General features: G+C 39.9%; 1 protein-coding gene across 1 annotated transcript; it reads left to right on the top strand.

The window, feature by feature from the left end:
• The first annotated feature begins 32,088 nt into the window (after positions 1–32,088).
• Positions 32,089–119,579, top strand: LOC128869608 (uncharacterized). Its single transcript, XM_054112181.1, has 3 exons — positions 32,089–32,539; positions 118,904–119,024; positions 119,102–119,579. The coding sequence occupies exons 1-3, from the start codon at positions 32,404–32,406 to the stop codon at positions 119,280–119,282; spliced, it is 438 nt and encodes a 145-aa protein (XP_053968156.1). The 5' UTR covers positions 32,089–32,403; the 3' UTR covers positions 119,283–119,579.
• Positions 119,580–144,179: the final 24,600 nt, after the last annotated feature.

Raw genomic sequence — 144,179 nt, forward strand, 5'->3', positions numbered from 1 at the left:
TAGTTTGAGGCATGGTGGCTTCTTCCTGTTGAGGTGTGATCGCCTCTGTTTTTTGAGGTTTTTGTTAGCCTCTTGGTTGAAGCCTTCTTGGCCGCTTCCGCCATGTTTTGTTTTATTCAGACTGGTATTCATTTTGTTCTCACGAGTAAAGGGGTATATCGGTCACCTACGCCAGTGCCCCGGTAGCGTAGGAAGGTATTTTTGAAATGGGGCGTAGCCAGGGCGTCCCAAGTCCGCATACTAGCGACTAAATCCCCCTCTAGCCAAGCATCCCTCGGCGTACTCTATTCCACCTTGGATTGGGGATTTATACTTACCCAAGGAAGTTTACTCTTCCCGCCCGACTATATTAGCCAGGACCCCAACAGAGATATGACCGTGTTGGGGTATCCTGTTTTCAGTGGCCACCACGGGGAGGAATAGTCGCACTTCCGTCAGTCTTGTAGTTACGGCACAAAGTCCACGAATGCCTTTGCGTTATTCCCCCTACAAAGACTGCCAGCAATGACACCCTAATTAAAGATAAATGAACTATTTGCTTTTGTTGAATTTTGGCTTTGGTTTATTAAACAATGAAAATTTTGTAACTGATAACGCGGATGTGGGAAAAAGTGTGTAAGCAAAAATATCAATGGGAACAACCAAACACAAACACACACAAACTGATGTATTGTGTAAAAATGTAACTAAAGGAACGCAGTTGTTCTCTACGGGATACGTTATGATCAATTTTGAGCTCTCTAGGGGCTGCGGTAAGGGACTACGATACGTCAGTCACTGTGCGCGCACTAATGCTGCAAACAATCACCGACATAAACGCGGTTCCCTGCAGCTGTTACGATCAAACTAATGAGAGCCCCATGTAAATGAGAAATTATGATACTTCCCTTCCGTATCGTAGTATCGTAGATTTTATCGCATGATTTTTGAAAATTCCCGTAGATCCGTGTCCGCTGATTGCTCTCTCACCACACAGTGTTGCCAAACAGTACATTTCGAAATCATTTACAAAATAAACTTGGAAAAATTTTAATTTTGGTTAAAATAACTTAAAAACAATGTTGAATAATGTTAATTATAGATAAATGAACTATTTGCACTTGTTGGTTTTTGGTTTTGGTTTATTAAACAATGAAAACTTGTAATTGATAACGCGGAAGTGTGAAAAAGTGTGTAAGCAAAATATCAATGGCAACATTGTATAGAAACAACCAAACACAAATATACACAAACCGATGTGTTGTGTAAAAGAATGCAGTTGTTGTCTACGGGATGAGTTTTGCTCAATTTTGTGTTCTCTAGAGGCCGCGGTAGAGGACTACGATAAGTCGGTCACTGTGCGCGCACTAAGGCTAGGTTCGTTGAATCAAAGAGAAACTATTCTCTCGTTCTGTTTGTTTACGTCCCTCGTCAAAGGTTGTGCCAACCAGTAGTGTCACTACATCTGCAAGAAGTATTGCGTTGACACTATTAGGCTGTTGCAATAATGGCCTTCAGAAGTAAAGTTTCTATTAAGGAAATGTTGATGAGGAAGTGCGCAATGTTCGATGCGAAGTCCTAAAAATACTTTTGGTGCCGCAATACTGTAAGTTGTTGGGTATGTTGTTTTAGTGCTCTCAGGATTTATAAAGCGTTACGGACTGTTGTATGTGCAAACACATGGCAACCTTATATGACAGAGATATATGGAAAGTATAAGCGGTTGTCATCATATTTTAAAATCATCAACAGCAGTGAATGAACGAACGACGAGCTTGACGGTCACCAACGGATCTACGGGCCTCATATTTAACGATATAATAATTTTATGTATTTGTTTTCTTACCATTAAATTGTTATTTTAATCATTATTTGAAAGTGAATATATTTTTTCAAAGTGTCCTGACAGTTTGTGCCCATTTACACAGGGAAACATTTTGTTCGGGGATGAAGGACGGCCGCGGAAGAGCGAAGGGAATTTGTCTCCTGTACTGGCGACACGCTTTGCTCTCCTTATTCGTATTTCCAATCTTAAAGCAATTTTTGACAGTTGCTTCATTTGTTTTTTTCTTTTGTGGGAGAAAGTTCTAAGTAATGTGCTGGTTTTCAATCAAACGGAAGATAACAACGATGACAAACATTAAAATAGTTATGGGATATGTTTGTGTTGAATTCTAATTTTTCCCCGCATTTCTAGATAATTAAGTTAATTTTAAGTTAATTATTTATATATGAAGTATTTTTAATTTAATTTTTTTATTCAAGTACAACAATTTATAAAAATATTTATATAAAAACATATATAATATTAAAAAAAAAACAACAAATTATTTATTATTTAAGCAGTTTGCATTCTTCATTGATATATTTAAGAAATTGTTTACGAACGTTTTCCGCTTTACATATTAGCGGGTTGTAGAATATATTCGAACCAGAAGGTGCTAAGGTAGTAAACGTCAAAATGTTGCCGAAAACAATAGTTTATTTGTCTATAATTAACATTATTCAACATTGTTTTTAAGTTATTCTAACAAAAATTAAAACTTTTCCAAGTTTATTTTGTAAATGATTTTGAAATGTACTGTTTGGCAACACTGTGTGGTGAGAGAGCAATCAGCGGACACGGTTCTACGAGAATTTTCAAAAATCATGCGATAAAATCTACGATACTACGATATGGAAGGAAGTATCATAATTTCTCATTTACATGGGGTTTTCATTAGTTTGATCGTAACAGCTGACAGGGGACTGCGCTTACGTCGGTGACTATTTGCAGCATTATGCTGGTTGTTTGCAGTAAAATGTGTGGTTAGAGTCGTCGCCAGTGTTGTTTGCTAATTGGAATGAAATCGGGATATGTTTGAAACAAGAATTCAATTACGAAATTAAAGAGTCAGACATTAACTACAAAATCTGTAATGCCAGTATAAAAAATGATGAGAGTGTTACTGATTATTGTTTCCGCATATCATGCTAGGTCCGCGATTAGAGTGGAGTGACGCAGCTATTATTAAATATACACGGGAAGGATTTAGACTTCTGGAATTGCATATGGCAATTGAAAATTATGTTTGTAATTCACGAGAACAAAACAATAAAGGAAATATACAACATGAGTTTAAACCGAAGTTTGAACCTAAAATGGATAACTCTAAGCCAAGTGCTAATTAGAAGACAAACAAGCGAGCTATTGTTTGCTATAATTGTTCTGAGGTAGGCCATATTTCGAATCAGTGTCCAAAGCTACAAGGACCTCAGCTTTGCGCTGACTGCAACAAAGTTCATGGCCGCGGTGAACCAAAATACGGTGGAAAGATAGTAGTGTAGAGTAACGAGCAGAAATATACGATTTCGAAAGAAAAAAATGTACGAAATCAGTGATAATAAACGGACAAACATTCATTGCATTTCTCGATACGGGTAGTCAGTGTTATATGATTCGTAACTCGGTTGCAAGCAAATTACCAAATACGCGTGAAAATTGTATGATATCAATTAAGGGGTAACACCACTGTAGAAATTTAAAAAATTTTTTTTTTTTTTATAAGCTTAAAAAATTCTTTGAACCTTTTAAAATACAGAACAAAAAGTTTTATACGTTACCGAAGTTTATTTCATAAATATTTTAAGCTTTTAACCAAGCGTTAGTGACTGCTACCTAACGACTTCTCCAATCTTCCAAACTTTAAACGCGTTTTTCTCAAAACACGTTTTCTGAAATTGGCACGCAGCATAACTCAAACAATTTTAAATATTTTTAATCAGGTTTTCCACTACGTCTGTATAATAACCTTCTTAAGAGAAGAGCGTAGGGGATTTTCGATAGATTTATTTGAACGATTGATAAAATTATTTAAGTGCCGTTTTTTTAGACCAAAATTGAGTTTTTTCCTTCAAATGCTTGCTAATTCCACAAAAATAAATATTTTTTAAATCCCCTACGTGTTTCTCTAGCTATTTTTATCTAGATTAAAAAAAAAAATGTTTCTTTGTTCCAGATTAAAATTTGCACCCTCTGTGCTGCGTGCCGCGGAGCTCCTTCAAGAGAAACCACATTACATAAATGTCTCCAATGCCGCCATTTTGTAAAATTTTTCGATCAAACTTTGTAGTTTTGTATTTTAGTATATAAGTAATAACTTCCCAAATCAGAGTGATTGTTTTCCCTTTCCTTCTATACAAAAAAATTCTTTAAAAATCGTGTTTATTTTACGCGTGTACAGTGGTGTTACCCCTTAATGGTATTTGTGGCGGTACGCAAGTGGCAAATGAAAAAGTTAAATTGCTTATAAAAATCGATGAGTTGGTACGTGAAATAATTGCCTATGTGGTAGAAGATAATTTAATAAACGCTAATTTATTTCTTGGCCCAGACGTATTTAAAACTACCCACTAACACTCGACAATGGTAAAACTAAATTTTGCGAAATGTTTTGAAAATCATTCGGGTATTAAACCTTTTTAAACGGCAAATGGCATTAGATGTATTGCCGATAAACAAATTTAAACGCAGTTGTTAGGCATAGTCAACGAATACCGTGATGTATTTGTATGTGATCTAAATGAAATCGGAAACACGAATGCAATTGAAATAGAAAATACATTGGACACGGATGTTCCACACGCGCAATCTCCATATCGACTTCCGGAACAGAAAAAAGCGATCGTAAGCCAAATAGTAAGGATCTTTTAAAACATGGTATTAGTGAAAAGTCATACTCGATTTATGCTAGCTCAATAACTTTAATAAAACAGACGATGCAGACAGAATGTGTGTTGACTATCGCAAAATAAATGCTAATACGAAAAAAGAAAATTTCTTGATGCCCAGATTTCGAATTATGAATATTATACAGCACTTAACTTAAATTCGGGTTATTACCAGGTGCCAATAGCTATTAAGTGCATGCCATTCGGGCTTAAGAACGCGAATTTTGAATTTTCGCACGTTACGTATATTACATATACTATATGTTGGTACTCATGTCTCTCACTCATTCCGACAAGTTCGGCCATTTTGAATGTTTAGTTAATTGTTGACAGCTGCTTTGTTTTGCACGTGTTTCTAGTCGTCTTCGATTTTTACCTATTCAAAAAGATCGATCAAAGAACCTGTATCAAACTTTGTGTGAAAAACGATATTAAGTGCGAAGATGTATTCCGGATGTTGACTGTGTCATACGGAGAAGCTACTTTGGACCAAAGCAACGTGTATCGGTGGTACAAAATGTTCTCAGAAGGCCGAGAAGATGTGAACGACGAAAAGCGTGCCGAACGCCCGAGCACTTCAACAACAGACGAAAAAATTGATGAAGTGAAGAAAGTGGTGTTGGCCAATCATCGAATCACCGTTAGAGAAGTTGCTGAGGACCTAGACATATCGATTGGCTCGTGCCATTCCATTTTTTCAATGATTTGGGCATGAGACGGGTCGGCGCGAAATTCGTACCAAAACTGCTCAATTTCGACCAAAAGCAGCATCACATGAGCATTGCTAATGAGATGTTGGACTCTGTCCGCGACGACCCAAGTTTGCTCCAGAGGGTCATAACTAGTGACTAATCGTGGGCTTATGGTAATAATGTGGAAACCAAATCTCAATCATCTCAATGGAAGCTGCCGCACGAACCAAGATCGAAAATAGCGCGCCAAGTTCGGTCGAATGTAAAAGTTTTACTTACCCTTTTCTTCGATTGCAGAGGCATCATACAAAGGGTAAAACGGTCAATAAGGAATATTAGCTGCAAGTAATGCGCAATTTGCGCGAAGCAATCCCCAAGAAACGCCCGGATTTGTGGAAAAACAAAAACTGGCTCTTGCATCACGATAACGCCCCTGCTCACACATCGTTGCTTGTGCGCGAATGTTAGTCCAAAAACAGCACACTTATGATGCCACAGCCACCGTTTACCCCAGATGTGGCCCGTTGTGACTTTTTCTTATTCCCGAAACTGAAGAGGCCCATGAAAGGACGACGCTACGCTACGATTGACGAGAATTACTTTTAAGGGGACAAAATAGATATTAATGAATAAATAAATAATAAAATTCGCGATACTTTTTGAACACGCCTCGTATTTCAAAGGCTTAGGGCAAAAATTAAAGACAGAATTAAATCATCTGATATGACACATTACAAGGAGCAACACAATCGACGAAATGTTTAATAAAATCAAACGAGTTTTTCAACCTACATTTAACGCTCAATAGTAAAAAATGTGAGTTCTTAAAAACAAAAAACAAACACCAACTAAAGTTCATGAAGTCCGCCAATTTTTAGGGCTTAGTGGTTATTTCCGACGATTTGTTCCGGGTTTTGATATTTTATCTGAATCGTAAAGAAAACTTTTACGGAAGGACAGCCAATTTAATTGGACAAACAACTAACAGACGGCTTTCGACAGACTTAAAAATATTATCTCATCTCAACCTGTAATGGTGCCGTATAACGCGGAAGCAGAACATGAAGAGCATGCGATATTATGTGAACTTATACCACGAGATGGTGGTTGAAAGCTCAAGATTATAACATATTCAATAAGCATTGTACCGGAAGGCGAATGGAGCACGTTGATGCGCTTGGCCGAGCTCAAATTAAGTGTACACGTGATGTTGACACAGTATCTATACGCATATTGAAAATTAATATAAAATTACCAACGGAGTTTTGCAATGCAATTAAGAGATGAAGGAATTAAACAAATCTTCGAAAAGGTTAACGTAAATGATTCATCTGTAAGAAGGTACTGCGTTGAGAAAGACAGGTTGTAACGCCTCATAAATAAGACGAAGTTGGGGGTTGTTCCGAAATCACTTCGTTGGCGGATAGTTCATGACTATCATGATAAGACTGGACATCTATGCGTAGACAAGGCAATTCTCAAAATACATATACAACATATACCAAACTTCCTTTGGTTTACACGAATGCGAAATTTTGTAAAAGCTTACATAAAATCTTGCGTTCACCGTGCCTGCAACAAAACTTCGAGCGGAAAGAAAGAAGGGGTGTATAACTGCAATGATATGGAACCGATTCCTTTTAAAACGGTACATATTGTATTCATTAAAATCACGAGATATTCTCAAAACCAAGCAGACGACGATTCTAAACGACGCCAACACGCAAGATATTTTAGATTCCAATGATCTTCGACAATCATGATCAATGATCAACGAGAATAATCCATAATACGTTTTGACGCAAGACATAGCTCACCAACACAATATAAAGTCGGAGATTTGGTCTTAGCAGAGAACGAATCAGCAAGCACGGGAAATCACGAACGTTACAAGGGCCCCTCTGTTTTAAGCGAAATTCTTGATCAAGATTGATACGTCATAACCGATCTTCCAGATACTTCACGCAAACAACGTCATTGCACATTAATATTTTATTTCGATAAGTGACGCCTATGAAGAAGAAAACTAACAGCAAGATCGCTTGAGTATTCAGAAGCGGCCGACGGTAAACATATGGTAACCTTATATGACAGAGATATGTGGCAACTATAAGCGGTTGTCCTCATATTTAAAATCGCTAACGGCAGTGAATGAATGCACGACGAACTCGACGGCAATCAACGGATGTACGCACCTCATATTTAACGATAAATTAATTTTATGTATTTCTTTTTATGCCATTAAAGTATAATTTTAATCATTATTTGGAAGTGAATTTTTTTTGAACGTATGCTGACATATATGGTCTCTAACTCCCTTTGTTGCTCTTCGATGACTTTGTATAAGCACATGTAGCGCAAGATATCGCATTTTTTTGTCTCTACAAAGTGGCATAGCGTATGCTGCACACCTTTTGCTTCTTCGTCGGGTACTTCATTGCTTCGGATTTTATGTATAGTATCGCGAAACCTATATTATTTTACTCTATTTTTGAGTGCAATCAAATTGTTTCAAATGCATTAAATCAGTGGACTTGGGTTGCATACGTTCTAAATTGCTGATATGGTTGAAAGATTATAGGTACATATTGTGAATTTGCTTCTTGATATCTTTTCCCATTGGGTTGCTTCTTTCACAGCATATGTTTCGGCAAATTCGGAACAATAAGCGATAGCAACCCTATACCGTTCACATGAGTTATGTTAGCATTTCCCACTTGTGAAAAGTTACTGAAAGTACAGGAATTTTGTTTTTTTTTTAACTCATTAATTTGTCTTCCAAATAAGAAAATTATAGAGCCTATGGTGGATACGTGCTAGTTTTTAAGTAGACCGAAGTTAAAATTTGTAGAACCCGGTGAATAGTTGATTGCTTTTTTAAATGCCGCTTTCATTTAAGTTCCTGATGTACTTTATTGTGCACCGTAGGCTTGTATCGGGAGTTTTTTTTTGCTGCATGAGAACTATCGTTATCGATAACTATGGTTCGACAGTTAAGAATGGCAAACTGTGTGGGAATTTCTGTTTGGTAAGATTTGGCAAGTCATCATGAACCGTTTAACGCTAGAACAAGGCTTCCAAATTGTGGAAATTCACTTTGAAAAAAATAAATCTGTTCGCGAAGTTCATAGAGCACTGGCGGCATTATCGGCGCTTATTTATTTCAAAGTGACGAAGGAGCTGCCCTAACGGTGAATGGGGCGCGCTATCCAGCCATGCTGACTATTTTGTTTCCAAAAATTAATCAGATAAGCATCGACTTTTTATTCCAACAAGACGCAACTTTATGACGCTTAACAATCGATTTATTGGAATATTCAAACCATCATTGTGACCATACGGGCAGATTTATTGGAAAAGGTAGTCAAAAATTGAACTAATCGAATGCATCAGGTAACTCCTAGTCGCGGCGGACTTATGCTGTATATCATGTTAAAAAAGAGGTTGCCTGTAAAGTCGGTTTACTGACGATAGTTTAACGTGACAACGTCATAAGGTTGCAATTTTCAACACAATATTTTAATTTTATTTGTTTGGTAGATATATTGTATGGATATAGAGGAGGAGGTAAATGGAATCACAATGGGATAGGTCAAGTTACATTTACACAAACGTGAAAAATGACGAAAGATTTATCAAATTCATGAAAGATATGTTCAATTTCGATTGTGCATCAGACATTAATAAGTCAACAACACTAAGAGGCAACATCATCGATTTGCCTTTTTCAAGACACTTTACACTCGAAACACTCCCTTTCATTTCCTACTTTCCCTTTCATCGTCCTATTCTCAACAGAGAAATGGTTCGTTACCATGCACACAGGAAGAAGGCATATGCAAATACAAGTATGTGAATTTATATACAAGTGCGCATATATAGGGGTTTTCAATAAGAGCGGGTAGATGTTGAAATGGAATGAAATGGCGTTTGCTGTGGGGCACGTAGCGCCGTCCTGCTGGAACCACATGTCGTCTAGGTCCGTATGGTTCAATATGGGCCATAAGAAATTGGAAGGGCCACCACGTCTACCGAAAAATGGGCGCAATGCGCGCAACGTTTGCGTTAATGAACACTCATTTTGATAATAAAGTTTTATCATTTGAACGTTCTGTTCAATCGTGTAACTTGCCATGATGATTTGGCATAAACAACTGAATAATAAACAAAAGATTTGACAGATGTCACCAAAACAAAATGGCTGCCACAGGGCGCCAAAATCGACCCGCGCCTATTGAAAAACAGAACGATTATTTTCATAAAAAATGTGCACGATTTGCAATCGTTGCTCAAGTGTGTAGCGTTCCATGATGAAATGTATACTAATGAAGTTTACAAATGACAAGCGAAAAAGAAAAAATATTGCGTCGTTCGCCCTCCCTATCGGAAAAAAGTTGAAGCGCACCTAAAAAAAACCCTTTACATATATTACATATACATATATGCTCACTGAAGTAGGAGAGAGCCAGATGTCGAACGTTGCCGAACGCGGGGGTCGATTGTGCTCTTTGTCGTTCGTTCCGCGCTCTCGCTTGCAGTTCAAGCACATTAGCTTACATTTGCTTGCGTACAGAATAGATTCATACATTTGATATGTCCATAGGATTTGTATGCATCTTTACATATAGATTTGTTCTTTTTGAAAATTGCGCGAAATCGTATATGTATATGCATGTTTATATACATATATTAATATACAACATATCTTAAAAGTTATGTGGTAAATATTACCATACATTTTTTCCTTCATATATAATAAAAAAATTAATAATAATAACATTAAAACAACAGGTATTATTAACAACTAGTCGTCACTAATTATAAATTCGGTAAGGATGATGATGATACACTTGGTTTTATTTTAAATTCTTCAAGTAAATCAAATTAATAATAACACAGGCCTGCGAAATTTAACTTTTTTCAGTTTCTAGAATGGCTGTACTTGTTTCTTGTAGTTTTTTATGCGCTGAAAACGAATCCGACCTTCAAAATGCTCCATCACGTCAGGATTTTTGGTAAATGAAGCCTAAAAGGTCAAAAAATGGCCATTTTAGCCATTTTTGATAATTTTTTTTGGGATAGAAATTTTTTTTTTTCAATTTTCGACGAAAAGGTCGCATAGTACAACTCTTTAGCTTTAAAACCCAGTTTTTAAAATTATTGTACGATTTTTTAAAAAAAAGTTATGACATTTTGAAATTAACAGTTTCAGTTACGCCAATAGACGTTATACCCAACGTATACGTAACTGAAACTGTTAATTTCAAAATGTCATAACTTTTTTTAAAAAAATCGTACAATAATTTAAACAAATGGGTTTTAAAGCTAAGGAGTTGTACTATGCAACCTTTTCGTCGAAAATTGAAAAAAAAAATTTTCTTTCCCAAAAAAAATTATCAAAAATGGCTAAAATGGCCATTTTTTGACCTTTTAGATTCGTTTTCAGCGTATAAAAAACTACAAGAAACAAGTGCAGCCATTCTAGAAACTCACCCTCGCAGGACTGTGTAATGTGTTTCTGCTCGTCTTCGATTTTTACCTATTTCAAAGGATGGATCAATTAACCTGTATCAAATTTTGTGTGAAAAACGAAATTAAGTGCGAAGATGTATTCCGGATGTAGACTGTGTCACACGGAGTCACAAAGCAACGTTTATCTGTGGTACGAAACGTTCTCAGAAGGCCGAGAAGATGTGAACGACGAAAAGCGTGCCGAACGCCCGAGCACTTCAACAACAGACGAAAAAATTGATGAAGTGAAGAAAGTGGTGTTGGCCAATCATCGAATCACCGTTAGAGAAGTTGCTGAGGACCTAGACATATCGATTGGCTCGTGCCATTCCATTTTTTCAATGATTTGGGCATGAGACGGGTCGGCGCGAAATTCGTACCAAAACTGCTCAATTTCGACCAAAAGCAGCATCGCATGAACATTGCTAATGAGATGTTGGACTCTGTCCGCGACGACCCAAATTTGCTCCAGAGGGTAATAACTGGTAACGAATCGTCGGTTTATGGTTATGACGTGGAACCCAAATCTCAATCATCTCAATGGAAGCTGCCGCACGAACCAAGATCGATAAAAGCGTGTCGATTTCGGTCGAATGTAAAAGTTTTGCTTACCGTTTTCTTCGATTGCAGGGGTGTTGTGCATCATGAGTTCTTGCCACAGGGTAAAACTGTCAATAAGGGATATTAGCTGCAAGTAATACGCAATTTGCGCGAAGCAATCCGCCAGAAACGCCCAGATCTATGGAAGAACAAAAATTGGCTCTAGCATCACGATAACGCCCCTGCTCACACATCGTTGCTTTTGCGCGACTTTTTGTCCAAGAACAACATACTAATGATGCCACAGCCACCGTATTCCCCAAATCGAGCCCCCTGTGCCTTTTTCTTGTTCTCGAAACTGAAAGGAAATCCACTGAATCAACCTTAAACGAGGTTGTAGAGACTGTGGAAAAATCTCTGGAGGGCAAACCATTCACTTTGGCGACCTTTATAGATATACATTTAAGAAGATTTGAATAAATCATCATAATTTTTTCGATGACTGAATACATAAGGCCTAAAAAAAGACAAAACAATCAATGATTCAATGCAGGCAAACACTTACAAAGTAATTATAGACTTGTCTTCTTAACTGGCGCGATAACCGCTTACACGATTTTGGCCGAGTTTAACAAAGCGCGCCAGTCGTTTCTTTCTCGAGCTAACCGGCGCCAATTGGACACACCAAGGGAAGCCAAGTTCTTCTCCACCTGATCTTTCCAACGCAGAGGAGGGCTTCCTTTTCCTCTGCTACCACCAGCTGGTACCGCATAAAATACTTTCAAAGCCGGAGCGTTTGTATCCATTCGGACGACGTGACCTAGCCAATGTAGCCACGGGATCTTTATTCGCTGTGCTATGTCCATGTCATCGTAAAGCTCAAACACCTCATCGTTCCATCGTCTGCGATATTCGCCGTTGCCAACGTGCAAAGGTCCAAAAATCTTACGCAGAATCTTTCTCTCCAACATTCGCTTCCTCGGATGTTGTCATCGTCCAAGCTTCTGCGCCATACGTTAGGACGGGCATGATGAGAGTGTTAGTTTTGTTCGTCGAGAGAGGACTTTACTGCTCAGTTGCCTACTTAGTCCATAGTAGCACTTGCTGGCAAGAGAGATTATACGTTGGATTTCAAGGCTGACATTGTTATCGGTGTTAATGCTGGCTCCTAAATAAACGAAGCTTTTTACAACCTCGAAATTAAAACTGTCAACTGTGGGTCCCGATACGGAGGTACTTCGTTTTGTCGTGGTTCACCACTAGACCCATTCGCTTCGCCTTCTTATCAGTTTGGAGAAGGCAGAACTAACAGCGCGGTTGTTAAGGCCGATGATGTCGATATCATCGGCATACGCCAACAATTGTACGCTCTTATAAAATATTGTGCCTGAGCGATTAAGTTCTGTGGCTTGTACGATGCTCTCCAGCATCAGGTTAAAGAAGTCACACAACAGCGAGTCACCCTGTCTGAAACCTCGTTTGGTATCAAACGGCTCGGAGAGGTCCTTCCCAATTCTGACGGCGCTGATGGTGTTGAGCAACGTCATCTGGCAAAGCCGTATTAGTTTTGTGGGGATACCAAATTCAGACATCGTGGCATACAGGTAACTCCTCTTCGTACTGTCGAATGCAGTTTTGAAATCGACGAAAAAATGGTCTTTTCCAAGATTTGGCGTTTTGTAAATATTTGGTCCAGGTCTAAAGCCAAACTGATTAGGACCAATCAGTTGGTTGACGGTGGGCTTCAGCCTTTCACACAATACGCTCGCTAGTACCTTATAGGCGATATTTAGAAGACTAATTCCGCGGTAATTGGCACAGATTGCAGGATCACCCTTCTTATGGATGGGGCAGAGCACACTTATATTCCAATGGGCAGGCATGCTTCCATCCAACCATATTTTGCATGGGAGCTGATGCATGCACCTTACCAGCTCCTCGCCGGCATGTTTGAATAGCTCAGCCGGCAGTCCGTCGGCGCCCGCGGCTTTATTGCTCTTTAGCCACGTGATCGCTATTCTCACCTCGTCATGGCCGGGTAGCGTAACGACAATTCCGTCGTCGTCGATTGGGTTATCGGGATCTTCACATTCTCTGTGACATGGGCAGCTATCACTGTTGAACTGGTTCGAGAAGTGTTCCCTCAATAATTTAGAATTGCTCTGGATGTAAGTCACCAGTTCGCCGTATTTGTTCTTACAGGAAAACGCCCCCTTATTGAAACCTTCTGTAGCCGCCGAACTTTCTGGTAGAACTTTCGGGAGTTGTTCCTATTGGCCTGCATCTCAAGCTCCTCACACTCACGTAATTCGGCCTCTCGTTTCTTCTTTCGAATAATACGTCTCTCTTCCTTTCTTAGCTCTCTGTAGCGATCCCACATGGCTCGCGTTGTGCCCGATCGCAGTTTGGCTCTATAGGCAGTATCTTTTCTTTCGGCGGCAGCATGACATTCCTCGTCGTACCAATTGTTTTTTCGGGCTCGCCGGAATCCGATTTCTTCTTCGCGGCGGTACGTAGAGAGCGAGAAATGTTGCTCCATTGCTCGTGCATGCCGGTTTGTTGGGCAGTACTCTCTGAGAGCAGGAGAGAGAGTCGAGTGGCTAATCTTCTGGCTGTCTGTTGTGATTGCAGCTTTTTGATGTCGAACATTCTTTGCGTAGGTAGATGTACTTTTTTGCTGCACAGAGGTGTGTGCGCAGTTTGGCTGCAACAAGGTAATGATCCGAGTCGATGTAGGGTTCTCGTATCGTACGTAGGTACACTAGAAGCGTGTTCTCCATCTATCACATCATGATCGATCTGGTTTCGCGTTTTTCGATCAGGAGACAGCCAGGTGGCTTGATGAATCTTGTTATGCTGGAATCTGGTGCTACCGACTACCATGTTTCGGGCCCCGGCGAAGTCGATCAGCCTCTGTCCGTTACCGGATGTTTCGTTGTGCAGGCTGAATTTTCCGACTGTAGGACCAAAAACGCCCTCCTTGCCTTTGCCCTTGCCAGGCACGACTTTTATGTCGTGGCGGGGGCAGCGCTCATAGGAGCGTTCCAAGCGCTCATAGAAAGAATCATTGGTCGCATCGTCCTTCTCTTCCGTCGGGGCGTGGGCGCAAATTAGCGATATGTTAAAAAATCGCGCTTTGATGCAGATTATTGCAAGACGCTCGTCCACGGAGTGAACGACACATTACTTGGCGACGAAGTCTCTCTCCCACAACAAATACGACACCGATTTTGCGCTCCTTTACATGGCAGCTGTAGTAGACGTCGCAAGATCCTATGGTTTTCTTGGCTTGCCCCATCCATCGCATCTCTTGGATGGCAGAGATGTCAGCCTTTACTCTCACGAGAACATCAACCAGCCGGGCAGATGCACTTTCCCCATTAAGGGACCGGACATCCCAGGTGCATGCCCTCAAATCACATTCCTTATTTCTTTTGCGTCATCAGTGATGGAAGTTCTCATCCGAGGCTTTGTTGCTGTTTTGATTGGGGGGGCTTTTTAAGTGGCGGGTCCCAAACCCAGCGCAAAACCAGCTATCCTGGAATGCTTCGCCTTCTCACGTTAGCCCACTCCCGAACGGTTGTTCGGAAGCTACCCAGAGGATACGTGGGCTAATCCCGGACGTTGTGAGCTGCTTGAACCATATGTAGAAGAATCGTCCTGGCCACTCCCAAGTGAATGGCGATCAATAACTTTCCCCACTTGCGTTCTACACATGGAACCACCCTCCAACTCTTACTGGTATCAACTTCTCCGTCAGGTAGGGAGAGGACTTGAATAATGTAAGTTTGCACATATATATATGAAATTTCTAGCAGACAAATAACTGTTAAGGCAACTGCCCAGTAAATTTGTTCCCCAGGCGGATATATGATCATGTCTGACAATCCCATATACATACCGCGTGACATTATTAAATGCTACATTAAGTTTATGGCAGGATGTGGAGTCAAGTTAGTTGTATACAACCTCAGAGTAGGTAATGAGGGGCATAATTAGGAGAACTAATTTAGTTAATTATTAGAGAAAATTTTATCCAAACAAATTATGTGGTTTGCAAAATAAATTGATTAGTGTCAAGAATCATGGCATGTAAAATTACATTTCGAGCACTCTGCGTCAACCGTCATCTCCAATAAGGGACATCTCCTTTAAGTTTGGATTTTGAGAAGCCCTATGACCATATCGGACCACACGTTGTCCTCAAAAAAGAGGCTAATTGAATAATAGGCCTCAAGATATACAAATTCATTAAAACATTTTTAAACAATAGAAAATTCCGAGCCAAATTTAATAAATACTAGTGAGATTGCCTTCCCTTATAGAATGGCATAGCTCAAGGTTCTCCACTATCCGTCACTATATTTGTGGTTGCTTTCAATAAAGTCAGCCAAATTTATCCCAATTTCCATTTATGCAGACGACGTAGTGCTATTATCAAAAAGTTTCGATTTGTCTGATCTGTGACATCGTGAACCAACTTATCATTTTAAAAATGTAGCACTTTATTCTACATATTTGTAGCAAAAAAACATGTAATGGTTTTAACTTCAGAAGCAATGTTAATATTCCAAATTTTACTACACTTAGCTTAAGAGATCATTGCCTATATTTAAGAAAAAAGTTATTTACAAAATTAAATATTATTGAATTTCTTTCTTTGCAACGATCAGAAATTCATCCTAATATCCTCAACACAACGAAAGTTCTAATAATCTCCATTATTGACTAGGGCTTTTCAAATAACGTATATCACGCAGGAAATTCACTTTCAAACTCTTATGTAATATGGGGACTCAGACGCAGCATCATGGCCTTGCACATATCGAACATAAGGAACTTGGCGCACCACATATCTAAGAAATACTCGAATTGAGCACTCTACGGCTTATGCCAAAAATATTTTACACACATCGGGTGTTTTTTTAAGAGCTTGAGAACTAATACAAAACAGAAATAATGTTCACATGATTTTTTTTATGATAATCTAGAAGATAATTTCATCGGATTTATTTTTTGACGTGATAACGTCTTCTAATTCGATTTAGCCGGCTGCACGCACGAAAAATTGTGTCGTTATCTTGCTCAATGGTCGTTATCTTGCTCATTCGTCGTTATCTTGCTCAATCGTCGTTATCTTGCTCATGGTCGTTACCTTGCATGAACTGCAAGCGAAAGCGCGGAACGAACGACAAAGAGCACAACGTTCGATATCTTGATCTCTCCTACTTAAGTGAGCGTATATATGTATGTATATGCGCATATGTACATATATAAATTCACATATTTGTATTTGCATATGCCTTCTTATTGATTACACAGTCCTGCGAGGGTGAGTTTCTAGAATGGCTGCACTTGTTTCTTGTAGTCTTTTATGCGCTGAAAACGAATCTGACCTTCAAAATGCTCCATCACGTCAGGATTTTTGGTAAATGAAGCCTAAAAGGTCAAAAAATGGCCATTTTAGCCATTTTTGATAATTTTTTTTGGGATAGAAAATTTTTTTTTTCAATTTTCGATTAAAGAAAGTTATGACATTTTGAAATTAACAGTTTCAGTTACGTATACGTTGGGTATAACGTCTATTGGCGTAACTGAAACTGTTAATTTCAAAATGTCATAACTTTTTTTTAAAAAATCGTACAATAATTTTAAAAACTGGGTTTTAAAGCTAAAGAGTTGTACTATGCGACCTTTTCGTCGAAAATTGAAAAAAAAAATTTTCTATCCCAAAAAAAATTATCAAAAATGGCTAAAATGGCCATTTTTTGACCATTTAGGCTTCATTTACCAAAAATCCTGACGTGATGGAGCATTTTGAAGGTCAGATTCGTTTTCAGCGCATAAAAGACTACAAGAAACAAGTGCAGCCATTCTAGAAACTCACCCTCGCAGGACTGTGTAATCAATAAGAAGGCATATGCAAATACAAATATGTGAATTTATATATGTACATATGCGCATATACATACATATATACGCTCACTTAAGTAGGAGAGATCAAGATATCGAACGTTGTGCTCTTTGTCGTTCGTTCCGCGCTTTCGCTTGCAGTTCATGCAAGGTAACGACCATGAGCAAGATAACGACGATTGAGCAAGATAACGACGAATGAGCAAGATAACGACCATTGAGCAAGATAACGACACAATTTTTCGTGCGTGCAGCCGGCTAAATCGAATTAGAAGACGTTATCACGTCAAAAAATAAATCCGATGAAATTATCTTCTAGATTATCATAAAAAAAATCATGTGAACATTATTTCTGTTTTGTATTAGTTCTCAAGCTCTTAAAAAAACACCCGATGTGTGTAAAATATTTTTGGCATAAGCCGTAGAGTGCTCAATTCGAGTATTTCTTAGATATGTGGTGCGCCAAGTTCCTTATGTTCGATATGTGCAAGGCCATGATGCTGCGTCTGAGTCCCCATATTACATAAGAGTTTGAAAGTGAATTTCCTGCGTGATATACGTTATTTGAAAAGCCCTAGTCAATAATGGAGATTATTAGAACTTTCGTTGTGTTGAGGATATTAGGATGAATTTCTGATCGTTGCAAAGAAAGAAATTCAATAATATTTAGTTTTGTAAATAACTTTTTTCTTAAATATAGGCAATGATCTCTTAAGCTAAGTGTAGTAAAATTTGGAATATTAACATTGCTTCTGAAGTTAAAACCATTACATGTTTTTTTGCTACAAATATGTAGAATAAAGTGCTACATTTTTAAAATGATAAGTTGGTTCACGATGTCACAGATCAGACAAATCGAAACTTTTTGATAATAGCACTACGTCGTCTGCATAAATGGAAATTGGGATAAATTTGGCTGACTTTATTGAAAGCAACCACAAATATAGTGACGGATAGTGGAGAACCTTGAGCTATGCCATTCTATAAGGGAAGGCAATCTCACTAGTATTTATTAAATTTGGCTCGGAATTTTCTATTGTTTAAAAATGTTTTAATGAATTTGTATATCTTGAGGCCTATTATTCAATTAGCCTCTTTTTTGAGGACAACGTGTGGTCCGATATGGTCATAGGGCTTCTCAAAATCCAAACTTAAAGGAGATGTCCCTTATTGGAGATGACGGTTGACGCAGAGTGCTCGAAATGTAATTTTACATGCCATGATTCTTGACACTAATCAATTTATTTTGCAAACCACATAATTTGTTTGGATAAAATTTTCTCTAATAATTAACTAAATTAGTTCTCCTAATTATGCCCCTCATTACCTCCTCTGAGGTTGTATACAACTAACTTGACTCCACATCCTGCCATAAACTTAATGTAGCATTTAATAATGTCACGCGGTATGTATATGGGATTGTCAGACATGATCATATATCCGCCTGGGGAACAAATTTACTGGGCAGTTGCCTTAACAGTTATTTGTCTGCTAGAAATTTCATATATATATGTGCAAACTTACATTATTCAAGTCCTCTCCCTACCTGACGGAGAAGTTGATACCAGTAAGAGTTGGAGGGTGGTTCCATGTGTAGAACGCAAGTGGGGAAAGTTACTGATCGCCATTCACTTGGGAGTGGCCAGGACGATTCTTCTACATATGGTTCAAGCAGCTCACAACGTCCGGGATTAGCCCACGTATCCTCTGGGTAGCTTCCGAACAACCGTTCGGGAGTGGGCTAACGTGAGAAGGCGAAGCATTCCAGGATAGCTGGTTTTGCGCTGGGTTTGGGACCCGCCACTTAAAAAGCCCCCCCAATCAAAACAGCAACAAAGCCTCGGATGAGAACTTCCATCACTGATGACGACCCCTGCAAAAGAAATAAGGAATGTGATTTGAGGGCATGCACCTGGGATGTCCGGTCCCTTAATGGGGAAAGTGCATCTGCCCGGCTGGTTGATGTTCTCGTGAGAGTAAAGGCTGACATCTCTGCCATCCAAGAGATGCGATGGATGGGGCAAGCCAAGAAAACCATAGGATCTTGCGACGTCTACTACAGCTGCCATGTAAAGGAGCGCAAAATCGGTGTCGTATTTGTTGTGGGAGAGAGACTTCGTCGCCAAGTAATGTGTCGTTCACTCCGTGGACGAGCGTCTTGCAATAATCTGCATCAAAGCGCGATTTTTTAACATATCGCTAATTTGCGCCCACGCCCCGACGGAAGAGAAGGACGATGCGACCAATGATTCTTTCTATGAGCGCTTGGAACGCTCCTATGAGCGCTGCCCCCGCCACGACATAAAAGTCGTGCCTGGCAAGGGCAAAGGCAAGGAGGGCGTTTTTGGTCCTACAGTCGGAAAATTCAGCCTGCACAACGAAACATCCGGTAACGGACAGAGGCTGATCGACTTCGCCGGGGCCCGAAACATGGTAGTCGGTAGCACCAGATTCCAGCATAACAAGATTCATCAAGCCACCTGGCTGTCTCCTGATCGAAAAACGCGAAACCAGATCGATCATGATGTGATAGATGGAGAACACGCTTCTAGTGTACCTACGTACGATACGAGAACCCTACATCGACTCGGATCATTACCTTGTTGCAGCCAAACTGCGCACACACCTCTGTGCAGCAAAAAAGTACATCTACCTACGCAAAGAATGTTCGACATCAAAAAGCTGCAATCACAACAGACAGCCAGAAGATTAGCCACTCGACTCTCTCTCCTGCTCTCAGAGAGTACTGCCCAACAAACCGGCATGCACGAGCAATGGAGCAACATTTCTCGCTCTCTACGTACCGCCGCCGAAGAAGAAATCGGATTCCGGCGAGCCCGAAAAAACAATTGGTACGACGAGGAATGTCATGCTGCCGCCGAAAGAAAAGATACTGCCTATAGAGCCAAACTGCGATCGGGCACAACGCGAGCCATGTGGGATCGCTACAGAGAGCTAAGAAAGGAAGAGAGACGTATTATTCGAAAGAAGAAACGAGAGGCCGAATTACGTGAGTGTGAGGAGCTTGAGATGCAGGCCAATAGGAACAACGCCCGAAAGTTCTACCAGAAAGTTCGGCGGCTACAGAAGGTTTCAATAAGGGGGCGTTTTCCTGTAAGAACAAATACGGCGAACTGGTGACTTACATCCAGAGCAATTCTAAATTATTGAGGGAACACTTCTCGAACCAGTTCAACAGTGATAGCTGCCCATGTCACAGAGAATGTGAAGATCCCGATAACCCAATCGACGACGACGGAATTGTCGTTACGCTACCCGGCCATGACGAGGTGAGAATAGCGATCACGTGGCTAAAGAGCAATAAAGCCGCGGGCGCCGACGGACTGCCGGCTGAGCTATTCAAACATGCCGGCGAGGAGCTGGTAAGGTGCATGCATCAGCTCCCATGCAAAATATGGTTGGATGGAAGCATGCATACCCATTGGAATATAAGTGTGCTCTGCCCCATCCATAAGAAGGGTGATCCTGCAATCTGTGCCAATTACCGCGGAATTAGTCTTCTAAATATCGCCTATAAGGTACTAGCGAGCGTATTGTGTGAAAGGCTGAAGCCCACCGTCAACCAACTGATTGGTCCTAATCAGTTTGGCTTTAGACCTGGACCAAATATTTACAAAACGCCAAATCTTGGAAAAGACCATTTTCTCGTCGATTTCAAAACTGCATTCGACAGTACGAAGAGGAGTTACCTGTATGCCACGATGTCTGAATTTGGTATCCCCACAAAACTAATACGGCTTTGCCAGATGACGTTGCTCAACACCATCAGCGCCGTCAGAATTGGGAAGGACCTCTCCGAGCCGTTTGATACCAAACGAGGTTTCAGACAGGGTGACTCGCTGTTGTGTGACTTCTTTAACCTGATGCTGGAGAGCATCGTACAAGCCACAGAACTTAATCGCTCAGGCACAATATTTTATAAGAGCGTACAATTGTTGGCGTATGCCGATGATATCGACATCATCGGCCTTAACAACCGCGCTGTTAGTTCTGCCTTCTCCAAACTGATAAGAAGGCGAAGCGAATGGGTCTAGTGGTGAACCACGACAAAACGAAGTACCTCCGTATCGGGACCCACAGTTGACAGTTTTAATTTCGAGGTTGTAAAAAGCTTCGTTTATTTAGGAGCCAGCATTAACACCGATAACAATGTCAGCCTTGAAATCCAACGTATAATCTCTCTTGCCAGCAAGTGCTACTATGGACTAAGTAGGCAACTGAGCAGTAAAGTCCTCTCTCGACGAACAAAACTAACACTCTCATCATGCCCGTCCTAACGTATGGCGCAGAAGCTTGGACGATGACAACATCCGATGAAGCGACGCTTGGAGTGTTCGAGAGAAAGATTCTGCGTAAGATTTTTGGACCTTTGCACGTTGGCAACGGCGAATATCGCAGACGATGGAACGATGAGGTGTTTGAGCTTTACGATGACATGGACATAGCACAGCGAATAAAGATCCCGTGGCTACATTGGCTAGGTCACGTCGTCCGAATGGATACAAACGCTCCGGCTTTGAAAGTATTTTATGCGGTACCAGCTGGTGGTAGCAGAGGAAAAGGAAGCCCTCCTCTGCGTTGGAAAGATCAGGTGGAGAAGAACTTGGCTTCCCTTGGTGTGTCCAATTGGCGCCGGTTAGCTCGAGAAAGAAACGACTGGCGCGCTTTGTTAAACTCGGCCAAAATCGTGTAAGCGGTTATCGCGCCAGTTAAGAAGACAAGTCTATAATTACTTTGTAAGTGTTTGCCTGCATTGAATCATTGATTGTTTTGTCTTTTTTTAGGCCTTATGTATTCAGTCATCGAAAAAATTATGATGATTTATTCAAATCTTCTTAAATGTATATCTATAAAGGTCGCCAAAGTGAATGGTTTGCCCTCCAGAGATTTTTCCACAGTCTCTACAACCTCGTTTAAGGTTGATTCAGTGGATTTCCTTTCAGTTTCGAGAACAAGAAAAAGGCACAGGGGGCTCGATTTGGGGAATACGGTGGCTGTGGCATCATTAGTATGTTGTTCTTGGACAAAAAGTCGCGCAAAAGCAACGATGTGTGAGCAGGGGCGTTATCGTGATGCTAGAGCCAATTTTTGTTCTTCCATAGATCTGGGCGTTTCTGGCGGATTGCTTCGCGCAAATTGCGTATTACTTGCAGCTAATATCCCTTATTGACAGTTTTACCCTGTGGCAAGAACTCATGATGCACAACACCCCTGCAATCGAAGAAAACGGTAAGCAAAACTTTTACATTCGACCGAAATCGACACGCTTTTATCGATCTTGGTTCGTGCGGCAGCTTCCATTGAGATGATTGAGATTTGGGTTCCACGTCATAACCATAAACCGACGATTCGTTACCAGTTATTACCCTCTGGAGCAAATTTGGGTCGTCGCGGACAGAGTCCAACATCTCATTAGCAATGTTCATGCGATGCTGCTTTTGGTCGAAATTGAGCAGTTTTGGTACGAATTTCGCGCCGACCCGTCTCATGCCCAAATCATTGAGAAAATAGAATGGCACGAGCCAATCGATATGTCTAGGTCCTCAGCAACTTTTCCAACGGTGATTCGATGATTGGCCAACACCATTTTCTTCACTTCATCAATTTTTTCGTCTGTTGTTGAAGTGCTCCAGCGTTCGGCCCGCTTTTCGCCGTTCACATCTTCTTGGCCTTCTGAGAACGTTTCGTACCACAGATAAACGTTGCTTTGTGACTCCGTGTGACACAGTCTACATCCGGAATACATCTTCGCACTTAATTTCGTTTTTCACACAAAATTTGATACAGGTTAATTGATCCATCCTTTGAAATAGGTAAAAATCGAAGACGAGCAGAAACACGTGGAAGCAAAGCAGCTGTCAAAAATTAGCTGAACATACAAAATAGCCGAACTCGTTGGCATGAGTGAGAGACTTCAGTACCAACATATATATATATATTTGGCGCGTACACCCTTTTTGGGTATTTGACCGAACTCCTCCTCCTATTTGTGGTGTGTGTCTTGATGTTGTTCCACAAATGGAGGGACCTACAGTTTCCAGCCGACTGCGAACGGCAGATATTTTTATGAGGAGCTTTTTCATGACAGAAATACACTAGGAGGTTTGTTTTTGCCTGCCGAGGGGCGATGCTATTAGAAAAATGTTTTTCTTAATTTTGGTGTTTCACCGAGATTCGAACCAAAGTTCTCTTTGTGAATTCCGAATGGTAATCACGCACCATTCCAAGTACCAACATATAGCCACAAAAAAATCGAGATTCAAATATACGTTACCTGCGAAAATTCAAAATTCGCGATACTTTTTGAACACACCTCGTACAGCTAATTTGAATATTTGTGTGCTTTTCTATAGTTTTGCGAATTGTCTTAATGTCTCGTGCTATCTTTCGATACTTTTGCGATTTGACCTGCTGTGCTATTTTAAGGGTCTGGGTTAAGAATGTGAGCATGTCACCGCTCAGAATCCCATCAAAGTGTTTCAGACCTCTTTTTTTTGTCGGCGAGGTTGGATTAAACATGCTTTCGCACCATATAGTAACCGTCGCTACTAGGTGCACCACAGACATTTAGACAATTCGGAAAACTATAGACTATATTCGACTAAAACTATCCCTCCTCTTCTCTTGGAGTTTTCCCTCCACCTCGGGACTGCTTTCGCATTGCTTCGAGGTAGAGAGCCAACTTACTTACTCACCTTGCGTCCAGGGTCGCCTATTTTGAGAACCCTATACTTAATGCTCTTCAGCATAAGTTTCCATTTCACGCACCATTTTTCGGATAATATCCTCTACAATATTTGCGACGGCATCCCATTTTTCGTAGTCTATTATTATTTTCCCGATTATTTGTTCAAGTCTAATTACACCAATAGCTCGTTGCAGACCTGTTCTCTCTATGTTCCATATAAAGAAGGTGTGCACCGCATCATCATACTCAGTATCTCCATATAAGCAGTTTGGTAGACTCACTTTTCTCATTCTCCACAAATACTTGCGAAAGGACAAATGTCCACTACCCATTGGGTATTAGTCTCGTTGTCCATCTACCGTTCAGAGCCATCTTGCCTGCCAAAGTGTGAGCGTTTGCACTCTAATATCGGAGAAGCGTGGTACTGGGATTCCTGTGTTGTTTGCCTCCCACCTCCGTTTGCGCTCTTGTGCTAGAATATCTATAGGGATGGTTCCGCTGATAACTAACACCGCTGCTTAACACGTTCACGCCGGCGGTGTTATTCATGGTCTTCGCTCAAAGACGGCAATGTTTACATCTTTTCGCTCTATCGGACGGGAGCGATTGCAGGTCATGAAACGAAATTTGTTCGTAAGGGTAGTCGTTTATGGCATCTCATCTCATATGTAGGTACCGCGCTGCCAGATGATGCAATCTTGTGCGGGCCACCGGTGGTACACGCCGCCCCATAAAGCAGACTTGTGCGGGCCACCGGTGGTACGCGCCGGCGTGAACGTGTTAAAATACTATTCTGTATGACGAAGCCGCTCTGAGAGCGCAGGTGCGTTGCACATATTGCAGAATTTTCCGCCTGCATTGCACCCTTAGCGAATCTTCCCATATTTCGCATCCGTATGAGAGTTCGAGTTTCGTCATTTCCATTAAAAGTTTTCGCTTGTTCTGCGTTGGACCTCCAAGGTTTGCCATAAGCTTATTTAACATGCCGCTTACTTTGGCTGCTCTTGTGGCAGCATGGTTTATGTGCGCTCAGTAAGTTAGCCTTGTGCCTAATTGCATTCCTAGATATTTGACTACTGTTTTTGTCTATAAAGTGGCATCGAGTACTTGTATGTCTGCTTCTAATGGGATACGTCTGTTGATTAGAAGGATTAGCTTTGTTTTCTCTGTGGCCAACTTTAATCCATAGTCCTCTAGCCATTTCTGAACTCGGATCATCACCTTTTGGCTTCGTCAGTGTTTCGGGCGATTATTACAGCTGGAATGCCATCTGCGTATCCCACTAAATGCACATCCTCAAGCATCTCTATTCCAAGGATTTCATCGTAGCTTATATTCCAAAGTTCAGGTCCGAGTATTGATGCTGTTATTTGCTTAGTCTTACGCCCTTCTCGCGTTTCGTATCTTCAATAGATTATTCGGGATCTTGAATTTTACCTTTAAGGCTTCAATTACGTCGTCCCAACTTAAACTGTTCAAATCATTTCTAATATCCAGTGTGGTTAGTAATACTAAGCGTTTGGAGTATCGATTACCTGCCTGGGCATGTTCTACGATAGCTATTACATCTTGGATGGCTCTTAAAGTAGATCTGCCACTTCTAAACCCATGCTGCCTGTCAGACAGGCCGCCACTTTTCTCTACGGCTTCGTTAAGCCTATGCTTTATCAGTTTCTCAAAGAGTTTTCCTGCGCTATCCAGCATATATAGCGGTCTATAAGCGGACGCTTATGTTGGGTGTCCCTTTTCCTTACTGATTAGTACTACTTTTGTTTTTTCCATATTTCTGGGAAAATTCCTTCTTTTAGGCATGTGTTGTACATGTTTCGCAGCAAAAGAGGACTTTCGATTGCCAATAGTTGCAATATTTCCGCAACTATGCCATCAGGTCCTGGCGCTTTATTGCATTTCATTGCTTTTGCAGCATCCATAAGTTCTTCTTCTGTGAATGGGACAGGTTCCGTTGCTTCATACTCGAGTTCTTTCCTCTCAACACAATGTGTTGGGCAGAGTGTGTCGACTATTTTGCTTACCACTTCGGTTTTCATATCAGCAGCAGGGGATTTGACTTCTAGCTTTTTCATATATGATTTTGTAGCCCAACCCCCATGGGTTATTGTTTAAATCGTTTCTTAGCTCTTCCCATTTGTCTTTTTTGCTTTGACATATAGCTTTCTTCAATTCTTTTCTGCTCTTTTTGTATTCTTCGGATTCCATTATCGCCGGGCCCAATCTTTTGGTTTTAGTATACTTTCTACGCTTATGGATGCACATATCTCTAAATTCTGCAATCTCATGTGTCCACCAGTATACAGCATTTCTTTGTTTGTTCTTATCTATTTTAGGCATAGATGCGTTGTACAGATCGTCGTTTTATTTTCGTCAATAGTTGCACGGTAGATCTGCAAGTTTGGGTTTAGCTTGTTAATGTTCCATTTGCGTGTACTTATATTTCGATTTTCATGCACTCGTTGGTTTTCCATGTCAATGCAAAGCGTGATTGTAATCTTCCAGGACTCTCTAGTCTTTAGTAAAAGTGACCATTCTTTCCGATGCTAGGGTTATGTCGGGTGTTGCGCCTTCGCAACCTGGCCTTCGGTACGTAGTCGGCTGCCGTGTCCAGCACTCGTCTACCTCTTGAGTTTGTTGTCGCCGAGCCCCATTCGGTTGCTTTTGAGTTGAAGTCTCCCGCTATTATTGATCGTCCTTCTCAACTAAGGGGTTTGTCTTCAATACTTTCCAGTTTCCTGGTGAATTCATCTATATTGTCGTTCGGCGTAAGGTAACAGCTTATCACCCGATTCGCTTATCAATACTGCTTGAACTCCTTTTTCTAAGACCATCTGCTCCATTAGCAGGTCTGCATTTTTACTTCTGTGCATGTTTGCTTGATAATCATATCTTACCATATCTTGGCATGTTCATTTGTCATCGCAGATTTGCACGAGCCCGGCATATACTTTGTCTCGCTGCGATCGGTCTCAGTACATAGGCAACACTTTAGCTCTTTGGTGTACTCTTTCATTTTGTGTCCAGGTTCTCTACATCGACTGCATATACCTTTTCCGCTTCTGTCTGGTCCTTGGCAGTTTGAGTGAAGGTTTCCGACATCGAAGCACCGGTAGCATCGCTAGATTGCTAGTTCCCATCCTTGTACTAACCTATCCGATTTTGATATTTTTTTGCTTGATCAGCTTTTCTGCGCTTTCAATAGCGAGAGTAACATAATCCCGTACTTGTTGTCGTTTATTAGGTTTTGTGATCCTAACATCGATATTTTCGTTAGTCACGGCTAGCATTTTTCTCACAGCGTCATCAACTTCCTTCCTCTCTGTGACGGCATCCAAGTCTCTGAACTCTACAGTTGAAGTTGGTCTGAGGGTTGTAATGGAAGCGACAGCTTTTACGGTTTCCTCTAATTGTTTCAAAAAAATCAGAGTTAATTGTTTTCCCCTTTTCATTTTCAAGTAAAAGAGCTCCAGTTTTGGTTCTGCACCACCTGTTTTTCGAGCTGTTGTGGGGTGTCACCTTCGATTTCTTTCGTTGATGTATCCGGCAAGGGACGACCTTTACCGGCGTATTCAGCTCGAATCCAACCTCTTCTGTTTTTCAAGACGGCGAATAGCTCTGAGTCTCCGGTCTTTATATCCGTGGAAGTATTCCTACCCGTCAATATAACTGCTTTTATCTTCCTAGGCACTCTCAAACATTGCTCTAAGGCTTCCTCGTCTGCAGCTCGCATTTTGAGAATAAATTCTTGTCGCGGAGATGCAGTTTTTTCCCCGTTCTGTGTTTGCGTCCTTTGCAGTTACAGGGGTATGTGACGGCGCATTGGGCGCATTTGCAGTATTTTTATCTTCTTTTGACGTTACTCTTACGTCTAATTCTTGAGGCGTCCTTTCAGCTCCTTCATTGACCGTCTTTGATTTTCCTATAGTTGGCAATGATCCACTCGTAAGAGGCGTATTCGCTTTTTGTGGTGGCAAGCGAAGCAATCGAGGTTTCGTTCAAAAGGGCTCTGGTCTAGATCTCCATCATTAACGGCCTTCTGCTGTTTGTCTTCTTTTTGTTTTCCCCATATTTTTATCCATCCTTTTTTATTTAACCAGCGCGTCGTATGCAGGGGGCTGGACCGAAATAATCAAGAGCGGGTGTAGCCTCGGAGGCAATGCTCCTACCCCAGTTCTCTGAGGCCTGACCTACGTTTTACCGATCCCGAAAAACACGGACGGACTGGCGCTCGCTCAGAGCAACGAAAGCGACTACTCTTTCGTCCAATAAACACTTCCTGACTAGGGTCTAAGACGTCTAGTTACTGATATACGCCGGAGCTAACACATCGACAGAGGAAACTCACATAATCCCTTTGAGGTCGCAGGTGGAAAGCCATAGTGACCTACCCAGGGACTCCCAGTGCGCCCCGTTGCATATCGGTCATGCTTTTTACATAAACAGTCGCACCTAACATGGTGAACAGACTCTGACCAACACACCGCCTTGGAGATTGGCAAAGTCAAAATTGGATGGGGCGTGTGTCGCTTGCGAGAATGTGTCCCATTACAAAAATGTTTCAGATGCCTAAAATATGGCCACATGTCGCGTAAGTGTGCTGTTGCATTCGATAGATCTAAGCAGTGCAGGAAATGTGGTTTTGCCGGTCACTTCGCAATGGATTGTCAAAATAGTCCGAAATGTGTGCTCTGTGAGACCGACAGAAGGGAGAACATAAATCATATTACCGGGAGCTATGAGTTCCCGGCATTTCGGGCAGCTTTTACAAATAAAAGTAAATGAGAATTGTTCAGATAAACCTAAACCTACCCCATGTGAGGCCGCCCAAGACCTATTATCACAAAAAATTACAGAAATTATACCTGATATTACCATTATAACTGAGCTTTCCCACTTGCCACTGCACATGGGCCTCCGACAGCAAAAACTGCGCGGCCAACAGGGCTCGCTTTCCAAGAGAATCATAGTGCTGGTGAAGGGTTCGTGCAATCAAAAATAAATGGAATCAATTTCAAGACCCAGTCCGACAACAGTGCAGTACGAACAGCTTCTTCAAAACATTGTACAGGAAGCTAGTTGGAAATCGCCTTTCATCGTAGCGGGTGCTTTCAACGCGTGGAAAACTGAATGGGGCAGTCGGCACACAAACAAAAGAGTAAAGATGCTACTTGAAGCTTTCGCTCTACTCCACATTACTGTTGTAAATAGCGAGTCAACTTACACCTACCGTAAGACGGGAATAGGGTCAGTCACAGATATTGCCCTGCCAAATGATTCCCGTGCTTAAAAGAGAGGGTGAGCGAGGGCTACACGCACAGTGACCATCAAGGTATCGTAATAGACTTTACTGAAAAGAGGTTTAAAATTGCACCCAAGCTGACAGGTCCGAAGTGGAAGGACGAGAAGTTTGATAGCGAAGTCCTTAAACATATACTTGGGCAACTTTAACTCCCTGTTTGTACTGCCAAGAATTGGACGAAACTAGTAGGAGGACTAAGAAAAGCTGGTGATGCCTTCATGCCTAGGCGAGTAATGCATCAACACATATATCCATGCTAATGGTGGAGAAGAAACATCAACTCTCTAAGATCTCAATGGCTCCGCGCTAGACGCAAGATGCAACGCAATAGAGGGATGCCTGATTTTGTAGAAAACGTTCAAAACCTTAGATCAGCCAGGCAGGTGCTAAAAAAGCAATTAGAACTAGCAAACTAGAAAGTTTCAAGGAAAACATTTTGCCATCCTGCACACAACATGAAGCAGGTGACATCCCTCGTGTCACCGACCAAAAACTCCTAACGCCGGGTAATAAAATTTATTCTAAGAAAGCTCCAGGTCCAAATGTTATACCAAATAGAGCCCTGAAATTAGGGATTTCCAAATGACCAGACATATTCCATACAGTATTCCAAATCTGCCTTAACGAAGGTACTTTCCCAAAGGGGTGGAAGAAGCAAACACTGGTGCTTTTACCCAAGGGAAACAAAACGCCTGGCGAACCCGAGTCTTACCGACCAATATGTCTACTAGACACAGTGAAGAAAATTTTAAGAGAATTATTTGCGAAAGGTTGTCGTCTTTCACTAAATATAAATGTATTCTATCCACTTACCAGTTTGGTTTCAGGAAATCGCGCTCAACAGTGGATGATATCAAATGCGTGGTTGATTTAGCATCAGAAGCCATTGAAGGCCAGAGATGGCGCAGCGGGAAAAAAGAGTACTGCGCTGTAGTAACTCTGGGCGTTAGAAATGCTTTTAACAAAGCTAGCTGGCAACGTAGGTATACTGGAAAACCTCGCAAAAACAGGGTCGCCTAATTAGATTATAAAAATAATTGAGAGCTATTTCACGGACCGTAAACTGCGGTTTCGATGGGGCAAAGGCTCTGAGGAGTATATCGTGACAGCAGAGGTTCTTCAGGGATCAGTTCTGGATCCACTGATGTTGAACTTAATGTATGACGAAGTTCTAAGACCGGATATGCCCCCAAGAACTAAAGTCAGTGGATTCGCATCGCGGTGGAAATGGTGGCAAAGCAAATCCACGAAATTGAGAGGATCGCCAGCGAATCAGTAAGCAGGATCAAGGCTTTGCTAAGGTCTATAGCTGGAATAAGCTGAACATAAGACCGATATAGTCCTAATAAGCAGCAGAAAGAAACTATAAATGTAAATGTTCGGTCTGTAACTATTAGTTCTAAACCCGCTATTAAATACCTAGGAGTGATGATTGACAGTCGTTTAAACTTCAAAACGTACCTGGAATTTGCTGCGAAGAAGGCATCGAGTGTGCAGTCTTGTCTGTCGCGAATAATGCCAAACAACGGCGGACCTAGCCACAGCAAAAGAATACTATATAGCAGGGTAGTCAGCTCGGTTCTCTTATATGCCGCACCGATCTGGGCTGATACACTGAACATAAATAGCTACACAAAAAAACTGATAGCCGTCTATTGGCTAAGCGCTTCGCGGACTATCTGCGGTTTCCGTACAATTTCGGACAATGTTTCCTTCGTTATAGCCGGTCTAATCCCCGCAGGCGCTTTGGCGAAAGAAATGCAGAGAGTGTATTTAAGGCTATCCGAGCCCGACGGTAGACCAAGTCGTAAAAATATTGCAAAAGAAGAAAGGCGTCGTTCGATCGCCGAATGGCAAGACCGGTGGAACAGATCACAGAAAGGTAGATGGACGCATGGGCTAATACCCATTCTTACAACGTAGCTGGAAAGAAACCATGGGGAAACAAACTTCCATCTAACCCGATTCCTTTTAGCGTTCGGAGTATTTCGAAAAAGCAAATTTTTCACATAATCCCATCAAAATGCACAAAAAAAGAATATATGTGGATTTTCGTACATATACATGTAATACCGCCTTGGTAGATTCGCCAATCATCAAACCATCACCAGTAAGCGGTGCTACAAAATAGTGGTTTCTTAAGAAACTAAACAGCGGATGGTCACTGCTCTATGACTGTACTATTGACTGTAAATACTGCATTTTGTATTTCGATTTAAAGTAAGAAGAACTTGTAACAAACCAAAAGCAAAGATTTTTTAACACTATTGTCATTTCATGTGACTTTTGGGGGGAAAAAATAGACCTGGAAAGATTGATGATTACAACAAACTGAAGACTTTTATATGTTTCATGAAAATTGTCAGTGACATAGCAGAGATATCAGCAGGGCTAAAAAAAGAAGTGTCAGCAATATTTACTTCTGGTGCTAAAAAATATTCTGGACAATTTCTAAACATAAAAAATGCAATGTCTGAACTCCATTTTTTTATTTATTTTGTTTAACGTCTATAAAATATCAAACAAGTATACTTTGAATGTTTTTCCCGTTTAGAAGTTTATGAAATATTAACTCATCAAATAATATAAATAATAGCACATATTTTTGAAGCACCCTAATGTGCATATGTTTATTTGCTGCGGTGTGGCTACCTAAATGCGATGAGTACTTTTATCACTTTATTGCGCTCTTTTTGGTAATATTGTTTTCGAGCACCAAAGCTGTCTGCTTGCTCTGTTTGTACCTTCGGGCTTTAACAGCAGCTCTGGCTATAAATACCAGTCTGTGAACTATTTTTATACCTAATTCAGTACACACATTCGCCTACAACAGTTCATTTCAGCACACGGTTAAATAGGCTATCGAATACGACCACTCTCTAAGCCGAGATCGTTACTACTGCATTCGCCGTCATCAATCATCAGTTTAATATATTTCACCCACAAAAACGGTATTATTATACGAGACCATTCACAAAAATCTGTATAAGTAAAATTTAAATAACTCAAATTTAAGTACCTTATATTTGAGTAAAAAAATGAAACCATTTTTGGTAATTGTTCTTGCATTATTCGTATGCATTGCTGCCCAGGATGATAAAAAAAACAAGCTAAGAAGCACTGACAGTGAAATAAAAATTTACAAGCGCCTTATACCAGCAGATGTGTTACGAGGTAAGCATAAACTTAAGCACATATGTAAATATGTATATAGAGCACACATACAAAAATAGATATGTATGAGAGCAGTAATAAATTTTTTTAGTATAACTCTTTCCTTCTATTCAAAATTGCTAAGTTCCGACTGTGCAGCGATTTGCTAAAAGAATGTGGAATAAGTGTTTTAGAACGGTCCTTCAAGATGTCGCTGTAAGCCTTTAAATTTTTCCAATTATACATTATATAATATTTTCTGTTCATCCGCAATGCATTTTTTTGCGCAGAGAATAAAAATCGCTTCATGCCCAATTAAGCAAATGCGCGATGTGATTGTTAGTTAATATGCGATTTAATGGCGCATTGTCGAACTTGTTTATATTGCACAACTAATACGAAACAAATGAACATGTGTAGGTAGGTAAATTGTTATAAAGGCTATACTAAGCCATAAGCCAGGAACTCACAGTTGCGGACTTGATTTTGAAGCTGCAGCTACTTTTGTCAGTTTGCTACGACTCCGACGTTTAAGGGAGAATGGGAAATAAACAACTTTATTATTATTTATTATCATTGTTATTAAGTATATAAATAAATACAAATCACAGGCCACGAATTTAGATACTTTTCTTGTTATAAATAAGTTACTCTAAATTTATTTTGTAATAAAGGGTCATTCATTGGCGGTTTAGACGTAATTTTTTTTAAATGAACATAAAACCTATAATCTTGTTTGCAATAATAAAAACATGATGATCAGTATATATTTAGTTGAAATTCATTGATGTATTTCCACGTAATTTTTGAAAATAGACGGAAAAGCCATTTAATAGTGACGCTACATTTCACAACGCGTAATGTCGTTATTTAACAGCGTATTGTAAATATACAAATATGGAAATTTTAAATAGGCCAATTAAAATTTCTAGTTTTCGTGACATGACACGGTTATTACTAGGTGTGCAAAATAAGTTCCGGGAATTGAATTATAACTAGCAACACTATATCGATATACATACACATATCCACAAAGTGGAGGAGCCTTCGTCTAGTACCAACCGACATACATCGCAAGTAATGTGCTGTTATCCAATTTTTAGCGAAAGTTGCAGAAAAAATCTTGGAAAAAAAAGATTTGATGAGCTGGTTAGTCATTGGACACTTGAAAATTTGAGCAGGTCCACAAGTTAGCAGTGGATGAAAATGGTGAAGAGCAGCCAACGAAAGCGGGGATGTCGCGATGTCTGGCAAATGAAACTGTACCGACATCATGCTTCAATTTCATCGTCTACATATGTCTACACTTCTAACAATGAAAATAAAATAAATATTCCTTTTTTTTCTTCAAATTTTGAACTACGTGATCTTAATAAAGGGATCTGTCAATATCTGTACTTCAATTTGAAGTAAAAAATTTAAGATAATTTTTATTCAGTTCTAAAATTAAAAATGAGAGGGAAATGCCAATTTTCTAATGCAAGAAAATTAGCGGCATGTTCTGACTATTGTAAAACACTTCAACATATTTACCCATCTACATATGTACATACATTTACTCGTATATGTGTATACGAATTCGTATCGTTTTTAAATTTGTTTGGTCAAAAGTAATATGTATTTGTTTTTCTTTTTATTCACGAATACTGAGTGTGGGTGGATGTGTTTTTGCTGAATCATACTGTTTTACGATCTCTACAGAAATTTCTGGTAAAATTTTCCTTTAAAAAATTAATTTGTTTCATTCTTTATTTCTTCATTAAAATATCTTTATTTGGTTTTTTAAATTAATTTTCTGTGTTTATTTATTAATTAGTTGCAAAAACATATCCACACGCTTTCAATTTTTTTAATTTTACCATTTCTCAACGCGAGCTAGTATTTTTCTGGAGCTTATTTAAACACTGTAAATAAAGTTATGGTTTTAACACAGCGTGATATTTTTGTATTTGAGTGAATGAACATAAATCAGATTAAAGTAAATACATTTATTTTATGAATTTTAAGCTTAAAAGAAAGTCTGATTAATGAAAACTGCAGTACGCAAAATAGAAATGTAACTTTGTCAAATATATTGATGTATTGTATACCAAGAATATATGTCCGTTGGCCATACCCAAATGGACTCCGTTCATACCAATATTGGCAAAAAAGAAAAATAAGGAATAATTTGCGTTGGCAGAAAATTTGGAAAAGTTCTTAAGGACAACAGGAACATACATTTTTTTTAAATATTCTGATTAACGTTTTTATAAATCCATAAAAGCAGGACTAAAGTCAAGGTACTCTTGCATCACTGATATTGGTAATTCTTATAAACTTGTTTATGATTACTCACAATTACCACATTGAATAAAAACCTATGTAAAAGTATTAGCCGAAACAAAATGCCATTAAAAAGTTCTGAGAATTCCAAAGTTAAACAGATTTGATTCCAATTGACTACCTCACTTTTACGATGTTTTTTGAAAAAAAAACACCAACCTCGTAAGTACAAAATTGGAGTGTATGGCAGAATTAGGAATTAAGAGCTAAATTAAAAAAGAATTATTTATTAATTATTGAAAGTTTGTTTCAATAACTACTACAAAGAAGACAAGTGCGAATTTTGTTTTTAAAACATTATTTTCTCTAAATGTTGACCGCTACGTCGAATGCAGTATTGCTGGCCTCCATCCTCCGTGCCACTCTCTAGGGAAATGGTGTCGGGATGCCATTAACCTCGCGAATGATATTTTCTTTTAGTGTTAAGATGGCCGATGGGTTTGTTTCATAGACTTCAGTGGTACCCCCACAGAAATAAGTCCGTAGGGTAACATGGGTGGCCTGGATATGTCACCGAAACGGCTTATCAGTTTGTTTGGGAACAAATCACGCTGTATCGCTATCGTCTCTCTGACCGTGTGCGGCGTGGCATATCTTGCTGAAACCATATGTGTGTACTGAATTAATTAAAAATGTGCTCTAATGAATGACAATCATTCAGCATGTGCGGATAAAAGATACCGTCCTCGACGATTTTCAAGAATCAATATTGAACCAATTATTCCACTTTACTATGAAAGCCAAACCATCCTTTTGGGATTGTGAAGTGGAACGAGTGGAACTTTAGCTTAACATATGGAAAAATAAAACTTGAGGTAATACTTTTTTTTCAAAATTATTTAAGGTATTTTCCAATTTATTTAAAACTGATATTGATGTAAATAATATAGACCTCAGGCTGCAACTGCCTTCATACTGCACCTTGCCTTTCAAGATAAGGATGCACATATGCACATAATTATATTAAATGACAAATGCGATTTCTAGATGCAGCTATGGTCTGGTGTAGTAAAATGCCGCATGAGCAATTTTAGCCGAAGTATACGGCGGCCGTAGCCGAATGGGTTGGTGCATGACTAACATTCGGAAATCAGAGAGCACGTAGTTTCGAATCTCGGTGAAAGTCCGAAGTATGAAGGCAATGGCAAACCTCGAGAGTATTACTGCCATGAAAAAGGTCCTCAGAAAAATTATCTGCCGTTCGAAATCGGCTTGAAACTGTAGGTCCCTCCATTTGTGGAGTATCATCAAGACGCACACCACAAATAAGAGGAGAAGCTCGGCCAAACACCCGAAAAGCGAGTACGCGCCAGTCACATAAATATGTATATATATACAAGGGGAAGTTCAAAATAAACAAGACTGAGGTAAAATAGAAACGACAGGAGTTTTGTTCTGATAACTTCGAGTTTATTTATTCAAAATAGCCCCCTCTGGTCTTGATACACTTTTTCGCGTAATGTAAAAGCTTTTCGAAAGAGTGTTTCAGGTCATTGACCGAAATGTCCTTCAGGATGCTGGTACAAGCGTTTTGGATGGCCTCTACGGACGGAAAACATTTTCCTTTCATGGCCAAATGCAATTTTTCGAGTAGGTAGAAGTCACAGGGAGCCATATCAGGCGAACACGGTGAGTGATTGATGGTTAAAATGCGATTTCTAGTCAAAAACTCACGCTTTGACGCTTAGTTTCAGGATCATGTTGGAAGCACCACGTTTAATTACCAGTTATAATGTTGTAAGTGAAATTCTTGTCTTTTCTCGCCTCTTTAATGAGGGTTTCGAATGTGGAATTCTGAGCGATTTTTGGTCCTCAAGTAACTTGTGCGGAATGAAACTTTCACAGACCTTTCGCAAGCCCAAATGATCAGTTAATATGCGTAAAATCGATGTTTTGGAGATATTCAACTCCGATTCCACGATGACTTTGGTTCATTGTTCATAAATTGGCGAACAATTTCGATGTCCTCACAACCATCTCTGAAACTCTGGCACGAGACAGACAACCATCGCCATAAACTTTTTTCATCAATTCAAATGTTTCGGTAAACATTTTACCGATTTTAAAACAAAAATTGATGTTAGCTTTTTGTTCCAAAATCATTTTTGTACCGATGACTCAAACATACTGACACTTTAGACGCAATAACTTCGCTTCCATTGAACCGGATGTCACCAAGCTTTCACTGGAAGTCAGCTAGGGATATAACTTCGAACGCACTAGCTCATTAAAAAGATGGGACCATCAAAAACATTTTTACGACGCCAGTCTTATTTATTTTGGACTTCACCTTGTAATTATTTACATATATTTTTATGCAGCTTGGTGGAGATGTTAGGAAGGGGATAAGATTTGCAATCGCAGAATATCGTCGTACATTGCATTCCAGAATAATGGCGTTAGGACAGATGCTTATGGCACCCATCTAGAGACTTTATATTCTTTGACTGTGCCTTCCAAAGACCTGCTTATAATTTTTGTCAATTGAACTTTCAAAACCATGGAGAGCCTCGGCCATTTTCAGTACTCTTTTGTGCCCGTTTTCTATCTAACTCCCTCTTTTCACATCTGCTACACCAGCACGACTGCATCCGTCGTAGACCTTCTCTTTCTAAAATCAAACTGTGTCTCAGAAAGGCTACCCCTGCCACGATTTCTATTGCTGATCTATTTCTATTCTGCGTTCCAGCAGCACGTGTCGAGGATCCATATTCCCTGGTTTCCCTGCCTTAAGTAAGGGGTAGAGTCGCTGGTGTGTCGTGATAGATGGGAAAACACCGCGTTCAAGACATTCGTTGTATGTTTGAACAAAAGATTAGGGGTTCGCGCTTTAAATCTCTTCACCGCGAGAAGTACTTCCTCCTTCGTAATAGGTGGGAACTCATACTCGGGAAAAAGCTTCCGATGGAATGGTGGCCGAAAAAAGGAAGCTTATTATATGTTCAAGCTGTTTAGGGCACGAAATCTGAGATCATGCCGATTTTTTCATCTTTTTGGTTGCGACTTTATGTGCCAAGACCCAGGGGTCTTTGTCAGCGTTGTTTCAATGACTAAGAAAACATATTTTCTTGCTTACCATTATGTCCCGTTTAAGTTCCCTACATATGTCGTTCTATATAGCAAAAATATGCGATTCAATTATACAGGAACACTAATTTAATCATGTAAATAAGTTTATTTGTAAGTGGCAACATGCTTTCATGCCCGGAAGATCAGCTTGCTCAAGTCTACAAGTAGTTCTAGCCTCTAAAAATATAATAAATGCATGATAACCATGCCCTGCTAGATGTTATATATTCAGACTTCTCAAAGGCGTTTGACAAAGTTGAACACACTTTATTTACACAAGCTCAAACATTTTGTAGTCAGGGTAAAATTCTAAGAATTCTTCGCCAGCTTTCTAAATAATTTTTTATTTTTTTTATTTCTTCCATAAAATATTACACCTGTCGTTAGACCATAAGTAATTTGATTTACAAAAAGATGGAATGAGAGTGATATTGAAGAGCCAATGCCCCCAAGCTCATTTAGAAGAAATATATACATATTATTTAAAAACAAGTGGTTAACAAACATTGACATATACGATTAGTTGACAATTGATTACATGGATTTTGATATGTTAGTGTTTGACGGTTAAGCCGACTTTGGGTAGATTTTCCTTTATTTGGTAGCCTTCTCATCATAGGATTTGTGTGCGTTAATAATCTATTTATGTGTCTTCTGCTAGCGCTTTGTATTGTTTCATCAATAGTATCGATGTCAAGGTCGCGATGAATATCTGCGTTAGGTATGTACCAAGGACTTTAGACTGGACTCGTTGAAGTATACTTAGATTACTTTTTGCAACAGTGCCCCAAATCTCAATTCCATATTTCCAGATCGGAGCAATTATCGTTCGATAAATAAGTACTTTATTTTGCAATGATAGATTGGACTGAGGTCCAAGTAGCCAGTACAATTTCTTAAAACGATTTTAAACTTCATTTCGCTTTTTCTTTATATGCTCCTGCCAGTTTAATTTCGAGTCGATCATAATACCCAGGTATTTCGCTTTGGTGTCAATACCTATGCACGTCAGAATTACCAACGCAGACTGGTTCAATGGTTGTCCTTCGGTTTGTGTAGTTTACTTGTATTGTTTTGTCAGCGTTGATTTCGACGTTCCATTTTTTGAACCAGTTTAATGTCACATTTAATTCGTTTTGTAAATTTTGTTTTGCGACTTTTGTATTTTTATGAGATACCATGAGGACTGTGTCATCCGCAAATGTTGCAATCATGCTGTTTTCTGACTTCGGTTCCGGTAGATCAGCCGTGTACAATAGATGCAATGTTGGTCCCAAGACACTGCCTTGGGGAACGCAAATAATATTTTTTCGAAAATTTTTGATATTGTCGGTAGTAGGCTGATTGGTCGATATGATGTCGCTAGTGTAGCGTTTTTGTTAGGTTTCGGGATCACTATAACTTCAGCTACTTTCCAGGTACTAGGGAAATATTTGAGACCTATAGGAGCGTTGAAAATATTTCTTAGATAAATTATTGCCTTGTCAGGCATATGATTCATAATTGTTCCCGAAATTTGATCGTATCCAGGCGATTTATTGTTCTTTAGAGTTTTTATTAATTGTTTTATCTCCGTAAGTGTGATTTTTTTAATTTGCTTCTTATTCTCGTTTGCTGCATAAGTGAGATTTATGTCGTTATTATTATTTTCAAAAGTATCTTTAAAATGTTGAGCTAAGACCATTGCTTTTTCTGAAGTGGTTCGGGCTCATTTCCCTTTAGTTGTTTTTATTGGTGGTAAATGTATTGTGGCGCCCACCACTTTTTTCGTCGCCTTCCAGTGTGTAGTTTGAGGATTTTGTTGCGTCAATAGTTTTGAGATAATTGCTATGTTTTTTGTCTTTTTCCTTTTGAAGTAGGTCTCTTATACCTTTTCCCAATTTGTTTAGAAATCTTGTTGTCTGCCATTTCTTACTTAGCTTTCTTTTTTGTTTTAGTTTCTTTTTTATCGTATCAGGTATATAGTCATTCTTTACTTTAGTTGGTGAAGAGGGGGTAGATTTACTAACTACCTTAATAGTTTTGTCGTTAAAAAAAGCTATAGCTGTCTCAATTTCATCGCCTGTTTTCAAAGATACTTTTGTGTCTAAATATGATTTCAAAAGCTCAATAAACGCATTCCAGTCTGTACGATGATTGTAAAGTGGTGGATTTAAGTTTTTTTGCGGTGGTTGTTGGGTTCTTAGTATAATTGGCGAGTGATCAGAAGAAAGCTCAAGACAAGATTCAATTGTCAGTACGTTTGGATTAATTGATTTCATGATAAAAAAGTCAAGTAAGTTAGATACTTCCTTAAAGTCAGAGGGCCAGTAAATGGGTTCTCCTGTACTTATATAATTACAATTACGCGCTCTGATGGCGTCGAGTAATGCTTTTCCTTTCGTGTTTGTTAATCTTGAACCCCACATCATATTTTTTGCGTTATAATCTACTCCGGCAATAAATATACTTCCAAGTGTTTCAAGGTAGTTAGCGTATTGTGTTGTTTTGTTGTTGTGTTTCGGAGGGCAGTAAGCAACTGATATGGTAAGCTGGCTTAGAGTGTCATTTATTTGTATCGTCGTTGCTTGCAGATGGTCCATTTGATATTCCTCCATTTTGTTAAACATAATATTTTGTCTCAGTATAATAGCTGTTCCGCCGTGTGCTCTGTTGTCAGGGTGATTGGTGCATATTATTTTGTAGCCGGGAATACTAACGTAGCTTTTGTCATTAAAATGAACACCAATAGTATGTCAATGTTGTAGGGCGGATTGCCTCCGCGTGGTGCACCCTGGGTAACGCCAAATGATCTGCGGCCTTAACGGCCTTAAATCTGAACGGTGACGACCCTGCATTCTTTTGGCATTCTCTTTACTCTCTGGACTTGAACTTCGTTTCCTGAGCTGGTGGTTGCGGCATTCTGCCACCTGAGTACGCTGGGGTGAAACTCAACCGAAACGGATGGTGGGCAAATGTCGTGACTGCCCCCGTCCCGTTAAAACCCTGGCAGGCCTCGGAGTACGTTCCAAACTCGTCGCCATTGGGTTGGTGGTGTAGGTGCGGTTGAGATGACTCCCGCTTTGCGTCCGATCTGGCTCCGAACGCATGCCTCATAAGGGTATGCGTCAACCCTAGCACGGCCTCCCTGCCTCGGCACAGATAACCGTGGGATCACTTAAGGACGACTACACTTTCGAGTTATGGATAGCGGCTCCGAGTGGGGACCCAATAAAATAAACATGAACAACAACAACAACAACAACAAAAACAAAACCAATAACAAAAACCCGAAGAATTTAGGCGGCAGTGGGGATTCGGAGCCGAACCCCAAGGTCTCCTCACTTAAGGAAAGAGGGGCGGAACCGCCTTCTCTAACCAGCCCTAACCGAGAGGCAGCCCAGGGGGACAAAACAAGTAGGGGCGGAAGGGTGTCGGAGTCGATGCTCAAAGCGTTATGTGGGTGGGGATCTGGGAGGAAGTAGGAATCGACTTCGAGCACCATCCCAAGGGGGGTGAGCGGCAACTCGCTTTACGTAGGTAGACGGTCGCTTGCGGAACCGCCTGCGACCCGTAGTGAGGTAGGACTGGAGGGGATGGCCAGTACCAGTAAGGGGTTTTCCCCAAGTTTTCCGGGGGTTTCTGGGACTTCTTTTCAGGGGTCCCTTGCTAGGCCTAAACGGCAGCCAGGACAGAGCAGGAAAGCCTTCTCTGACCAACGCATAGCCGCTAAAATCTTGGAACGCTACGGCGGCCAAAATGCTTCGCAGGTACCTGAGAAGTACTTAAGGACGCTTGAGTGGGCCAGGATGGTACTTAGTGGGGCAGAGAAAGGCCGAGTGGAAAGGGTGGGTGCGGTAGCACCGCCCGTAGAATCGGCAGTGAAGCGGCAACGCTCTCAAGAGGAGGAAATTCTCCGGCCGAAAAAACCGAGGACTGGGGGCGGTCCGCCGAAATCTTTTAGCGAAGTCGCTAAGCAGGCGGGATCAATCACTCTAGGGGTGGTCGACAAGAGCAGGGAAGCCATCTCTGCGGTGTTTATGAAGGTGGTAAGGGAAAACCCTGGACCTCCACCGTGCTGTGAGAGTGCCAGGTGGCACCACGGCACCTTTAAGCGAATAGTGTGTGCCGATGAGCGGTCGGCTACTATGTACAGGGCGGCAGTAGCTCTGGTGGGGGAGGTCTGGAAGGGAGCCAAGCTGGAAGCTGTGGACAAAAAGGACCTACCTCTTCGTCCGCGCCCCCGGGTCTGGCTTCCCTCATAGCCCTCTGCTCCAGAGGATATGGAGGAAATCCTCCGTTACTGTAACCCGAAACTTCCCACGCACAACTGGGAGGTAGTCAAGGTGGAGAAGTCCGAAGGACATTTTCGGCAAGCGCTGATTCTGCTAAATGCAGAGTCCCTCGGACCTCTTGCTGAAACTAAAGGGATCATCACCTATGGTTTTGAGAAGGTAGCCATGAAGGTTTACCAGACCGATGCCAGGGGTGATGTCTCTGCAACTCGGGTAATGCTGGGAGGGGATAGGCCCACGGTAGAGGAAGCTCCCGTGGAGATGGATGTGGAATCTGTCATGTCGGATGGGGGCAGAGCTTACGACGCCCGCTCTCTAGCGGGGTCAGTCTCCAGTATCGGGCAACTGTTCGACAGGGCGGAGGAGGAGGGGCTTCTGGCCTCGGATAGTGAGGAGGCTGACCTCAGGATGTTGGAGAAGATTATTGAAGATGAAGATTCTTCAAATAAATCTCCAGCACTCTAAGGCAGCTTCCGCTAACTTACTAATCCACCTTGAGCAAGGTGGAGTTGACGTAGTCCTGATCCAGGAGCCGTGGCTGAGCAGTAGTGGTATCTCTGGAATCAGGACGAAAAACTATTTACTGACGGTTCACAGTGGTGCAGGTAAACCAAGATCTTGCATACTCATCAGAAAAGAACTAAGAGCATTCATTTTGCCTAATTTCAGCAATGAGGACATTGTCTCTATAAGCCTGGAGAGCACCACCGGGAGAGTCTGGCTGATCTCAGCCTATATGGCGCACGATGACGAGGTGGAGCCACCTCCGTTGCCGCTAAGGGAGGCCCTAGCTGAGCCGAGGCGGAGAAAAATCGACGTCATTATCGGAACCGATGCAAATTCCCATCACACTCACTCAAGAGGTGAGCCACTTTTTGATTTTATTATAAGCGAAGACTTAGTTATTTGCAATAGAGGTAAAGACCCAACCTTCATTCCGGCGGTTAGGGAAGAGGTGCTTGACCTCACCTTAGCCTCTTCTACACTTAGGTATCGAATAACTGATTGGAGGGTGCTCTGCGCTCATTCCTTTTCGGATCACAGATACATCCAGTTTTCTCTGAATGAAACCAAACCGAATAGATCCTCCTACAGGAACCTTAGGACCACGGACTGGGACCTATAATGCAGAAACCTGCAGGTTTTCCTTCCGGAAGCACCGCAAGAAAACGCGGATCTCTCGGAAGAATTTATAGATGTATTGGTGGAGACATTCACCGCTGCGTGCAACAGAGCCCTCGAGAGCGCTTGTCCACTAAGATCGCCCCCCAAAAAGGAAAAGCCGCCTTGGTGGACAACCCAGCTCACGGAAATCAGGGCTTCATGTAGGCGGCTCTTTAATAGAGCCAGAAGACTTAAGTCTCCGTCGGGATGGGAACTGTATAAAGTAGGACTGGGTATTTACAAGTCCGAAATCCGGAAAGCGAAGCGAGACTCATGGCGGAGATTCTGCGAAAGCGTGGAGGGCTGTCATGAGTCCGCGAGATTCAGACGTATTCTCTCAAGGAATTCCACACCTATGGGGTACCTGAAAGACAGCTCGGGGTGTTGGACCATGAGCAGCGAGGAGTCACTCCGGTTACTCCTTGACGCCCATTTTCCGACAAATCCGGACTCGCTTAATATTGGCTGGGATAGGACGCATAGCACTCCACATACCCACCACCGCTGGCTGAATATGCGACGCCTGGCTTGGGCGATTGACTCTTTCAAACCCTTCAAGTCACCTGGGCCCGATGGCATTATACCGGCTCAACTGCAGAAATCTGCTGAGGTATCTTGTCATTGGCTTCTTCCTATCTACGCGAGCTGCATAGATAGGGGCTACATACCCAGATCTTGGAGGGCTGTGAGAGTAACTTTCATACCCAAGGCAGGTAAGATTTCACATGTATCCCCTAAGGATTTCAGACCAATCAGTCTCTCCTCGTTCCTCTTAAAAACCCTGGAGAGGCTGATTGATCTGCACATAAGGATTGAAATTCCTCGGGGGCGTTTATCGTACGCTCAACATGCTTACTGTAAAGGCAGATCGGTAGAGTCTGCTTTGCATACAATTCTTAAGGACATCGAGGTGTCCCTCCACCAGAAGGAGTTCACTGTGGGTGCATTCCTCGACATTGAGGGGGCTTTTAATAATGTCCTCCCGGAGGCAATCACCAGGTCACTAGGTAAATTAGGAGTCGGAGCCGAAATTATAAGGCTCATCCACACGATGCTTACCGATAGAACGGTCGTGGCAGAATGGGGTGACACCTCTCTCCGCCGGCAAGTGAACAGAGGCACTCCGCAAGGCGGTGTTCTCTCGCCACTACTCTGGGTTGCCGTACTTAACGGTCTGCTGGAGGAGCTGGAGGGGAGGGGCTGTAAGGTGATTGCCTACGCGGATGACGTGGCACTTATTGTCAGAGGCAAGTTTCTAAATACTCTGATGGAACTGATGCAGGGTTATCTGAATCTAGTTATAAATTGGACCGCAAATTGCGGCCTATCGACAAATCCTCTGAAGACGGAGCTCGTCTTATTTACGAGGAAATACAAAATACCAAGAGTGTTTCTCCCCTCAATATCGGGCGCTCCGTTGGTGCTCTCTGACAAGGTGAAGTACCTGGGACTCATCCTTCACAGAGGCCTTACATGGAAGCCAAACATTGAGGAGAGAATCAGAAAGACAAAAGTCGCCCTGTATGGTTGCAGGGGCGCTATCGGCAAAAGATGGGGCCTCTCGCCTAAAGTCACTTTTTGGCTTTATAACACGATTATAAAACCAATCTTGCTATACGGAGTCCTTGTCTGGTGGAACTCGCTAGAAAGGATGGTATCAGTTAAGAAGCTGGAGAGGGTACAAAGGTCTGCCCTCATTGGAATCAGTGGGGCTCTCCGTACCACTCCTACTCTAGCGCTTAACGCTATGCTGAATGTGGCGCCCGTAGACATTGTAGGAAAAACTACCGCTGCACGCGCGGCAATCAGATTAAGGTGTTCGGGCCATAGGCTAGACTTAAGTTACGGACACTCCAGCATTCTTAAAAACTTTGAGTTCATTCCTATGGTGCTGGACCACTGTACACCCACGCTAGGTCCGAGCGGACCTTTTTCTGCTCACATTCCCTCAAGGGATGAGTGGGCGGGGTGCAACATTCGGCGGCAAGGCATGAATATTCTGTAAGGAGCCTCCCATCAAACTTAAATTTAGGCTCCCGGACCACTGTAGTGTTTTCCAAGCGGAGGTATCCGCAATTAAGGAAGCGGTGGACTGGTTGCTCAATTCGGTAATTACCGTTAAGGAAGTAAATATCTACTCCGATAGCCAATCGGCAATTAGGGCCTTGGGCTCGCTGTTTGTGCGCTCGAGATTGGTCGGGGAATGTCTGGCTTCTCTCTCGATTGCATCCGAATACTTCATCATCAGGCTCATTTGGGTTCCCGGGCACAGCGGCATAGAGGGAAACTGCTGGGCTGATGAGCTGGCTAGACAGGGAACTTTGGAGACGGTTTCGTCGCGAAATGAGAGAATTGGGGTTCCCCTGAGAACCTGTGGTCTGCTCCTGGAAAGATGGGCCTAGAGTCAACTCAGCGAGCGCTGGGCTACTGCGCAAACGTGCAAGGTCGCGAGATCCTTCTGGCCACGGGTAGATCGGGGACGCTCAAGGGAACTCCTAAGGCTAACAAAGCCCCAGCTCTCGAATTTGGTGAACATCCTTACCGGACATTGTCCGTTAGGTGTTCACGCCGTAAGACTTGGGATTGCCTCAAGTCCGTTCTGCAGAAACTGTCTGGAGGACGAGGTGGAATCATCTCAACACCTTCTTCTCAGCTACCCTGCTCTCGTCTGGCAAAGACTAAGATATCTGGGCTCTCACTTTTTCGCTACGCCTGCGGATATAGCCGGTGTAGATATCATAAATTTGGTGAAGTTCATTAGTAGCTTGTTACGGCTAACTACGAACGCAAAGCAGCCCCCGTTGGCGCCGTCGTAAAAATGCATGGTCATCATCGTTTCTAATCCCAAGGCTCCTTATTCCTTCCCATCTCCCTCCTCCTCTCCCATGTATGGCACCACAACGGACGAATTTACTAACATTTGTCCAAGTGAGCCCTTTAGCTAGGGCAGCCATTTAACCTAACCTATGTCAATGTTGTATTGGTCAATAAAAGTTTTAGTTTCAAGAATATGTTGATTTAGTCCTTTTGCATTCCATAAGGCTATTGTCATTTTACTTTGCTTGTCCATCGAATTTGGTGACCAGTAGTGTGATTATATTCATCATGTTAGTCATTTGATTGATGAGCTGGCTCATAATTTTTTTTAAGTTCTTGAATATCATCATTTTGAGGGTTAGGCATACATGTTTTATTATATGTAGCTTGTGCTGCTACTTGCGCATAGGTTGATAGCCCGATTCTAGCGGATTCGACTGTGTTTTCTTGTTGCGGCGGGTTCAGTATCGGAGTCTAGAGTTCCTTTTTGCGTAGAGCTGGAAAACGTTGCACCCTCAGTGATTTGTATACCAACATCCTTTATAATTGGCTGTGTGTTTTTCGCACTCTGCATTTAATATTGTTACTACTTTTATTGATTGAACAGTTCGCAGTTTTATGCACACTTAACACAGATTGGATTTTTTGTGCAATAGTTTCAAGTATGCCCATATTTTTGGCAGATGAGACATTGTGAAAGAGACCATATTTGACGTGGGGGCTCGAATTTACCTCACAATGCAATAGATTTGTTATATTGTATATATCTTTGTGGTTACTATTTGTTTTGATTTCCAGTGAGAATAAAGGTAGAAGTTGTTTTGAGGCGTTTTTGAGGATGTCGAAAATATTTGTTACATCATGAGTTTGCGTCTCTTCTTTTTCATTCTCTTCTAATTCGTTCTCTTCTAATTCATTCTCTTGGTCCAGTATATCAAATCTATTCTCTGACGGTGGTTTACTCAGCCAATATGTGAGCTGTTGTTGTTTTGAGGACACTTTCCTTGTTTTGTTGTTTGCATTTACTTCTGCTTTTTCTGGAGAACTGCGTAAACGCTTGGGTGTTTAGCTTTTCTTTGAGTTGTTGGGTTGCTCAGCAGTAGATGTTTTTAGTGTCGTGCACATAATAGACTTTGCGTTAGTCGCTGATGATGATACCGTGGTTGTTACTGCTGAGGCTGTCGTTGTCATGCTGGTGTTTGTTGTGAGTGTTGCGAGAGCAAGAGTAGCTGTTGTTGCGGAGGCTGTTGCTGTAGTGGTGGTCTTTGTTGAAGATGTTAGTAGAGCGGCTAGAACATTTTCAGTTATAGGAGGGGTGTGGATTTGATCAATTTCTTTGTTAAGCTTATTCACGTGCGAGAGTACGGCATTATTTATAAAATTGTTTACACTGTGAGAGCGCCTGCGCTCGCACGGAGGAGAGCGTTGGACACTCTTTTGCAAATATGCACTAGTTTAGTTATTTATGTTTTTTTTTTTTTGTTAGTTGAATGTCACAAAGCGAAACTTAGCGAATTAGTTTGGCACTTTTGATATTTAGAGTCACTATCTCGTTAATTTATCAAATATGCCGATATTTTACTGGGATTTGGAGCTATTTCGCAGAGCGATTTATAAACACGTCCGTTCACATGAGTGGAAAACATAAATAGATAAATAATATAAAATTATTTTGAAAATCGGCTCTATTGTTGAATGGTGCACAACAAACCATTTATATATCATTGTAAAAATATGTATTGTTATAACACTTACCGGGAAATAAAACTATTACTTATTCAATTACAAATAAAGTCAAACTGTACAAAATCACCGTTAAGAAACGAGAGATCTAGTAGTTATTTTTGATGTTAAATTATCATTCTCAAATAATATTGATTTCATTGCTCCAAAGCATTCGCAGTGATCGGTTTCATTAGAAGAAATACCAATAACTTTAAAGTATTTTATCGGCTAGCCTCTAATGCGTATTCGACCAATTACCCATCCTACTCTGACTTTATCTGCTGCTAGCAATTTGTTAGCAACAGGGACTGGTAACAGTGAAGCTGCTGTTTTAGTTCCTCTAGAGGCATCTCTTAGATTCTTTATTCTTCCTTTCGAGGATATCATACTATGGAACTCTTTTTCCAAGACATTACTAAACTCTCCCTCTGTCGCTAGAGTCTCCCCTAGCGCTTTTTTAACCGCATGTTGTATCTTCACGGTATGCGAGTTTGCGGGTTTCGTCAACTGGAGGAGTAGGTCCCCGCTAGCTGTTTTGTGAACTTTGGTAATGGCTTCTCCAACTTGCTTAAGTTTTGGCTCAATCTTTACTGTTGTGACTATATCCGCCTACGATTTCCCTACTATTGCTCTTTATTTTTAGTGCATCTGGGCGTGCTAGTTCAATATTTGCCTTTCTTCTGGGTAGGATAATCTTCCATATGGACTGTTACACAACATTTACTCTTTTACGCGGTGCAACAGATGTTTTCTGCTGATTGAGTTTTTTGAGCTGTTCTGTAATATCCGTCGAAAGTGGGATTCTGCTATCTTTTGGGGTTGTCCGTGAAGCTGCATTTGCAGTTTCTTTTTGAACAGTAATCTTCACTTTACCATACAAGACGTATAGCTGGGCTATTATATGACGTATCGGTTGGTGGATAGGTGGCCTCTTGCCATCTTCTAACATGTCGTTTAGATACCGTATCTTTGCTGCTTGTTCTATCATGTAAAATTGTACACCAGTCTACTAGACATCTACAAATGCGCCACTCTACTATAGTTTCTTCTGAAATTCACTTCAGTGCATAAAATAACCAGTCACACACATATATTTACTTTTATACTTGTATTCAAATATGCAACACTAACTTTTCGCTCAGTTTCACAACTTAAGCAATAAATTACTTAAAAACTATAAGGCTCCGGAGGGTCTAGTACTCAGTTTTAGAATGGATATACACCATTTTAAAGGGTGAGTTTTTAAGAGTTATAGGAAAGTTTTTCAAAAAAAACACGCGTAAAATTCAGAAAATTGCATGAAATATTTATTAAAATCGATAGTATAGTCCATGTAATTTAATGCTTGAAGATTATTTCATGCAAATGTTGACCGCGACTGCGCTTCAAATGGTCCGTCCGCTTAGTCCAATTTCGGCATACTCTTTCCATTGTTTCGGCCGGTATCTCACATAAAAATGCTTTAATGTTGTCTTCCAACGCGTTTATTGAAGCAGGCTTGTCTGAATAGACATGAGCTTTAACATAGCCCCACACAAAATAATCTAATCTGGGTGGCCAATTGATAGGTCTCGAGCGTGAAATAAAATGTTCACCGAACTCGCCTCTCAACAAGTCTATTGTTACGCGTGCTGTGTGGCATGTGGCACCGTCTTGCTGAAACCACATGTCATGTAAGTCAAGCTCTTGCTTTTTGGGCAAAAAAAAAGTTGGATATCATTTCACGGTAGCTCTCACCATTCACTGTTACGTTACAATTCGTAGCATCTTTGAAGAATTAAGGTCCAATGATACCTCCTGCCCATAAACCGCACCAAACTGTGACCTTTTCTGGATACATTGGTAGCTCTTGCAATTCTTCTGGCTGATCTTCACTCCAAAATCGACAATTGCTTATTTGCGTACCCATTGATCCAAAAATGAGCTTCGTCGCTGAACACAATTTTTCGATAAAAAAGTGGATCTTCGGCAAACTTTCCAAGAGCCCATTCACCAAAAATTCTGCCTTGCGGTAGGTCGTCGGGCTTCAGATCTTGCACCAGTTGTATTTTGAAAGGCTTCACTCCTAAATCCTTTCGCAAAATTTTCCACGTTGTTGAGTAACAGAGGCCCAATTGTTGCGAACGGCGACGAATCGATACTTGTTGGTCATCATTAACACTGATACAGCTGCGATATTTTCTTCAGTTCGCACTCTACGTAAGCGTGTTGGTGGTTTGATGTCCAATAATGTAAATTTGATTCTAAATTTTATCACAATAACTCGAATAGCCGCTTCAGTGGGTCGATTAAACTGACCATAAAATGGAAGAAGCACGTCATAAACTTTGTTAACAGAGCACGACGGCGATTCATGGTTAAATTATAGACCAAACTGAAGATGTTTGACAGTGAAACAAAACGCGAAACGTGCGTCAGCTGTTTAAACCAACTGTTTATAGATAGATAATAGCTAAAAAATCGCCAAGCTCTTCGTGTTAGTGATAGTATAAATCGAATACGATTGATATCGCCATATTTACACATAATCTTAGCGTTCCTGTAAGTGGACAAGCTCTCATATCTTCTCCTGACTTTTCTGGTCATGCTTTCGTGTTGTTCGTTGTACGGGTATAGCATTCGTATTCACTTTGGTATTTAGTTGACAAAAGCCGAGGATAGAAAGACCACGTTTTTCACCACATCGTCTACTACCTCCCGATAGAAATGTAGCTTACAATTCGCTGCCAACCTTTCTACTGCCTCCCTGATCTGAAGAATGATCTTGGAAGTTATACTAAATGTCGTAATTGCTTCAGCAGCTGCCTGACTATCTATCTTAATTTTGGAGTTGACCCCAGTAGTATCGCAAGCTAGGTATGCTGCCTTTTCAACTGTGAAAACCTTAGCCTGAAATGCACTGCAGTGATCTGGAAGCTTATACGTTGGTCCAAATCTGGGCCATATATGCCAGCGCCTACTCCACTAGCCATTTTGGAACCGTCCCTATAAAAGATAAGTCTATTGCGTTTGGAGCTAAGGCCCTTACGCCATCCTTCTTTTTTTATAGTAATCGTAAACCTCTTTCCCTTTGAAGACCGGAGCCATATGGTCCATAGAGACTATATTGTACCGGTTTATTGAGCTGTGTTCTTTTCACGCCTCTGCTTAATAATTCGGTATCGCCGCACCTGTACTTCCAATTGTCGCTATAATTACACTAGTCTACAAGGAAAAGTATCCGAAATAATTTAAACTAATATCTGCTTCTCTGTCCATGCAAAATTCGGATTGATAACTAAAATTAATTTATTAGTTTGAGTTTTTACGATAATCGTATCTTTCGTGTTTAATGGAACTAGGCCGACAAAATTTAACCAACATTCAGACCCAGAAACCAGACTATATATTTCCGAAGGTTTATGATGCGCTGAATCCAAATCTGGCCTTAGAATTGCTCTATCAGCTCTGGTTTTCGAGATATCCTAACCTAAAAGTGCAAAAACCCCCATTTTTGCCCATATTTGAGGTTATGTAGCCTTGCAGATGTTTTCTTTCACCAAAATTAAAGGATGGCATCTTTAAATACAATCCTTCTTTTTTCAAATGGCGTTTTGTTTGCTCAAATATCATTTTTTTTCGCAGAGATATCGCATTTTGAAATTTTCATGTTTCGAAATTTTCCTACACCTGAAAATCGATTAAGATAACATAGACATGATATAGTCGCCTACTAATTTTCTTGGGTTTGAGGGCCTGAAATATATGGATTAATAGTATGTAAATTTGGAGTTTGTGGGAAAGCCTGCTTGCGGTTATGTGGGTTAGTCTGCTCGCGGTATGATAGGGGTGGTTTCTAGGGGTTAGGGCTGTGTGTGACTCGGTACCCAAAGGTTAGATAGTGTAGGGATGTGGTGAGTCAGCACACTTATGGTGTGAGACAAAATTTTAAGAAAAATAAGACTCAATTCAAGAAAATTAGTAATCGAATATATCATGTCTATGTTATCTTAATCGATTTTCAGGTGTAGGAAAATTTCGAAACATGAAAATTTCAAAATGCGATATCTCTGCGAAAAAAAATGATATTTGAGCAAACAAAACGCCATTTGAAAAAAGAAGGATTGTATTTAAAGATGCCATCCTTTAATTTTGGTGAAAGAAAACATCTGCAAGGCTACATAACCTCAAATATGGGCAAAAATGGGGTTTTTTGCACTTTTAGGTTAGGATATCTCGAAAACCAGAGCTGATAGAGCAATTCTGAGGCCAGATTTGGATTCAGCGCATCATAAACCTTCGGAAATATATAGTCTGGTTTCTGGGTCTGAATGTTGGTTAAATTTTGTCGGCCTGTGTTATCGAACTCGCATTCACGCTCTCTCACCACTGCATCGTCTTTGTCTACGTTGGGGCTCCTGTTTACTTATGTATTGTTGCTGCCCAATAACCAACAACATATACATAATATTGTCGGACTATTTTCGCGTATTGCATTTTTGCCTGCTATTTCAGAAAGTCACACGTGAGGTCAGCTTCACATTGTAAAAGGTGAAATAGCAGGACATTTCCATTCAATCATAAGCGTCTTAGTTAAATGTATTCTTTTGTCAGACGTTGAATAAAAAGCAACATAAAATTACTAGCGGGTGTTTTAATATTTTAAAGGCGTTGTAAAAATTGCCAATGTCAGTGAACCAAGACGAGAAGCACCGGTGATACAACGCAGCATTCCAATCAAAATTCATCAGCGTGAAAATCTCTTAACACACTTGCGTTTGTTGCACCTCGGCGTTGTCGAAGGTGACAATTAGACGAGCTGGATGAATCTAAACTAAACGCAGACCGAGGCGAAAATCGCAATATATATATATGTATATATATAATTGGCGCTAACACCCTTTTGGCGAGCTCCTCCTTCTATTTGTGGTGTGCGTCTTGATATTGTTCCACAAATGGAGGGCCCTACAGTTTTAAGCTGATTCCGAACGGCAGATATTTCTTATGAGAGGCTTTTTCTTGGCAGAAATACACTCGACAGAAATACACACTTGCCTGCCGAGGGGCGACCGTTATTAGAAGAAACGTTTTCATAATTTTTGGTATTTCATGGAGATTGAAACCTACGTTCTCTCCGAATTCCGAATGGTAGTTACGCGCCAACACATTCGGCTAGGACGGCCGGCCGCATCCGCAATACTCGACCAATTAAAAGAACTGCATAGAGTCCAACCTCTATGAGCAGCACACAAGCAGATCAGCATCCTACACACCACATTAATATACCAAAATTGCAATTAACGAAATTCAGCGGGGAGCAGTCGCAGTAGTTGGACTTATACAATATGTTCACCACCTTTGTGCACAACAATAAAGTTTCATAAGCAGTTGTTTCAACAATAGCCTATTAATCTTCCAGCCACACATGCCGAAAATTCAGGCATGCAGTCACTGGCAACTTCGGAACAAATCGCAGAAGCAATTTTACTACATGCCATACCAAGTCAGTTACATTCAGCAACACGCACAAAATGGGAAGAAGAAGTGGCCATCAACTGAAATTGTAGAAGCTCATCATCTTTACAAATACTAACTTTGGCAGACCTCGCTGTATTCCTTAAGTGCCGTTGGCAGACATTCAACATGCTTGAAATCAACAAGAAAGCCTGCCAATTGTTAACCCCGATGAAAAAACATTTGACTAAAGCAAGCAACAAATATGAGTGGGCAGTTATGAATACACATACAAGGTGCCTGCTATGTGATTCAAGCCGAATTTATAGCTCGTTCAGTTGTATAGTAACAGACTAATGCCTGGACAAGAACCACATTTCAAACAACTGTCCATCCAGCCGTAGGTGCCACACACACAGAAAGAATGAAAGCGATGGTTCCAATGGTTCGAAAAGGCGAGAATTGCAACCTAGTCGCCGAGCAGATTCACGGCGATGTCGTTTTTGTTACAGCCCGTATTCGCTTGTGCAATTCATCGGGATCGTCACTTATTGTTCGCACACTTTTGGACTCAGGATCACTGCTTAATTTGATTCCAGAACATATCGCACAACATCTTCGTCTACCACAGACCAAGCGAAACAATGACAAAAACACATCAACTTTGTTACATAGCTGAAGTCAATGCACATCGAATACACTTCAAGCTTGGAAGCTGTGTTAATTCCTAATCAAGCTTTAGTTGAAAGGTTTAACGAATCAGGTGGCATCGACTATATCATCGGTGCTGGAATAATTTTCGATCTACTGCCTGTGGGCCAGATTAAATATCAGGTATCCCATTCTTCCAAAAACCACATTAGGATAGAACGTTCCCGGCACAGCTCCATCGGACTCATCGCATACTACAAATACTTCTTCATCGTTGCCCACATATAAAACGTTTATAGCTGTGGAAAGCCAAATACTTTAAACAATCTGCAAAAAATGCTTTCAGATAACGAATTGGCCTGTGAGTGATTCTTTATGTTCACCACAATGAGGTTTCCGGTAAGCGGAAGGGTCATCGTTCGCCTGCCATTGAAGGAAAAGCCAGCCGTGTTAGGCTAGTCTTAAGATATAGAAGGTTAGTAGGGATTGAATATAAATTCTTAAAGGATCCTTCAAATTTAAAGAGTTATCCTGAGTTCATACACGAGTATAAACAGATGCAGCACATGTAGGTTGTCGAGAAAGTCAAACTGAGCCGAAATTTTATTCCACATCATTGTGTTATGAAAACTAACAGTAGCACCACAAAGTTACGCTTGGTTTTTGATGCGTCATGCTAAACTTGAAATGGGAAATCCGTGAATGACGTTCTTCGAGTAAGCCTTCACCATCTTGAACCATTTTCACGATTCTTATTCGATTTTGAAGCCAGATATGTTTTTATAGCATGTCGCCAAAATGTACGGTGTTAACGGCGCCGCTTCTCCATGGCAATGTATTTTACAGCGCGATTCACCGCAAGCTCCAGTACAAATGTACCTAATGCAGACTGTTACATACGGCACAAGCTGCACAACCTACCTGGCAACAAAATACTGAAGTGACATCTGAAGGGTTTCCGATTAGCTCAGCTATTACGCTCACGGACTTTTACATTGATAATGTGATGACGAGTGCGTCCACTGTGAACATGGTCATTGAAATCAAGCGTCAAGTTACGGCCTTGCTGAAACGAGTTGGTTTTCATTGCCGCAAATTTTCTGCAAGCAACATGAAAATCTTCGACGACTTACCATTGCATGAAGAGAAGAAATAACACTAGTCTACAAGGAAAAGTATCCGAAATAATTTAAACTAATATCTGCTTCTCTGTCCATGCAAAATTCGGATTGATAACTAAAATTAATTTATTAGTTTGAGTTTTCGAGATATCCTAACCTAAAAGTGCAAAAAACCCCATTTTTGCCCATATTTGAGGTTATGTAGCCTTGCAGATGTTTTCTTTCACCAAAATTAAAGGATAACATCTTTAAATACAATCCTTCTTTTTTCAAATGGCGTTTTGTTTGCTCAAATATCATTTTTTTTCGCAGAGATATCGCATTTTGAAATTTTCATGTTTCGAAATTTTCCTACACCTGAAAATCGATTAAGATAACATAGACATGATATATTCGATTACTAATTTTCTTGAATTGAGTCTTATTTTTCTTAAAATTTTGTCTCACACCATAAGTGTGCTGACTCACCACATCCCTACACTATCTAACCTTTGGGTACCGAGTCACACACAGCCCTAACCCCTAGAAACCACCCCTATCATACCGCGAGCAGGCTTTCCCACAAACTCCAAATTTACATACTATTAATCCATATATTTCAGGCCCTCAAACCCAAGAAAATTAGTAAGCGACTATATCATGTCTATGTTATCTTAATCGATTTTCAGGTGTAGGAAAATTTCGAAACATGAAAATTTCAAAATGCGATATCTCTGCGAAAAAAAATGATATTTGAGCAAACAAAACGCCATTTGAAAAAAGAAGGATTGTATTTAAAGATACCATCCTTTAATTTTGGTGAAAGAAAACATCTGCAAGGCTACATAACCTCAAATATGGGCAAAAATGGGGTTTTTTGCACTTTTTGGTTAGGATATCTCGAAAACTCAAACTAATAGAGCAATTCTGAGGCCAGATTTGGATTCAGCGCATCATAAACCTTCGGAAATATATAGCCTGGTTTCTGGGTCTGAATGTTGGTTAAATTTTGTCGGCCTGTGTAATTAAACTGGGCTACGTTAAAACTCTCGGTCTGATATGGTCACCTTCTAAACATGCCTTTTTCTTCAGCTGCCATGGACCTAGCAGTATCGTGTAAACCATCGAAGCGTTCCAATATTATCGTAAATAACTGCCTTGTTTGACGCCCATGGAGAAAGAGACCTAGTTCGCATTGTTTTGCGCAACAATGTTATAGGCCGAGCTTTTACAAACCGTTGTTGCAATGTTTTCATCTAATTTAAACAGTATTCACTGCTGGGCTGACTGAGTAACTGGATTGTGTTGGATTCGAGGGGAGCCAAATCGATGGACAGTATTTGTGGCCGAGCACGTCTCGAAGTTCAAAGGTTGACATCTAAAAACAAATGTCATCATGTACCATCCGAACTCAACCCTGCTGATCTTATTTCTCGTAGCACAAGACTGGCTGGCATCTGGAGTTTAATCAAGAAGATTGGCCCAAATCCTCATATCGCAGATTGTTGGTATTCTTCTAGAATAGCATGAAATTTTAAAATTTGAAGCTTCAATAGGTCGACCCAAGGAGCACCAAGAGATTTAGTTGATCCTAAAACACTAAGGCTAAGCAGCCCATTGTATTTAGAACTCTAGAAAGACGTTAGATAGTCAAGGAGAAAAGGAGAAAAGTATCATAGAAAGAGATAGGAAATAATAGAGACCGAGACAAAGGTAGTTAGCCCTGTGAGTACTTTCCAGATTATTTGGTAAATCTGTAAATACCCTCTAGTTTTAGAGAACGAATACTACTCATTCTCCCGACATCGAAACCCGAAATTCGTAGCCTTGCTCTACTAAAGAGAGAGAAAGTGCATACATAATCGCTAATCCAATTCATAATTCCTGCGGAACTGATTCCGATCATTGGCTCTGGACCCTGTGGAGGCACCGCTGATCCATGGTTGGCCAATTTATCGGCAATCTCGTTTCCTTGAACACCGGAGTGTCCTGGGACCCATATAAGTACAAGCCTGTTCCGTCTTGCGACAGAATTAAGCTTCTTCTTACATTCTTGAACAATATTCGAGGTGTGCTTAGCGTTCTCCAGGGGCTTCGGTGCAGCCTGACTGTCTTATCCATAGAAACACAGCAGGTATAAGACCCCAGGTTTTACCAAAGACTCTGCGGCATTGCTGAAAAATCCTTAATGCGCGATTCACCTTCAGTGAAACGTGTGTCTTCCAAGTCAGCTTCTTATTTATTTATTTATTATTATTGAAAAAGGATAATATAATTATATTATGCCTTAACAATCTAGAAAAAGCGTTAGCAGCTAAGGCCATCAGCTTCTTAAAATTAATTTATTTCTACTATGTGTACAAATAAGACTTATGTATATATATATCACACTTCAAAATAAATGTTTAGTTTAGTTATAAATCTTATAAATTCTTTTATGTTGGTGTGTGTTACATTTGAGAGCAATTCCCTTATATTGGGGTTGGCCATAGATTGGCGTATTGTTTCAAGCGCTAGGCATCCTTCGATTATATGTGGTATTGTTAAGTTCGCATCGTAGCAAAAATAGCAGAGTGGTGGTTGGACGTTTTGGAAGAGATGTTGGTGGGTTAGCCTGGTGTGTCCCAGACGGAAGCGGGTGTAAATAATCTGTTGCCTTCTTGTTATATTTGTTGGTAGTGTTGTTGGCTGACGAGTTGGGTTTATCTCTTTGTAGTAATGAGTATATTCAGACCATTGCGTAATTTCATTTCTTAAGCAGTTTTTGTAAGCCAGTTTTTTAATGTCCTTTTTGTTGATGGTATTGATGAGTTTAACTGGGGATTTCGTGGCTAATTTGGCAGCAGAGTCGGCAAGTGTATTGCCTTGTATTCCGATGTGGCCTGGAACCCATAATAGCTTGATTTTTTCCGTGTATTCAATAAGAATGTCTCTTATCTGTGATATTGTTGGGTCGGCAAAATTAGCATTTAGGATAGCTTGGATTGCTCCTAAGGAGTCGCTGCATATAAGGTATCGATGTTTATGTTTTGCGGCATATCGGCAGGCAAAGAGGATTGCTGTTGCTTCTGCTGAAAAGACTGATGAGTACCATGGTAGTACTGCAGATAGAATTGTTGAGGTATCGTCCACTACGCTACACCCAATGATATTACTGTTTTTAGATCCGTCTGTATATAGGGCTCTCCAGTTTATATGTGAGTTGCGTATGTTTTGAAAGGATTGTAAATATACTGATATAGGTGTAGTTTCTTTTTTGTATTTCGTTAGGTCGAGCATGATAGAGTTTTTTTCCATAGTCCAAGGAGGTGCACGAAGTGGGAGTGTTGGTAATGGAGTAATTGGTATATCTTCCTCTTTTACCAATTCTATAAGTTTCTGCAGGGTAGAAGTTCTCCTCGTATTACGTTTTCTTTTTAATCTTTTTTTCAAAATAGCTTGAACTGGGGATCCTTCGTTATATGCCAACTTAACAATCATCCCTGTATTGATGTAAACTATCCGACCCTTTAGTGTTGGGAGTCCAGCTTCTGTTAGTATATTTATGATGGGGGTGGTACGAAATGCTCCAATGGCCAGTCTTGCTGCTGTATGGTAGATTGACGATAATTTTGATACATTTCTTTTTGAAGTTAGGGAAAATAATGGAAGGCCGTAATCTATTTTAGCTAATATTGTCGCTTTTATAATTCGCACAAGTGTGTTGGAATTGCTCTCCAATTTTATATTGCTTAAAGATTTGATAACATTCAATCTGCTTTGAAGTGAGTTGTGTAAATATGTGATGTGATCATTCCAGGTGTACTTATTATTAAACACTAAGCCTAGTATTTTAAGACTATTTACATTCGTAATATTGTTATTATTTATACATATGTTTATGTCTTGACAATTTTGTTTGTAGCAAATGTGCAGATGTTTAGATTTATTAGCAGATATAATTGTTCCGCTGGCATTACACCAATTAGAAATTTTTTGGAGTAAAGTGTTTGTTTGGAATAAGAAATTATCGATATTCCGAACAGTAGTAAAGACGTAAAGGTCATCCGCGTAAATAACGTGGTTGAAAAACTTGTGTTCTTTTATAAGACAGCTTAGTCGGTCGAATGCTATGAGAAATAGGACTACAGAAAGGGGTGACCCCTGGGGGATGCCATTTTCGATTGGCCACTGCTCAGATATCTTATTGCCGACTTTGACACAAATTTTTCGATTTTGTAAGTAGTGGCGTATATAGTTAATAATTTTTGGGCCGACTTTCCAGTTTATTAGCTGTTCTATTATCGTATGTAAGCCAACACGATCGAAGGCCTTTTCCATATCTAACGAAAGTATTGAAAAATGATTTTTGCAGGAGATGGAGTTAGATATCTGTTCGTCGAGTGCTAGTAAAGCATCTATTGTGCCACATCCTGGTTTGAAGGCGGTTTGATGGTTTGAAAATAGTTTTTTTGTTGTTGCAAACCACATTAGTCTTCGTGCTATCATTTTCTCCATGACTTTTGATAAACAAGGTATAAGTGATATGGGGCGGTATCCCTCAATGGTATTTTTTGGCTTGTTAGGCTTAGAGATAGGAATAATTAAACTGGTTTTCCATTGTTGAGGGATTATGCTCGTTGTGAAAATTATATTGTAAAGGCTGCATAGTTTAGATTTTCCTATAAGCGGTAAGTTTTTGATGAGAGGGTAAGAGATGTTATCTAAGCCTGGGGTTTTGCCTTTAAGTGTCGAAATGCAAGCATTGAGTTCCAGTGGAGAAAAAGGGGCTTCTAATTGCATTGCTATCTTATCAGCTATATAGCCAGTGTTGACGGGGTTGGTATAAAGATTTTTTTTGTAGACAAATTCGTTGGAGAAAGTTCGGTTTTTAGAAAGTTCTGACCACGTTTTGACGAAGAAACGTCCGATTTCTTCATTAGAGGATGCGGAGGAGTTTTCGGATGTTTGTATGACATGTATTCTGTTCGAAGGGAAGTTACCGTGTATGATATTAACCTTCTTCCAAAGAGTACTTGATGGGGTTTGGTGATTTATATCTCTGGTAAATTCTACGAAGCGTTCCCTTTTCGAAATTTTGGCTTCTCTTTTGAATTTGGCATTTGCCTTTTTGTATTCTAAAATATTTTCTTTTGTGGGGTTGCGCTTTGCAGTTTTCCAGAGATAAACTTTTTCGCGTCTGAGAGAGGATAAATTTTCATTCCACCAGTAAGTAACCCGACTGTGATGGTTTGGTGTACGAGTGGGAATTGATGCGTTCGCGCAAAGTTTAATTTTCCTTGTTAGGATTGCTGTTGATTGGTTGCTGTTGTTTCTGTTTAGTGTAAGATTGTCAAAGTGATGATCTATGAGGGTCTGGTAGGTGGTCCAATCTCCTAGCTCTAAGTTGTAGCGTTTGGTGTTATCTGTGTGTGGCAGAGTGTTGTGATTAAATAAGCTCAGTGATATTGGGTAGTGGTCGCTGCCGTAAGGCTCATCAAAGATTTTCCATGCAGCAGCGATGTTGAGGGGAGGATTGCAGATGCTAAGGTCTATGTGGGTGTGTGTGGATCTTGTTGAAAAATGTGTTGGGGATTTGTCGTTAAGTAAAATCAAATTACTGTTTTGAATGAAGTTAGTTATTATTCTGCCTTTTTTGTTAAAGTTCGGGGAGCCCCAAAGCGGACTCCAGGCGTTTAAATCGCCCAAAAGCAAGAATGGGGTATTTGAGTTTGGAAAAAGATGCTGTAAATCAATTTCTGTGAGGCTATCTGTAGGCGATATGTAAGTACTAATTACTGTGAAATGGATATTAGATTTAATTTTAACTGATATCGATAAAATATTGGTGTTCGTGTTTATTACAGTGTGTTCTAATGTGTTATTTATAAGCAGAGCAACTCCTCTTTTTGCTACAGAGTTTGGTTCTATATCGTTGTTTGTGTAGATAGAGAAATTTTTCGGTATTCTGTTTGATGGTGGGTTTGAGTGAAGGTGGGTTTCTTGCAGAGCGATTATATCGTATTTATTTTCTTTTATGAGTAAAGTGAGCTCATTATAATTATTCAGATAACCATTAAGATTCCATTGCGGAATCTTAAGTACCATGATAAGCAAACTGAGTGAAGTTTAGAATCTCTACTAGCGAAAAACTGGTTTTCGGTAGTAAGAGTTCTTTTTATTGTTCCATGTCGGCAGGTGAATTGGAGCCATAGAGATTGGGAGTTAGAGAGGAATATGAGTAATTGTTGGGAAGCGTTATGTTATCAGTATTGTGTAGTTGTGGCGTGCTATTAATTATTTGAGACAAAAATGTTTGTACATTGGGAATAGTGAGATTGTTGCTGTCTGATAAAGAGAGGTTCATAGAGTTGCTATTTATTGTTGAGTTTATTGCTTGTTGGCTTGTGGATGAACTAAGCATGTGGTTTTGAGTAGTTAAATGGTTTTCTATAGTATTTGTGTAGTTTGAGTTGTTAGAGAGAGGAATAGTATTGTTGGGTAAAGGACAGTGATTTGGTGAGTTATCTTGGTTAACTGTATTCTGTGTTTCTATTATAGAGTTTTCTTGTTGAATAGTGGATGGATTAAAAGTGCCTCTTTGAGTGGTTTCTGTGCTTTCAGTAGTATGGGAGAGATTTGGTATGTTGGGTATGGTCGGCAGGTTATTGTTGTTGTTGTTTTGAGTATATGTTTTCTGTTCTTTTGGTTTTGTTACCTTTTTTTGAATTGCTTCTTCTAGATTTTCCCGTGGGGAAATATATTCTTTTTGATTATGATTAACTGCTTCAGTGGCTTCGCGAAAAGAGCACTTGTTTAATGTTTTGTAGGTAAGTATATCTTTCCTCTTTTGTAATGTTGGACATTTGATGTTGTTGGATCTATGCTGTTGCTTACAATTAATGCACTCAACTTTTGTACATGGTGAGGGGTCGTGAAATGTAGAGGAACACACGTTGCATTTATTTTCGGATTTACAATATTTTAATGTATGACCTAAAGTATAGCAATTTTTGCATTGCATTGGGGATGGGATATAGGGCTCCACCTTTACTTTCAGCCAAGCTACATTGACTTCGACAGGAAGTTCGTATGCGTTAAAAGTAATAATATGCAAGGGAGTGTTTATGACTTTACCGTCTTTAAATTTAGTAATTTTTTTGCATTCTGTGGCTCCTTGGTTTTGTAGACCTTCAACGATTTCATTTTCTGTTAAGGTGGATAGAAAAGTAGAGTAAATCACACCTTTTATAGTATTGAGTGTGGGGTGAAGGCTCACTGAAATATCACATAAATTTGATAATTTAGTAGCTTTAAGAAATTTTGTGGTTTGTTGATTATGTTGTTGTTAATATGAGGAGATCTCCATCTCTGGTAAACGAAATTGAGTTTGGCTGCTCTGTAGTGATTGACTCTAGGGCCTTTTGTAGTAAAAATATATAAAATGTTTTTAGTGGTTTCGTGTTGTCTTTGTTTTTCACAATAATAAATTTTGGGCAAATTGTTGGGTTGACGTTTAATGGTTTGTTGTTTTTCTTGAGGTAAGGAAAGTCACGTGTATTGTTAAGGTTAAGGGTTTTACGTTTAGGGGGCGGCTCTTCCCCGAGAATTGCAAAGTAATTATGATCCCTCCCTCCTCGCTCTGAGGACATGGTGGATACTTTTTTTTTAATCACTCTCCGTTTACTTATATAGTTAAGTTTCACGTATTGGGTGTAAAATGAAACGAATGAAAATTAGAATAGCACTATACAACAACACAAAATTTGATCGCTTTGCTAGTATAGAGACACAGTAAAAAGATGTGAACTGGTAGACAGTCAATTACTCACTGAAGTCAGCTTCTTATTCAAGATGACTTCTAGATATTTAACTTTTTCGGAAAGACCAAGTGTCACACCTTTCAGTATTAGAAGACTGAGTCTATCCTATTTCCGTTTCGTACTTTTACGCGTCGCCATTGATATGTTATATGACCAAGTGCAAGACAGGCTGCGAAGATCCTTTTCAGGGCCTCAATCAGCCTATCTCCCCCTTTCTTACGCATTCTTGAATATATTCTATCACGACCAAGAGACTTAAAGTTTTCAAAGGAAGATAAGGAAAAGCTTATCGATTCTTTTGACACTATTCGACTAACTATGGTATATACCAGCTCTACCTAGAGGCTCCACCATCGCTACCGTTATTGAAGCAGACAGTGTTCTACTACCCGGAAAATGGGTTTCGAGTAGAGCACTAAACGTATCCGATTTGGAAATGCTGTATGAACCATCAGCTTTTCGAATGGAATCCAGGCTTAGTAAGCGGTCGAGATGAAGGGCCTTACAAAGTCTAGCTGTTTCCGTCATTTCCTCGACGTTACTACATAGAATAGTATAGTAATTGTTTTTGCTATGCTTTGACATTATGCCCTCTATTACGTTGCCATTTTTTCTTTTTCCTACGGATGGTTTTAGCCCACATGTAGCACTTTCGAATACAAATTTATTGAGATAACCTGATACTTAGAAATTCGCACAGACTAATATGAATTTTTTTCTCAGCTGCCCAGGTTGATCATGAGACCGCACTCTGCAGAGTCCATTGTTGACACCTGTTATGAATAAGTGTTACATGCGTTTAGATTCTCTTGCAGCTTATTATTAACTGGTTTGAGCATAAAATCCATAATATTTTCTCCACTTAAAGTTTTAAAGGCTGTGGGAGCATAGCGTGGGCATTGAAACAACACGTGTTCAACATCTTCTTCCTTCTCCGTTCAAATTTGGCAGTTTGCTGAACTGTCATGGCCAAATCTGTGGATATATTTTCTAAATACCCTTTCTAAGTGCCCTGGAAGGAATTGAGTTAGATGGTAGTTTATTCCCTCACGGTTCCTTTCTTAACACAGTGTAAGAATCATGCGTCCATTTACCCTTACGTGACTTGTTCCACCGGTCCTGTCATTATGCGATAGAATGACACCTTGCTTTTTCAGCGATTTCTTTACGCATTGCTCTATCGCCAGTATGTCAAGTGGGATCAGTCCTGCAATAACGAAGGATGCGTCATCAGAAATTGTGCGGAAGCCGCAGATAGTCCGCAAAGCGCTTAACCGATAGACGGCTATCAGTTTTCGTGCGTTCATTGCGTCAGCCAAGATCGGTGCCGCATACTAAATGGCCGTGCTGACAATCCTACTATAGGGTGGGCCATATAAAATTTGCTAATCAATATTTTTTCAAACTTTTTTTTTTAATTTGAATATTGAACATTGTCACTTATGAATGAAAAATAATATCGTTCAAATGACTGCCACGACTGGCTTTACAGTAGGCCATTCGATCAACCCAATTTTAAGCACATTTTCGATTGCTTGGGCTCCAATTTCATAAATGGCAACTTCGATTTCGTGTTTTAAAGCATCAATCGGCTCTGGATGGTTCGCATAGCATTTGTCCTTAACGGCTCTCCAGAAAAAATAGTCCAACGGGCTTAAATCACAGCTCCGAGGCGGCCAATTGATATCGGAATTTCGGCTGATTATTCGGTTTTCTAAAACGGTAGCCAAAAGTTCGAGTGTAACTTTGGCAGTGTGCCAAGTTGCACCGTCCTGTTGAAACCAAATGTCGTCCACGTCATCGTCTTCAATTTTTGGAAACCACTTGATGAGCATGTCACGGTAACGCTCGCCATTTACTGTAACCGCGGCTCCTCGCTCATTTTCGAAAAAAATGGCCCGATGATGCCGCCAGACCAAAAAACGCACCAAACAGTGACTCGTTGTGGATGCATTTGCTTCTCTACAGTAACGTGTGGATTTTCTGAGCCCTAAATCCGACAATTTTGCTTATTGACGTAGCCACCGATGTGAAAATCACAAAAGAAGAAGAAGACTCACCACTTTGGAAATAGGTTTTCAATATTTCCCAATTTTGTTCAAGGATATATGTATATAGTATTCTTTTGTTATGAATAGGGCCACCGTTGTTTGGCATTACTCAGGACTGCACCCTCGGTGCCTTCTTCACAGCAAAATCTAGTTGCGTTTTAAATGACTATCACTCATTACCCCTAGTTATTTAATGGCGAGTTTTGAATTGATATTTACAGTCCCAACTTTAACCTTAATGGATTTATCGGCTTCATGCTCTGCTGATTCCAAACTCATGGACGTCAACCTAAGCCTTAATCCTACTTACTGACTCGCTGGCGATCCTTTTAATATTTGTTTTGCCACTATTACCACCACTTTGTCCAATGACTTTCGCTCTAGAATGCATATCTAGTCTAAGTACACCGTTGTACATAAGGCTCCATAGTAGTGGGCCTAACACTGATCCTGCTATTACATTGTGCACCTCAATGCCTTTGTCGTTTTTAAATCTCATTTTACGGTCCAAAAATAGCTCCAAATTGCTCTGATAATATAACTAGGAGCCCCTACTTATATGAGGTCTTCTAGTATACACTACCAAGAAGATGTGTTAAAAGCGTTTTTAACGTCTAGAGTTACCACAGCGCAATATTTTTCTCCTCGCCAAGCCATTCCTTGCGCTCAATGGCTTCTGTTGCTTCCACCACGCATTTGATTGCATCCCCTCTTGAGCGGGATTTCCTGAAGCTGAACTGGCATGTGGACAAAACACCTTTACCTTCTGCGAAAGATGATAGCCTATCGCAGATAATTCTCTCAAGAATATTTTTCATTGTTTGTAGTAGGAATATCGATCTATAAGGCATGGGTTCACCAGGCTTTGTGTTTCATTTGGATTAAAGCACAAGGGGTTGCATCTTTCCACTTTTTGTGAAAGTGCTTCTTTAAAGCAAGTAACACCATAACGTCACACAGTGTGACTTTTTTCACCTTTAGGATGCCAAAATCAATAACAGCCAAACCAATGGAGCAATTCATTTCAAATTTTGCAGTGTGGTTGCAGATACCTAAATCTGATTTGAGAATAAAAATGGGCGTAATACGCCCACTTTTTCTTCTTGCCCACATATAAGGTAAAATTTCACATAATCATATTTTCTACTTTAAAAGCATTTTGCAGTGCCAATTTAAATACAAATTGTTTAGATTTCTTAACTTTAGCTTAGATACATGACTAATATTTAAAAGATTTCATTCAGCCCCTGGGCACCTTTTTATACTACATTATACTGCTCAATGAAGGAGAGAATCACAAATTGTTTCAATGATAAATATGTCACTAATCTTTATTTTATTAATAGTAAGCCAATAAACAGTTTCTAATGATTAAACATAACAAAACATAAACACTTATTCGAAAGCAATTATTCATAATACTTCTTCCTGGGCCAGCAAAGCAATTACATCTTGAGGCAAAGTCCGGCGCTTGGTTTTCGATGGCTTACGTAAGCTGCAAATGTAGGGATCGGATGATATTAGAAGCCTGTGCAATAAATCCTCATTGGTTTGAGTTCGTGAACTTTTCATTGTATACCATTCGCGATAATTTCTGACATCTTTATTTCTCGATTCTTGCGCTTCTTCGGAAAGCTGACCAATAGGAACCATGCATGACGATATTATATGTCTTGAATGGAACAGTATTTTATGCAGACTGACTGGCATATTGTACCACTCATATTCCCTCAAATAAAGATCGCGTGTGTCTCTCACGTATACCTCAAAGGCCTCAGCATTTATCTGAAATTCACACCCTAAGCAAGACAATATGGTGAAAAGCCTTTTTAAGAGACATAAGTTAATGCCTGTAATTGTAATGTCTGCAGTAACTTTTGCATTACTAAAAACACGTCGTGCTGTATTTCCGTCATTTGTATTGCCAGATTTCTCTTTTAGCATATCAATTAAAAGCCCAGTTTCGTTTCTAAATCTGCTTTGAATGCTTTCCTTCCTCTGTTTCAGTTTTTCCTTATTTTTGGCGCCTCTTACACACCATGTCCTTAGTTCCAACCGATATGCAATGTGCAACATACACTCCATGCACCATATCCATGAGTGAAGTGGTGAAATACCGACAAAGCGCTAAAATTATTCTTATCCTTCGCTAAAGCACCACATATATAACACGCTTGAGATGAGGTATATGCTGAAAGTGCATTATATACTTTACCGTCAATCATACACAAAATTAGTGTACTAGTAACTTTAAAGTTTAAATTTTCCATCTTAATTATTGTAGGAAGAAGATTAGAAATTTGGTCTTCCACAATCTTTACTTCTCTCACAATAGCATCTCGCGTTTCTTTTTCAAACAAAAATTTAATGGGACGTGAATATCTGGTTGATGATGGAACAGGGTTCCTCCATATAACAACTCTACGTTCATTAACTAGAGTATACATTTGGAGAAGTACGAGTGAAACAAAAAACATGCTGCTATCAGATTGATTTTCTTCGCTGAACTTTTGCTTATACCGTTTTTGCTCCGAGCCATCGCAACCCCATTTGAAAGTCACGAAAACTTCTTGAATACTGGGAATCGACAGCAGTACTTCTTTTTGTGCGTTACACAAGCTTTTTATACTATGATCAATAAGCGCTTGCAACTCAATTTCGGCATACGTTTCGGTTACTGTGATTTTTTCTGGGTAACATAAAGCTTTGGACTTTTTTATGCAGTTATACGACGGATATAATTTGGGATTTATTTCTTTTGTATGCTGTCTATGCATATTATAGTCATGTGTTGAATCATTTGCATCTATTATCAGCGCAAGTGCTTGGTCTGGCGATAAACTTTTGTTGCGCTCTTTCGAAAGTCGAGATTTTTTCAACACAGTACCTCTTGACGGTGAAGACAAACACAGCTCTTTAAATAATATTGTTCGCTATTTGATACTGCTAAAAGACTCTTTGCAGACACAGTTTTTTTATACGCTCTCCTAGCTTTTTAGTATCCACATCTCTTCAGATCACCGCAAAAATTTTCTCTAACACCGCATCTCGACGCGTTTCTTTTGAGCTCGTCAGCCAAATTTCAAAAAGTTCTTTCCGAGGAATCGCCATGAAAACTTCTTTTAAAGCTGGGGTAGCAAATTGTAGCAAAATTTTATTCCAGTATCTGAAACACAGAATCCTAAAGGTCGTTTCGCTGTTAAAGAATGGATGGAACTCGATGGATCAATATAAGTTTTTCTCAGTAAAATATCAAAAATAATATTAAGCTATGGCTGTTTTAGTGATATTTTACTGAGCGGATTTGTATCGATAGTAAAAACTTTATAATCCTCTTACTTACCCCTGAAGTACAAAATTGTTGAAATTTAATCAGCAAATACTCAATTTTATGAAATTGATACTTATTCGTATTATATCTTTTGACAAACTTCACAGCGATTTTCGGATAATAAATAAAAATTATTCAATTGACGCACCGGCTTGTGTTTGTAAACGGTTATCTTTCTTAAAACTATAGTTTTGATAAATTTTGAGTACACTGTCGTAAAATTTGGTAATTTTTACACAACATACCGAAAGAAAATCATTTTCGCAGAACTTTTTTTTTTTAATTTTGGCATCCTAAAACGATAAAAAGTCACAGTGTGCGTCACAATCTGGAACAAAAATCATTTTGTATATGGGATGCCAGTACTGGTTTCACTGTTTTAATTCAAAAAACATTTCTTAACAAGTATACGTGCAAAATAACATCACTTAAATGTCCACTATGACAACGCCTATTGGTAAAATCCGTCTAACATAAAAAAGGTACCGTCTAGGGAGTTGTTCACTACTGACAACTAGGCGTCACTTTTAAAAGGTAATTAATATGTATATGGGCATGCGGGCCCTTGCCATGACAAAATTCACGATTCGCCAAATAGTTTTGTCTTAGTCAAAAAAAAAAAAAAAAACAGGCTTATCGACGGCTCAGGCATGTGAGGGAAGATGTGGTGGGCTTGTTTTAAGTATAGGGTTATTCAATAGGTGGGCTTCAACTTTTTTCCGATAGGGAGGGCGAACGACGCAATATTTTTTATTTTTCGCTTGTCATTTGTAAACTTCATTAGTATACATTTCATCATGGAACGCTACACACTTGAGCAACGATTGCAAATCGTGCAAATTTTTTATGAAAATAATCGTTCTGTTGCTGCTACTTTAAAAGCATTACGGCCATTTTACGGTCCATTTAACAACCCGTCCCGTTTTGGGGTTATGTGAAGTCATTGGTCTACAGTAACAAGCCGGCGACGATTTGTGAGCTCAGAGCCAATATTGAACGCGAAATTGCTGGAATTTCGGCCGATTTATGCAAAAGAGTGGTCGAAAATTGGGTTCATCGATTGGATTTCGTAAAACGTGCACGCGGTTGTCATGCAAAAGAAATCGAATTTTATACTTAAATGTATATGTTCAAACTCGATAATAAAAAAAAAATAGTTAAAAAAGTCAAACCGTTTGTGTTTTATTCAAAAAAGTTCAAAAGTTGAAGCGCTCTTACTGAAAACCCCTTTATAATGGTGAAATAAATTTTGTTGCATTAAAGAATATTTTAGAATACTTGGCAGCAAAGCAGTCATTGCGCTACGCATCCTGCGTATGTATGAAGATATTGCGTTTTTGTAAATACAATATTTGGAATATCGACTGAAGGACTATTAACATTTACAGTTAAATTTAAATATGTGTATGTATGTAAGTATATATATATATGTGTATAAGATCCTCTAACTCCTAGTTGGAGCATAGGGCGTCTAACTATAATGTATATGGTATGTATAAAATCATATACTTTTACGGGAGATAAATATTTAAATAAAGTATTTATAAAATATTTTGTATACAAATCCTGGAAAAATAAAAATAAGGCAAATCAAAATATTGCAGTAGCGTCAAATATGCTATACTTGCACGTACATAAAATTGAATGCATGAATATATTCGTTTGGAGAAAAATAAATACCTTCATTTTGCTTAAAATCTTACAATTTTTACAATTTAAAGAAGAATAACTTGGAGTAAGAACTCCCAGAGGAGTTCTTTACTTAATAATGAACATCATATAACATATAAATTATACAATTTTATAATTTTTGCATTTACGTATTTTCCGTTTTAAATCATTGCATTTAATCGTGAGGCTGACATTTTTTAATCTTGAAGAGTAGTTTTTCTTAGAAAGGTTATTTGCTCGCTTATTCGGATGAGTGGCAAGTCGGTTCTTGTATCTCTGGTTGAGGTTGTTTATTTCTTCGAAAACTTTCGCAACTTTTAGGCCACGGTGCAAAATCTCGTTTCGTACAAACCATGGCGCATTGGCACACATACGGAGCACCTTTGACTGAAATCTTTGCATAATTTCTGGATTTGATTTTGCAGAATGGATTTGTAGATAAACATCTTATTGTCTAGTGCAAGTGCTGAATTGTAGCAGTTTCAGTCCTAGCTACTTTCACTTTAAAAGTAGTTATATGCGATAGCCAAGTAAGACGCCGGTCTAATGGAATACCCAAATATTTAGCATTATCTGTTTGAGGTATTGGAACGCTGTTAAGAGATACGGCAGGACATGAGCCGTTTTGAAGTTTTAAGTTATCAGCGTCAATTTGCTTCAGTTAGTTTTTATGCGCCATTTTTTTCGCTAACACTGTTAAGGTTTTCTTGTAGGTAATTGAGACAAGGGTACTGCTGGCCATGATGACAGTATCATCTACATTCGTGACTGTATATGTGTTCTTTGATAGTGGCAATTATGCCGTGAACAAAGGGTTTAAGGCGGGGCTTAGAACACTTTCTTTCTTTACACCTGCTCTAATTGCGTGAACGTTAGTGGTTTCGTTCTTTAATTTAACAAGAAAATTTATGAACATATAACAGTGGTGCGGTAAACCCTGCTTAAGCTTGTATAGCAGGCCTTTATGCCAGACTTTATCGAAGGCTTGAGTTATATCTAAAATGTCGCTGTACAGTGTTGCTTCTTTTCAAGTGCTTGTCTAGCGAAATCATATACACAATTAACTTGCTCAATGTGGAGTGATACTTACGAAAACCAAATTGGTGCGCTGGAATGAGATTCCTTTGCGCAAATATTGGATTTAACCTTTTTAAAAACAGCTTTTCGAAAAGTTTAGACAATATACTTATTGGCCTGTAATTGGAGACCGCGCTTGGGGTCTTCCCTGGCTTTTCTATGAGGATGGTTTCAGTAACTTTCTACTGACGTAGCGTTAAATATAATAGTGAGGGATTTGGCAGTTCTTTTAAAACCTTACGAGTTATTAAATCGTAATCTGGTGCCTTTTTGATTTCACGATATTTATTTAGACAACTTGTTGTTTCATCGCTTTCGGGCAGGTATAAAAATGTGTAAATGATTGCAAACATGAACGGTCGTGTTTTTGATTGCTCCGCTATCGAAGTTATTAAATATGAACATAAACTATCAAAAATTAGAAATTGTGTAATTTTCTTTATGAGACAGTGACTCTGGTGTATTACATCTATTCTTTTTGGCTATTGTATATTATATCGAACTAACAATGCCGTGTCTATGTGCCAACAAATTTGAGCGTACACAAGAGAAAGTGCAGTGCGACAAATGTAATGATCTTTTTCACTTAAATTGTGTCAACCTACAACCTGTTGACTAAGAGTTTTTGCTTAAAACGGGTAAGCAATTTATCTGTGATAAGTGTGCCGCTGTTCGACGTCAATCCCTTCGAGCATCATCAGCTCCCATCAAACAGGATGATGAAATTGCCATTGCTAATCTACTAGTGAATCAAGCTGACTTAAGTGCACAGTTATCACCACATTAACAAGTGCCGAATCCAACGCCAGCAGATGATGTAAACAAATCATATATCAGTCTGAAAACAATTATCAGAGTAATCGCTGCTCTGAAATCAGAAAATGCTCGTGCGATGGCTGCAATTAGCTCTCTCAAAGAGGATTAGCAGATGCTGATTTCGCAAACAATTGAACTGTGTGCAGAAGTAAAGGAATTGCAAAAACATCAAACGGTTGATGTCTCCTCTGCTTTTGTACAGCAAGGAACACAAAAAAAGCAAAAAGCAAATCTAAGAGACAGGAGCAACTACTACCAGTGACTGCTGCTACATGGCTTGTAAACGTGTCTATTGTTACTGCTCCGCATGGTGAGACTAATTCGTTTTCCTCTGCTTCGCACTCTCATGCTGCTGTTGGCGATACGCCGCTCTCTTATTGCGCTGCTGTTACTAATACAGGTAAAGTGAAGCTGACCCCAATTGCTGCTGCTGCTGCTACTACGTCCGTTCTCCCATCACCATAAACTTGCAAAAAAGCGTCGGCAATGCCGACTACTTTTGCACCTACTTCAAATCGCATTCAACTGGAAGGGCCAACTCAATTAGCCATGACTGATGGGTCGAATGATCTCTCTAATCGTACACGTGAATGGAAAACCGTAACTAGAGCTAATAGAAAAAAGGTTAAACAACCTTTAGTTATCGGTTCAAACCAAAATAATGAATTAAGTGTAGTTCCTCACATGAAGTGGCTGCACATATCGTCATTCTCAAACACAGTGACAGCTGCCGATATTGTGGACTATGTTGCGAAACATGCTGCTATATGCTTATCAAAAATGATACCCTCGTAAAGGATTTCAAGAAAATCAACTTTAAGCTAGGCGTTTCTGAGTTTTCTTATGATAAGCTTTTAAATGGGGATATATGGCCTACGAACGTAAAAATTCGGCCATTCACTTTTTTTCAAAAAGACGTCACTCCACCTCTAGTTCCGTGACTGCTGCAGCTAACTCCATCGCTAGTAATAAATTACTAAAATTGTATTCTCAAAATATATCTGGACTTTGGACTAAAAGCTCGACGGTGTATATGAAAAGTTCTTTCTTAGACATTGATATTTTTGTATTCGTTGAATCTTGGCTGAATGAAAATTTTTTCGACTGTGAAACTTTTGACCTCAATTTGGACGATGTTTTCCGTAAAGACCGTAGTATGATTATAAGTTGAACATGCCCAGCGTAGTATACTGAGTTGCTTTTAATTTAATTAATACGTGCTTCATATTTCAAAGGTCCATTGCATGAGCTGCACAAGCTGACAACAAGCATTTTCCTCATGTGCCTAAATTGTTTGTCCGCACACTCAGTGGAATCAAATTACATTTCTCTTTGTTGCTAAAATTTGTTAAATAAACGTTAAGTAAACATGTGTTATAGAATATATATGGGGCATTCTTCGCCAACCGGACACCCCCATCTGCCCAGAACAGTTTTTATAAAAAAAATTTTTCCCTATGCCGAAATAAAAGCTTATGTCATGTACTTTAATTTGTCATGTGGCACTTTTTAAATATTCAAGATGGACGACGAATATTGACAAATATGTTGGAAGCTTAACAAAAGATTCGAGTCTGCAGCACCAGTACCAGAAATACTAAAAAGCCATTCCTTCCAAATCTCAAACAAAAAGGAAGTGATTATTAAAAGATTTTCCAATTCTCCAGAAGAAAAAAAAGTTTTACTGTGAAAAAAATCCTGTATTATGAAAAAAAAATTCCAATTTCAGCAATTTCCTTCAATATTTATATTCAGCAGCGAACCCAGAAACCCCCGAGCATCATGTCAATATTCGTCGTCCATCTTGAATATTTAAAAAGTGCCACATGACAAATTAAAGTACATGACATAAGCTTTTATTTCGGCATAGGGAAAATTTTTTTTATAAAAACTGTTCTGGGCAGATGGGGGTGTCCGGTTGGCGAAGAATGCCCCATATATATATATTTTTTTTTTTTTTTTTTGCCTCCTTTATTAATTACACCTGTCGTATGACACTAAGTAATTCTTTCTGCAGCTTGGATTTTATAACATTAATCATGATCAATATTACATTTGGGTTAAGTTTTTGTGTGAGTTTACAAGTGTAGGTATGTGCATAGCTTTAAATTATTCTAGTTATCAGCTGAGTTGGGGTTGGTCGTTTGATCCGCCTAGAGTTTGCCCTTTCTGCTGTTGGGAGTTGTCGCATGTCATTATTGGAATGGTTCATTAAACGGACAATATGATTTGTGCTGCGTTTGCGGATGATTTCTGCTACTGTTGCGATGTTGAGATCGCGATGAATGTCTTCGTTTGGGATGTACCAAGGTGCATTGGGTATAGTTCTGAGTATTTTTGATTGTAGTCGTTGAATAATGTTAATGTTACTTTTGCTTGCAGTACCCCAGATTTCTATGCCGTATGCCCAGATTGGCACAATCACAGTTTTGTAATAGGTCTATTTATAAGTTCGTGCGGTTTTACAACAGATGGCGTAACTTGATTATTATTCCATCGATCCACATTTCCAAACATTCATTGGAGAGCTACTGTCGTAAGGCACAAACGTCAGTATAAGTTTTTTATTTGAAGCGTAAACAACAATATTTTTACCACACTTGAAAATGTCGAATTTCGTGCCAAATAATGTGTTTTTGCGGGGAATTCTTCTTCATTATTTTAATATGAAGAAAAAAGCAGCCGAAAGTCATCGTATCTTGGTGGAAGTTTATGGTGAGCATGCTCTATCTGAGCGAACGTGCCAGAAGTGGTTTGCACGCTTTAAAAGTGGTGATTTTGGCTTGGAAGACGAAGAACGCGAGGGTGCGCCGCCAAAGTTCATGGATACCGAATTGGAGGAATTGCTCGATCAAGATCCGGCTCAAACGCAAGAAGAGGTTGCAAAAACTTTGGGAGTTGATCAATCAACCATTTCCAAACGTTTAAAAGCCATGGGAATGATCCGAAAGGTAGGCCATTGGGTGCCGTATGAATTGAAGCCAAGAGACGTTGAACGCCGTTTTATGGCATGCGAACAACTGCTTCAACGGCACAAAAGAAAGGGTTTTTTGCATCGAATTGTGACTGGCGATGAAAAGTGGGTCCATTACGACAATCCAAAACGTCGGGCAACGTATGGATACCCTGGCCATGCTTCAACATCGACGTCGGCGCAGAATATTCATGGCCTGAAGGTTATGCTGTGTATCTGGTGGGACCAGCTGGGTGTTGTGTATTATGAGCTACTGAAACCGAATGAAACGATTACGGGGGATGTCTACCGACGACAATTGATGCGTTTGAGCCGAGCACTGCGAGAAAAACGGCCGCAATACGCCGATAGACACGACAAAGTTATTTTGCAACATGACAATGCTCGGCCACATGTTGCACAAGTGGTCAAAACATACTTAGAAACGCTCAAATGGGATGTCCTACCCCACCCGCCGTATAGTCCAGACCTTGCGCCATCCGATTACTATCTCTTCCGATCGATGCAACATGGCCTGGCTGACCAGCACTTCCGTAATTACGATGAAGTCAAAAAATGGATCGATTCGTGGATTGCGGCAAAACCGACCGAATTTTTCACAAAGGGAATCCGTGAATTGCCAGAAAGATGGGAAAAAGTAGTAGTAAGCGATGGACAATATTTTGAATATTAAATTTGTAACCATTTTACGTCAATAAAGTTTCAAATTTCGAAAAAAACCGCACGAACTTATTCATAGTCCTATTATATAAGTATTTTATTCAGCAATGACAGTTTCGAGCGCCTGCCAAGTAGCCAATATAGTTGTCGGAATCTGTTTTTTACCTCATTTCTTTTCATCGTAATATGTTCTTTCCAGAGAAGTTTGGAGTCAATAGTCATTCCAAGGTATCTTGCTTTGTTGTCTATTGGGATTTGTGAGTGGTTTATTGTCAGATTCCTGTGTCTTACTTTCTTGTTGGAATAAACTACATGAATTGTTTTGCCACTATAGCCATAGCTTTTCATTAACAAATAGTAGTCGAGTGGAAGATACTGTTTAAGTTTAAATATAAAAACCTTGTGCCACACGCTGTCGAAAGCTTTCGCTACATCAAGATACGCAGCAACACATGTATTTCTTTTGTCAATTTCTGATAATATTTTATTTGTTACTCTATGTACCTGTTCTATTGTTGAGTGTTTTCTACGAAATCCAAATTGGTGTGAGGGAAATAAGTTTCGCGCCTGTAGTATGGGGTCAAGGCGGTCAAGTATAAGCTTCTCAAAAAGTTTAGATAATGATGGTAATAAACTAATTGGTCTGTATGAAGAAGCTTCAGAGGCATCTTTATTAGGTTTGGGTATTGCGATGATTTCAGCAACCTTCCAAGGCAGTGGAAAATACTTCATTCGTAATGCTGAGTTAAATACATTTCTTAAGTACAGAGTTGCTTTGTCAGGTAACTCCTTAAGAATCCTTCCTGTGATTCCGTCATATCCTGGGGATTTATTTACGTCAATTTTTGTCTCAATTGCTATACGAATTTCTTTTGAAGTTATTTTCTTGATTGGTATATTTATGTTATTTGTGAGGTGGGCATGAAATTCAGAATTGTCAATGTCTTGGTTGTTATGTTGATTTGTAAATGTTTTTTTAAAATGATCAGCGAGTATTTTTGCTTTTTCTTTTGGTGTTTTCGCCCAAGAATTTGTACTTGTCCTTAGAGGGGGTTGGTGCACAACTGCGTTTTCGATTTTTTTGCAGGCCTTCCATAGTGTATAGTTTGTAGCTCTAGTAGCTCCCAGTGATGCGATATATTTTTCAAATTTTTCGTCCTTGTCCACTTTTAATATATCTTTAATTTCTTTTGCTGCTATATTCAGCCTTTTATTGATATCTGGTGAGCGTGTAGATTGCCATTGTTGCCTTAGTTTTCGTTTTTCTCTGATTTTTTCCAAGATTTTATGGGGTAATTTGTGTTTGTTGTTACTCATCTTGATTATAGGTGTGGAAGTTGTTGTTGCATACACTATACTGTCATTGAAGTATGCGATTGCGGAGTCTATTTCTTTTTCGCTCTTTAGGGGGACTTTTATGTTAAGGCTTTGCTCCATAATTTCACGAAAATAGTTCCAGTTCGTATAATTATTGTAAAATTTATGTGTCTTGTAGTTTAGGATAGGACTGGTTTCTATAGAATATATAGAAATAAGTAAAATAAGTATAAAAACTCGACCATATCTTAATGATCAATCAATAAATATTTGACAATACAACCGCCGGTTATCCAGCATTGGTTACCAAAAAGAAAATCGTCTTTTATTTATTACATGGCGATCCTGCCAGCTTGAGCATTGATTTTGCTAAGCTTTTAAACGCAAGTTTCTTGCAATATATTTGCAAGTGCTCTAAAAAGCACCAAAAATTTACAAACTATTAAGTCCTGACGTGATCAGCCAAAACGATCCGTCAGCTGCGGAAGGAAGAACCTGGTTATGCCAATACAACCAGAAGAAAAATGGATGTCCAAACCAGCTCAAGGGCCGCAACCAATCTCCTTGGAGGAATACAGAAGACGGAACGGCCTTAACAAAAAACCAACAGAAGTTTCTATCCCAAAGGTGAGCAAACCAAAAAGAAGAGGAGGCTACACCACCAGACTAAAGAGGGAAATAAGCTTACTCATCAGGGAGTTAAACCAGCAACCACTACCATCCCGGGAGAAATCTAGCGCAATCTGGGAGCGCATAACCCAACTAGAATTCCTGCTTCCGCAGAGAAAACAAATCAAGTACATCAAACAGTTAGAGTCTGTAAGCGTTAACCGCTCGAGACATAAATAATTTTCCAACAAATTTTTTGTCCCCCTATTAATATGGAAACAATTAAAAAAAAAAAAACTTGTATATAAAATTAAAACTTTTGACATTTTGCAAAGCTAATAATAAGTATATCCATAATTTTTTTTTTCTATAAACGAATTACCCAAAATGTTTTTAAAATAAATTAAATATAAAATAATGAATAAAAATTATTTTTAATTAAATTGGTTATATAATTATATAATAATAATAATTTATGTATAGGTAAAATTTGACTAAACATTTCCAAATAGTAGTTGACACTATAGCAAAATTTTTTATTCTGGACATTCCAATACTAATTTTAAAGACATATCCAAATATGGGACTTTTGGATGTAAAGACGGTAGACTCAACAGCAAACGTTATTAACAAGGTACTTAGAAATAATCACAATTTTATTAATTATAATGGTAGCTTTAGTGACTGCAAACATTTGCATAAAAATTTATAGAATGCACAACAAGTGCTTAAACAAAAACAATTTAGAACAAGTCTAAAAACTATAATATTTTTTTAGAAAAAAAAAACTTAACAGATGGACAAATGGCTAATTATACGAAAAAAAATTACAATTAGAAAGGGACAACTTTAAAAAAGCATATAAATTCATAAGTCAGAATAGATATATTAAGCCAGTTAATACAGTTAGAAAACATTTAGAAAATCTAGTTAATACCTTAGAATCAATTCGAAAAATTATCCAAGAGAATTATAGCCAATTTACTAATATACATCAAAAAGAAACACGTGACTTATTTTGGCAATTAAGAGACTTATTGGTAAAAATAATAGCCAAGTATAGCATTAAACAAGATATATCTCATTCACTAAGTGAACCAATAACACTTCACTTCAACGAAATTTTGTTAACGACCACATGGGAAGCAGTTTCAGAAGAAACAACAGATTCCGATACAGACATAGATTCTGATCAAGAAATCGAAATCACACAAAACATAGTAGAATTTCTAAACACAGCCGCAATTCTAGTGACTGATTTCGACGGTAAGCCAGAAAATTTACGTTCATTTCTAGATGCTCTAGCACTTCTAAATACAATAAAAGGTGAACACGAAACCACAGCTATATCACTTATTAAAACATAGTTAAAAGGAAACGCGAGAAACCTTATTACATCGGAAAGCACTATTGCAGCAGTTATTGCCACACTTAAACAGTTAAAGGTGAATCTGTTGAAGTAATATCGGCCAAAATAATGAATATAAGGCGAAACAGTAAGCCAGCTAACAATTACTGTAACGAAATCGAGACTCTTACAAAATCGTTAGAAAATGCTTATATTACGGATGGATTATCTACTGAATTAGCCAGCAGATATTCTACTCAAATAGCCGTAAAGGCAATGACCAAAAATTGCAGCCTTGAAAAAGTGAAATTGATTATGGAAGCAGGTCAATTCAATAACATGAATAAAGCAATAAGTAAATTTATAGGAAGTTGTACCGAAACTACTGGTCAACAAAATATATTACAATATTACATTTTGGCCAAAGACCATTTAATAATTCTAATAATCGATTTCCAAGAAACGCCAGATTTCAGAGAAGAAACAATTTCTCAAATAATCAAAATAGGGCAAAATATAATGGCAACTTCAGCAATAACAGTTTTGGCAATAGTAACCAAAACTACGGAAATAGCAATAGAGGTCGCTTCTGACCAAATAGACAAAATCAAAACTGGAACGTAACAAACAATGTCAGATGTACTCAGTCCGAAGAAATTAATCCGGAAATCTAGAAATTTCCTCTAAGATATATTCACTCAACATTAGTTATAGTTTTTTCGTACAATTCAAAATATCAGACTCAAATACAGTTATAACATTATTAGTAGACACAGGAGTTGATATATCCTCATTAAAATATAATAAATCCACTTTTCAAAAAATCAATCCTGGACAAATAACAAACTTAAGCGGTATAGGACAAGGCAAAATTAGATCCATTGGTATAATATTTTCCGATTTAAAATTCAGAAACCATTTAATACCTCATAAATTTCAAGTTATACATGACAATTTTCCAATACCTTGCGATGGCATAATAGGCATGGATTTTATTTTAAAAATTCAATTGCATATTGAACTTTACACAGAACCATGATATCCTAATATTAAGACCGGATAATTTGTCACATAACATAGAAATACCGATATCAACAACGTATAACGATGAAATAACCATACCACCACGGTCAGAAGTAATACGCAAAATTAATCTACCATATTCTCTAGAAGACACACTAGTCTCAAACCAAGAACCACAACCGGGTATCTTTATAACAAATATTCATATATATATTATATATATATATAATTGCCCGTACACCCTGTTTGGGTGTTTGGCCGAGCTCCTCCTCCTATTTGTGGTGTGCCTCTTGATGTTGTTCCACACATGGAGGGACCTACAGTTTCAAGCCGACTCCGAACGGCTGATATTTTTATGAGGAGCTTTTTCATAGCAGAAATACACTCGGAGGTTTGCCATTGCCTGCCGAGGGGCGACCGCTATTAGAAAAATGTTTTTCTTAATTTTGGTGTTTTCACCGAGATTCGAACCGACGTTCACTCTGTGAATTCCGAATGGTAGTCACACGCCAACCCATTCGGCTACGGCGGCCGTCACCCTTTATAACAAATACCCTGGTAAAAACAAACAATGCCTATATCAGTATAATGAATACCACTCACAACACAATCTCTTTAAAACAGAACGAAATCCTTACAGGAAATATCTCTGATTACGACATAATAACTGATAGCACAAATGACAGACATCGAAAATCGGAAATTCTTAAAAAATTTACAAACAATTTTCCAAAACCACATGAAAAACAGTTAACAAAACTTTGCTCCGAATACAGCGACATTTTTGGGTTTGACACCGAACCAAATACAACTAATAATTTTTACAAACAAAGAGACACACAACCGGTATACATAAAAAATTACCGTATACCCCACACACACAAGGAGGAGATCGAAAAACATGGGAACAAACTCACTAGATTACCGTATGGTCTAAAAATAGCCCCTAATTCATTCCAAAGAATGATGATGATTGCTTTCAGCGGTTTAAAACCTGAGCAAGCCTTCTTATATATGGATGATTTAGTAGTCCTTGGTTGCTCTGAACAACATATGCTTTCGAATTTAAAAGACGTTTTCAATTTATGTCGAAAACATAATCTAAAATCACATCCAGAAAAATGTTCATTTTTTATGCACGAAGTAACTTACCTCGGGCATAAATGTACAAATAAGGGCATACTTCCAGACGGATACAAGTACTCTGTAATTAAAAATTATCCAACACCCACAGACAGAGATAGTGCAAAAAAATGTGTAGCATTTTGCAATTACTACCGAAAATTCATTAAAAACTTCGCAGAATATTCAAGACACCTGACAAAATTGTCAAAAAGGGGAGTTGTCTTCGAATGGACAAAAGAATGCAATGATGCATCTGAATATCTAAAAAAGGCACTAATGAGTCCTACACTATTGCAATATCCCGATTTTAAAAACCGTTTTGCTTAACAACAGACGCAAGCAAAAACGCCTGTGGCGTAGTACTAACTCAGGAGTGTGAAGGAAAACATTTACCAATAGCATATGCCTCCAGAAGTTTCACAAAAGGAGAAAGCAGCAAATCGACTATACGAGTAGAACAAGAATTAGCCGCCATAAATTGGGCCACAACATATTTCAGACCCTATATCTACGGTACAAAATTTCTCGTAAGATCTGATCATAGACCACTGTCTTACCTATTTGCTATGAAAAATCCAAGTTCTAAATTAACACGAATGAGACTAGACTTAGAAGAGTACGATTTTATAGTTGAGTATCATACAGGACATAGCAATCACATTGCGGACGCTCTGTCGCGCGTAACAATAACAGATTTAAAACAAATAAATGAGAACAATAAAAAAATATATAAAATAGTGACAAGATCAATGTCTAATAAAAACGCTAGTCCAAATACACAGCAGCATAACAATTATAATAATGATAAGCCCAGTATATATGTATGTTCCTATAAACAACACTGACGTCAGGAAATTTTTTAAATTAAAGATCGCTCCCACGAGATGCCACATCAAACGGGGAAAATCTATGAAAGCATATATACAAATTAATGACTTGTTTGTTAACGGAAAAATGTCTTTAGAGACACTTTTTTCTAGGCTCGATAAAGTGGCCGACATACATGGAATTAAAAATTTGCAAGTGGCACCAAGCGAGAAAATTTTCGAATTTATCTCGGTAAATGATTTTAAAAATAAGTGCAATGAAATATTAACTAAAGTAAAAGTAGCGGTACTAAATGAGGTGAACCACATTAAAGACACTTAAGCTGTAAATGATATTCTAAGACAATATCACGACGATCCAATTCTTGGAGAGCACTGCGGAATCTTAAGAACGCTCATGAAAATAAAAAGACTTTACTTTTGGAAGGGTATGGCAAAAGATATTACTAAATACGTAAAGACTTGTGACAAATGCCAGAAAACAAAAATAACAAAGCACCAAAAAAGTCGAATGACTCTAACACCAACACCGCTAAGTGCATTTGACTCAGTTTTTGTTGACACAATTGGTCCCTTACCTACCTCAATAAATGGAAATGTTTATGCAGTCACGATAATATGTGACTTGACAAAGTATTTGGCCACCAATACTACCAAATACCAATACAAAACAAAAACGCAAAAACGGTTGCAAAAGCAATCTTTGAACATTTTATTCTTACCTACGGTCCAATGAAGACGTTCATTTCAGACATGGGTACAGAATATAAAAATTCAATCCTAACGGAACTATGCGAATTACTAAGAATTGAAAAATTAGCCTCAACCGCATACAGCCATGAGTCAATAGACGTTGTCGAGCGTGTCCATAAAGTGTTCAATTCATACGTAAGATCCTACGTATTAATTGACAAGGACGATTGGGATGAATGGTTACAATATTTCACATACTGTTTCAACACACCTTCGACAGTACACAATTATTGTCCATACGATTTAGTTTTCGGAAAAATACCCAACGAATTTCGTCAATTCAAAGATATAGACAAAATAACACCACTCTATATCATAGACAATTACGCTAAGGAAGTTAAATTTAAATTAGAAATAGCACATAGGAGAGCTAAAATTATGTTAGAACAATCTAAACTTAAGCAAAAAACTAATTATGATAGGAATACATTAGATTACAACTTTAGTATAAAAGACCTAGTTTTACTTAGAAATGAAGCGGCCCATAAACTAGAACCCCAACATGGTGGGCCTTATAAAATTAAAACAATAGATAATAATAATCATAATGTAATAATAGTTGATAAGAAATCCCTAAAAGAACAAAAAGTTCACAAAAATAGACTTAAGATATAAAAAAAATAAATAAATAATTGGCGCGTACACTTCTGTTAGGTGTTTGGCCGAGCTCCTCCTCGTATTTGTGGTGTGCGTCTTGATGTTGTTCCACAAATGGAGGGACCTACAGTTTCAAGCCGACTCCGAACGGCAGATATTTTTATGAGGAGCTTTTTCATGGCAGAAATACACTCGGAGGTTTGCCATTGCCTGCCGAGGGGCGACCGCTATTAGAAAAATGTTTTTATTAATTTTGCTTTCACCGAGATTCGAACCAACGACCTCTCTGTGAATTCCGAATGGTAATCACGCACCAACCCATTCGGCTACGGCGGCCGCCCTTAAGATATACCAGCAATAATTATATATACACATAGTACCGCGCGGTCCTCAACAAATTAATACAATAATATAATGTTAACTTTAATACAATATAATTATAAATCTTTCATAAAAACACTTAAACTTAAATTTGTACATAATATTAATCATTTTTATAAACGAATGTTCATACAATACAGTTGTGTGAGCATTCTTCTAAAGAAGGGAGGTGTAGTATGATTATAAGTTGAACATGCCTAACGTAGCATACTCAGTTGTTTCTAATTTAATTAATGCATGCTTCATATTTCAAAGGTCCATTGCATGAGCTGCACAAGCTGACAACAAGCATTTTTCGGCATGTGCCTAAATTGTTTGTCCGCTCACTCAGTGGAATCCAATTACATTTCTCTTTGTTGCTAAAATTTGTTAAATAAACTTTAAGTAAACATGTGTTATAGAATATGTAGAAATAAGTATAAAAACTCGACCATATCTTACCGATCAATCAATAAATATTTGACAATACAACCTGCCGGTTATCCAGCATTGGTTATCAAACAGAAAATGTCTTTAATTTATTACAAGACCGTGACCATGTCGAATCTGGATGTTGCGGAGGAGGTGGTGTTCTCATTGCTGTTCGGAGAAAATTTCGGGCATCATTGGTAACACTTACCAATTCTGATACAGTCATCGAACAGCTTTGTGTACGTGTTTATGGCTCATCTGGAACAGTTTATGTGTGTGCATCCTACATTCCGTTGAATAGTCCGGATTATTTATACTTTGCACATGCTGACAATGTCATGTTTGTGTCCTCGGTGATTCTAATTTATGTCGCTTGAGTTGCTCTAATTTTGATCCCGACCTAGACTCCGATTCTAGTTTGCACTCTAACAGTTTTTCACATCTCGATTTTGGTATTATGAAGCTCAAGTCTACAACGAAAACTGACTCGGATGGCCTTTCGGGCATTTTGGTGAAGAACTGCTTGTGTCTCGCTGAGCCTCTTACCATTATATTTAAAAAATCGTTGTCCTCCGGTATCTTTGTTGACGACAGGAAATTTACTTCCGTTACGCCTATATTTAAGAGTGGAAATAAAAACGATGTTAGCAATTACAGACCGATTTCGAAGCTTTCGTTTGTCTCAAAACTTTTTGAGATAACTGTAAATGATAAGTTATATTTTTCTGTCAAAGGCCTAATATCTACCAACCAGCATGGTTTCGTTGCAAGTCGCTCAAATGTTACTAATTTGTCTATTTCAATGATTACTGCATTTCAGCCCTCCAGAACAGATCTCAAGTTGATACAATTTATACAGACTTCTCTAAATCGTTTGACAAAGTATCGCACCGAGTACTCTTGTCGAAGCTGGCATCATTCGGTGTACACTCCACATTTTTCTCGTGGATCAAATCATATTTGTCCAACAGGCACTGCGTTGTAGCCGTTGATAATACGTCACCCATGTGCATTTATTGCGTCCTCTGGTGTCCCCCAGGGAAATATTCTAGGACCCCTTCTCTTTATTCTCGTTATTAACGATATTGGTTCATGATTTTCTTTTGCTGAACACTTGCGCTGATTAACAGTGTTAGTGACTCTGAAAAGTTGCAAATCGACTTACACAATGTCCGGAACTGGTGCTATTTAAACCGTTTGTCACTAAATATAAGCAAATGCTTAAAATATGCTAAATCAAACAATACTTTGTATACTTCGTATAGTATTGCTGGCTTTCCTTTGCAATCCGTTGAGGAAATTAAAGACTTAGGCGTTATTTTCGACTCTAAGCTGAATTTCACCAGCCATGTTAACCACGTCATAAGACGATCATATGCGATGCTAGCATTCGTTCGCCGAAATTGTTCTGCATTTACCAGCCCACACACTCTCGAAACATTCTATTGTGCTTTTGTTAGATCAAGATTAGAGTATGCCGCTATTTTTTGGAGACCGTACCAAATAGGTCTGTCTAATCGGATTGAAAGGGAATTGAAAGTTTTTCTTCGTTTTGCGCTCCAATCTTTAAACTTTTCTGAACCTCTACCATCGTACCGCTCTCGATGTTAATTGATTGGCTTAAAATCACTTGATAGCAGACGATTCTATCGTGCTCATTTATTATTCGTATCATTTCTGGATCTATTGCTATTCCTTCCCTTTTAAGTAAAATTCAATTTAATATTCGCAATACCAACTATGGGGTGAATGCTCCGATTCCTAGGGCATGTGCAGATTTAAATATGTTTTTCAATTCTTCTGGTGCTGATTTTACATGGCCGTATGGCATCTTAGTCAACCATCTTAAATCATTTTTTTCTTTCTTTCTAAAAAAAAATGTTTCCGGAAGATATTTTTCCTAGTCAGTGAAACCACACACGCATAATACAATATTTTTTTATCTTTTGAAAGTTGTTTTGTGAATATCTTTTATATCCTGACTTCAACAATTCATAAGTGTGGCTCGCACAAGGAAAATATTTCTACAGACGTGGAGTTACTGTACGAAATTGAGGACCTGAAGCAATTGTCGCGCCATCTGAATCGGCATCAGTGTAAGATTCACCATTATTGCATTTTTTTTATTATTCATTTATAAGTCCTAAATCATTAATTTATTTTTAATTGAATATATTGATAAATAATAAATACGTATATCTGATATACTGTATCACTTAATTAATTCAACTTTAAGTTCTTTAAATGCCTTAACGAAGTTGGATCCATTGTGAGTGATGGTATAAACTATTTTTTCTAGTGGTAGTTTATATTGCCTGTTTATGTCGCATATAATTTTCGTTACACGATCAAAGGATTTTAAATATTGATAATCTCAATTCGTTCATAATACTTAACATATTTTTACGAATTTCCTTAAGTTAAAGTTCAAATAAATCTCTTACAAACACTCCCTGAGTTCGATCACTGGATTGTCGAATAAAAGACATAAATTTATGGCGACACACTTGTTTTTCTTTATTTCCAACACCTTACTTTTAAATGTGCACATTCACCTTTAGACTGAATCACTCTATTAATTTTGGATTATTCGCTTACACGTTTAACTTACTACTGAATACCCTGTGCGCATGCTCCTCTGCTTAAATAAATGTGCGTATTTTCTATCGTAATTTCAAGATCTGGCAGCTCGTATCTTCTGGTGAGTTCTGTTGTAGTATATAGCAGCTTACTAGTCACCTCTCGTCTTCGTCTAACTCATCCAGCGCACCAAAACTAAAAATATTTATTGAGTACATAAAATATTTAATTTCCCTGATGAGAACGCATTGCATATTGACCTCCCATAAACAGTAAATATTTTACTGATAATCCAAATCGAAAGAAATTGCAGTAAAAATATTGATAACATGTATGTGGATGAAAATATTTTGAATGCAATTTTTTTCAGTAATCATTAAAAAATATTTTTATTGGAATTCTTTCAGGTAATCAATAAAAGTTTACTGGTAATGCAAGCTAAATTGAAATATCGGTAAAAAATAACATTTACTGCACTTTTACTGTTACTTAAAAATGTCCTATGAAAACGAGTGATTGCGACTCTGTCTTACTACTTACTCAATGATAACATATGAGGTGTGTTCAAAAAGTATCGCGAATTTTGTGTTTTGTCACAAATTATTTATTTATTCATTAATATCTATTTTGTCCCCTTCAAAGTAATCCCCATGAGATATTATGCACTTCTGCCACCGTTTTTTCTAATCTTCGAAGCACTCCAAACAATCATTTTTTTTTATCTTGTTCAGCTCCTCCTTCGATGCCGTCTTTATCTCGTCAATCGTAGCGTTGCGTCGAAAAAGTCACATGGGGCTCGATCTGGGGAATACGGTTGTTTCACGCTAACTTGCAGGTAATATTCCTTATTGACCGTTTTATTCTGTGGCAAGAAGTCATGATGCACAACCCCCCTGCAATCGAAGAAAACGGTAAGTAACACTTTTACATTCGCACTTGGCGCGCTTTTTTCGATCTTGGTTCGTACGGCAGCTTCCATTGAGATGATTGAGCTTTGGTTTTCACGTCATAACCATAAACCCACGATTCGTCACCAGTTATTACCCTCTGGAGCAATTTCGACCATTTTCTTCACTTCATCAATTTTTTCGTCTGTTGTTGAAGTGCTCCAGCGTTCGGCCCGCTTTTCGCCGTTCACATCTTCTCGGCCTTCTGAGAACATTTTGTACCACCGATAATCGTAGCTTTGGTCCAAAGAAGCTTCTCCGTTTGACACAGTCAACATTCGGAATGCATCCACGCACTTAATTTCGTTTTTCACACAAAATTTGATACAGGTTAATTGATCCATCTTTTGAAATAGGTAAAAATCGAAGACGACTAGAAACACGTGCAAAACAAAGCAGCTGTCAACAATTAACTGAACATTCAAAATGGCCAAGCTCGTCGGCATGAGTGAGAGACATGAGTACCAACATATCGCTACAAAAAAATCGAAATTCGAATATACGTAACCTGCGAAAATTCAAAATTCGCGTTTCTTTTTTAACATACCTCGTATGTATGTACCTACGTATAAGAGCGAATTTTGATATGAAAATAAATTCATTTTTTCGATTCTTTATTTATCTTAAACTTCTTTGTTGTACTGATTTACATTTATTCACAGCATTTAAAGTGTTTTAATAAAAAAAATTCAAATTCTTTGGAAAAAAACAACTAAAGCAACAAAATAAAATAAAATACGATTTTGACACAGTCAATAAACTGTATTTACATTTTAGTTTTTCAATTTCTTTAGAATGTGTTGCGCGATTAATTTCAATTTACCGTTATCTCTGCTTCATTTTATCATTCAGTGAAAAATATTCCTTTATTCGGAATTCAAACTTAAATACTGCGTTATATTATAATTACCACCTGGGTAAAAGTGTTCCGGAATTATCTGAAATGTTTTCGGCAAAACGTCAGACAGTTTATGATGTTATAAACCGAGTTGAAAAGAGAGTAGATTATAGCAAAAGCATGCAGATGGGTCAAAACTCCAGAATTTCCTTGAGAATCTTTGCAAAGGAGTGTAACAAGGAGTGTGGTGTTGTTGTCTCTCACGAAGCGGTGCATCAAGCCATACTGCACCACGAATATTCAACGAGATCAGCACGAAAGCAACCATTGCTATCTGCACAAAATGTAAAAAAAACGCCTGTCATTTACTTTGAACCACGTTTAGGAACCAGAAGATTATTGGGACGACATTATATTTTGCGACCATAGTCAGTGACAAAACTCCAGGTTGGTTGGTTGGTTGGTTAAAGTGGTGATTCTTCCAGAATCCAACTAGCGCTTCCGCGCCATTTTGTTCCCACATCCTCGTTGCCAACTTGTTTAACGGTTTTTTACAGCATAACTATATCCAGTCTGTGCGGTTAAGGAACCTTATTAGGTTGTTAACGTCTAAGCCAGATAGTTGTTCGAGATTCTCGAACAGCGGTTGGCCCAGGGTTAACATTCTGTCCTTCCATAGGGCAGAGCATTCACAGAGGAAATGGAAGATTGTCTAATTTTTCTCCGGTTGTTTACAACTGTGACAGTATGTATTGTGAGGGATACCCATTTTGGCTGCTTGTTCTCCGATAGACCAAAAGCCAGTTATGACTGCCGTTAGTCTCTAGGCGTCCCGTCGTTTCATTCTTATTAATGCCGACGATTGCTTGAGGTTGTAGGTGGGCCATAACGTTCTGCTAATTTTGCATTTCGTCTGGACTTTCCACCTACAGTCAGCGATTCGGAGGTATTTTTGGGAAATTGTGCTCTTGACTGCACCTAATGGTGTGAGTACCGATTCTGCAAGAGCGTTATTCATGGCAGATCCCCCTCTTGCCAGTTCATCTGATTTTTCGTTACCTTCAATGTTCCGATGTCCTGGGACCCAGATTAAGGTAACTTTATGGTTTTCACTCAAGATGGTGAGGCTATTCCAACTTTGTTCCACCACTTTGGAGGTTGTTGTGGCCGAACCCAGTGCCTGGATTGCAGCTTGGCTATCCGAGAGAATAGCGATATTACCCTTAAAAGAGAAATCTGCGATTAGTAGCCTGCAAGCTTCCCCAATCGCCAGTACTTCCGCCTGGAAGACACTGCTGGTATTAGGGAGACGCACAGATTTCTCAATTTTAAGTCTGTGAGTATATATACCAGCTCCAACACCGCAGCCCATTTTACTTCCATCCGTATTGACTGTAGTGTCGAAGTTGTTTAGAGAGAAAATCTTATTCCATTCTTCCTTTGTTGGAAAGAGAGTGGCAAAATTCCTATTGAAAGTTACCGTCGGGACGATGTAGTCAGTTCTCACCAAGATTAACTGAGTTTGTCGCAATAATAGACTAGCATGACCATACGTTTTTTCTCTCCAGCGACCCGCTTCGTTTAACCTAAATGCACTCATGGTTGCCGTCTTCTTTATATGTAGGTCTATCGGAATAACGTGTGTCAGTGCATTGAGAGCCTCTCTAGGACATGATCTGATTGCACCGACCGTTATTGCACATGCTGATCTTTGTATTCTGCCGGGTAGTTTGGTATTGTACTCTCTCCCTAGAGCCTTCCACCAAACTACCGAACCATACTGTAAAATTGGTCGTATAACCGCCTTGTGCAGCCATAATGTATGCTTAGGTTGAATACCCCATCTTCTTCCAAGCATACGTTTACAGGGATATAACGCAAATTCTGCCTTCCTTACCCGTTCTTCAACATTTAATTTCCAGCTTAGTTTGGAGTCCAGAATTACCCCTAAGTACTTTGCGCTGGGTGATAGTGAAAGAGTTTGTCCGTTAATATTTGGTAGAGTACAAGGTGGTACCTTATATCTGGTGGTGAAAAGCATAAGCTCTGTTTTACGTGGGTTGAAACTTAGGTCACAGCCTGCGGCCCAAGAGTTAAGCTCGCCTAATGCCCTTCGGATGATCCCACTGATCGTATTAGGACACAGTCCTGACGCCATTAACACCACATCATCAGCGTACGCAACCGCTTTTACCCCACCTCTATTATGTTTTATTAAGACTTTGCTAATAACACATAACCAGAGAAATGGAGACAGTACTCCCCCCTGTGGGGTACCTCTGTGGACCTTCTTGGTTATACTGATATTACCCATATTAGCTTTGATGATCCTGGTTTCTAGCATAGAGATGACCCAATTACTGATGCAATAGTCCACCTCTAAGTCTATCAACGCCCGTTGGATCGCATCTGTACTAACATTGTTAAAGGCGCCTTCTATATCCAAGAATGCCGCCATGGTATAATGTTTGTTCTCTAGAGAGCCGTCTATTGTTCGGATTACCTCGTGAAGCGCTGTCTCCGTAGATTTGTCTTTAAGGTACGCATGTTGTACAGTAGATATACCAGAGCTCTCCAAAGAGCTTCTAAGATATGTATCCAAAATTCTTTCAAAGACGAAAGACTGATTGGCCTATAGTCCTTCGCTGATTCATGTCCCCTCCTGCCTATTTTTGGAATGAAGACGACCTTGACTAGTTTCCAACTATCTGGAATATGACCTAGGTTTAAGGGGTTATACGCAGTTATGAAGCAAATAAAAGACGGGTTGTCAAGGATTTATCCTGAGAAACTTCAGAATATTTTAATTTGAAAGTTTTTGGCGGTTATAAAAGCATCCTTCAAGAACGTAACAAAATTTTTTGTTTATGAAAATGTTGATTATAGAGCGCGCTGCAGGCGATTTCTGGAACCTCCTTTAAAAAAAGACGATTTACGGTGTACATCGTAACTCAGGATTGGATTATCTGAAATCAAAAAACCAAACAAATTTTGTTAATATATTAGATTATCTAGTAATTAATCGTTCGGCTAATCAAAATAGTGAATTTTCACAAAATGGCAGCTTTTAAAAGAAATGATTTCGATTTTTACGTTAAAATTTGGCCGTAAATTGATTATAAAATGGAAAATAAGTATCAGATTTACAAAAGGAACGATTAATTACTAGAAAATGTATCTTTAAAGATTGAGTTAAAACGGTTGACCGATCAAACAAGCCGTTTTCGAGATATCGTGTACACCGACTTGAAAAATGCCGTTTTGAAAAAAACACGCTTAAAGTTTCAATACCTACCTTAAAACGTGCCGAGGCATCTCTACATATTTAGGTATAACTCCGAAAGTATTGCTTAGATCTACTTCAAATTTCGTGCGTATACTTTTGAATATATGTACATTACAAAAATGCAATAAAAAAATCGATTTTTTTGAAAGTCATAACTGCGTATAACCCCTTAAACACGCTTTAAAAATTTCCTCTAGCCATGGTAGGATACAGTCCAAGGTTTCCTGTAACATCTTTGGGATGATCCCATCTGGCCCCGGAGATTTAAAAGGTGAAAAAGATTTAATTGCCCATGCAACTTTCTCCTTTGTAATTATTTCTTTTGCAAGGTGCTGTGGATTATATTGGCTCCGCCTGATACTTCCCCTCCCACTTTCGTGGACGCTGCACCCCGGGAAATGCGTGTTTAGCAGAAGTTCTAGCGATTCCTCTGTCGTAGCTGTCCAAGTACCATCAGGCTTCTTGACCCAAGAAGCCATTGAATGATCTTTGGACAGAACACGGCTAAGCCTGGCAGAATCCCTGGTGGATTCGATTGACGAACAGAATTCGCTCCAGCTCTCTTTCTTGGCGGCCCTAATTGCCTTCTTGTACTGTCTCCGACTCTCTTTGTACAATTGCCAATTTCCTGTCGAGTAGCTGAGGTTAAACGTTGATCTAGATTTTTCCCTTAGCTTTGAGAGCTCACTGCTCCACCAAGGGGGATGGGATTTTTTACTAAATTTCATGGGGCAGGACGTTTTGTAGGCCCTACTAAATGCCTTCTCCAGTGTTGTGACCCTACTCTCAAGGTTTTCGGTGAGAGTGATTTTGTGGATGGGAATCTCTCCTATCCTTTTATTGACTATGTTTCTGAACCTTTTCCAGTTGGTTCTTAGTGGATTTCTATACGGTAAGGGCGGATCAACATTAAGATCCAGATCGTACAGGATCCAGCTGTGATCCGAAAAAGACCTTTTGTCAGAGACCCTCCAATTGTCTAACCTTACTGAGCTGTTTTCAGACATTAGGGTAAAATCGATCACTTCCTCCCATCCCCTGAAGTACTCCGTACTTTGAAAGGTGAAAGTGGGAGTGTTACCCCTGTTACATACCGACAAGTTAGTGTTAATTTTGAAATCATAAAGAGACTCACCTCGGTCGTTTGTTTCGGGGCTTCCCCATAGAGCCTGCCTTGCATTGGCATCGCATCCGAGAAGCAGGGTTTTGTTCGGGTTTTCCTGCACAAGTTTACAAGCCTCCTCAGGCGGTGCTGGTCTTTTATGTGCCATGTATATAGAGGCAAGCGTAATTCTGACTCCGTCAGTGGCTTCCACCTCAACAGCCGTCACATCCTGTGAACTATACAATGGAATTAAAAATGTGTTTAAATGTTTTTTAGCTACAATACTTGTTCTGGGATTACCTTCTATCCGTTTATAGTAGATATTGTAGGTTTTCCCAGTGAACCCTTTCACCTCGGTGCTCCGCACCTAGGGTTCCTGAATTAGTGCGATGTCCACGTCCTCCTCCGCCAGGAGAATGGTTAGGTTGTCCGTTGCACACCGTGAATGCTGCAGATTGATTTGGACAACCTTTAAACCCATGTTTACTGGTTTCCTTTTTCGGACTCGGTGTCATCTAGCTGCATGCCAATCAGCAGTTCGTTGGCACCATCGACCTCATCCTGCTCCTCTTCCGGGTTTGCATAACGGAATATCTTCAGCTGGGTCTTCCTGATCCCAAACTGAAGTTGGTTTCCCACTTTCTCCAGTGGTTCCAGACTGTCTTCTGTAATTAGAAGGAGGAATGATCTGCTGTGCCTTTGCGGAGCCTCCGCTTTGATGATCGACCGATCGGTCATCGGCACCGAGCGATTATGAGCCTGAAGGTAGGGGATTAGTTGATTGGCATCAAACTCCATGTTTGGTACCCAGATGCGAGCCCTCGGCCTTCGTGGAATCCCGCTAGCCAGAATTAGCTTGAGTTTCAAGCCTTCCCAGCTGTTCTGGATTTTAAAAATCACGTTTTTCAAGAAACGCAGTGAGAATTGGTAATCGCATTTAATGACACGGTAGCCGCGGACTACCTCCACCGAGTCGAAACCTGGTGTTTGGCCCTCCGGGTTAGCGATGACATGGTCAACGACTATGCGAGACAACCGTGCCTCAATCTCTGACCATTTGTCAAGCACTGGTTTTCCGCGGTTAGAGGTTTCTTCTACCAATGCCATTTGGAGATGGTCCCGTGCCACCTCACTAAATCGCTTGATAGGTTTGGAGGCAACTGCACTCTGATCCGATATCTTGTGCTTCTTTGTTACCTTCCCAGTTTCGTCATGCGAGCGGTTTCGTTTTTTGGCATCTGTCCTGTTGGCGGCTTGGAATGCCAAGTATTCATCAACCACCTTTTGACATCTTGCCTTGTCGGTCTCATCTTTGGGATGAACTTTACCTTCGGTCCCGTTTTTCCGAATCCTGCCAAGGATAGCGAGAGACCTCTGGTATAGTTTATACCTCGAGGGACTTTTATTGCCACGCTTTTGCCCCATGGCTTTAGCGGATGTTGTTGGTTGATTTATAGTTGTTATCGTACTGTGGCCCACAGCTTTGCCCTCAACTGTTTCTTGGCTGGAGGCCAAGAGCTCATCCTCTGAGGGTGACCCCGTCATCCTCGGCAGGCAATGGCAAACCTTCGAGTGTATTTCTTCCATGAAAAAGCTCCTCATAAAAATATCTGCCGTTCGGAGTCGGCTTAAAACTGTAGGACCCTCGATTTGTGGAACAACATCAAGACGCACACCACAAATAGGAGGAGGAGTTCCGCCAAATACCCAAAGAGGGTGTACGCGCCAATTAAATATCTATATAGGTATAACTACTCCTCCTTTTCACAAACAAGCAATTCCCTTCCATTAGTTTGTTTATTCATGGGCTCTGACAGCACATCGAACTCGGAAAGCACAACCTGGTATTCTATCATCTTTGGGCTACATCAGCCCACCAGCTGATTCTGTTAAATTCGCTGAGAGCCGGCTAACGGCCTGATATTGGCCACACCTCTAAAATCTTTTCACCATGCATCCAAATATACATACAGCCAATAACACCTTATTTGATTACAGATGCGATTCTTTTGTAAAATGTTCTATATTTCATAGTATTTTGCATAAATGAAAAAACAGAGTATGCAGATATTTTATTTATCTCGCTTTATTTCATTTAAAAAAAATTTTTTTTTTATTTGCTTCCTTGAAATATTACACCTGTCGTTAGACAAAAACTAATTTAATTTACAATGAGATGGATGAGATGAGAGTAATATGAAGGGCCGATGCTCTCAAGTTCATTTAGAAGAAATATAATATAGGTACATGGCATTCAAAACGAGTGACTAACAAGCAATGACAAATACGATTAGTTGACAATTAACTATATTACATAGATTTTGCAGCAGTTCCCCAAACCTCGATTATATATTTCTAGACCGGTGCAATATAAGTTAACACCGGCTTCAAGCTCACTTTTCCATAATTCTAAAAAATAATAGAAACAGTACTTGCTTATGTGCTTCATCAACAGTAAAGCATTCACACAGAATAATCCCCGAGAATTAATAGAAACTGCACCTGCTTATGTGCTGCATCAGCAATAAAGGCAGATTATAAAACATTGCCATTGTTTTACTAAAAACGGAAACTTGTATAAGTACTTTATTTTGCAGTGATAATTTGGACTAAGGTCCACAGAGCCAGTACAATTTCTTGAAACGATTTTTAACTTCATTACGATTTTTCTTTATGGGCTCCTGCCAGTTTAATTTTGAGTCGATCGTAATGCCTAGATATTTTGCTTTGGTGTCAATGTGCACGTCGGAATTGTCAATCCTAATTGGTTCGGTGGTAGTTTTATCTGTGTTAACTTCGATGTTCCATTTTTTGAACCAGTTTAATGTCACATTCAACTCGTTTTGTAGACTTTGTTTAGCGAGTTTTGTGTCTTTATGAGATACCATTAGGACTATATCATCTGCAAATGCTGCAATCATTCTGTCTTTTGACTTCGGTACCGGTAGATCAGCCGTGTATAAGAGATACAACGTTGACCCTAAGATAATGCCTTGAGGAATGCTCGCGTCATTGTATTTAACGTAGAATTTCCTGTCTTGGGTGTAACTCTTAAGCAGCAGGTGAAAGTCATTAGGCAGCCATGTTTTTAATTTATGAAGCAACCCAGAGTGCCATACTTTGTATAAAACTTTAGCTACGTCGATAGGCACATTTTTTTTACTCGAATCATCATTAATTTTCGTCTAAATCCAAATTGGTGTTGGGGTATCAGCTTCATATTTGTTATAGTTGGGTAGCAAGCTGATTGGTCGATATGATGTAGGTTATGTAGCGTTTTTGTTTGGTTTTGGAATTGATATAATTTCAGCTGCTTTCTAGGTCCTAGGCAAATATTTAAGGTTTATAGCAACGTTAGTTTTTGCCTTGTCAGGCATTTGCCTCATAATTGCTTTGATCGCATCCAGGCGATTTATCGTTCTGTAAAGTTTTTATTATTTGTTTTATATCTGAGATTTACATATGTCGGTATTATTGTTTTCAAATGTATCTTTAAAATGTTGAGCTAACACGGTCGACCCTTTTCCATTTACTATTCTTATTGGCGATAAATGTAGTGTAGCTCCCACCATTTTCTTTGCCGCCTTCCAAAGTGTGTAATTTAAGGTTTTTGTTGCGTCAATATTTTTAAGGTAATTAAGGTAATTTTTTATCTTTCTCCTTTTGAAGTAACTCTCTTATCTCTTTTTCCCAATTTGTTAAGCACTTTTTTCTAAGCTTTCTTTTTTGGTTTAGTTTCTTTTTTTATCTAGGTGTGGACTTAACCCTTGTGTTGCCATCCAAAAAATCTACATACTCTGCCACCCGGGCACCCGACGACAATTTTTTGGGTTTAAGTCCTCTATATCCGGAAATATTTAGTTGTATACGAGTACATATGATAATTATTTATTTATTTATGTTGTAAGAACATATTTCTAACTGAATACATCAATAATACGTGCGATGCGCAGTAATTACTAAGATAGTTTGAATACTTTAGCGTACGTGAGCACGCGTGTGTTAATCTTTTACGTGATTGTGTAACTTTATGTTGTGTGACGTATTTTCTGAAATTTGTGTATACTTTTTGAAGTTTTTTATCTAAAACAACAAATTAAATTACAATAAGTGCAAAATCATGGAGGTGTTATCGAGATTGAATTTTTTGAGCTAATGTAAGGAATATATGTAAATAGGATATCAAAAATATTTATAATAGATTTATTTTTTATTTAGATTGAGTGAAGCTGAAAAAGATGCGTATTCGAAACAGCTACTAAGCGAGGACAGTGACGATAGTTCGGATCCTTCGGACAGTGAAGGCGACGAGTAGCTTCTAAGCGGCAATAGAACGCATAATTCTCTTGATACTGAAGCGTCAGATAATGAAAAATTTGAACATGAAGAAAGTGCAAATGTCGACGATGAACAACAGCAAGAATAAGAAGAAGAAGACGTCGACGATGTCGCCGAAAGAGAAGGTGGCGCTGAGGAGGGGATCGAAGATGAAGCAGCCGCACCCACAGGTAATTATTGTTTTCTATTATTGTGTATACCGAAATATTCCTCACAGTACTATAAGGCTAGAGCAAAACGTGTCTCTTCGTTTTGCAGCAGGTAAAGACTCTCCCTCTCTCTCTTTCTCGTCAGGTAGAATCGGTGTATGCACACTGGGGCTCGTCTGTGCTTATGTTATGACACATTACAGGTAAATTTACTCATTCTCAGGAAATCGGAACCCAAAACTCGTAGTCGTACTCTAGCAAAGGCAGGACACTCACAGGGAAAGTGCTCAGAGATATCCGCCTCCTCCAAGCATGACAGGCACACTGGGTCCTCCGTGATTCCAATGGTGGTCATATGCTGACCCCATAGGTTGTGTCCTGTAATGATACCAACCAGTAACCGAAGGTCTTTCCTTCCAAGTTTTAGTAGAAAGTTTGACAGTTTTCTGTTCGGACTAGTCACAAAACACTTTGCAGTTCTGCAGCGTTCTAGACCGGACGTTCGCTCTTTATGTAGAAAGCCTACATAATCGCTGATCCAACTCATGATTCCTGCGGAATTGATTCCGATTATTGGCTCTGGCCCCTGTGGGGGCACCGGATCTACGGTTGGCCAATTCATCGGCAATTTGGTTTCCCGTGATGCATAAACATACACTTCTTTGTAGTCTGTATAGTTCCTGGATTGTGGACTTAACCATGATCCGTCGCCACCAGACCACAGAAGTGTAAGTGATGATTGATCTGATAAGTGCTGTGTATATCCATAGGACCATAGCAGGTTTCAGACCCCAGGTTTTACCAAAGGCTCTGCGGCATCGCTGAAAAATCCTTAATGCGCGATTCACCTTCAGTGAAACGTGTGTCTCCCAAGTCAGATGCTTATCCTCGATTGCTCTTAGATATTTAACTTCATCGGAAAGACCAAGTGTCACACCTTTCAGTGTTGGAAGACTGAGTCCATCCAATCTCCGTTTTCTTGCAAACAAGACTATGGTTGTTTTGTTCGGATTATCGGAAAGACCTTGTCTCATCCACCATTCATCGAATTTGTCAAGAATCCTCTGCACTTTCGGGGAAAGCCTCCTTAAGGATTTATCCGATGTTAGAGCACAGACATCGTCCGCATATGCTTGGACATGAAAACCTAGTTCCTGCATCTCCTCTAGTAGAGAGTCTACGACCAAGCACCACAGCAGAGGAAAAAGAACACCCCCTTGGGGTTATCCTTGCTTGGCCCCGACGGTGACTAGTTCGTCCACGCTCTCACCAGCGGTTAACAGCCTCCCAGAGAGCATGGAATATATCCATTTTACAATGGTTTGACTAACTCCGTGTCGTTCGGCAGAAGAACATATCGAGACGAAAGTGCCATTATCAAAAGCCCCTCAATGACCACGAATACGCCCATTGTGTATTCGTCAGCTTCCAGCCCGACTTCAATCTTGCTAACAAGATCGTGTAAGGCTGATTCACATGATTTTCCATTCTGGTAAGCGTTTTGATTTCTACTAAGTGGATATCTCGGCACTTTTTCAACACGAACGATGTCAAACTAATTGGTCTAAAACTTTTTGCTAAGGAAAAGTCATCTTTTCCAGGTTTCGGAATAAGTACTACTCTTACGCGTTGCCATTGGGATGGTTTATAACCAAATGCAAGACAGGCTGAGAAGATCCTTTTCATGGCCTCAATTAGCCTGTCTCCTCCTTTTTCAAGCATTGATGGATATATTCCGTCAGGTCCAGGTGACTTAAAGGATGAAAAGGAAAACCTTATCGATTCTTTTGTCACTATACGACTCGCAATATACCAGCTGTATCAAGAAGTTCCACCGCTGCTACCGTTATTGTTCATGCCACTCTCAGCTTCAGAGAGAGTTCTACTGCCCGGAAAATGGGTTTCGAGTAGAGCATTAAACGTATCCGATTTGGAAATGGTGTATGGACCATCAGATTTCCGAATGGAATCCAGCCCTACTGAGCGGTCTAGATGGAGGACCTTACAAAGTCTCGCTGTTTCCCTAATTTCTTCGACGTTCTGCAGAAATTTCTATAGGATTCAAGTTTGGCTTTCCATACTTTTTTCTTATATTCTACCTGTGTAAGTCGATGATTAGCCCAGTCCTTTTCTGTTTGGGTCTTTAAGGCCATATTAAGAAGGTTTCTGGACCGTAAACGAAGTTCGATAGTTCAGAGTTCCACCAAGGAACCGCTTTCCCCTGTCTACTTTCCCTGAGTGGGCACAGTTCCTCAAACCAATTAATGAAAGTACCTTCTTATTTCTTAGTAGTATCTTCAATCATTTCTATTGATTTTAGTTTTTTCAGGTTAGGTAATCGCTCTGTTACAAGCTCACCATACCTGTCCCAGTCCACATTTCGAGGATTCCTACCGGAAGGTATTAATATTCTATCTATTCCCAGCCGGAATCCGATGAGACGATGATCAGAAAGAGAGTCCTCTCCCAAAAGTCGCCATCGGTTGATTTGATTTCCAACTGACCTATTGGTAAGTGTTAAATCAATCACCTCTTTTCTCTTTTTGGTCACAAAAGTTGGTTTGTTACCAGTGTTTTGAATGACTAAATCGGATGACAGTAACTTGAGACCTCTGGGGTTGCATTTGCTGCTTCCCCATATAATGTTCTGTGGGCTTGCATCACAGCCCATTATTAGCCCCAGATTATTGGATTCTGCATACTTGAGCATTTATCTTAGCTCCCTCGAAGGAGGTGGCTGTAAAGAGTTCTAGGGTAGGTAGGCCGAAACTATGATAGCTTCGTCACTGTTCCCACTCTTCCAGTACTTTATTTTTGCAACAACGATATCGCCTGAGCATAGCTCTTTTAACATCGGGTGTTCGATCAACCTCGGCATGATAATACATGCTCGTGGTCTCACATTCCCTTCACAATGAAGTATTTGTCCCCACGACATAGCATTTTTGTATTAGTATTATATGTGGGTTTATTTGCAGTTTAGCATGCCTACGGCACAGGAGAGCCGGAGACGATTTGCTTGCTGCAGATTTATCTGTGTAAATATTACTTCAGTCATGAGACTGAGTATATTTACGCTTTGTCCTCCACCTTATCCTGGACACGGAAATGGATTTTGCCCCAGATGTAGGTGAGAACGGCACCCGTACTTCGACTTCAGAATCGTAAGGGACCCAAGATCGATACTCAGTACCAGGTGGGAACCCACCTCCGAAGTGGTAGCGGATTTCTGCCTGGTGCACGAGTATACTCTCCAGAGAGTCGTGTCAAGATCTTTGTTCTGAACACGGATGCGTGTGAGAAGTTCTGCTGAGCTACGGGAAGGACCCGGAATCCAGACACTCGCTGGTACCTGCCTTGCTTTGCTACTCTCAATAAGAATGAACTTGCTGTTTTCGCAGGCTGGAAGTTTTGCTTTCTGTTTTTCCAGGGATTCTCGGGAAAAAGCATTGGAGCAGTGCACCTTTACGATGCCGTCCAGCACGCTTTAATCCTCGAAAGTCGGCGCGTCTTTCGACTCACCGATAGCTTTCCAAAGATAACTGTCAAGATAGTGGGATACGTTGCACTAGACAGGGCTAGTTTACTTAGGCGGCAGCCTTTGGTCGGGAAAAACCCGAGTCATTCCGGTAACGTAGAACCGGCTGCCATGGAAATGCTGTCAAGATAGTCTTGTTGTCCTTTGGACAGTAGACCATCTTGTTTGTCGGTATCTATCTCCACCGTCATTGCCTTTGCTGCAATTCTCGCGAATGATTCGCCAGACGTTGACGGAAGAGTGTCATTCGACATTTGAGGTCTCTTAGCCTTTGCCTAGTCAGGTAAAGGTTTATCTGCCTTAGATTGGGTGGAGGATGCAGGTATTTCCGAATTCCGTATTCCGTCTCTCGACTTTCCTCTTCTTTGCCTTTCTCCTCTTCCCGGTCGTTGGTTCAGACCCCGTTTCGTTTCCGGAAGAGTGCAACGTTACAGAGGAATCCTCTGTTCTGCCACGCTTTTCCGTTTCCAAGACAGGTGTCGAAGTTGGCGGAGCTTGAGTGCTTACCCTAGCTAATGGTTCGGCTTTCTTCGCCTCCTGTTTTCTTCGTTTGATCTGTCTTGCGGATAGATCAACACCTGCTTTCGAATCTCCAATAACTTCAGTCTTTTTACCGGTACTTACCTGATTCGCACCAGGCTTAACCGTTGTCAAAGACTTACTCGATACCAGAGATCCATCTGAGCCTACTGACAGACTGTCCGCCATCTCCACATCCTCCACAACTTCTTCAGTTGCTTCGGATCGTTTCGACGACGGTGTATCGCTCACACTCACTCGGCTCTCCATTGGCATAGCCAATGTGCCACTGTCACCACTAGTAGTTCGCTTTCTCCGGAACCCTGGATGTCAGTCCCGGTCATGGAGAGGTGTGGGGCTCGGGCCTGCACATCCGATGCCCGAGCCGTCGATTGCTCGACGGGAGGATTTCCCGAAAGTGGGTTACCTCGTACAGAGAGATCCATGGTTAACCTCCACTTCGTAGAAAAATGCGTTTTATACCTCCTGCCAAGTTGTCGGTACGGTACTCTCCACATAGTACTTGGGTGGCCACTAACTCCCCCGTTCTGCGGATATGTGGATACCCAATTCCTATATGGAGCTGGCCTCTTAGTTCGTGGTAAGTTAGTCTCCATAACATGGGGTTAAATCACCACTTCTGCTTGATCCCCGTAGCAAGGATACCGACTTGACTAGGCGCCTGTGTGCATACACAGATCTTAACTGACGAGGGAGACAGTGTTTTTGACTATACAAAACAGCAGAGATACACTCTATGCCTACAATACTATACTTACCCGACCATTGTTTAGAGATTCTTTCCTTTACATGTATACGAAAACTTATTTACATGAATTTTTTATGTGTTTCAGACAGCACCAGTACAACATTTGTGGCTAAAGACAAAACGGTTTGGAATAAAACTTCGCAACCAAATCGTCAAACTCCTGCGAGATATATCGTCAGACAAAAGGCTGGGCCACATAGGAGTACTGAAATGTTAACAATTGCCAATACATTTAAAAAAATTATTATTATTTATAAAAAAGCAGAAGCTATGTATGAAGATTATAATTACTAAAATCCTCAAAAGGAGCCGAACTCGAACACAGACCACGTAGATGAAATGTCGAAGAAAAGCTCATTCCCTTTAAACCGTGCATCGATGGAACGAAGAAGATCTCAATCACTTTTACGGTTTCTACGTTTTGATGATGTATACACGCCGTATACGAGCAGCCACAGACAAAGCTGCACCAATCACTGATGTATGGAACACGCTGAATGCAAACCTAGCAACGATGTATAGACCAACGGAATACTTGACTATTGATAAACAACCTTTTCCTTATCGAAGAAGAACGAAGTTTACCCAATACATGCCATCAAAGCCTGCCAAGTACGGTCTCAAAGTATTTTGAGTGTGCGATGCAAGTAATGCTTATCCGCTGAAAGGGATTCTCTATACAGGCAAGCAAGGTAATACTCGAGAGGTGAATCAAGGAGAGTGAGTTGTGAAAGAACTTGTTATCGGTTACAAAGGTACTTTGAACAAAAAAAAACAAAAAAAAAACGTACATTCCTCCAGAAATGAAACCGTCGAATTCTAGAGAACTTTTGTACCACACGTACCAAAGAAAAACAAAGCCGTGATTCTTCTTAGTACGATGCATTACCATGCTATGATCCCTGATTTAGCACATCAAAAACCAGAAATGATTTTGTTTTACAACAAAACCAAAGCCGGCGTTGATACTATGGATCAAATGTGCATGAGGTACTCTACGCAACGGCGAACTTGCAGATGGCCGCTAGCTTTCTTGTACAATATGTTGAATATTGCTTGTGTTGCTGCTTACGTCATTTATTATGAAAATAATAATATGCCTTCCAACAAAAGCAGTCGACGCAGAATCTTTTTGCGCCAGGTTTCAGAAGAGTAAGCTATGCCGGTGATTCAAGAACGAGCTTCCAACCAGCAGGTTATGCGAAACCACGCAACGAGGCTTGCAGTCGAAAGTTACTTCGAAAAACCTGTAGACAACCAACGTCGAGACGTTACTGGCAGAAAAGTTGTAGTTGGGTTATACCACATTTGCAACGAGCAGCCTATTCGTAAGCGAAGAAAGTCGAGGAAGTGTTGTGGCGAGAGCGAGAAGCCCGTTTGTGCTGAGCACTCAGTAAAAATCAATAAATGTTTACATTGCGATCAGTAATTTTGAATTACGCTAAAAATTAATCATTGAGATTTATTTATTTATAATATATGTAGGTATTTCTCTATTTATTACTTTTATTCTTTACTTTTATTAATTTTTTACGTATTACTGATTGTGCAAATAGTGTAATGTCGATGTTTTTTTTTTATAACAAAATGTAATAATTATTATTATATTCAATATATTTATTCAATAAACAATTTAAAAAGAATATAATTTATAATTAATTACTAATAATACTTATTTACCTTTTATTTGTATAAATGAAGATATTTTCATGACATAATACACGAATCTCGTGTGATCTGTATAGGAGTACCCGATACAAAATAAGTCAAATCAATCCAAGAGGAATCAATCTCATAGGAAAAAATTTATTCAACAAATGTGCGCCGATGGGCACCCATGTACCCTAGGTAAAAGGGTTAATTATTGACTTAATAGTCTTCTCGTTAAATAATGCTACAGCTGTCTCAATTTCATCACTTGTTTTCAATGATACTTTTGTGTATACGTACGATTCGATAAACTCCTGAAACGCATTCCAGTCTGTACGCTGATTGTAAAGTGGTCGATTTAGCATTTGTTGTGATGGGTATTTGGTTCTTAGTATAATTGGCGAGTGATCAGAAGAAAGCTCAAGACAAGATTTAATTGTCAGCATATTTAATGATAAAAAAGTCATGCAAGTCAGGTACTTCCTTAATGTCAGAAGACAGTAACTGGGTTCTCCTGTACTTAAACATTTACAATACAATTTTGTGCTCTGATGGCCTCAAGTAGTACTTTTTCTTTTGCGTTTGTTAGTCTTGAACCCCACATCATATTTTTTACATTATAATCTACTCCGGTAATAAATCTACTTCCAAGGGTTTTAAGGTAGTTAGTGTATTGTGTTATTTTGTTGTTGTGCTTCGGAGGGCAATAAGCAGCGTGTCATTTATTTGAACCGTTTTTTCTTGAATGTGGTGAGATTTTAACTAATCAAACTAATGAAAACGAAGTGCCGTGCATTCAATTGTGAAAGCACAACTTAATATTATATAAAGGCTCCAAATGCAGTTTTCTTGCGTTTTTATGCGGAAAACGCCGTGGTTAGAAAATATGTGTGTATGTGTATAATATCCTGTGTTTGGTTGCTTCCATTGCTTTCGCGAAATTCGAAATTTTCGAAGGCGCAATCTGTTCCTCTATCATTCTTGCTTTAAACCTTCTCTTCCTTTGGTCTGAATGTGTAATATTGAGTATTTCGTTATTTAAGTAGTTTTATTGTTGCCGTATAGTGCGTAGATTCCTTCGTTTGTATTTTTATTTCATTGTTCTTACGTACTTTTAGTTCGTAGTTATTTTTTATATGTTCATTAAGAGCTCGGAAAAGAGTGCTTAAGTCTGTTCAAATACTTACTTTTATAGATATTTTTTAGGATTTTTTTTTAAGAAAATAAAATGCAATTATTATTGACATCAAATTGTATACAAAAATTATTATGTTTTTTGACATATTTTTTTGTAGTAGGGTGACACTAAAGGAAGCGTCTTAAAAAAAAGATAGATGGCTTGTCAACAGGATTTTGACTCTTCAGGGCATCTGAAACGAAATACTTAAACTGATTATTATTCTGTAGGCTTGTCATTCTGGCAGGTGTGACAATGGGAAATTTTTTTTGAAAAATTACAAAATGGCGGACTTTTGACACATACCTTTTTTTCAAAAGTCTACCATTTTGTTATTCCCAAATATTATATATCTACAAAAATGAGTGTTTGACCAGTCTACTACCTTAAAACTTGTACTTTTTGTATATAGATAGGTGGTGGCTTTGGTATGTATTTGGGCTTTGTCGGTTTTGAATTCAGAGTTAACTTCTCTTCATTTTCAGTCTTTTGTAATTCGTTCTCTTCGTTCAGTATTTGAAATATGTTCTCTGAAGGCGGTTTACCCAGCCAATATGTGAGCTGCTGTTGTTTTGAGGATAATTTTTTTGTTTTCCTGTTTACAATGATTTCTCAACATAGAATACAAAGAAGTGTCCACTCATTTCCTTGTAAAGCAAAAACGGGGGCACAAGTCTTACCTAAATCCGTTTGGAGCGCTTGTTGTTGGATTTTTCTTCACATGGCGCAGTAACCACTGACACCCTTTCTCTGTGAATGTTTTATTGGAGCCATGCGTCCCTTATTTACCACACGGTTTTAATGCATAAGGTGTTCAATAATATGCTGAACTGTTGACGAACTTACAATAAAAGAACAATTTCTGGTATTTTACGATACAACGATATTCCTTTTTTCAAATGTTCCAAAACTAACTCACGCTTTTCTATAGCAGTACGCGGTCTCCTGGTTAAAAACAAGTATACGTAAAATTTAATTTTGTTTTATGTCGGACTCACTCTACAACCGAGAATAGCGGTACTTTGAACTGTATCACTTAAGCTGCGGCGTGAATTCTCTGTTTTTGTTTTTTTTTGCATTACAATGAAATGAATGGACTCTTTTTGCATTTCATGTTGAGAAATAAAAAAAAATAAATTAAAAAAAATATCTGCATACATTTTCGCAAAATATTATGAAATATAGAACACTTTACAAAAAAATCGTATTAAATAAGCTGTGTGTGAGTGTATGTCATTCCAATAATTCGTTTTGCAACGAATCGAGTACAACGATACTTGTGCCAACAATAATACATACATATGTATGTCTGTAGAGATAAGCAATAAGAAATATTTCGATGAGCAATCAATAAAATAATATAAATATAAGAAAAATTAAATTGTATAGGGTGGGCCATGTAAAATTTGATTTTTGAATCGGCTATAAAAAAAAAACTAATCAATATTTTTTCAAACTTTTTTTTTATTTTGAAGATTGAACATTGTCATTTATGAATGAAAAATAATATCGTTCAAATGACTGCCACCACTGGCTTTACAGTAGGCCATTCGATCAACCCAATTTTTAAGCACGTTTTCGATTGTGTGGGCTCCAATTTCATGAATGGCAACTTCGATTTCGTGTTTTAAAGCATTAATCGTCTCTGGATGGTTCGCATAGCATTTGTCCTTAACGGCTCCTCACAAAAAATAGTCCAACGGGCAAAAATCACAGCTCCGGCTGATTATTCGGTTTTCAAAAACGGTAGCCACACTTTGGCAGTGTGACAAGTTGCACCGTCCTGTTGAAACCAAATGTCGTCCATGTCATCGTTTTCAATTTTTGGGAACAACTTGTTGAGCATGTCACGGTAACGCTCGCCATTTACTGTAACCGTGGCTCCTCGCTCATTTTCGAAAAAAAAATGGTCCGATGATGCCGCCAGACCAAAAACCGCACCAAACAGTGACTCGTTGTGGATGCATTTGCTTCTCTACAGTAACGTGTGGATTTTCTGAGCCCCAAACCCGACAATTTTGCTTATTGACGTAGCCACCGATGTGAAAATCACAAAAGAAGAAGAAGACTCACCCCTTTGGAAATAGGTTTTCAATATTTTCCAATTTTGTTCAAGCGTATAGCGTCCCATTTCGTAAATGTCAAACCTTTAAGTAAATTATGAACACATTTGACATGTCATTTGTGTTACCATTTTCAAAAAAATAGCAAAAGCAAACGCTATATAAGCCAATTGTCAAGCAGAGCTCTATTACTAAGTTTGTCGATCCTATAATACAAATGAAGTTATTTCAATATACATATATATAAATAAGGTTATATTTCATTGCTTGTTGGAGAACGTTCTGTGGAGAAATCGAAGGAACCACAGAGGCTTCTAGACTGCGTAAAATCCTTTCAAAAAAACACTATTCCTCCGGATACCTCCAAAAACCGGATAAGAGTTGAACTATTTCGAGTGAGGAAACTCTGAAGTTGCTAGTGGACACACACTTTCCCAGCAACGAATCATCTAACGTATTAATCAATAATAGCACAGAAAGTCCTAACTCTGACATTGAAGAAATAATCACTGAATCCAGGATAACCTGGGCAGTGAATACGTTTAAATCACCGGGTCCAGATGTATTATTCCCGGCCCAAATACAACATTCAAATACATTATGGAGTGGTTAACGGCTATATTCAAGGCCGCTCTGAAACTTAAAAGTGTCCCATCAGTATCCTCCGGATACCTCCAAAAACCGGATAAGAGTTGAATTATTTCGAGTGTCAAAACTCTGAAGTTGCTAGTGGACACACACTTTCCCAGCAACGAATCATCTAACGTATTAATCAACAATAGCACAGAAAGTCCTAACTCTGACATTGAAGAAATAATCACTGAATCCAGGATAACCTGGGCAGTGAATACGTTTAAGTCACCGTGTCCAGATGTATTATTCCCGGCCCAAATACAACATTCAATTACATTATGGAGTGGTTAACGGCTATATTCAAGGCCGCTCTGAAACTTAAAAGTGTCCCATCAGTATGGAAAGAGGTAAAAGTTGTCTTTATTCCTAAAGCGGGAAAAAGTTCACACACAACACCTAAGGATTTCAGGCCAATCAGCCTATCGTCCTTTTTGCTAAAAACATTAGAAAGAATAATGGAAGAGCATATTAAGGCTAACATCAGCCCTAATAAGCTTAGTATCTCACGACATGCGTACTGTAAAGGGAAATCTACTGAAACAGCACTTAACTCACTTGTTACAGAAATCGAGAAGTCAATTTATAGGGGCCTCAACCCTAGGGGCCTCAGAGGGGAACACCTCAAGGCGGTGTGCTGTCCCCTCTCCTATGGGTGCTGGCATTAAACTCCTTATTAAAGAGCCTAGAGGAGAGAGGACAACACGTCGTAGCACATGCGGACGATGTTGCAATGGTAGTAAGAGGGAAATTTCCCAATACACTTAGAGAAGTCATGCAAGATTTACTAAACATGGTTGAAAACTGGTCAAAAGCAAACGGGCTAAGCGTCAACCCCAATAAAATTGAACTCATCATATTTACCAGAAAACACAAAATTCCAAATATAGCTCCCCCGACTTTAGGTGGAACGGCACTGTCATTTAGTGATGAGGCCCTACTTAGGTCTAATACTAGACCGAAAACTAACTTGGAAGGCAAATGTCAAAGATAGAGTAAAAAAGGCGACAATAGCACTATACTCTTGTGAACAGCTGATAGGACTAAGTTGGGGTCTCTCCCCATCTATCGTATATTGGCTTTACACAGCAATTGTCAGACCAATCCTAATAATGGCATATTAGTATGGTGGCCGGCTTCAGATAAATTATACATTAAAAGAACCATGGTACATGTACAAAGAATGGCCGGTCTTTGCATCTGCGGGGCGCTTAGGACCACACCCACAGATGCACTGAATATTATGCTTAATATTTTACCAATAGAGCTATTCGGTAAGCAAACAGCTGCCAAAGCAACTCTCAGACTAAGAGAAATCGGCCTACTCAGAACGAACCAAAGAGGGCACTCTTAAATTTTAGAACAATTCCCCTGCATTCCTGGCACAACGGATTTCTGTAAGACCAAGGACATCAATTTAAATAAATCCTTTGTCACAGTACTTCCTTCCAAAGAGGAATGGGTAACGGGCTTATTGTTAAGAAAAATGATTTAAACATCTACACAGATGGCTCAAAACGCGACAACAAAGTAGGTGGAGGGGTCTACTCCAATAAACTCGGAGTATGCTAATCATTTCGCCTACCTGACCATTGCAGTGTATTTCAGGCGGAAGTCACTGCTATAAAAGAGGGACTTACAGAAATAAAAACGAGAGTATTATCCACAAATGAAGTGTTCATTTACTCGGACAGTCAAGCGGCAATAAGGGCGCTTGAATCAAAAACGCACTCGTCAAAAACAGTTCTAGAATGTTTTAAACTACTAAATGACGTGCCAGGAATATTGCAGGAAACTGCAAGGCGGATGAACTTGCACGAACCGGTACAACGCTCGATCTCGAACCGGATAAGGCGGTGATACCCATGCCCATAGCCACTTGTAAATTACTTATAGACAGGAAAACCACCAAAAAGGTAAGTACATACAAGCTGGCAAAGCCTCACAACATGCGAACTAAGCAGACAGACATGGCCGAACTGAACAGCGGTCGATCGAAGATTCTGCTAAGATTTAACAGAGAAGCTATACGAAAAATGATAGGTGTATTAACTGGTCATTGTTTAATAGGCAGCCACGCTAGAAGGTTAGGACTCCCGAAATTCGATTTCTATAGAAGCTGTCTTAATACAGAAGAAGAGGAAACAGTCAGACACCTTTTATGTTAGTGTGAAAGCCTAGTTATAAGAAGGCTGCGCACTCTTGATACAGCGTTTCTAACCGATGTAGCGGACATAGCCCATCTAAAACTCTGCTCGTTTATTAAAGCTACCGGATGGTTTGAAAAGGAACATGTAGTGTAAGGATAAGCTCCAGTGGTATCGCAATGGACCTGCGAAAGGTCTAAGTGTGTCTTTATATTTCATTGGCAGCATGGATTTATCCCCGGCTGGTTGACCCACTCTTATCTCATTTTATCTACAAATCAAATAGTAAGTGCGTTTAAAAACTGTTCCAAATCAGAGGCAATTTATACAGACTTTTGTAAAGCCTTTGACAAGGTGAACCACTCAATGCTTTTGTATAAGTTAGAACACCTTGGTATTAGAGAATATATCTTGAAATTCTTCGACAGTTTCTTAAGAGGTAGGAAACTGCTCGTGAAAATTGAACCGATTGCGTCTAAAATCGTAGTGGATGCATGGTCTGGTATAACGTAAGGAACTCATTGCGGGCCATTGCTGTTTACAATCTTTACTATATAAGCGACTTATCTAACCGTTTTAAGTTTGCAAACTGTTTAATGAGCTGATCCTGTTTACCAAAATCAAATACATACTATGCGGCGCCTCATCTATGCACCATCATATCTGTCATTAGGCCTCTTATTTTTGCCAAGACTTAGCAAGTGGCGAATAGATGAAGCAACTGATACAAATGAACATATATCGGCAACGCGGGAAGAAAACTGCCTTAAATTACATGTGTTGCTAACTTGATAACGATAACTTTGTTATTGCTTTCGCGTGCAAATTTTTCGTCATCATAATAAATCGAGCATAGAGATAACGAGCGGGAAAATGGCGAATAGAAGAGGCCTATGAATGACAAACTGCATTATCGACGCGAATTGGAATAGAGCTGCCATTAAGACACAATTGAATTTACAAAATACAGTGCCGCTCAATTGAATAGGTTTGACTTCTTTTTTAGACTTAGAACATAATATCTTTATAACGAGCACTCGGATTTAAACCAAATAAATTTTGTTAAGTAAAACGATCAATTATTTATAAAAAACAAAAGTTTTTTTTTTTTTTTTTTGGTTTGGTTTTTTATGGTTTTTATATTATATTTCCAAAAACATAGCTGAAAATCTACATTATTTTTGGCTCAAGTGAATAGGTTTGACCAACAAAACTATACAAAAATTATTCACAGCAATATTTCATGGCACTTGGTGACTTAAATAATAAAATACACTATTTCCGCATTATTTAATTTGGTATGACCACCTTTATCTTCTATAGTATTATTTTAAAATATGGCGCTTACTCTGACTAAACTACAATATGTACAGATATGAAATATATATCAAAAGAAAGGTTTTGATGAGCATATTTCCGGAAAATTATAAAAATTAAAATTGGTTAATTTGTTCATGAAATATTTGCGTGTAAATTTATCAAAATTTTCATATTGATAACAGCGATGTCTATGCAAAGCGGGATGACACACAAATATACGCATATATATTATATGAGTACGTTTGCTTTGTATAACTCTCTTTCTAATGAGCACAGCATTGTATACATTTGGATTCTCAATAATTGTTTTGTTTTGTTCTCTTTACTAATAAATATGTATTCATGAACATAGTCCCAACGGGTGCTGCGAATTTTTTTCAAAATTTTGTTGTGATGGCAACAATTGGTATGAATTGACAATTGGCTTGAAATTTGTCAATTCACTTAAAACAACGGTAACAGTGCAAATTAGAAAGAGTTTCGGACAGACGCAAAATAGAATTTATTTTAAGAAAAAAGTACATCAATATTTAATTTTAAAATGTGCCTAGAGGACGACCCAGAAGAGTTCCTACTTTAAGTGGAGGTATAGAGCAGGTAAGTAAGTGATAAATGTTTGAAACGTCACGTATTGGATATGATTGGTAGAAGCATCCACTTTTGTTTTCATTCATATATGGTACAATTGAACTACAATATATAAACGTATGTACATATGTATTTAAAAATTTTGTGTGCGTTTGATTCTTTTTGCAAAACTCAAAATTTTAAATAGTTTTAAAAAATGAGGAGAGAGAGGCAAATTAGTTATTTATTTGATTCTAAAGGTAAACTATATTTGGACTATTCTCAGACAAATTTTATAGTAATAGACGATGCCCAACGCCATTTAAAAGAACACTATTACCCATCAAATCAACGAACTTTTTGACACAGATATACATTTTTAAGTGTTTTTTTTTCTTTGTATTGTATTCTATGTGTGTACATGTATATTTTTATGTATGCAGCCATTATCAAATCATATGTGAATATGAACTTTGAAAATTTTTTTTACCATTCTTCTTAAAATTTTTTAGAACGTAAAGATCTGTGAAAAAAAGTGTCACATGTTTACTTTCCGTGGGAAAAAAGCACACCCGATTTTCGGGGGTTACATACTAGTTCTTAATTATTTCAAACATTCGAGTTGATAAGGAATCGTAATATTTTTCAATTTCACTCAGTGAAATAGTTGACCAGGCTTTTTTAATCGCTTCAACCAGGGTCGCCGAGTCTTGAAATTGTCTTCCCCCTTCATACACTCTCCTGGATAAAAGTCCCCAAATGTTCTCGATAATATTTATGTCTGGGGCAAGTTGACATTCTGGTCCTTAATCCACTGTTTTGTAGCCCGGGCTGTATGGATGGGGGCGTTGTCTTGTTGGTACGTCCATTGAATAGGTCCAAAAATTTCGGAAAACTGGGGAAAAGCCTTTTGGAGCACAGTCTTGTAGACATTTGCATTCATCTTTGACGAAACAAACTGCAGCTCGCAAGTTTCATAAACGATATGGCTCCCCAAACCATTACGCCTCCTCTACAGGAGTGATGACGACTCAAAAAGGATTCCTCTTTTCGCATATCGTGAAAATAGTATTTGTAGCCAGCCGGTCCGTCGAGAATGAACTTTTTTTCGTCGGAGAAGACCACAGCCTTCCACTCCTTGTTCCATGTCATGTGATCCCGCTCAAATCGAAGTCGCGCCTCCTTCCGTGCACCATTGAGAGGAGTTTTTTTTATATTTTTAACTCTTAAAGTGTTTAGCACTCCGAATAACTCGTTTTACCGTTGCCAAACTACCATTTACACCGCATTCATCCCTGATTTTACTGGCAGAGAGGTGGGTATTCGAAGCAGTTCGAAGGATTAGTCGCCTCTCTGATGCCGTTGTAGCATATTTTTTTCCTCCTTTCATTTTTTCCTCGTAATCGGCTTCATTACGAAGAAAATTGCTTACCACGTTTTGGCTTCGACCAATCTTCTTTGCTATTTAATTATGTTTTAGGCCAGATTCAATATAGCCTTTACTTTGACCTTTTTCAAAATCGGTTAAAGATTTTCCCCCACCCATATTAAAAAAAATGGTAGCAATTAGTTTAAATTTAAGTAGATCAAAGAAATTATATGTTTTCAACCACGCAGCCAATCAAAAAGTGAAGTCAAGGTTGTCAAACCTAATCAGATGAGCCAAAAATAGACCACACATTTAGCGAATTCCACGATGAAAGCAAAATTCTGATTTACCGTTGCATAGAACCCGTTACATTTTTTGTCATATTATGAGTAAACAAATGAATGTTCAAAACAAAAAAGAAAGAATGAAAAAATGCCATAGGAACAAAGAGAGAAGAAAAAATAGAAGAAATAGTTTTCAAACCTATTCAGTTAAGCGGCACTGTACGTCACAAAATCGAGCCACTAAAGGTGGCCATCTAAAAATCCAATATAAAGCACAAATTAAAAAAGAAAAATGGAGTAAATTTGCGCTGAATGAAATAAATACAACACCTGAAAACAGAAAATTTTAAACTAAAGCAAAAACTGTATTCACTGGTAAAGCCAACAGTGTACATCAAAATATCACTTCACCTTAATATGAAACTGATGAAATATGCGTGAAATATGCGCAGATGAACAAAACAATTCACTGCACAAAACCAAAGGAGCAACTGCCAGAATGCTGTAACTGTGGAGAAGCACACCCTGCCAGTTATAGAGGTTGCATAGTAGCAAAATAGTAACAAAAAATAATTCGCGATAAGAATATCGGACAGCGAGCAAAAAATATGTCCTGCCAATGAATTCCCAATAAATTTTTTCAGTATCATGATAACCTACCTGTTCGAGCGCTATTTTCGCGTTAGATACGAAGATGAGTTCTCTGAGCTGAAAGATATAAAAGCAGCCGCAAGGAAGTGTGTTTGGCCCTCTGCTTTATCTACTTTTTGCTTACGTCCTGTTGAACAGCAAAAATTGCTTCACAGCGACATTTTCTGATGACACAGTAATACTAACTATCGGAAAGACAGAAATAGAGTCTACTACACAATTACAGCTTGCTATTAATGAAATATACAATAAACATCCACTTTACAAACAAAAAGACCAACTATCTACCAATATACCCTACGATAAAAAAGTACCCGGAAGGTGATATTAACTGTTTTCTTCAATTTCCAAGGCGTAGTGCACCATGAGTACCTTCCATCGGGCCTGACAGTCAATAAAGAATATTAATTATCCATTCTGAAGCTTTTGAGAGATGTTGTACGTCGCAAACGGCCGGAAATGTGGGCAAACAATTCTTGGATTTTGCATGACGATAACGCGCTATCGCACCGAGCCCAAATTGTGCTGTGACCAAACACCAAGTAAATACCATCGTGCAAGCACCGTTTCACTTGATATGGCCCCGTGCAACTTATTTTTGATTCCCACGTTGAAGTTACCACTTCGTGGAAGGGGATTTCAGTCGATAGAGGAGATCAAAGAGAATGCGACAAAGGAGCTTGACACATGTGTGATGGTTCAGACGGGTCATATTTTGAAGGAGATAAAATAAATTTACCTGAAATTTAACTCAATTTTGTTATATTTAAACATTCCCGTTACTTTCTGATCATAGGTTACTTAAACAGCATTAAAGTACCATACTCTAATACAACAAAGTATCTAGGTATACGCTCGACACGAAACTTAGGTGGACTGCGCACGTGAAAAAGGAAAGAAGAACTGGATCTAAAATTCCAAAATATGCTTTGGCTATTGGGTAAGCAAGCGCCGTAGCCGAATGGATTGGTGCGTGCCTACCATTCGGAATTCGGAGAACGTAGGTTCGAATCTATGTGAAACACCAATGGAAATGGCAAATCTCCGAGTGCATTTTTGCCATGAAAAAGCTCCTTATAATAAATAAACAAAAATCAGTTAACAATATGAACCGTTTTTGTTTAGGATTAACATAAATTTATATTTAGCTATGTACCATCATGTATTTATAAGTATCTAATGTTATGTTAGTTGCAATAAAAAGACTAATAAAAAAACCAAAATCTCGATGCCTTTCAAAAATGGTGCTCATCAAACCATTTTTTTCTGAATGTCAATAAATGTTTTATTTTAACATTTACCAGGAAGCCAAATTTCTTTTCTTTTAACTAAAGGGTTTTCTAATAACAGGTGTTATCTATCGCTATGGAGATATGATTAACGATTTTTTATGGCCGGAATTGAAAAGTATTGATCTGAATAACGTTTGTTTCAACAAGCAACGAAACCATTGATCTTTTAGGGAAAAAGTTTCCGGACCGTGTTATCTTTCGAAGAGGTGACCACAATTGGCCATCGAGATCTTGTGATTTAACACCTTGTGACTTTTTTTTGGGGCCACGAGAAAGAGAAGGTCTACGCCAACAGCCCAGGATCGATTCAAGACCTCAAAGATGGAATTCGTGAGGCTATCGAGGACATAGGGCAGCCACTTTGCAATTCGGTTATGGGAAATTTCATGAAAAGGATATTTTCCTGTAAGTGTGGTCGTGGTAGTCATTTGATGTTATTTTCCACTATTAATGGCATACCTTGATCTTTAGAATGAAGTAAGCCTCCGACCATTTGTATTAGAAAGTAGCATTTTTCCTTGAATATCAAAATAACATCTCTTATTGGAGAACTCTTTCAAATTAAACAATTGCATGCTAATTAGGCCGCCGTAGCCGAATGGGTTTGTGCGTGTTTGTGCGAATCTCGGTGAAACACCAAAATTAAGAAAAACATTTTTCTAATATAATAGCGGTCGCCCCTCGGCAGGCAATGGCGAACCTCCGAGTGTATTTCTGCCATGAAAAAGCTCCTCATAAAAATATCTGCCGTTCGGAGTCGGCTTGAAACTGTAGGTCGCTCCATTTGTGGGGGGGGAGGCACATCACAAATAGAAGGAGGAGCTCGGCCAAACACCCCAAAAAGGGTGTACGCGCCAATTATATATATATATCCTAATTAGGAAGTGGGAAATGAAAGATCTTGGTGTTATTTTTAATACTTTCATTTTCCAAACATGTTGATTATGTGATATGCAAAGCATTTGCAATAGTTGGTTCTATCACAAGATATTCTACTTTCGCAGTGAGAACATTAATAACAATACTAGGAGGTTTCTTTCGAGGAATAGGCTCGATCGAGCGGTGTAGGCTTTCTGCTATCAAAGCACGCACGTGCAGCATTGCTAGAAAGGGAACCACACTCGGACCGCATCATAATCGCCCACTTTCGCTCGCGTGTCAGAAACATCACTTGTGTTCAATGCTATGTACCAACAGAAGCAGTTCCGTCCCCAAAAAGGAGGCATTTTACAGTCTCCTGTCAAGAGGAACATCAACCATCAATGACTGTGAGATGACGCTACTGTTAGGAGACTTCAATGTCCAAGTTGGTTCAGTCAACAACAGCATAGAACGCGTTATGGGCAAAATGACCGAAAATGAAGTTGCTCGTTGAGTTTTGCGCTAGCAGCAGTCGCGTCATCGGAGGCACACTTTTCCCACACAGGCCTTGCCCCAAGGTAAGAAGGATATCACCCGACCACGTTATCGAAAACCAGATTGATCTCATCGCGATCAGCCATACCTGGAGGGGTTCGGTTTTGGACGTCAGAAATAAGCGACGCGCCGATTGTTCCAATGATCATCACCTTCTGATAGGCTGGCTATGGCCGATGAACTGGCTTCTGAAGCACAGTCGGCTGTTGGAACCAACCTCTTGTGCGATCTGCACGATTGTGTAACAATTATTGTAACGTAATTAACTTCAATGAAAATATTGTAAAATTTAAGCTTGATCTGTGTACCATATTTAATTAACTGAATTAGTCAGTAAGACCATTTTCTGTAGACTGAAATAAATATTAAAAGATATGTCTAGTGCTGATATTCGTATTTATAGATAGAAGAATAGTTAAATGTTACAAAGCTAACCAGTTCGCCGTGATACTCTTATCTAAAGATAGGAGAATAGTTAAATCATGCAAAGATATCACATATCTGTCGCTATATTTCAAATTTGCAAGTGAAACAAAATTTGTGATTGTGCATAAAGAAAGAAGTTTAAGTTACGCGGACCAAGTGCAAGAAAACAAAATAATATAAAGTGAAAGGGAACCACTAAACTTATGAAGGAAAATAGTTGTTACTTGAACATTTTGAAAAGGAAACACAATAACTACCAAAAATTATGGAAAGCAACGGAGCTTGTCAACAGGCACAACTACCAATCGCAGTGACGGGGTTAATAAAGGAATAATCAAGGACAAAGGAGCTCAGCAGCGATAAATCAAATGATTTATCTTCATTCAGTAGAGAGGTGGAAATTATCCTTCCTCTCTTCAACGATAATACGCGGTTTCACGAATTCGTTTTCAACGATATATCAGTTTTCAAAGATACAAGGACCAGCGCTCAACGCAATAAGGACCTTGTACCATCACCGACGTGGGAAGTAATAAAGGAAGATGAAAAACCTACCACAAACCTAAAGAAACCTACGTAAGTTGTGATACCAATAATTTTTGACTTTTATTTAGCAAATCAGTGATCGAACTCAGAGGGTGTCTCAGATGTCAGCCTAGCTAGGCAGATACTCTCCAGTTTCAGCCATATATATCCGCTACCTGTAGTGAACATCTTGAATTGGGGAAGTTTATCACTCATCACTATCCAGTTATCGGGGTCAATATTTTTTAAGGGTTGCGATATAAAGGCCACATCTATATTACTTTCTTCAGCGTTTTGGCAAAGTATGTATGTCTTGAGCTTCTCGGCAGTGTACAGTTGAAGTACATTCATGTTCTTATAAGCCCGAAGAGCTCTCCAGTTGTGCTGGTTCAAAATAAAGATGGAAGTACCCGATTTTTTGTCGACTATAGAAACCTGAACGAAGTCACGAAAAAGGACAGCTACCCATTATAACGAATAGATGACACTCTCGACACTTCATCCAGTGCGCAATGGGTTTTCACACTTGATTTAAAAAGTGGGTACTGGCAGGTGGAAATTGTGGACTGGGATCGCGAAAAGACAGCCTTCAGCATAGGAGATGGGTTGTGGCAGTTTTCGGTGATGCCTTTGAGCGCCTGATGGAGTATGTGCAGAGAGGACTAGATTAGAAAATTTTTTTGGTTTGTTTGGATGACATCATCATTATGGTAGAAATTTCAGCGACCATCTGAATAGTATGGAAGAAGTCCTTCAACGCATTGCATAGCGGGAATTCGATTGAATCCGAAGAAGTGCGACTTGTTTGGAACAGAAGTCACGTATATTGGGCAAAAGGTGGCAACTGAAGGCATTAAAACGGTCGAGGAGAAAATAAAAGCAGTAAAGGAGTGACCACAATATGGTTTCCCATATGGAAAAACCCACTAAATATTTCAAATGCAATGGTTTTACATAAGCATATTCTGTAAAATATTTATTTATTTATTTTAATTTTTTTATAAAAGTTTAAATAATAATTTAATTATTATATAAACTGATAATACAATGCGGTGCTAGCAAAGGAAGCTTTCGGGTGGAATGTATGTCAGATTATAATCTATAACAATTTTATGCCAATTTTGAAAATTGCCGTCATATAAATTGGTTGATTTTTTAAGCTTAAAATGCTAATACAAAACAAATTTTTTTTATTATAACCTGGTAGATGATTTTATGGCATTTATTTTTTATATATATATCCGGCATACATTACTTATTACGCATACTATATTTTTCGTTAAATATTAGGAAAGACTTCATGTTGTTGAATCACCATTGAAGATGAAATACTAAGGAAATGCAATGTGCAATATTTCGTTGCACATTATTTTTTAATATTTTTTTTTGATTGGATAGAATAAAAATTATTATAATATTATAATTTTATATTATTAGGTTATTATTTTCGTTTGTGTTTATTTTGCAGATTTCCCTGGCATGTGCTTTGCTTCAACACGTTGCGCTACGGTCGAACCAGGCAAGACATGGGAGTTGACACCATTTTGCGGACGTTCAACTTGTGTTCAAAACGATGAAAACCCTTCCAAGTACTTATGTGCTTTAAATTGATAAATGTTAGACCAGATGCGATAAAAAAGTTTTTCTTGCTTTACTATTTATTTAGATTGCTGGAATTAGTAGAAGACTGTGGTCCACTGCCTTTGGCTAATGAGAAATGCAAATTGGATACTGAAAAAACGAACAAGACGGCGCTTTTCCCTTACTGCTGCCCCATTTTCACCTGTGAGTCCGGCGTTAAGCTTGAATACCCCGAAATCACGAAGGAAGAACCGAAACAAGAATAATTTAAAAATAAATAATAGCAGACTTTGTTGCAATTTGTTAACGATCAGCAAGAAGTACAGTTTAGATCCAAAACCATTTTACATAGATTATCAACTACAGCCATCGTTCTGTTTCGATTAACATATACATACATATATATAACGCGAAGTAGCGTTATCTTATATGTACATTCTATTGAATAGCGCCCGCCTTTGCTCAAATATGGATGGATATGTATGCCTGAAATGAAATCAATTGTATTATAATTTTCACTGTTTACGTTCAAAACTTATAATGTTAATACATGCAGAAAAGTAGTGAACTCTTTTATAATCATACTAATTCAAGAACATAAATGCAGACATTTCGCACATCAGGAGTAAAAAATCTGTATTCGCAATAGAAAAGGTAAATGCTTGTCAAAACTGTCAAATTGATTATAATAAGCTGAGACATCTACAATATTTTGGTCGACAATGACAAAAAGGCAGAAATGGTTTCATAACATTTTTTATTGGCGATGAAAACTAGGCTCATCGAAATTTGAAGACCATGTAGCAGCAGTATACCGAGAAGTGTATCCCAGATACTGCTCCTTCCGACTTCTGTCTTATTTGAACAATAACGCATAGCCTGATTAAGTATGTCTCCAACAACATGTAGTTTTTGTTTTTTGGCGTGGAACACCTATATTTTCTTCTAGGTGAATCCTTTTGGGAACTAATTCATCTTCAAGCTAGCTTATTCTCCCGAAGAGGATGCACTTGAACATAAATATAAGGTGCGTAAAGCCAGTTTCAGAGCATTCTTGCGCTAATAAAAAAAAAAACAGGCTGTGCTGCTTTTTTAAACATGTAAGTACATTATGAAAAGCCAAGAACTGTAGAATGAACTAACGATATTGAACATTTTCTAAAAGAGGGTAAACTTAATTTAATATTTAATATTGTTTCAATATTTAACATGAAATCAAAAAATCCTTTTTATTCCTGTAGCATTTCTTACCCTTCTAACTTTAATAAAAATAGGTTTTTATAGCTTTTGATATTCACCTGGGATAAAAAAAACCTTAAAAAAAGGTTGTCTGTAAAGTCGGTTTACTGACGATAGTTTAACGTCATAAGAAAATACTGATGGAATGGTTGCAATTTTCAAAAGAAAATTTTAATTTTATTTGTTTGATAGATATTTTGTATGGATATAGAGAAGGAGGTAAATGGAATCGCAATGGAATTGATCAAATTACATTTACACAAACGTGAAAAATGACGAAAGATTTATCAAATTCATGAAAGATATGTTCAATTTCGATTGTGCATCAGACATTAATAAGTCAACAACACTAATGGGCAACATCATCGATTTGACAATTTCAAGATACATTACACTCGAAAGACTCCCTTTCATTTCCTACATTTCCTATCATCGTCATATCCTACATATGCGCATATACATACATATATTTGCTCACTCAAGTAGGAGAGAGCTAGATGTCGAACGTTGCCGAACGCGGGGACCGATTGTGCCTCTTTGTCGTTCGTTCCGCGCTCTCGCTTGCAGTTCAAGCAAGATAACGACGCTGGCTAAATCGAATTATAATCAATACAAATTTTTCTAGGATTTCTTTTCTTTTCTCTTCACCTTTTTCTCTGAAAGGTGACTCCAAAGTTTGAAACGCAAAAACTGAAAATTTGCTGAACCGTTTGGCATATTTCAAATACACACCAAAAACAACAAAATTACTAAGTAGCAAAAAAATCTCAAATTTAAAAGTTCACGGACATATGGAACACCCCTAAAGTTACACGATGCATACGGAAATTCTAAATCTAACTTCTTAAGGAAATACTAAAGCTGACTGCTGAAAGATTGAAATTAACGTATAAAAAAGATGTAAACATGATTGGAGGAATGAAGTTTTTGAAATTGTCATAAGTGCATTTAAGAGCTGTACTTTTTGTAACAAAATAACAATAAATCAAAACAAAGTAGTTTTTGAAAAATTATAGTCCTCATTTGAAAATTATTTTTACTTTTGATATAACAGTAAACATATATACATATACATATACAGTGCACTCGCGATAACTCGAACTAATTAAAACAGGCGCTGTTCGATTTATCGAATTTGTTCGACTTATCAATTGAGTGTGCTATGTTAAAAAAACAGTCATCGATATCGATTTTTCGATCGATTGTTGAAAATGGAAGCCAGTAGAAAATTTCTGTAGTATAGTTTCGTTATACGAATTACATTTTGGTCCATTGGCTGGATCAATGGTGTCACATTCGGCGGCATAAACATAGTTAAAATTGAACCATCCTCGGACTTTAATTCGATTTCGTTGGGATGTGATGGGGCATTATCAATTAGAAGAAGAGCCTTCTCAGGTAGTCCCCCATCTTTCAAATATTTTCTTACCTAAATATTAAAGTCATTTAACTTGGTTAAAAAAATTGTTTTAATGAATCTGGATTTTACCTGCGGCACGAACGAATTATGAAACCAGTCTTTGAAAATCGCCGAAGTCATCCAGGCTGATTTGGAATTTTTGTACTCCACCGGACAGTTAAAATTTTTGAAAACACGAGGATTTCTTGCTTTGTCAATAACGAGAAGTTTAAGCTTATGGTTGCCGGTAGCGTTAGTGCAAGCCATAAATTGCCTTATCTTTCTTTTTTATAAGACTTATGGTGGACTTGGCTACCCCATATTCCTTCGCTAGAGAAGTAACACTACGTCCACGTTTAATTTTGTTAAGGACTTCAGCCCTCTCTTTTAATGTTAAACACTTCAACCCTTTACGATCCATTACTCACGTGCACTGATACACTACAAATGACAAATTTAAAGCAATTTGGTCAATGCAATATGTTGTTCCCAGAAAACTAACGGGATATTAACGCCGAAATATTCATATGGACAATACACTAGTATACATATAATTTATATACATATACTATTACATATGTATCTATGTACAAAATGTACATGTTTGAAAAGAATGTGTGTACAAATAAATTTGTTTTTTTGTTCGAGTTATAGCGCTTTTTTATTGTTCGAGTTACAAAGAAGTCAATAGGGGAAAAAAGGTGTTCGAGTTAGCACGTCGTTCGACTTAGCGGCTATTCGAGTTACCGCGAGTGCACTGTATATATATAATTGGCGCGTACACCCTTTTTGGGTGTTTGATGTTGTTCCACAAATGGAGGGACCTACAGTTTCAAGCCGACTGCGAACGGCAGATATTTTTATGAGGAGCTTTTTCATGGCAGAAATGCACTCGGAGGTTTGCCATTGCCTGCCGAGGGGCGACCGCTATTAGAAAAATGTTTTTCTTAATTTTGGTGTTTCATCGAGGTTCGAACCGATGTTCTCTCTGTGAATTGCGAATGGTAGTCACGCACCAACTCATTCGGCTACGGCTACAGTAAACATAACAAAACACTAATATTACTTGCCGTTCATGGGTTATATTTTCAGTTATGCGCTTAAAATTGAAATAATAAAAAAAAACCAAATAAATATTACCTTTCTGAAGATAATAGTAAAGCAAGAGTATAAACTTTTCGGAAACATGTGAGAATCTATAGTTTGTAGTTCTGCCAATGTAGTTTTTCTTTTTAAATGAAGTAATCTTCAAATCCTTGTCGTACGGACTGACCAGAACCTTTATATTTTTGTTTTTGCTTGCCAAATGTTACAGCGGAAGCGGCCGATACGATTGAGTATGGCAAATCTAAATATTCATTCCTGTAGGCCAGCATATTGTGACACCACTTTTTCGATACGAGCTCTACATTTTCTACGGACATGTTCATTTTATGCTGTAGAATTCTGAATCTGTTGGCCAGAATTCCGAAGGAATGCTGCACAACATGTCGAGCGCGCGAAATTCGAATAATAAATAAATAATAAAAATTTCTTTTATATTATTATTGTTTGAGTACCGCGTCATACTATATTTTTGAAGCGAGAATGCATGATCGCCGACTATTGCATAACGAAGTTTTCGCCCGTTCCCAATTATTTCGCCCGGCGGAAAGTATTTATCTGCATCTTTGATAACTTTTTTTCTCTGTAACAAAACGTCTGCATCATGGGTGCGTCCATTGCAACCCACATCTACTTATATATAAATAAAGCGGCAATTAGAATCTACTTAGCCAAAAATAAATTTTTTTTGTTTTTTTTTTCGAACTCCATTTATTCCATACAATCTGTCATAACAATAACAATAAGTACTATTTTTACCTACAATTTAAATAATAATAATATAAAAATAAATATATGAAACATCTTTCCGTAAAGACTGAAATACAATATATTTCCTATCCTACGCTACTATACAGCGGGGAAATTGCTCTTTAATAGCAAAGTTTTTTGCAATAACTTTTCATTCCGTAATTGTTGCCGGAAACTGTAAGAATAATAAAACAATAAGGATAATAATTTTTGCTCATTATTTCAAAAAACAAATACGAATTTGGATAAACAAATAAACGGCGTCAAGAGTTTGATTGAGAAGCGAATAGATGATAGAAGTGATTATTATTGGCTCGGACAACAAACTATTTTTGAACTTAACGATTATTAACAATTTTTTATGGCCGGAATTGGATGGTATTGATCTAGACAACGTTTATTTTCTACAAGAAGGCGCTACGTGCCACACAAGCAACGAGACCATTGATCTTTTAGGGAAAAAGTTTCCGGACCATGCTATCTCTCGAAGAGGTGAATACAATTGGTCACCGAGATCTTGTGATTTAACACCTTGTGACTTTTTTCTTTGGGGCCACGTGAAAGAGGAGGTATCCATCAACAGCCCAGGGTCGATTCAAGACCTCAAAGATGGAATTCGTGAAGCTATCGAGGACATAGGGCAGCCACTTTCAGTTATGGAAAATTTCATGAAGGGATATTGTCCTGTAAGCGTGGTCGTGTAAGTCATGTGTAGAGCTAACGGCAAAAAACGCGCTCGAAATGCCTGGGATCCCCACAGTTTAAGGGTCTGGAGGACATCTCAAAACTAGCGCCTTCTGCGCTTCTTAGGTTTGCTAAAAGCGTTGAGATCCTAAGTGGTGTCTACTTTAAATCTTAATAAAGGCCAGTGTCCATCTGGTATAGTTAGGGACCAAAGGGTCTATGCGTGGCTTAAAGCCAGCCGGGTTAACGTAAACTAACCCATTACGGTATTTAAAAAGCAACGATTTCAGTATAACAACAACAACGAAACTTGATTTTTGTATGCAATCTAAATTTCCGTTAGTTTAACAAACAATATATGTTAGAAGTTGTGAGCATTGCGATGAGAAAGGAAAGAGATGGTATTAAAGCTTAAATTAAGCGTTTACATAAATACTAGATACTGATGTTATCTTCTTCTTCTTCTTCTTGATTGGTGCGATAACCGCTTATGTGATTTTGGCCGAGTCTAACAAAGCGCGACAGTCGTTTCGTTCTTCTCCACCTGATCTTTTCAACGCCGAGGAGGCGTTCCTCTTCCTCTGCTACATAGACCTCGACGTCGCAAGGTCCAATGCTCTCCGTGCCTTGCCCTGTCCATCGCATCATCTGATGTTACCTGTCATGTCCGACCGACTGTCGCAGTCCCTACTGTCACTTAGCAAAGCCCATGGAAAAGGTAGGTATCTCAGACAGTGCACTCTGCCCAGCATGTGGAGAGGAGTATCCGACGGCGGACACGGCCCAGCCTTCGCTCGAGTCAGGATTGAGGTCTTTGGCACTGAAATGTTAAGAAGCGACCACCTTGGCTCCTTAGCACCACAAGATCTACTCAGATTTTTTCGGAGGTCGAGTAGATTTAATGAAAATTAAAAAGGGAATCCGAGTGCAGTACAATGGACTTAATTGTGTCTGAGTGCTGTACTTGCTAATCTGTCCCAACAAAAAAAAAATCCCGGAGGATGAGTAAGTACATTTTGGTATTTTTGTGGAAGCAAATTATTGAGTTTCACAAATACGTAGGAGGCAAGGAATTGTTTTTATGTTCCCAGCTTAACTGAAATTGGCAACTTTTCTTCGTTTTCTTTCCAAATTCATTCAATATCAGGAATGACTCAATCAACAGTTGCAAAGGTCATCATGGAGTGCTTGTGTACTTTTGAGACAGAATTTCGCAGCACAGAACTTCGTGAAACAGCACTTTTTTGATAACTTTGCCATACCGAGAGTCATAGGCCGTGTCAACGGTAGACATGTTGAAATTAGTTTAGTGTCAACCGTATACCATAATCGGTAGGGATTTTATAGTATAACTAAATTTCATGGCAGTATGGCAGTGGTTTTAAGTCAATTAATAAACATCGAGAGCGGTACGATGTTACAGGTTCAGAAAAGTTTAAAGATCGGAGCGCAAAACGAAGAAAGACTTTCTAAACTCTTTCAATCCGATTAGACAGACCTATTTGGTACGGTCTCCAAATAATAGCGGCATACTCTAATCTTGATCTAACAAAAGCACAATACAATGTTTTGAGAATGTGTGGGTTGGTAAATGCAGAACAATTTCGGCGAACGAATGCTAGCATCGCATATGATCGTCTTATGACGTGGTTAACATGGCTGGTGAAATTCAGCTTAGAGTCGAAAATAACGCCTAAGTCTTTAATTTCCTCAACGGATTGCAAAGGTAAGCCAGCAAAATTATACGAAGTATGCAAAGTATTGTTTAATTTAGCATATTTTACGTGAAAGCATTTGCTTATATTTAGTGACAAACGTCTTAAATAGCACCAGTTCCGGACATTGTGTAAGTCGATTTGCAACTTTTCAGAGTCACTAACACTGTTAATCACCGCAAATATTTTAAGATCATCAGCATACAACAAGTGTTCTGCAAACGAAAAGCAGGAAACCAATATCGTTAATAAAGAGTATAAAGAGGAGGGGTCCTAGAATACTTCCCTGTGGGATACCAGAGGACGCAATAAATGCACATGGGTGACGTATTATCAACGGCTACAACGCAGTGCCTGTTGGACAAATATGATTTGATCCACGAGAAAAATGTGGAGTGTACACCGAATGATGCAAGTTTCGACAAGAGTATTCGGTGCGATACTTTGTCAAACGCTTTAGAGTAGTCTGTATAAATTGTATCAACTTGAGATCTGTTCTGGAAGGCTGAAATGCAGTAATCATTGAAAATAGACAAATTAGTAACATTTGAGCGACTTGCAACGAAACCATGCTGGTTAGTAGATATTAGGCCTTTGACAGCAAAATATAACTTATCATTCACTGTTATCTCAAAAAGTTTTGAGACAAACGAAAGCTTCGAAATCGGTCTGTAATTGCTAACATCGTTTTTATATCCACTCTTAAATATAGGCGTAACGGAAGTAAATTTCCAGTCGTGAACAAAGATACCAGAGGACAACGATTTATTAAATATAATTGTAAGAGGCTCAGCGAAACACAAGCAGTTCTTCAGCAAAATGCCCGAAAGGCCATCCGAGTCAGTTTTCGTTGTAGACTTGAGCTTCATAATACCCTTGACGACATCAGTAACAGATAGGCACAAAGTCCCAAAATTGAGATGTGAAAAACTGTTAGAGGGCAAACTAGAATCGGAGTCTAAGTCGGGTTCAAAATTAGAGCAAAAAAAGTCAGCAAATAAATTGGCAGATTCTATGGCGGAATTTGCATATTTACCATTATAAAAAACATTGTTTGGCAACATTGAGCAAAACTTTTTTGATTTGATGAATTGCCAAAAGGCCTTCGAATCCGAAATAATATTGTTTTCGAAATTCAAGATGTAATTTCTATATAAGAACATGTTCAAACAGTTAAACTCTTTTAAATTGCATTGAAATTTTGAGAAGTGCATTGGATCTCCAGACCTTTTATACAGTTTAGAAAATTTGTTTTTTAGATTCTTTAGATGCCCAAGCCGTTTGGTATGCCAAGGTGTCTAATATACTTTCTTATGATAAATAGGAATGTGCTTCAAACACAGCTCAGAAACCTTAGTCTTAAAAAAATGAAAACAAGTGGTAACATCATTGTCGTGGAAGGCATTATCCCAGTCAATACTTAATAAAATTTCGTTAAAAATTGTGAAGTCGCATAAAATAAATTTGATGTTAGGCTCATCGGATACCTCAGATAACTCATAAAATTCCAACTCAAGAGAAAGCGGAACATGATGTTTATCAGTTAAAGATATGGGAGCAATGCCTTCCGACAATGTGTAGTTGATGTTATTTGAAATGAACACTAGATCTACGTTTCTATTAAGGCTATTATAAAAACCATTAATTTGTGATAAATCTATGCTTAAAAAGCTATCAATGACATGAATTTCGGCTAAAGAATTTATATTAGAAGCCATAAAAGCAGCCGAGTTTCTAAGTGGGGGCCAACTCAGGCGACATAAACTAAAATCACCGAGGACTCAAAGATGACTGTCACCAGCTATGCTTGATGCTAATGACACAACATTATCAGCATGTGCAAAGTAAAGCGTTTTTCAGTAAGAGCGCTTCAACTTTTTTTTTAAATAAAACACAAACGGTTTAACTTTTTTAACTAATTTTTTTTTTATTATCGACTTTGAACATATACATTGAAGTATGAAATTTGATTTCTTTTGCATGACCACCGCGTGCACGTTTTACGAAGTCCAATCGTTGAACCCAATTTTCGACCACTCTTTTGCATAAATCGGCCGAAATTCCAGCAATTTCGCGTTCAATATTGGCTCTGAGCTCACAAATCGTCGCCGGCTTGTTACTGTAGACCAATGACTTCACATAACCCCAAAGAAAATAGTCTAGAGGCGTCAAATCACACGAGCGCGGCGGCCATTCGACCGGTCCATTTCTGGAAATAATGCGCTCATCGAACTTATTCTTCAACAAATCAATTGTAGCGTCTGCTGTGTGGCTTGTGGCCCCGTCCTGTTGAAACCACATGTCGTCTAAGTCCATACCATTCAATTTTTTTATTTTTATTTGTTATTAACGCATCTTAAAGTATAAGCAGAATAACGTTTAGAAATTACAACTAGTACAACGAAATAAAGATACTAACGAGCAATTTTTATTGCGGCCAAAAATAATCGTTTATCATGTCGCGGTATCGATTTCCATTCACAGTAACGTGGCGATCGTTCTCGTCAACGAAAAAATATGGGCCAATTACGCCGCCGGCATGTAAACCGCACCAAACAGTGATTTTTTCGGAATGCAACGGTGCCTCATGAATCACGTGTGGATTGCTTTCTGCCCAGTAATGCATATTTTGCTTGTTGACAAAGCCATTGAGCCTAAAGTGAGCTTCATCACTGAAGATGATTTTTTGGATTTTTTGCTCTTAAAGTAGCAGTGACAGAACGATTCTTTTCATAAAAAATTTGCACGATTTGCAATCGTTGCTCAAGTGTGTAGCGTTCCATGATGAAATGTATACTAATGAAGTTTACAAATGACAAGCGAAAAATAAGAAATATTGCGTCGTTCGCCCTCCCTATCGGAAAAAAGTTGAAGCGCAGCTATTGAAAAACGCCTTATAAATAATCCGGACTATTCGGCGGAATGTAGGTGCCAAGGAGTCTTATATTTATTTATGCACACACATAAACTGTTCCAGATGAGCCATAACACGGTCGCTGTTCATTCCACCTGACTGAACGACAAAGCTGGGCTCTAAGCAACCGTGGGGGTCGGCAGGTTGCGGATAGCCGGAAGGCCTGTAGTAGCAGATTAGTTGCGAAATAAGTTTAAACGAAAAAGCAATCCCCGACAATGAGCGGCCAGAAGCGGAGGAGGCGGCTAAATGACAGCCCATCCGATGAGGCTTCCGGTGACAGAAAAAAAAAAAAAAAAAAAAAAACAAAAATCCGGGCGCGGCGGTTTCCATAGTGGACGGCTTCCTGGTCAGCGTCTGTTCACCATGTTAGGTGCGGCTGCTAACTGACCGGTATATGCCGTGGCGCACTGGGAGTCTCTCATCACTTCAAGAACCATCTCTGTTGTTGAAGTGAGGGGAGTGATGTGAGCTTGCTCTGCCGAGGTGTTAGCTGCGGGGTGTATCAGTGACCAGCCCCTTCGGGCCCTAATCAGGGAGTGTGTATTGGACGCAGAGGTAGTAGTATGCGTTGCCCCGGGTGAGCTCCGGTCCGTCCGTGTTTTCCGGGACCGGTAAAGCGAAGAACAGGCCTCAGGGAACTGGGGTAGGGGCACCGTCCCCAAGGGTATACCCGTTCCTGTTTATTTCGGCCCGCCCCCCTACACACGATGCGCTGGTAAACAAAAAAGAATGGAAAACAAAATGAGAATTACAAACACAACAAACAACAGCAGTAACATCTATGGAGCCATTATGGGCAGTGGCAGTGAAAGCCGGGAAGAGGCTAACAGAAAGGTACCAGGTGCAAGTGGATCGAGTGATCTACTAGTGGACCTAACTGAGGAGTACAAGACCCCCAAAGACCGTATAACAACGGGGGCTGATCCCTTTAAGCGTGCACCAAAGCTGGGACGGAGTCCTATCAAGACGCTCAGTGTAGAAAGGCCTGAGAGAGCAAAATCGTCGCCTCCTGTGCTGCAAGATAGCAATGAGAAAGCAGCACAATCGAGTAATGATACCTTAACGCTTCTTGGTGAGACGATTGGGAAGTTGACAGAAGCAATGCGTCTACCGCAACGCTCGATTAACAGCCATATAAGGGAACTCCTCGAAAAGATCACTAAGCTACACTCGAGAACCCAGGAAGAAGCGAAAAGCAAGGAAGCCAAGCGAAACGTTCTTGGAAGTGTAATGGCTGAAGGAACACCGAAAAGACCACGCGACGATAAGCAGCCGGGCAGAAAAACGCCACCCAAAAAAAGCAAGACTACACACGAAGAAGAACACAAAGTATCAGCAAGTGCAGACAAAAAAGCCAAAGGAGAGAGTAATGCCAAGAGGACAAACGGGGTTATGGAAAATGTCTGGATGAGTGTCAAGCGCAAACCAGCCAAGAAGAAAGTGAACAAATAAACCACCCCCGAGGCCGGATGCGATTGTCATTGCGCGTGCCGGAACAATGACATACAGTGACATTCTCAGGGCGGTTAAAAAAGATGCAGGAACTCGGCGAAAACGTTACGCGTATAAGAAAGACGGCCAAAGGCGAAATCCTGCTTCAATTGAAAAGAGAGCAGATGGCCAATACAGGAGTCTACCAGAAGAAAATTGGTAAGGTGCTAGGTGACCAGGCGCAAATCAAGGTCCTAACCCACGAGATGTTGATGGAGATCCGTGATTTAGATGAAATCACAACCAAAGAGGACATAGGTGAGGCAATACGAACGCAAGTTAAGGAGCTTAACCTATTTAGTGCAAACGCAATAAAAAGCGTTAGAGCGGCGTATGCAGGCACGCAAACAGCGGTGATAAGCCTACCAGCACTGGACGCAAGGCGACTGCTTGAGAAACAAAAACTCAAAATCGGCTGGACGGTATGCCGAATAAGAGAAAAGCCTGACTTGAGGAGGTGCTACAGATGCCTGGAGTATGGACACCTAGCGAGGGCGTGTACAAACGAAGACGACAGAAGCCAGAACTGTCTCAAATGTGGAGAAAAGGGTCACCAAGCAAAAGTATACGGAAAAAAAGCCCTTCTGCGGAGCTTGTAAAAGGAATGGAAGAGAAGATACAAGCCATCAGATTGGAAGCAGAAAATGTCCCCTGTATCAAGCGGCGTATATTAAAACCAAAAAATGAGGATTGAGCAGATCAATCTAAACCATTGCGAGGCTGCACAAGAGCTCTTAAAACAAAGGGTATACGAAAATAAGGTGGATGTTGTGCTAGTCAGCGACCAGCATAAAAACCTAAACGTCGGAACGTGGGTCTCGGACAAGAAAAGTAAAGCTGCTATTTGGGCCTGTGGAGGAAATACCCTGCAGGACAAACCGCACACCCACAGTGATTACTATACCCGAGCAAAAATACGTGGCATCTATTTCTACAGTTGCTACACGCCATCGAAACTGACGCAAGTAGAGTTCGAAAACCTACTGGATGAACTTGTGCAAAACGCTCGCGGCACCACACCAAACGTGATTGCGGGTGACTTCAATGCGTGTGCCTTGGAATGGGGTTCCAGATACACCAATAAAAGGGGAGATGCCTTGATTAAGGCATTCTCACTGCTTGATGTGGTTCTGCTAAACACTGGGGGAAAAAACACCTTCGAAGTGAATGGTCGTGCATCAATAATCGACATCACTTACGCCAGCAGGGCTCTAGTACGATCAGCAAGCTGGCAAGTGAGTGACCTTTACACAGGCAGTGACCACCTCGCCATTAAGGTGGACTTTTCGCATGGAAAAGAAACCGCACAGAGAAAACAGAATAAGGGTTGGAGGGTGGAGACGCTTGATGAAGAAATGTTCCAAATCATGCTAGAAAAGACCCCACCTAGCACCAACGATGTGGAACTTCAGGCGGAGCTGCTAGTAAAACATGTTAGCAGAGCGTGCGATGCCGCTATGTGCAGGAAAAGACAGAGCGCTCCCAGAAAGCCTGTATACTGGTGGAACGAGGAGATCAGCACCCTAAGAAGCGAATGCAAAAAAGGAAGGCGCCTTTCCCAAAGGAGTTATGGGCTAGCAGAACACTACAGGCTCCGCGAGAACTATAAAAAGAAGCGGAAACAATTAAAGAAAGCCAAAGCAGCAAGGCAGCCAGCTTTAAAGAACTGTGCCAGAATGTGGACGAAAACCCGTGGGGTGATGGCTACAAACTCGTTATGGCCAGGGGTGATTATGGCAACGGAAACTTTCGGCAATGCTAAGGCTGCAGGACCTGACGGCATTCCGAACAAGGCGCTGAACATTCCGAACAGAACACTTCACCAAGTGTATAAATGAAGGCATGTTTCCGAAAGTATGGAAGAAACAACAACTAGTCCTACTTCAGAAACCAAATAAGCCAGCGGGTGACCCAAGTTCTTATCGGCCACTCTGCATGATAGATACTATGGGCAAAATCCTGGAGAAACTAATCTGCACGCGCCTGGAACGGCACCTGGAGAAAGTGCCGGCTGAACTATCCGAACATCAGTTTGGTTTCCGAAAAGGTCGTTCAACCATCGATACCGTCAGGAGGGTGACAAACATTGCAAGTAAGGCTATTGAGGGTGACAGGTGGATGCATGGTAATAAAGAATACTGTGCAGTTGTCACTCTGGATGTTAAGAACGCCTTCAACTCGGTATACTGGCCACATATTATAAAGGCTCTTGAAGAAAAAAAAACCCCAGCATACTTAGTACGGCTTATAAACAGTTATCTGTCGGAAAGAGTACTTCTGTACAATACAGATGAAGGTCCAAAGAGATACGCAGTGACGGGCGGAGTACCGCAGGGTTCTGTACTGGGCCCGATGCTATGGAATGTATTATATGATGGGGTACTGCAACTCCCAATGCCGAGGAGAGTGCAAATAATAGGATACGCAGACGACATTGCGTTGACCATAGTCGCCAAAACAATCCCCCAGATCCAGAGTATCTGCAGCGAGGCAACAATAAAGGTCAAACAATGGCTAACGGCGGTTAAACTCCAGCTAGCCGGGCAAAAAACAGAAGCAGTCCTCATTACGAGTAGAAAAAAATTAGAAACGACCACACTAAACATTGATGGGTTCAACGTCACAACACAGGCGGCACTACGATATTTGGGTGTAATGATCGATGCTCGACTAAGCTTCAGGGAGCACATTAAAAAAGCATGCGGAAAGGCAGCCATGGGGACGGCGGCACTGTCAAGGATTATGGCCAACATCGGTGGTCCCACTCAGAGTAGAAGAGCGCTCCTGGCTAGAGTTACCCAGTCTACACTCATGTATGCAGCACCCATATGGGGTAAAGCCCTGATACAGAAAACGTACGCGAAGAAGGCGGAAATAGTTTTAAGATTTATTTCCCTTAGAGTTGCCTGTGCTTTCAGGACAGTGTCGTTCGAAGCAGTATGTGTCATATCGGGTATCATGCCACCAGATATAATGGCCTCTGAACTGGGTAGAGTGTACGACAAAGCCAAAAGCCTAAACAGGTGACTAACAGCGGAAGAGCGTAAAGAAGAATGACGGGGGAGCATAAGTGAGTAGCAAAATCGATGGGACCAAGCGACAAAAGGGAGATGGACGCATAAACTTATCAGAAGCGTACAGGCCTGGGTTGAGAGAGGACATGGAGACACAGATTACTATCTCACACAGTTCCTGACGGGGCATGGATGCTATAGAGAGTATCTCCAAAGACTCGGCCACGAGGACGCAGCTGACTGCTCGTTCTGCGGCAACGGTAGTGAGAACGTGGAACATGTCTTCTTCTCCTGCCCGAGATACCCATCTGAATGAATGTGCATTGAAGAAATCATAAAAGAAAAAATAACCCCGGGCAACATTGTAGATCACATGCTGCAGTCGAAATTGGTGTGGGCCAAGATGAAAGAATGGTCCGCGAATGCGTTACAGGAACTGCGGAAAAAGGAATGGGAATGCAGTAAGGAAGGAAGACAAAGAAGTAATGAAGGGTAGACGGAGAGAGAAATACAAATGAAGAGCCATAATGGCTAGCTTGGCCCTGCGATGCAATGCTTAAACGGCGGTACCGCAGGGCAAACGAAAGCTACAGAGGTCGGAGTTAGGGCTTAGTACGTAGGTGTACTGTTTCGCAAGTCCAGTTTAGTAGTAATACTGACTGTGCGTGGTCCCGACTGAGGTGCACCTTTAGCGATCAGTATGAATCGTGTATGCCGTGTGTATTGACGGTATCTATGTAAGATTCCCCCTTCGGATAAAAAAAAAAAAAATTAGCCATAAACACGTACACAAAGCTGATCGATGAGTGTGTCAGATTTTGGCGTCAGTGAAACCACAATGCGGCGCATTTTAAAGGATGATTTAAATTTGTTTCCGTATAAAGTGCAATTTACACAAATAATATTGCCGACAGACCATTCACGTCGGTTGGAATGCGGCCAAACAGTCGCTCAAAACAGTAGTGTCAAAAAGAGGCGACACCGACTGGCCCCCCGGATCACCTGACTTAAGCCCCTCGGACTTCGTTTTTTGGGGTTATCAGAAAGGCAAGGTTTTCGCCAACAAGCCGCAGGCTATTGACCAGCTTAAGGCAAACATTTGTGCAGGAATCGACGCTATAAAACCCGAAATGCTTGACAAGGTTATGACAAATGCAGAACAAAGACCGCAGTTGAAGATTGCTAATAAAGGTGGCCACTTGATTGATATTGTATTCAAAAAATAGTTTTAATAAATTGTAAATAACCAAACCAAATAAAAATACCTGACTTATACAAATCAATTTTTCAAAGTTATTCAATGTTTTCGTACCTACATAAAAGATGGCGCACCCTGTATATGTATACATATCCTATTTGTGACCAGAGTCATCAAGCATAATCTTATTTGCACACACACAATATAATAGTTGCCCATATATTATATGTATGTATGTAGACACGAGAGATCGTGGGGCTAGCCTCGACGCTTTTATATGAAAGCTCAGCGCAGCAGAGCAGTTGCTTAAAACATATTTTGATAATGGAAAAACTAAGGCGTCGCTAAAATAATACTCTTAGAAGGTTTCTCCACAAGTGGCTATGTTTATCCTCTGCAACCAGATTTGAAGACACCACTGCGTATGCCCAGTGGTGCAGTCCAGAGCCGAGTACCAAGCCAAGGACTGTCATTGAACGTTGTTTCGGCGTTTTAAAAAATTGTTTTCGGCGCATAATAAGTAGGGTCGGATTATTCTGTCAAAAAAGCACAAGACTTATAAATGAATATGCAATACCTATGCATTTTAATGATGCATTCCTTTTCACTCAGCTCTAGATATATGGTAATTAATGAAGATGGCTTGATAAAGCTGCGGGAATTTATCGCAAAGTTTCCGCGAATGAATCGGGTTTTTCCCGTCCAAAGGCTGCTGACCCAGTAAACTAGCCCTGTCTAGTGCAGCGTACCTTACCCCTCATCTATCTGCACAAGAGCAATCCTACGCAGCAAGTCTGAAGCAAATTTTTTTTTATGACTGGTATCGAACCCAAACCTGGACCAGAGGTATTTTACAGCTGCATCTGCCACAAACAACTCCAACTGCCGCAAAGTGCTCCAACTGCCGCCACAAATCAAACCTTAACTGTTAGGAGTTCATTGGTGCAACACAACTCTGACCAACAACCCTCATGCACCAACCCACGTGCGAGGACAAACCAGCAGCTCTTGGTCCCTCCACAGTCTGCTCCCTGTGTCACACCAGGGTTCCTCGAAACCTGACATCGGTCAAGCCAATTCTTCCTGGTGCCACTTTCGGAGGTGCTCTGGCCTGAACACCACCCGTTAGTGAACATTCGACTAAATTGCCTCCTTCTGCAGAGCCCTGCACTCACAACCGCCCCCTGTGGCGCGGCCATCCACCACCGTCAGACCACAACAATAACAGAGGAGCGCACAAAAGGACCAACATAGGCAACTTCCCGCGTCCCTCAGCCCCCGAATTACGTCAGTCCTTCCGAGGAGCTTCAAGCTTCTCCAGCTCCAACATGAGTCTGCCCGGAATCAAAATAGCTGCAGTCCAAAAGACAAAACTACACGCAAGCTCCTCCCTGATTCCCAGGGATGGCTTGAACATTCACGGAAAAGATCGCGAGCGAAACAGTGGTGGTGGTCTAGCGTTTATAGTCCACAACATACTGGAATATCGCCTTATCGATGAAGGCATCGACTGCAGGGACATCACCTTAGAATGTTAAGGTATACCTATCCGGTTAGGCGATGCCGGGCACGAAATTTTTAATATATATATATACGCGGAGGATGGTTCCATGTGTAGAAGTCCACGCAAGTGGGGAAAGTTACTGATCGCCATTCACTTGGGAGTGGCCCGGACGATTCTTCTACATATGGTTCAAGCAGCTCACAACGTCCGGGATTAGCCCACGTATCCTCTGGTTAGCTTCCGAACACCCGTTCGGGAGTGAGCTAAAGTGAGAAGGCGAAGCATCCCAGCATAGCTGGTTGTGCGCTGGGTTTGGGACCCGCCACTTAAAAAGCTACCCCAATGAAAACAGCAACAAAGCCTCGGATGAGAACTTCCAACACTGATGACGACCCCTGCAAACGAAATAAGGAATACGATTTGAGGGCATGCACCTAGAATGTCCGGTCCCTTAATGGGGAAGGTGCCTCTGCCCGGCTGGTTGATGTCCTCGTGAGAGTAAAGGCTGGCATCACTGCCATCCAAGAGATGCGATGGACGGGGCAAGGTAAGAAAAACCTAGGACCTTGCGACGTCTACTACAGCTGCCATGTAAAGGAGCGCAAATTCGGTGTCGGATTTGTTGTGGGAGAGAGACTTCGTCTCCAAGTACTGTCGTTCACTCCGGTGGACGAGCGTCTCGCAACAATCCGCATCAAAGCCCGTTTTTTCAACATATCGCTAATTTGCGCCCACGCCCCGACGGAAGAGAAGGACGATGGGACCAAGGATTCTTTCTATGAGCGCTTGGAACGTTCCTATGAGCGCTGCCCCCGCCACGACATAAAAATCGTGCTTGGCGACTTCAACGCCAGGGTGGGCAAGGAGGGAATTTTTGGTCCCACAGTCGGAAAATTCAGCCTGCACAACGAAACATCCGGCAACGGACAGAGGCTGATCGACTTCGCCGGGGCCCGAAACATGGTAGTCTGCAGCACCAGATTCCAGCATAAAAAGATACACCAAGCTACCTGGCTGTCCCCTGATCGAAAAACGCGAAACCAGATCGATCATGTTGTGATAGATGGAAGACACGCTTCTAGTGTATTAGATGTACGTACGATCCGAGGACCCAACATCGACTCGGATCATTACCTTGTTGCAGCCAAATTGCGCACACGCCTCTGTGCAGCAAAAAACGTACATCTACCTACGCAAAGAATGTTCGACATCGAAAAGCTGCAATCACAACAGACAGCCAGAAGATTCGCCACTCGACTCTCACTCCTGCTCTCGGAGAGCACTGCCCAACACACCGGCATGCGCGAGCAATGGAGCAACATTTCTCGTTCCCTACGTACCGCCGCCGAAGAAGAAATCGGATTCCGGCGAGCCCGAAAAAACAATTGGTACGACGAGGAATGTCATGCTGCCGCCGAAAGAAAAGATGCCGCCTATAGAGCCACGCTGCGATCGGGCGCAACGCGAGCCATGTGGGATCGCTACAGAGAGCTGAAAAAGGAAGAGAGACGTATTATCCGACAAAAGAAACGTGAGGCCGAAATACGTGAGTGCGAGGAGCTTGAGATGCTGGCCAGTAGGAACAACGCCCGAAAATTCTACCAGAAAGTTCGGCGGCTTACAGAAGGTTTTAAGACCGGGGCGTTTTCCTGTAAGAACAAAGACGGTGATCTGGTGACTGACGTACAGAGCAATCTTAAATTATGGAGGGAACACTTCTCGAACCTGTTAAACAGTGACAGCTGCGCATGTCATAGAGAAAGTGAAGATCCCGATACCCCAATCGTTGACGACGGAATTATCGTTCCGTTACCCGACCATGACGAGGTGAGAATAGCAATATCACGGCTAAAGAACAACAAAGCCGCGGGCGCCGACGGACTGCCGGCTGAGCTATTCAAATATGGCGGCGAGGAGCTGGTAAGGTGCATGCATCAGCTCCTATGCAAAATATGGTCGGATGAAAGCATGCCTGCCGATTGGAATTTAAGTGTGCTCTGCCCAATCCATAAGAAGGGCGATCCTGCAATTTGTGCCAATTACCGCGGGATTAGTCTTCTAAATATCGCCTATAAGGTTCTAGCGAGCGTATTGTGTGAAAGGCTGAAGCCCACCGTCAACCAACTGATTGGACCTTATCAGTGTGGCTTCAGACCTGGAAAGTCTACCATCGACCAAATATTCACAATACGCCAAATCTTGGAAAAGACCCATGAAAGGAGAATCGACACACACCATCTTTTCGTCGACTTCAAAGCTGCATTCGACAGTACGGAAAGGAGTTACCTGTATGCCGCTATGTCTGAATTTGGTATCCCCGCAAAACTAATACGGCTGTGTAAGATGACGTTGCTCAACACCAGCAGCGCCGTCAGAATTGGGAAGGACCTCTCCGAGCCGTTTGATACCAAACGAGGTTTCAGACAGGGTGACTCGCTGTCGTGTGACTTCTTTAACCTGATGTTGGAGAGCATCGTACGAGCCGCAGAACTTAATCGCTCAGGCACAATATTTTATAAGAGCGTACAATTGTTGGCGTATGCCGATGATATTGATATCATCGGCCTTAACAACCGCGCTGTTAGTTCTGCCTTCTCCAAACTGGATAAAGAGGCAAAGCGAATGGGTTTGATGGTGAACGAGGACAAAACGAAGTACCTCCTGTCTTCAAACAAACAGTCGGCGCACTCGCGTATCGGCACTCACGTCACTGTAGACAGTTATAATTTCGAGGTTGTAAAAGACTTCGTTTATTTAGGAACCAGCATTAACACCGATAACAATGTCAGCCTTGAAATCCAACGTAGAATCTCTCTTGCCAACAAGTGCTACTTTGGACTAAGTAGGCAACTGAGCAGTAAAGTCCTCTCTCGACGAACAAAACTAACACTCTACAAGACTCTCATCATGCCCGTCCTAACGTATGGCGCAGAAGCGTGGACGATGACAACATCCGATGAAGCGACGCTTGGAGTGTTCGAGAGAAAGATTCTGCGTAAGATTTTTGGACCTTTGCACGTTGGCAACGGCGAATATCGCAGGCGATGGAACGATGAGCTGTATGAGCTTTACGGCGACATAGACATAGCGCAGCGAATAAAGATCCAGCGGCTTCGTTGGCTGGGTCATGTCGTCCGAATGGATACAAACGCTCCGGCTTTGAAAGTATTCGATGCGGTACCAGCTGGTGGTAGCAGAGGAAGAGGAAGGCCTCCTCTGCGTTGGAAAGATCAGGTGGAGAAGGACTTGGCTTCACTTGGTGTGTCCAACTGGCGCCGGTTAGCACGAGAAAGAAACGACTGGCGCGCTTTGTTAAGCTCGGCCAAAATCGCGTAAGCGGTTATCGCGCCAATTAAGAAGATATATACGCACTGTCCTCTGCCGCCCGAGAGGGTATCTCCCTGAAATTGGTATGCTCATCAGAGGTGGAAACTGATTGGTAGTAGGTGACTTTAATGCGCCTCGCGATCTTTGGCATTCAAGCCTACCAAACGATCGTAGGGGACAGCATTTCGCAGAGCAGATAGATGACTCGATATTCAGCACTGTGAAGGGCGACGCTACCACCAGGGAAGTGGGCAATTGCAGCAGCTCGTCTGTCATAACAACTGCTAGTGCTGGTATGATAAATAACATAAGCTGGCGACCTATGCTATTGCCTTCATCAGACCACTTGTCCATTATCATCTCGATCTAGAGACCTGCCGACTTTGTTTCCGCGAATCACCGGTCATACATTATCTTCAACAAAGCCAATTAGGTTTTGGAATTTACAGACGACTCCTTCGCTGCTGTCCTCATCCCTTCCGAAGTGTGCGCAGGCGAACGCTCATTTGCCAAGTTGCTCACACCACCGCTGCGGCTCGCTTCATTCCTATTGAAAGGATCTGGAACATATGACCCAATTTACCCGCTAAAGTAGCCGTTTTAGAAAACAAGGGTGACGACCTACGCCAGACCGATACCAGGGATCCCCATAAAGGATCGGAGTTTGGAGATTCGGCAACTGGTCATCCAACATAAGCGAACTAAATGGGAAGAGCACTTAAAGACCTGCAACTTCACCACTGGAGCGAGTAGGCTCTGGTCTTACGCAAGGTCCCTGTCGAACCCGATGAAGCACACCGACAAGGTGGCTATCACCTTTAACGGTTGCACGGGTTCGAAGAGATGCGCGAGCTACTTTAGCCGGCTTTTCATATTGCATCCTCCTGCTGACAGATCCAAGCGTCGTGCCACCAGACGGCTGCACAAGCTTCCGAACAACAGTGCGCCACTTGTTCTCGTTGGTGTTGGGGTCCAGTGGTCATCAAGAAAATGAAAGTATCAAAAGCTATTGGCCCTGGCGGCCCCAACATGCTGATGCTGAAAAACCTCAGTCCTTTGGGATTAGAGTACTTCACCAGGGTTTTCAATATGTCCATGCTCACTTTCATAACTCCTGACAAGTGGAAATCAGGGAAAGTGGTCGCACTACTGAAATTTGGGAAACCCGGCAACCAAGGGATCCTTATTGGGCGATAACTCTCCTTTCCCCAGTAGTAAAGACTTTTGATGCCCTCCTACTCCCTCTCTACACAAAACATCTGACAACAGCCCAACATCAGCATGTCTTCCGAAGAGTGCACAGTACCACCACAGCACTCACCGTTATAAACACCCAGATACGCCGCGGGCTTAACCAAAAGCGCTCGAGCGAGAGGACTGTCCCAGTAGCGCTGGACGAGAAGAAGGCTTCCGTCACAGTCAGCCACTCTACGCTACCAGATGATATTTTAGAGTCGACATTCCCGCCAAGCCTGAAGAGGTCGTCCGCGAACTATCGTCAGTAATCCCTCGAGACTAAATCTGTAAATAATGGAAAATAAAGCAAGGTGTTCCGAAGGGTGGTGTCCTTTCACCCTTGCTTTTCTACTTTCAACATATCGAAGTTCCCCCTGCCACCAGACGGAGTTATCCTGGTCTCCTACGCTGACGACTGTATGTTAATGCTGTCGGGCAATGATATTGATGACCTGTGCACTAAAGTAAGCGACTACCTCACCCGCCTTACTTGCTTTTTTGCTGCAAGGAATCTACGACTTTCCGCCCACTAAGTCCGAGGCGACCCTAGTTACCACCTGGACAAAGGAGGTCGAGCTGCAACTCAAGGACAAAGTTGACGACAAAATAATACCGACTGTTAGCAACCCCAAAATTTTGGGAGTTACCTTTCACAGTTTGCTCTCCTTGCTCTCCACACAACCGTAATTGCTACTAAAGTCCAAAACCGGAACAAAGTCCTCAAATCGTTTGCCGGCAGTACTTGGAGCAAAGACAAAAAAATGTTGTTGGCGACAGAAAAGCCGAAACGCTCTTATTCAGGCAGCGACGGGATGCCTCCTGATGTCCTCACTACAACACTTACAGAACGAGGCTCAGATGCTCCCTGTGAAGGAGCACAACAAACTGCTCAACAAACAGTTTCTGCTAGGGTGCTGTCACAGGTTTCACCCTTGTAGACATCTTCTGGAACCAGAGCCGCCTCCCAGGCACGTCAGGAGATGCCTCTTCAGTTACGCCGGCCAGATTCAGGCAAAACAAATCGACAACTACTGGACCGGACAGTGCTTAGACTATTCGCGACATTCATCGGGAGACACTTACGTCCTTCTTAAGTTCCCGACCCCCGAATGCTGCCCAGAGGAAGTGCTCCTTCTCCAGCTATCCCGAGGCACCCGCGCAACCTTGGCACAATTATGTTCTGGATACTGTAGCAGTAATTTGTAAGTAAAGCTATTCCCAAGAGCCGCTCCATTTGGGGCGCCTGCTGTGGGCATCAGTAGGATACAGTCCATGGACTTCTTTACTTCTCTCAATGTTGAATGGCGGAATAAGCCGACGCCGCTGGCTTTAACATTTTTTTGTTGCCAATAATCTTCCGTTTAGTCCAACTTTTAAAGTCAGTCCAAATCTATGGATAAAATCGTACAGAGAATTTCACATTTGCATTTGTATATTAATAAATTACGAATTCGAACCGAAAATAACAGATATTACCGAGCTCAAACCGGGCTCATACTCACCTTTTTCCATTTGACCCCGCTTCTTGACGGAGGTCCAATCGCATTTAAGTTATTGCCCCCTCTGTCCCACTGGGCATCAAATGAGATATTTTCCACTCCGAATACTGGAGCGCCTCTTCCCAGGTTTGGCTTATCCTCCAATTCTCCTACCAGCATCTTAAACTGTGTGCTAGTAGTTTCTTAACACCGAACAGTTTATTACCTCAAAGCAAATATATATTTATTGAAATTTTCGTTATATTATTTATTTTAAGAATCTTCTATTTCAGATTTAAAACTATGATAGCAATATTGCTTTCGTTCCAATTTTACATTACTCTTCGTTGCTTTGCTTACTATTCGTAATAGGGAATAATATTTTATAACGTAAGAAATCACCTGTGTTTCCCTGTTTTTGTGTTCAAATTCTTCTTCTTCTTCCTAATTGGCGCTATAACCGCTTACGCGATTTTGGCCGAGTCTAGCAAAGCGCGCCAGTCGTTTCTTTCTCGTGCTAACCGGCGCCAGTTGGACACACCAAGTGAAGCCAAGTCCTTCTCCACCTGATCTTTCCAACGCTGAGGAGGCCGTCCTCTTCCTCTGCTACCACCAGCTGGTACCGCATCGAATACTTTGAAACCCGGAGCGTTTGTATCCATTCGGACGACATGACCCAGCAAACGTAGCCGCTGGATCTTTATTCGCTGCGCTATGTCTATGTCGTCGTAAAGCTCATACAGCTCATCGTTCCATCGTCTGCGATATTCGCCATTGCCAACGTGCAAAGGTCCAAAAATCTTACGCAGAATCTTTCTCTCGAACACTCCAAGCGTCGCTTCATCGGATGTTGTCATCGTCCAGGCTTCTGCGCCATACGTTAGGACGGGCATGATGAGTGTCTTGTAGAGTCTTAGTTTTGTTCGTCGAGAGAGGACTTTACTGCTCAGTTGCCTACTTAGTCCAAAGTAGCACTTGTTGGCAAGAGAGACTCTACGTTGGATTTCAAGGCTGACATTGTTATCAGTGTTAATGCTGGTTCCTAAATAGACGAAGTCTTTTACAACCTCGAAATTATAACTGTCTACAGTGACGTGGGTTCCGATACGCAAGTGCGCCGACTGTTTGTTTGAAGACAGGAGGTACTTCGTTTTGTCCTCGTTCACCACCAGACCCATTCGCTTTGCCTCTTTATCCAGTTTGGAGAAGGCAGAACTAACAGCGCGGTTGTTAAGGCCGATGATATCGATATCATCGGCATACGCCAACAATTGTACGCTCTTATAAAATATTGTGCCTGAGCGATTAAGTTCTGTGGCTCGTACGATGCTCTCCAACATCAGGTTAAAGAAGTCACACGACAGCGAGTCACCCTGTCTGAAACCTCGTTTGGTATCAAACGGCTCGGAGAGGTCCTTCCCAATTCTGACGGCGCTGCTGGTGTTGAGCAACGTCATCTTACATAGCCGTATTAGTTTTGCGGGGATACCAAATTCAGACATCGCGGCATACAGGTAACTTCTTTCCGTACTGTCGAATGCAGCTTTGAAGTCGACAAAAAGATGGTGTGTGTCGATTCTCCTTTCATGGGTCTTTTCCAAGATTTGGCGTATTGAGAATATTTGGTCGATCGTAGACCTTCCAGGTCTGAAGCCACACTGATAAGGTCCAATCAGTTGGTTGACGGTGGGCTTCAGCCTTTCACACAATACGCTCGCTAGAACCTTATAGGCGATGTTTAGAAGACTAATCCCGCGGTAATTGGCACAAACTGCAGGATCGCCCTTCTTATGGATTGGGCAGAGCACACTTAAATTCCAATCGGCAGGTATGCTTTCATCCGACCATATTTTGCATAGAAGCTGATGCATGCACCTTACCAGCTCCTCGCCGCCATGTTTGAATAGCTCACCCGGCAGTCCGTCGGCGCCCGCGGCTTTGTTGTTCTTTAGCCGTGATATTGCTATTCTCACCTCGTCATGATCGGGAAGCGGAACGACAATTCCGTCGTCAACGATTGGGGTATCGGGATCTTCACTTTCTCGGTGACATGCGCAGCTGTCACTGTTTAATAAGTTCGAGAAGTGTTCCCTCCATAATTTAAGAT

This window comes from Anastrepha ludens, chromosome X, assembly GCF_028408465.1.
Source record: "Anastrepha ludens isolate Willacy chromosome X, idAnaLude1.1, whole genome shotgun sequence".
Taxonomy (NCBI): Eukaryota; Metazoa; Arthropoda; class Insecta; order Diptera; family Tephritidae; genus Anastrepha; species Anastrepha ludens.

Excerpts from the sequence above, each read along its gene's own strand:
- LOC128869608 (XM_054112181.1), top strand. The coding sequence starts at position 32,404 with ATGAAACCATTTTTGGTAATTGTTCTTGCATTATTCGTATGCATTGCT. Across the intron at positions 32,540-118,903 it reads ACCAGCAGATGTGTTACGAG|ATTTCCCTGGCATGTGCTTT; the intron begins GTAAGCATAAAC and ends TTTATTTTGCAG. Across the intron at positions 119,025-119,101 it reads AACGATGAAAACCCTTCCAA|ATTGCTGGAATTAGTAGAAG; the intron begins GTACTTATGTGC and ends CTATTTATTTAG.